This window comes from Chiroxiphia lanceolata, chromosome 27 (genome assembly GCF_009829145.1).
Source record: "Chiroxiphia lanceolata isolate bChiLan1 chromosome 27, bChiLan1.pri, whole genome shotgun sequence".
Lineage (NCBI taxonomy): Eukaryota > Metazoa > Chordata > Aves > Passeriformes > Pipridae > Chiroxiphia > Chiroxiphia lanceolata.
In genome coordinates this window covers 4,860,932-4,996,209 of record NC_045663.1, presented here as the reverse complement: position 1 = coordinate 4,996,209, position 135,278 = coordinate 4,860,932, and the positions used below count along the sequence as shown (strand labels likewise).

Genomic DNA, 135,278 nt, shown 5'->3' with positions numbered 1-135,278 from the left:
CAGCCCTCGCAGGTGATGACACCGTAGTGGATCCCTGAGGACTTGTCTCCGCAGATCTTGCACGGGATCACCTCGATTTGGGCTGGGGAGGACGAGAAAGGGGGAAAACCGCGGGGATTAATGGTGATCAACGCTGAGCAGGAGGAGGGAGCTGGACCTCTCTCCAGGACAGCACCTGGGGAAACTGAGGCATGAGACCTGGACCCACCGGCAGCTCAGCCCTTCCTGCAGCCCCTGCAAGGACACTTCCACCTCAGAGAGGTCCCCAAGACGGCTCACACAGGGTGTGGGGTACCCCCATCTGCTCCCCCATCCCCTCCAGCAGCACAAGACAGAGTAGGAAAGGCCTTGGAGCCGGGAGAGCACAGGATGTTTGTGCACCAGCCTGCCCAGGACCCTGTTTTGGAATCATTCCCTTTACTCTTCAACCGGTGTGTGCACCGGGACAGGGACACCCTTTGCACAAGGACCATCCCCATCCCCTGCAGCTGTGGATGCTCTCCTGCCACAGAGCTGGACCAAGCAGAGGGTGTGGGCCCTCCCCATCCCCCCAGCAGCTCCTCTGAAACCCAGGACCGATATAGCCATCCCCAGCTCAAGGTCCCGGCCCCCTTCCCCCCGCAAATCCGCTTCCCTCCCTGCTTCTGCTTCGCTGGCACTGAGCTGCTAATAGGCTTCGTCCTCCTCATTTTCCAGCTGCCCCAGATCTGCGCTGGCTCTACCCTCCCCACGCACGCCGGGGGGGGACGCAGGGCACCCCCGGGACTCGTACGTGCCTCCCGGCATCTCTGCACCCTCTAATCCTCGCCGCAGCCCCGCACCCCCCGGCCGGGCTCAGCCCGGCGCTGCTCTCGAGGGCGCTGGGCAGGCGCCGCCTCACCAAAATAACCCCCACGGCCAGATTATGGTTATTTCCAATCTCCTGGGCCTGTGCAAATCCCCGCTCGGGTAATTCCCTTCTGCCTCTCTTCTCCCCCGGGAGCCATCGGCTCTGGGAGAGGGATGTGTTTTGTGGGGCCGTCTCCGTGAGGACAGTCCCAGTGCTCGGCCAGTGCCACTGCCCCCAGCACCCAGCGGTGTCCTGGGGTCCCTCAGTGACACAGGGGGGGCTGGGCTGGGGCAGCGGAGTCTCCCTGGGCACAGGGGCAGCCAAGCTGTCATCAGTCCCCCAGGGCTGCCTTCAGTCCTCCATGGATGTTATCAGTCCCCCAGGGATGCAATTGGTACCCCCAGGGATGCAGCTGGTATCTCCAGGATGCAGTTGGTACCCTGGGGATGTTCAGTCCCCCGGGGATGGCATTGGTCCCCCCCAGGGCTGCCATTACTGACCCCTCTGGGGGAGGTTTGCTCCCAGCCACACTGGGGAAGGACTCGCTCCAAACCCAGGTGCAAGTGAGGGATGGATCCCTCCTGCATCCACTGCCTTGCTACTCAGGTCCTGCCCTGAATGCACCAGGTGATTTGGGGGTTTACCCTTCCTTCCGGAGGCTGCTGAGCCAGGCTTCTCCCAGGGCTGTGTGTTGTTCCCCTCAGACTCAAGGCATTCCTGCCCCAGTCCCTCCCCAAAGCTGCTGCCTGCACCTCTGCTGTGGTTTTGGGCCTGGGGCAGCGGAGCTGGCAGGAGTGAGCAGGGAGCAGGCAGGGATGGTCAGGGCATCCTCACCCCTCAACTGCACTGGCATCACAGCCCCTTTGGCGGGGGGATGGAGGCATCGACAGGGCCCTGTGTGCCCACCCCCAAACCACCACCTGGCTCCGATGACCGACACACCCTCCAATTCCCGGATCCTGCTGCCACCTTCACCCACGCCGCCGGAAAGGGGATGCAACCCGCAAACGACGGGGACCCCTCCCCGCCCCGCCGCCCTGCCCCAAGCCCTGCCCCAACCGCCCGGATGGGACAGAGAGGTGGTGGCATCGCGGGGGGCACAGGGAGGGGGTGCCACCCCCGGCAGGAAGCGGCGTCGGCTCGTTATGCAACGTTAATTGCAGCCGCCGGCAGCGCGGGTGATGCATCGCGGGCGCCGCGCCCTCACGCCCGCGGCCGATACTCCCGGTACCCGGAATTACCGGCACCGGGCTGAGCTCGGCCTGGCACCCACCGGCACCCACCCGGCAGGGCCTGGGGGTGCCGCTCCGTCTGCCCCACAAAACCCACCCGAGCTCCCAGGGATGCGGATGCTTCGTGTGATGCCGATGGCCAAACCCTGCCCCTGCACCCACAGAGGGAGGGGACCCCCGAGAGCCCCCCGAGAGCCCCCTGAGAGCCCCCCGGAGCCAGAGCTAAGGGTGCGGGGGGATGATGCTGCCCTGGCTCCTCTTGGCGAAGGAGAAGCCCTTCGACCGCCCGCAGCCTTTTGGGGCTCTAATTACCATCCTGCTAATTACCCGGCCGTGCCCGCCACCGGCACCTGACCCGCTCGTAAGACGTTCGCCCCAAATAACTGACGTCGATCCGCAGCCGTAACCCCGGCGATGGCAATTACAGCCCAGGACGGCGCTTAATTGCTGCTCGGATCGTAAGCCCGGGCTGAATCACCGGCTCGGCTCCCTCGGCGTCCCCTCGCGCCGCGGCCACGTCCCCCCCGGGACCCCCGGAGCTGCCAGACCATCTCCCCTGGGACCCCTGAACACCCCCCTGGGGCGAACCCAGCAGGACGAGGAGGGATGTGGGCGCTGGTGGGGTGGCCACAGCAGCACCCTGCATCCCCCAAATCCCCCAAATCCCATCCTGTGATAAGGGGGAAACATCACAGCAGACCCCACACTCCGGGTGTGCCCCCCTTCCCCGTGCCCCAGTTTCCCCACGGGAGTACTTGGCTTCTCCTCCCACCACAACCCTGCGAGCATCAGCCACATTGTGCAAAATGGGGTCGTTTAGGTGGGGGAGAACCCCTTCCCCTGCCCGAGGGGGGGCAGGAAGGGAAACTGCACCCTGGGGCCAACGGGGCTAAGATAGGGAGCAGGGGAAAAAAAACCACAACAAACCAAAACCAAAACCAAAGGGTTAAAAAAATAAATAACAATGATCCGCAGCCGGCAATTAAAATGTCCCGGCGGTGGTTGGTATTTGCTCTCCTCCCACTGTAAACACTTCTTGCCCAACTCCCGGCCCGCTGCCACCGGCCGGCCCTTATGTAAGTGGCCCCGTGGGCACGGTCCGGCCACGGGGCTCGGCCGTGGCGGGGCGATGGCCCCCGGTCCAGCGGCTGTGCCGCGCTCGGAGCCATCCTGTCCCACTGACACACTTTTCTGCCCGTGGCCGCACGCGCTTGTGTAACCGCGGCCGTTAACCCTTCCCGGGGCCGAGCCGGGGCTCGGGGGGGCACCCCCACCTCCCGCCGCCGGGGAGGGGGATTTTGGGGCGTTTTGGGGTGACCCCTCCAGCTGGGGACACGTGTTTGCCGTGCCGAGCTGCAGGGCTCTGTGCGGGACACGGGGCTGTCCCTGCACAGCCCCCAGGTCTCCTGTCACCCCGCCGGACCCGGCCGTGTGTCCCCTCCAGCTCAGCATCGCTTGGCCCGGACCAGGCTGGAGGCTCTGGTGGTTTCGGCAGAGCCAGAGCCGCCCTCCCCGGAGCAGGACTCGGCCTTCGTCCCACACTGGCGCACCCTCCTCTCCATCGCCTCCGCCCCGAGGGCGGGCATCCCTCCCGCACCTCAAAACAAAACAAGGCAGGCCCTGCAGGATCCGGCTACGAGGGTCCGGACCCCTCCTCTGCGGTGCAGAGAGGATGGTGGCCCCATCCTCCTCCTCCCTCATCCCTCCCCTCGGCCATGTGATCTCACTGCTGTGGGGGAATCATCCCAAAACCCTCAGCACCCCATTGAGCCCCAGGACGTGCTGCTGGAGGCTTTTTGGAGCTGCCCCCTCTCCCAGCAGCTCCGCTGGGCGCCCCCAGCTTGGAGGTGAGGACTCCTGGGAGGGGGGTGTTTTGGGGGGCACTGGTAGGTCCCTGTCTGTGCAGTCCCCCAGGACAAACCTGCACCTCCCTCACCCCACAGGGCTGGGGGCAGGATGTGGCCACCCCCTCCCTTGGGGTGCCACGTGAGTCCACGGTGCCCCTTGCCAGAGGCAGGGGATGAGCATCCCAGCTCCGAGTGTTTCGGGGGTGGCTCCGTGTCTCTGTGGTCACCTCTGCCCCAAACACCCCCCGGCTGTCGGGGCAGGCGCTTCCCCAGGGCCCTGGCTCATTACCCAGCGAGCCTGCTGGGAAAGGAGGTCCGTGCCCCATCCCGCTGCCGCGCGGTCGATGCCGCGGGGCGGGCACCTCCGGTAATTAGCAGCAGCCCCGCAGACCCCCGGGCACCCCCCGCCCCGGCCAAGGGCACCGGGATGCTCCCACGCTTCACCACCACCGTCCTCCCCCCTCCCAGGGGGTTCAGCATCCCCCCAGTCCTGAGCAGGGGACGAGGCCAGGCTGCACAGGGACACGCGGGGACCTACAATGCCACCCCATCTCCCCGTCCCTTCCCTAAAACCCAGCTCTGCTCCTGCGTCTCCTGCAGCAACCTCTGACCCCGGGAGCGACTGCTCTTCCCCACAGCCTCCAACTGCAGTCGTGTTTTGGGACAGTGGCTGTGGGGTAGGAACAAATAAGGAAATAAAGGGAATTATCACTCCATTACAGCTGCTGATGGCTTTGCTTTTAATCAGGCTCCCGTGCTGCAGCACCCCGGGGTTTCCCAGCACCCCGGCATTGGGGCCATGGCTGCTGGCAAATCCCATCCCCATCCGTGCATCCCAGGGAACCCCAAAGAAGCCAGGCCCATGCTGGATGTTCACAGCCCCAGTTCCAGGAGCAGGAGCAGCAGCAGCACCGGGGCCATGCAGGCAATAAGGAAAATTTAGATGACACAACTGCAGCCCTGAGCCAGGCTGGGGTGATGGAGGTGGGAACTGATTTCCTAATTGATTAGCAAAGATTTCCTGGAAACTTTGGGCCAGAACATGGCTCAGCTGCTCTCACCCTGCCCCAGAACAACCTTTGGCAACCTTCCCTTGTGGCCACGTGGCCAGGGGGCTTTGCATGCACCCCAGTCCCCTGCGAGGTGCTGTTTTTCCCTGTCCGTGGTGCAGTGTGTGTCTCCAGCTGGGAAGTCGTGGTGTTGGGTGGGCGACGTGGCTCCCCCTCGGCCGCCCAGCCCCTGCCCCGGCTGCTCCGGTTCAGCAGCTCCCGTGCCACGCAGCAGCGTGCCAAGGCCAGCCCCGGTGGCGCAGGACGCAGCCCTTTGCACTTTGGCTGGCGCAGAAGGATGGCAAAGGTGAGGCAGCGGGGAGGGGGACCTGCAGCCAGCCCGGGGTGGGGACAAACCGGGCTGCGGAGGGAGAACCCCTCCAGCCCTGCGGCTAAATCGGGGGGGAATTATCTCCCTGGGGCTAAATAAAGGCAGGAGAGCAGCTCTGCTCGCCACATCCGATAAACCCGGCGAGATTTAGACATTAGCAGCTCTTTAAATAGCCGAGTTCAAAGTTAAACGTGACAGGGAGGAGGGAACAGGGGAGGAGGACGGCTTGGGGCCGGGGACCACCATCTCCCCAACACCGCACCTCACCCTCCGGGCGCTGCCCCTCCCTGGGGTTATCGGGGTCGAGGATCCCAAATCACGTCTGCGCCACTCAGGACCCCACAAAGCCGGAGGACAGTTTGCTCCTCCGGGCTTATTTTTGGGAAGTGACAGGCCCAGCCACCCCGCGGTACCTGGGACAGGGGCAGCCGTCGTGCGGGGAGGGCCGGTGGGTGCCGGCCGCCCTCGGCCGCGCCGGCGAGTGCACGCCGCCGAAACGGGCAGGGAAGCTCCTCCTCCGCCCTCTCTGATTTTTCCAATGACAGATCTAGGTCACTAGGACAAGTCGCAAAGGCTGCCGAGCCACCGCACGCTGCTCGCCACGCTGCTTGCAAAACAAGTGAGCAGGAGGGCTGGAAACCGTATAGGATTATACAAGGCAAAGCCTCTGCCCCGGCCCCGGTGCATCCGCGGCGCAGGGAAGGACAGGAGCGAGGAGCTGCTGTGGCCCCCCGGGGAATGGGGCAGAGCAGGGGCGGTTTTGGGGAGGAAAATGGAGATTGAGTCAATTTGGCGTCGCCATGCGGCATTCGGGCTTCGAGAGATGAGGACGCAGGACTGTGGGAAAAACACCTCACTGGGGGAAACGGTGGGATATCGGGGGGGGGTTGGCCCTAAATGAGGGTCAGCACACAGTAATGGGGGGGGAGAAGGAAAAAAATTATAAAAAAGGAAAAGTTCACCCAGTTGCTAATTAAGCTGGTGCCGGCTGTGCGAGTGCTACGTAAGAGCCAACCGTGTCAGTAATTAGGCAGGCGTTAATGCTTCCCTCCGCACCAATAAAGGTGAAATCCCGGGATGTGGTGGGGTGGGAAGGGGGATGTGGGGGGCTCACCTGGCCCTCACCCGCCCCGTTACACAAGAGTGCGGCGGAGCCGCGGCGCCCGCAGGAAACAGGGTCTGAAGAGCTCAAGGATGAGCGTCCTGGTACCTACACCCCACAAGGCACCCCCAAAACACACCTATGGAGGGGCACCACCGAGTGCTGGGGTGGCTTTAAAGGGGGGATGAAAACCCCAGCCCAGGGCGGGAGGTCCCAGCAGCTCTGTAGGGACAGAGCTGGGTTTGGCCACCGCTGCGTCACCACCACCAGGCCCCAGTGGATCATCCCACCGGAGCCTTCCTCCCTCCATCCTCCTCCTCCCCTCCGCCTGATTGGCAAAGCAGAGGGGTGACAAGTAGGAATTGCCTTTCATAACGGGAATAACCAGGCAGGCGCGACTCATCCCTGACCAGGACAAGGGGCACCCAAAATTGCACCTGGTCCCTTGCCCGTCCTCGCAGGCGCCTCCCAAACTGCCCCCCCCCCCCCCACCGTGGGGAGGGGGAAAAGGGGGGAAAAAACCCACAATAAATCCAGCCCTGGTGGGACCAACATATTGAAGAGGAGATTAAGGGGTTTAGTGCGAGGAAAAGCTTAAGAGCGGGTCTAAGCCGGCGTCGGAAAGCGAAGCAAAATAAACAAGAATTTTATTCCTAACGGAGGGGGAGCTGGAGGAGGCAGAGCGGTTTGGTGAGGGTTCCCTCCTGGTCTCCCTCCGCGGAGCTGGTGCAAGTCCCCCCTTGTCCCGTTCCAGTGGGGCTGATGCGGGTCTCTCCCGTGTCCCCGCTGGGGCTGGTGCGGCTCCCATCCCCCTCCGCGGGGCTCGTGCGGGTCCCCCCTTGTACCTCTCCAGCGAGGCTGACGCGGGTCCCCCTTGTCCCTGTCCGCTCTGACGCCGAGTCTCCCCCGTCCCCCTCCGCGGGGCTGCCGCGGGACCCCCGTCCCTCACCGGCGGGGTTGATGCGGGTCCCCCCGTCCGGGCCGACGCCGGGTCCCCCCCGTCCCCCTCCGCGGGGCTGATGCGGGTCCCCTCGTCCCCCACCGGGGCCAACTTGCGCCGCTGCCCCCGCGGCCGCGCGCTCCGGGCCCCCCGCGCCCCGAGCCCCCCCGGACCCACCTCGCATCGTGTCCGCCGCGGTCAGGGCGCCGGGGGGCGCATGGGGGGGCGCGGGGGTCCGGAGCGGCGCGGGGCGCGGCGGGGAGCGCAGGCACCGGGAGGCACCGGGCGGCACCGGGAAGCACCGGGCGGCACCGGGCGGCTCTGGCACCTGCCCCTCCGCCGCGCCGTGACCCACTTCTGCCCGAGCATGCGGCCGTTCACATGACGAGCCCGCCCCGCCCCCCCAAATCGGTTTCACTTCCAGCCCCACCTCCTGCCCTTCGTCCTCCTCCTCCTCCTCCATCCCCATCCCCGCCGCTCCGGCGCTCGGCGCTGCGCGGGCGCTGCCGGCGCCTCCCCGGGACCGGGGTCTGCGCGACCCCCGCCCGGCCGTGGCCACGGGGGTGCCCGGCGCTGCCCCCCGGCGCTGCCCGCCCCCGGGAGGGCCGTGCCGGTGCCCGTCCTGCCCCGGCTCGCCCAGGCACGGGGCCGGCTGCGTGTCCCGCTGAATCACCGCTCCCTTGCCTCACTGCGCTCCCGCACAGCCCCGCTGTCCCCGCCGGGGACCCCGCTGGGCGCGGAGACCCCACAACGCCCCGGCTGGACAGGGCGGGGGGCTCTGCCCGAGGTGCAGCACCCGGCGCTTGGGGGGTGTGGGGAGCGCCGGGACCCCCGTGCAGCCCCATGTACCCACACCAGGGCGCAGATGCTCAGGTCCGAGGGGACATTCTGGGAGACCTGCGGGTCGGGAAGGGCGCCGTGGAAGCAATGGGAAGATTCAGAGGTGGCAGCGAGGCATTCCCACCCTGTCCTTCATGCTGGACGCACACAGGTGGCTTTGGGGCTCCAGGTTGTGCCCTGGGTAAGGGAGGAAAAAAGTGATGGTGGCCCTGGACCCCACCTGGGACAGTGGCCGTGGGGTGGCTCCGGACCATGCAAAGCAGCCTCGCGCTGTAGGGCCGGATGTGTCGGCACGGGGCAAAGTCCCCTGGCTGGGGTTTGTGGTGTGACTCTTGCACCAGGTCACCAGAGTCCTCCTGGCGCCACATCACGGGGTGGAGATGCCTGGTCCTGGTCACGTTGGGCCAGGACTCAGGTGACAGGGATGCAACTGGTGCTCGGCAGTGCCCAGGGACACCCGGTTCCTGGGGACAGTGGCACTGGCCTGGCGACCTGCTGTGTGCAGAGAGGGCATCTCCCATGGGCATGAGCACAATATCCACCATGGACATGGATCTGGTATCCACCATGAGCATGGATGTGGGATCTACCATGGGCATGAGCATGCCATCCACCAGGGGCATGGACCTGGCATCCACCACAGCCATGGAATGTGGCATCTACCGTGGGCATGAGCATGGCATCAGTCATGGCCAGGAGCAAGGCATGGCCTTGGCCACCACATCAGCCACAGACACTGATGCAGCCACCATCACCACACTCGTGGCATCGCTGCCTCCTCCCTGGACTCCCCCCTGCCCTCACAGCTTGGCCCTGAGGGGGCACCTCAGCCCCCAAACCCTCAAACTAAACCATTTAATGACAGCTGAAGAGGGCGATTTCAGCCCAGATCCATCCCAAAGCCTGGGCAGAGCGGGGGGTGCGGGGGTGCTCGAAGGCTCCCCCACCCGCTCTGGTGCAGGGGCTGAGCTGTGGGGGCACTCTGGGTGCTCCCACCCGTGTCACCACTTCGCTCTGTCCCGGCGCTGTGCCGGGGAGGGGGACACGGGCTGGGGGGCGGAGGGGGCCGAGCCTCCCGCCGCGCTCCAGCGCTGCTGTCTGACACGATTTCGCTGATGGCGATTGGGAACGGGTTCGCTGCTCTCGCCGGTCGGATTCGCTCCTTCCTCCCGGCTTTCCCTCCCTCCTCCCGCCGCGCTCCGCATGGATGGGCACGCAGACGGGACGCGGGGCGACGGCTCGTTACAGGCTCCGCTTCCAGCGCGGCTCCTGCGAGCGCAGCCCCGGATGGAGCCGGGAATCCCACCCCGGCACTTCCCGGGCAGGGGCAGCCCCGGTGCCGTCCCGGGGGTCACGGGAGCTGCCCGAAGGAGGTCACCCTCATTAGCCCCATTTCAGATGGGGAAACTGAGACCGGGAGCAACGCGGTGACTCCTCGTGGCACGCGGGGTCCGGCCCCGGCCGACTCGCCCCTCCCAAAAAGGCGGTCGCCGATTGCCGCTGTTGGGACGGTCGCGGCCGAATCGCGCCAGAGCGAGAGCGAAAATAATCCCCGAGCGCTCGGCGCGACCCAAAAGTATGAGGTTACATAAGCGGCACCACACCTCCCGTGAGCAACGCGGGACCCACGCACCCATCCACGCACCGCTCCCGCCGTCGGCCCCTTAACCCTTCGCGTGCGGGGCCCAGACCAGCTCACACAGGCGTGGGCACGACCCGGGGGGAGCCCCGGCGGAGCAGGAGATGCTGCAGAGACACCCGAGCGGGTGCTGGGTGCTGCAGCTCTGGGACCCGGCCCCGTGGGTTTGGGGCCACGGGGGGGGAGGTGGAGAGGCTACAGCAGAGCAGGACCCCTTTTCTCGTGAGCAGGGTCTCACCCCATGGACTCGGCCAGGTTTAAATTGGAGTCCTGGTGCCACCAAAGCCAGAAGGAGGTGGAGCCAGTTCACTGGTTGTTGAGCCCCTGGAGTAGCATTTGCTCCTGAGAGAGGAATGACCTCCCCTCCCCTTGCCCAGGGCTGTTTTGGCTGTGGCAGCACTGGAGGTCACTGAACCTCCCCTACAAACCATCTCCCCCTCCCCACGCTGTTGTGGGAGCTGGTGCAGCCCCTCACCCCAGGACCCACCAGTGCCATTCCCGGTGATGGGAAGCAGCAGGAACAGAGGGACCAGAGCTGCCATCGGTGCTGCCAGCCCCCGACTCAGTGCCAGGAGCTGCACCCCTCGAGGCAGTGCTGGGGGACAAGTCCAGCAGGGCTGGATCCAGCCCATCACAGGTGGCACCAGCAGCCCTGGGCATCAGTGGCACAGGAAGGACTTGGCCACTGGGAAGAGATAAGAAGCAAAAAGTGCCACTCGCCATCATCCAGCCCTTCTCCTCCTCCTCCTCCTCCTCCTCCTCCTCCTCCTCCCTGGACTGGCTTCACCACCAACTCTCTGTAGTCAGGGCCAGGGTACTGCCAGATGTTGAAGTTGGCACCACTGGCACGACTCCGTTGCCAGGATCGGCCCAGTCGGCCCCTGGCTGGCCTGGAGGCGAGCAGAGCAGGAATTTGGGATGACACCATCACCCCTTAATCACTGTTTGCTCTCGCTCACGCCCCACCCAGCGAGAGGGGAACCCTCCACCAGCATCACCCGTCCTGCACCCCCAGCCCCTCACCCACCTCGGGGACCCCTGAGCCCCCGCCAGGGCTGTGCCAGTGCCCTGTGCTCGGTGGTCCCTGGGCTGGCACAGCTGGCCCCGTGGTGGCCCTGTCAGGGGCTCCCTGCCGTGGGCACTGCCAGGCTCTGCTCCTCACCGTGACTCAGTTTCCCATCGGGAATGGCTGCCCTGCCCGGCAGGGAGTGGGTCACGGGGTGAACCCATGGACAGGGGCCACAGCACTGGTGTCCCCAAATCTGATCCCCAGGTGCCAGCATAGGGATGTGCCCCATGGCAGCCCCCAGACCCAGGGCTGGGTAGGAGTCCTATCCCCCCTTGTCAGCCTGGGTAGGGGTCCTGTCCCCCAGTCCCAGGGCTGGAGGAGGGTCCTGTCCCCCAGTCCCAGGGGTATATGGGGGGGTCCTGTCCCCCAGTCCCAGGGCTGGGCTATGGGTGTGGGCAGTGGGGGCAGAGGGGCTGTGGCACTTGCAGCCTTATTGTGGCCCCCTGGCTGTGGGGGAGCCCCCCCCGCTCAGGGACAGGGTCCCACTGCTTTGTCCTCTCCATGGCATCAGTGTCACCCTTCCTGCCAACCCTGCTGCCGCAGCACCCCGGCAGTGCAGGACGAGGGTGCCCTGGCTGTGCCAGACAAGGCCTGTGCCCTCAGACCGTGGGGACGAGACGTGGCTTTGCCACCTGTGCCAGTCCTGGCAGCCAGTGGGATCGGGAATGGTGCCGGGCACGTGGCACTGCCACAGTGGTGTGAGTCACCGTGTCACAGCAGCGCTTATGCAAAGGCTGCCACGGGCTGTGGGGCTGTGGGGTCATGGTGTGGGGCCATGGCATGGGGCTGTGGTGTGGGGCCATGATGTGGAGCTGCAGTGTGGGGCTTTGGGGCTGTGGGGCCGTGGGGCTGTGAGGTCGTGGGGCCACAGGGTCTTGGGGCTGCAGGGTCATGGGGACGTGGTGTGGGGCCATGACATGGAGCTGTGGGGTAGTGGGGCTGTGGGGTTGTGGGGTTGTGGAGTTGTGGTGTGGGGCCATAGCACGGGGCTGTGGGGCTGTGGGGCCATGAGGTCTTGGGGCTGAGGGGCTGTGGGGCTGTGGGGCCATGGTGTGGGGCCATGGCATGGAGCTGCTGGGTGGGGCTGTGGGGCAGTGGGGCTGGGGGGTTGTGGGGTTGTGGAGCTGTGGTGTGGGGCCATGGCACGGGGCTGTGGGGCCGTGGGGCCGTGGGACTGTGGGGTTGTGGGGCCATGGGGCAGGGTGGGGGCCATTCGGGCACACTGCAAGTACAAAGCAGAGCACAGAGAAGGGGGAAACTGAGGCAGCAGTGGGGGTACCCCCGAGTCCCTGTGCCCGGGGGGGCCGGGGGGCAGCGGGGCCGGGTGTAAGCGGAGCCCCCGGGCTGGCCTGACCCGCTCCCGCTCACGTAACGCCCACCCGGTGCTTATGCAATGGCTGCTGCCGTGTGGCTCCGAGGGACACCCGACTCCGCGGCAATTACCCGGCCCCTAATCAGCGGCCACGCTGCATAACGAGGCTAATTGGAGCCGCGGCCAGCAGAGCTGCCGGGGAAGGAACGTTCGGTCTCATCCCGAACCCCGAGGGGTGCCCCGAGCAATTAGTGACTTCCTCAGGGGCTGGGGGGGTCATGGCCGGGCTGGGCCCCTCTGTGCCCTGGGCAGCAGCTGAGGGTGCCCGTGGGGTGGGATGGAGCATCACCTGACCCCTTGGCTGGAGTGTGGCATCCCATCCCTGCCTGCAACCCCATCCCTGCCTGCAACCCCATCCCTGCCTGCATCCCCATCTCTGCCTGCATCCCTATCCCTGCCTGCAAATCCCTGTCCCTGCCTGCAAATCCCTGTCCCTGCCTGCATCCCCGTCCCTGCCTGCATCTGCATCCCTGCCTGCATCCCTGTTCCTGCCTGCAGCCCCATCTCTACCTGCATCCCCATCTCTGCCTGCATCCTTGTTCCTTCCTGTATCTCCATCCCTTTCTGCACCCCCATCTCTTTTTTCGTGCCCATCCCTCTCCACATTCCCACCCCTGCCTGCATCCCCCTGCCCACCCTCCCTGGCCCAGCGATGCTCCAAGTAGGTCAGTGGGCCGAGGTGCTGGGTGGCCGTGGGGGGCTGCAGCACCTGCCCCGGGAGGTTCTTTCCCTTTATCCCTGGCTGCCCTCACCCCCCGCCGATCCCACCTCCCTGCTCACCCCACCGGCTCCCCAGGGGTGGAGGACAAAGGCAGCGTCTCCCTTTCCGGGCTGCAGAGCCCTCACACCTCATCGCACAAATGATTCCCGAATAACGGCACCTGGAGGAGGGTCCCGCCGCCCTCCCCGCTGCCCCGGGGGGCTCAGCCCGGCGGCGGGGGGTGCAGGGGGGCTCCCCAGGCAGTTCCCCCCGGCACCCGCCCCCGGCTCGGGCAGCGCAGCCCCCGCCCGGCCCCGGCCCGGGCACCGCCGGCGCTGCCGAATCTCCAGCGTCGTAATTAGGAGATAAACAGGAAAGAGGAAAGGGGCAGATTTCATATTCCGCCCCGATCCCCGCGGGACACATAAAAGCGGAGTGGGGGGACTCGAGGGGGCTTTTTTCCCACTTGTTTCTGCTGAATCAAACATTTTTCCTCCTGCTTAGAAGATTTCCTGGCTCCCCCTGTCCCCCCCGCTCCCGCCTTAATGAGGTTTTGCTGTAAAAGTCTCCGAGCCTCAACCATGGCCTTGAGTTAATCTCCAGGCACCTTCAAAGCCGGGTTGTTCCTACACCCCCCCCCCCAGCCCCTCCTTTGCCTCCATCTTTTTGAACTTCCCAGACACAAAATTGCTGAGTTTCATGTGATGCTGCTTCTCCTGCACCCGGCGGCAACCACGGGGGTCCCGGGGCACACAGGGCACATGGCAGGGACACAGTCCCCGGGACTGGGGCACGGATGTGGGATGGGGACTCCCTGAGGGTGTCCCTCGGGGCAGAAAAGCAGCCTGCCTTTGAGGGGAGCCCCCAAACTGGGGTGAGAAGGGGATGTTTTGAGATTTTATTTTGCCCCCGAACTAGAATATTGTGAAAATACTGCCAAAAAATAGCCCCTGGTTCAGGGCCACCAAGGTTGTCACCAGAACCATCCTTGCCACCGACAGTGAGGCTCTGGGGACTGGTGGCACTGGGGTGTCACCCTGTGGGACAGGCAGAGGATGGGGGGTGCAGGCAGGTGCCTGTTGGGGGCTGAGCTGGGGGCAGAGGAGCTGTGAGGGTGCCAGGAGCATCCCCCAGCCAGGGCTTGACCAGGGATGGCTGTGGGACTCTGGGATGGCAGTGGTGGCAGGAGGACAGTGCTGTAGAGGGTCTCGTCCTGGCTCTACCATGGGAACCAGCTGCTTCCTGGGAAAGGGGCTTGGAAGCTGCGCAGCCCCTTGAGCCCATCCCTGCAGCTGGGACAGCATCTCACGGGCTGGGCGTGGGGTGCAGGGTGGTCCTCAGGGCACCCGTCCATCCCTGGGGCCTTTGGGCAATGCCAGCCCTCCCCATGGCTGTGGGGGTGCTCAGCCCTGACCACAGCGGGTCCAAAACCCCGGGAATGGGAGAAGCAGAAGCTGACAGCACCCAGGTTTCTCAAGTGTAAGGTGCTGCACTCACCCAGCAGTGCTGGAGCCGTGGGGCACCTCAGGGCTCCCTCCTCGTGCCATCAGTGCCCTGGGCTGCCCAGTGTGCCCACACCTGGGTGTCCTGTTCCAGAGCTGATCTGGAGGCTTTAGTGCAAGTTAATCCCAGAAATCCCTTAATGCCAGGGACTGAAATAGGAAAGATCAGTAGGTCAGTGGGAAAAGCTCTTGGCCAAAGTTAACATGTTAATGCAGAGAGAAGGCGAGGGAAAGAGCAGGGAGAGGAGAGTGCCCAGGGGGCTGCTCCGGCTTCTCCCCATTCCTGGGCTCCACATCCCACTTTTTGAGGATGCCAAGCACTGATGGGCCGGGGAGGCTCTGTAGCTCTTGGTCTGCCACAGTTTGGGGAGGGAAGGGAGGTTTTTCCCATCTCACAGGACAGCCCAAGCCCAGCACTCTCATCCCTGGCTGTGGTTAAACCCCGGTCTCCAGAGGCGAAAGGTTGGGATTAGCGCCGGCACCGCTGAGCGGCCCTAATTAGGGCTTGGCAGGCTCCCACCTTGGCCCCGTAAGCACCTTTTTGGCTGCTGCTCTGGAAAAAGCCGTGCTGGAGGACTTAGCTTTTAATGCAGCCAAAGCCCAGGTGAGCCACCCACCCTGCCCAGCACCAAGGGGCCGCTCCCAGCCCTGGCTGAGGGTCTCGGCTCTGGTTATGGGTCCCAGCCCTGGCTGTGACCCCGTGGGTGGCCCCACACAAGACCCCCCAGCCCTGTAGTGCCGGTGCTGGTGCCAGTGCACCCCAACAGGAACCATCCCAGGGCCTTTCCCTGCATCCCCAGCTGCCTTCCCCTGGGCTGGGTGCTTTTGGGCAATAATATCGCTATGGGAGCAGTTTCCTTAAATCCATCTTTGTTACCACAAGCAGCTTAGCACCAGAAACTCTCTTCCTCTCTGTTCTTTTAATACGATCCCGGCTTAGCAGAGCCCTGGGCTTAGCCACTGCCCCTGCAGTGCAAGTGAGGAGAGGACAATTAAATAATACGAAAGCAGAAAACAAAGGGCTCTGCTTGATTTAAGCAGCTGGACGGGGGTGGTGGTGGCCCAGCCCTGCCCCGGGGGAGCCGCTGGGGCTACCTGTGGAGGGGGATGCTCTGTGGGAGGGTACAGGGTGGGGTCCCTCTGGGATGCCCTGTTTTTAGGGGTCAGTGGGTCAGGGATGCTCCTGCTGACAGACCCCAAGGGAGCCCAGCTCGGACACAAGGTGCCTCGAACACCTCCCTGTGCCTCTTGGTGGAAAATATTCCCATTTTCTAGAGTTCTCCCATCTTGGGCTCTGCCAGAACGAGCGAGCGACCTGAGGGGACTCAGTGCCCTTTGCAGAGGCAGCATCACACCAAGACAGGGGCCTTTCCCCAGCATTCCCACCCCACCAGAGCCCAGGATGGTGCTTCCTGGCTGCCAGGCCGTGCCCAGGGGCCGGGGGTTCCCGTTCATCCCCTGGGATGGCCGGGCTGGCTCCCATGGCCGCCACCGCGGCTCACCTTGGACTCCGCTCCCGGCCCGGCCCGGCGCCCGCCTGGGTTGCTGGGGAGACGGGTTGGTTTATTTACCGTCGGGGCTGCGATAAGGAGCGCGGAAGAGGAGGAGGAACACACGGTGTCCAATGTGCCTGACCCACTTTTCCGTCGCCCGGGCTGTCGGGTTGCGGCGGCGGGAGCGCGGGGCCGGGGCGTCCTTCCCCCCGAACCCCGGGCCGGGTGGGAGCAGGGGGAGAGCATCGCCGGGCACCCCCGGCTGCGGGGCTGGGGGCGAGATCCCGCGCGGGGGCTGTGCGGGACGGGCTCCCCCGGCCCCGGCGGCGCTGGCACAGTGGCCCAGATCTGCCATTCCGCATGGCTGGGCCGGCCGTCCCCGGGGCCGGGCGCCCGCAGGCAGGGCGCTCGCTCGGCGCCTCGCGCGCCCGCCCGCTAATCCGACATGACTCTTCCATTAGAGACGGGAGGCCAGCAAAGAGCTTTTCGGTGTAGGAATTAACTCCTTCTCCCACCCCTGGAGCTCCCCGGCCCTGGAGCGGCGGCCGCGGCTCCGTCACACGCGCGCGTGGCCCGAGGTCTGCGGGATGAGGGAGGTCCCCTCTCCCCGTTGTCACCCCCAGCCTGGTGGTGGGCTGGTTCCCTGCGGGGCCTGGCTGAGCCCTTGAAGGTGAGTCTCCCATCCTCCTCCTCTGGGAATGCGGGATGGGAGTAGAGACCTGGCATTGCGTTGCCAGGGGGTGTCAGAGCTGGGCTGCACCGGCCTCAGCCCAGTCCCCAGCCCAGTCCCCAGCCCAGTCCCCAGCCCAGTCCCCAGCCCAGTCCCCAACCCAGTCCCCAACCCAGTCCCCATCCCAGTCCGCAGTCCAGTCCCCAGTCCAGTCCCCAGCCCAGTCTCCAGCTCAGTCTCCAGCTCAGTCCCCAACCCAGTCCCCAGCTCAGTCCCCAACCCACTCCCCAGCCCAGTCCCTATCCCTGGCTGCAGTGCAGCTGCTTCCCTCATTGATCTCCTCTCCTGTTGTTAATTATCAGCTCCAATCAAGCCTGATCAGAGCCGTGGCTCCCTGCAAACAGCCTGTTGTGGTTTCAGCCATTCCCCCCTGCCCTGGGGCGCTGGGGCTGCTGGGGAGCAGATGGGACCCAAACAGGAGCCCAGGGAGCTGGGGATGGGCAGGGTCCCTGAGCAGGAGGACCTGGGATGGTGGGGTCTGGTGTCAGGGGGATGAGCCCAGTCCAGGAGCCAGCACATGGACCCCTGAAGGGAACAAATGTCCCAGCTCAGAGGTGCCAGCACCTCACATCACGTGCAGTGCTGGGGGACAGCAGCAGTGGCTTCAGCAGCAGAGAAACGTGGGGTCAACACACAGCAGAGGGTCCCACCCTGCAGGACCACCCCCTGCCTCAGGGACAGCCACCTTCCCACACCAGGGCAGAGCTGCCCCTCATGTCCCTGCTCCCTGGGAGCCATCCAGGGGAGGTGACAGCAGTCCTTGGTCCCCTGCTCCAAGGACAGGCCCCAGCATCCTTCCAGGAGGGAAGCAAAGCTGATCCTGCCGGGTGCTGAGCCTGGGGTGAGCACCCACCCCCAGCCTCCTCCTGCCCTTCCCATCAGCGTGCCCAGGGCTGGGGTCTGTCCCTGGGTTGAGCTCAGGAGCCCACTGATGTCCTGTTCTCTTACCTGTGCCCCTGGAAAATGGCTGGGGGAGGGCTGAGCTCACCCCTAGGGTACGGGGAGAAACTGAGGCACAGAGTGAGGCAGGGATGGGCACCGTGCTGGGCTCTGCCCGGGCAGAGGGGGAGGCTCCAGGGCATCACTGGAGCCCTGTTCCCAGCAAGGGGGGCTCTGCTGCCTGCGAGGCTCCTGCTAAGGGGGCTTTAGAGGCAGCCCCCACCCCAAGCAGCCCCCCAAAGCTGCTGGAGGACAGGTAGGGAGCTGCTCAGGGAGGGCTCCAGGAGCGGGGCTGCACTGCAGCAGAGTGTCCTCAGCACCACCTCCCTCACTGCCGTGTCACTGGGGGTCTGGGGACCTTGTGCCCTCCTGGGCTGCCTTGATTTGGATCAGGATCCTGTGTGGCACTGGCTGTGAGCACCTGGCTCACGGTGGGGATGTCCCAACAGAGAGCTGACCTGGATCCCAGCCACCCCTGTGGCCATCACCTCCTGTGCCACCACATGGCCCTGGCAAAGTCCCCTCCAGCGAGGGGACTGCCCTGTAATGACCAGTGAGGACAGGACTGGGGACAGCTGCTGTCCTTGTAATGACCCCAGCAGAGCCCAGCCCAGGGTGGGCACTCCAGGCCCCCACATGGTGCTTTGGGACCCACAGGGTGGGACATCCACCAAAGCCAGTTTGGGAGGTCACCTTGGAGACCCTCAGCCTGTCCCCTGGGGTCTCCTGATCCCCCTGGAGCAGAGACATGCCCAGAAGGACATGACCTCTCCTCCCAGCTTGGCCAGGAGCCAAAACACCCCTGGGTTATTTTTGTGGGACTCTTTGGCTGCAGATTGGGATGTCATCACCGTTTTTCCACCCATGATGGCTCAGACTCCATGGCAGGGTGGGAATGTAGTGGCAGTGGAGGAAACCCTCCCCAAAATCCCAGTGCAGAGCCACCCATGAAATATTCAGGCTGCTCTGTGCCATTCTCGCCTTCGGAAGCACCATGAATATTGCAGGGGGGCATTAAAGTTTCAGGGCTGCCACGTTCCAGGACACTGCCACCACGGGGAGCCCCTCTACCGGGACGTGTCACACCTCTGCCAGGCTCCAGTGACCTGCTTCTCTCTGCTTTACTCCCAAAACAGGTGGTTGTGATGGGCTGAAGTGCTCCAAGAGCAAACGGACTCAGAGCTCCCCGTGGTGCCCGTGGGATGGAGCAGCACAGCCCAGGGCAGAGCCGGAGGAGGGTGCGGGGTCCTGCAGCACTGGGGACAAGCAGAGGTCGTGGTCACACCCCCCCAGTCTTGGCCATGCTCCCCACTGCCCCACAGCAGTGTGGCCCCACTGCTCTGCGCCCCTTCCAGGCGTGGGAAGAGCTCCCTGAGCACCTCAAGGGTTTCATCCTCCATGTCAGGAGCTTTCCAGGTCAGTCCCCCCCAGAAGGGATTGTTCCCTTCTCATCCGCCCGCTCTCATAACTTGGCTCTTCCCGTGTTTATATAACAGCGACGTCTCCTGCGGACTGGGGAGAGAATTGGCCGGGGAGAAATAATGAGGATAATTCAAGTCATTTGGGAAGATGAGGTTTGCAAGGTGCCCAGCGTCTTCCACCTTTTACACGTTGTCTCTAATCACCCGCAATCTCGGATGGCCATTGATGGAGCTCGTTGCTGTGGCGACGGATGAATAGCCCCGGGATTGTACCATGCCAAAAAAGTGCTGTCCTTCCCATCAAAACAACAACAACAACAAAAATATCATTTTGTTCAGGAAATTAAGCAGTTTGCAACCAAATAGCGGTGTCTGAAAAGGCTCCTGCGTCCGTCCTTCCCTCCCGGCTCCCGCGGCCGCGCTGGGTTTGTCAGGAACATGCCCAGCGCCCCGGAGAGTCCTTTGTGTGTGTCAGACAAGGAGAAGGTGGTAATTGCAAGGGGGTTTCTAACCCACTGAGCCTTTTAAAAGGATTTGCTGCCCCCCTACCCCTCTCTGCTGCCCGGATGTGTGTCAGGCAGGCAGGAGCGGGGCCGGCGCAGCACTGGGTTAATGTGTTAGCTGTGCAAGGGGGGGCAGAGCAGGGCTGGGATCCAGGGAGAGGGAAGGGGTGATGGCCAGTGCCCGGGCAGGGTGTCAGGGCTCAGGCCCCGCTCATTCCCTGGGGAAGGGGAGATGCTCAGAGCTGGCACAGGGCTCCTGAGCTGCAGAGGAGCGTGGCCAAGGCCAGGTGAGGAGCACAGGGCTCCTGCTGTCATCAACCTCTGTGGTGTCCCGTATAAATTCCCTCCCAGGGGTAACTTGGCCAGTTCTCAAGGCAATGTGACCACAGCCCAGATGTTCTCCTGCCTCCCTGGCTGTTTGTGGGGCATGTCTGGAGGTGGTGCTGGAGGTACTGCCCTTGAGCTGTGCCATGGGTGTGGGGAGCACAGCCCTCGGGGATGAGGCTCCAGGCCAGGAAGGGAAGGATTTGGGGTCTGCTCAATGAGGGATTGACCCTGGATTTGGGTTTGCCTCTGGGGATGGAGGTGTTTGATCCTCCCCATGCTGGAACCACACTGCCACAGCTTGATGCCACCTATGGGTACTTGTAGAGTCCCAGAATGGTTTGGGTAGAAAGGGACCTTAAAGCCCATCCAGTCCCACCCTCTGCCACGGGCAGGGACACCTCCCACTAGCCCAGGTTGCTCCAAGCCCTGTCCAACCTGGCCCTGGACACTTCCAGGGATGGGGCAGCCACAGCTTCTCTGGGCAACCTGTGCCAGGACCTCAGCAGATCCCTGTGCTGTGGCACAGTGTGTGGCCCATGGAGATTCCATGTTATTGCCCTGGGCCAAATTTTGGGCTGCGGGTCTGGTCCCTGCTGGCCTCTTGGGTGCTCCCAAACACCACCCACCAGTCATGGGATCATAGAATCACAGAATCCTGGAATGTGTTGAGTGGGAGGGACCCACAGGGATCATCCAGCCCAACTCCTGGCCCTGCACAGACACCCCAACAATCCCACCCTGTCCCTCAGAGCGTTGTCCAAACGCTCCTGGAGCTCTGGCAGCCTTGGGGCTGTGCCCACTGCCCTGGGGAGCCTGGGCAGTGCCCCAGCACCCTGTGGGGGAAGAACCTTTCCCTGAGATCCATCCCAACCCCCCTGGCTCAGCTCCAGCCCTTCCCTGGCTCCTGTCCCTGGTCCCAGAGCAGAGCTCAGTCCCTGCCCCTCCGCCTCCCCTGGGCAGGAGCTGCAGCCCCCGAGGAGTCTCCCCTCAGTCTCCTCTGCTCCAGCTGGACAAATCGAGTGACAGGGATGTATTTGGTGTCACTGGGAGCTGTGTGACTGATGCTCATCCTGCAAGAGCATAAGAAGCCAAACAGCTGTAGGGCAAGTGCCCAGCTGGCAACCTGGGAGAGCCCCAGGGGTGCAGCGGGGTCGGAGCCAGTCCCTGTGCACCGGGGCAGCAGGGAGGAGCAGGGAGAAGGAGGGATGGGCATGTGGAGACAAAACATTTTAGAGGACCCTGAGGATGAGAAACGAGCCAAGTTCCTGCGGCTCCATCCCCTTGTCGGGCAGGAGCTGTGGGCAGTGCTTTGCCAGCCATCCCCAGCGCCCTGCACCCTCCCTGGGCTCAGCCAGGGCCAGATGGAGGCACATCTTGGCTGCGTGGAAAGCGAGGGAGCGGAGGCGGAGGGGGGGATTAACGGCGGGGAAAACAGGCTGGGCTGGACTCAGGACCCTGCGTGGAGAGTGTGTGTGAGAGTGTGTGTGTGACTCTGTGTGTGTGTGTGTGTGTGACTCTGTGTGACTCTGTGTGTGTGTGTGTGTGTGTGTGTGTGACTCTGTGTGTGTGTGTGTGTGTGTGTGTGTGTCTGTGTGACTCTGTGTGTGTATGTGTGACTGTGTGTGTGTGACTCTGTGTGACTGTGTGTGTGTGTGTGTGTGTGTCTGTGTGACTCTGTGTGTGTATGTGTGACTCTGTGTGTGTGACTCTGTGTGACTCTGTGTGTGTGTGTGTGTGTGACTGTGTATGTGTGTGTGTGACTCTGTGTGTGTGTGTGTGTGACTCTGTGTGTGTGTGACTGTGTCTCTGTGTCTGTGTGTCAGTGTGTGTGTGTGAGTGTGAGTGTGTGTTACTGTGTGTGACTGTGTGTGTGTGTGAGTGTGTGTGTGTGTTTCTCTGTGTCTGTGTGTGTCTGTGTCTCTGTATCTGTGTGTCTATGTGTGTGTGTCTGTGTCTCTGTGTCTCTGTGTGTGTCTCTGTGTCTCTGTGTGTGTGTCTGTGTGTCTTTATGTATCTGTCTGTGTGTGTGTCTCTGTGTCTCTGTCTGTGTGTGTGTGTCTGTCTGTGTGTCTGTGTCTGTCTGTGTGTCCGTGCGTGCTCAGCCCGTGCCTCGCCTCACAGGGGCAGGCGGGTCCTTGGCAGCGCGGCCTCATCCTTTAATTGCGCCGCTTTGATAACAGTGATAATTGGCGGGAAATCGATACTGTTTTGCTCCTGTTTCTCCCATCCTGTGTCACCCGCGCTGCCCTCCCCTCCCGCTCGCCGCCGCGCTCTCTGCAGTGGGTGACATTTAAAGGCTCTGCCACAGCCATTAGGTAACCCGGCCGGGGGAGAGGCTTCCGAGAGGGCTGATGCCGACGGGGAAGGAGGCAGCGCCTCTCTCCGCTCCCTCGGCTCGAGGACAGACGGACACGATGCTCCAGCAGCACGTCCCGGTGCCGTGAGAGCGACAGCGGTGGGGGACCGGCGGGTCTGGGGGCGAGGGGACATCGCAGAGGGGCAGGGACAAACCCAGGCTGCGTCGGCCAGGAGCTCCCTCCGGCTTCGGCTCTGAAAATGACGCCGGAGCGCCACGGGAAGATGTTTTAAAACCCTGCTGCGCTGCCCGCCCTGCCCTGTCCTCCCTGTCCCCCACTCCTGCCGTGCTGCCCCAGCCACGGGGGGGATCTCGGAGCCCTCGAGGTCCGGGACCTCCCTGTCCCGTCACAGCCGCCCTCCAAGAGCAGCCCCCGTGCTCCACCTGCCCAGCCGGGGCTGTGGGCTCTGCCCCCAGAGAGGTGCCCTGACCCCAAAGCTGCAGGGCCTGGGGAGCAGGGTGGCAGCACTGGAGGGGGCATGGAGAGCTCATCGGGCTGGTGCTGGCAGCCCCAGGGCCCTGCCAAGGGACTCCTGAGAGCCACGGGACCCTCCTGAGCTGAGTGACCCCCTTTGGCCAAGTGGGGTCCAGGGACCCCTCTGCTCTGCAGGGCTGGCTGGAGATGGGGCTGGCAGTGGGGGAAGATGCCAGGAGAGTGCAGGGTACGTGGGGAGAGGGCTGTGGGGTGCGAGTGCATGGGCATCTGTGTGCCCACTGTCCCTGGGTACCTGTGCCCACCATCTGTGGGTACCTGTGCCCACCATCCCATGGTACCTGTGCCCACCATCCATGGGTACCTGTGCCCACCATCCCATGGTACTTGTGCCCACCTTCCCCAGGGTCCTGTGCCCACCATCCAGGGGTACCTGTGCCCACCACCCCCGGGTACCTGTGCCCACCATCCCATGATACCTGTGCCCACCATCCAGGGGTTCCTGTGCCCACCATCCCCGGTACCTGTGCCCACCATCCCATGGTACTTGTGCCCACCATCCTCGGGTACCTGTGCCCACCTTCCCCGGGTTCCTGTGCCCACCATCCAGGGGTTCCTGTGCCCACCATCCCATGATACCTGTGCCCACCATCCAGGAGTTCCTGTGCCCACCATCCGTGGGTACCTGTGTCCACCATCCCATGTTAACTGTGCCCACTATCCAAGGGTACTTGTGCCCACCATCCCATGTTACCTGTGCCCACCATCCAGGAGTTCCTGTGCCCACCATCCGTGGGATCCTGTGCCCACCATCCGTGGGTACCTGTGTCCACCATCCCATGGGTTCCTGTGCCCACTATCCAAGGGTATTTGTGCCCACCTTCCCCGGGTACCTGTGCCCACCATCCCATGTTACCTGTGCCCACCTTCCCCGGTACCTGTGCCCACCATCCCATGTTACCTGTGCCCCCCATCCGTGGGATCCTGTGCCCACCATCCGTGGGTTCCTGGTGCCACCTGGTGGCCACGGCCTGGGGGTGCCCACGGTGGGACCCCACGGAAAACAACCCGACCCATCCCCGTGGGGACCTTTGCGCTGCCAGGGGCTCCCCCCAGGCCCCCTCCGAGCCGGGCCGAGCCCCTCAAACCAGAGCTGAGCCCGGCGTGCCAGCCCACCCGGGCTCCGGGCTCACACACAAAGCTCTTTGTAGCCCCCCGGGGAGGGAGATGGCAGAGACCCCTCAAGCAGAGCTCCTGGCAGTGGCTTCCCGGGAGTTTTTCCTCCTGGAGGTTCCCCAGCCCCGGCACAGCCGGCAGCGGGCCTTTTCTCCCGCGGGGTCTGCCCTGGGTCACGACAGCCTCCGAGCAAAGCTTTGGTCGAATAACTCCCCCATCATCCAGGCCTTGGGGAAGAGTGGCAGGAACACTTTGTATCCAGGAATCCCTTCCAGCCGGAGAGCCTTGGAACATCCCACCCATCCCCTATGGATGGGGAGAGCTGGGGGTCCCAGCCCCTGTCCTACAGCTGCGTCCTGTCCCTGGGGGTGGGGAGGGGGCAGAGCTGCCGACCCTCTCCCCCAGCAGCTACAGCCGTGTCCCCAGTCCTTCGCCCCACAGCCGGAGCCCCCCCAGCATCCCAGCCCCTACAGCCATGGAATATCTATGTTCCAGCCCCTACAGCCATGGAATATGTGTCCCAGCCCCTACAGCCATGGAATATGTGTCCCAGCCCCTACAGCCATGGAATATCTATCTCAGCCCCTATACCTTGGGGAGTGGGGGTCTCATCCCCCTCCCTACAGCCTGGGTTTGACTGTGACCCAGTCCTCGCAGTGGGGGCTCCCAGACCCCTCTTTGTAGGGGAGTCTGGCTGTGCCCCACCCCATATACTCACGAGGGGGAAGGGGGAAGGGTGTCTCAGCCCTTCCCCTATAGCTGGGGAACACCTATACCCCAGCTCCTATAGCTTCAGGGGGGTGCATCACAGACCCCTCCCCTATAGCTGGGTCACACTTATGCCACTGCCCCTATAGCCAGTGGGGTCACAGCCCTCTCCCCTATTCCTGGGTCACATCTATACCCCTGCCCTTATAGCCAAGGGGGTCACAGCCCCTTCCCCTATAGCTGGGACACACCTATACCCCAGCTTCTATAGCTTGGTGGGGTGTCCATCACAGACCCTTCCCCTATAGCCAAGATACACCTGTACCCCTGCCCCTATAGCCAGTGGGGTCACACCTATACCCCTGCCCTTATAGCCAAGGGGGTCCTTCCCTATAGCTGAGGAACACTTATACCCCTGCCCTTATAGCTGGGGGTGTCACAGCCCCCTCCCCTAGAGTCGGTCACACCTATACCACAGCCCCTATAGCCAGGGGTGTCTCAGTCCCCTCCCTTACACCCCAGTCCCTATACCCAAAAGGGGGGTGTCCGAGCCCCCTCCCCTACACCCCAGTCCTTACACCCAGGGGTACCCCAGTCCCCTCCCTTACAGCTGGGGCACAGCTACACCCCCTCCCCTATACCCTCATCCCTGTAGCAGCGGGTATCTCAGCCCCCTCCCCTACAGTCAGTCACACCTGTACCCCAGCCCCTGTACCCAAGGGGGGTGTCTGAGCCCCCTCCCCCATACCCTGTCACACCTACACCCGCTCCCCTGTACCCAGGGGGGTACCCCAGCCTGCTCCCCTATATCCCAGTCCCTATAGCTGAGGGTGTCACAGCCCCCTCCCCTATAGCTGGGGCACATCTATACCCCTGCCCCCTCCCCTATACCCAGGGGGTGTCTGAGCCCCTTCCCCTATACCCTGTCACACCTACCCCCCCTCCCCTGTACCCAGGGGGGTACCCCAGCCCCCTCCTCTACACCGCAGTCCTTACACCCGGGGGTACCCCAGCCCCCTCCTCTACAGCTGGGGCACAGCTACACCCCCTCCCCAATCCCCCAGCCCCTACACCCGGGGGTGTCTCAGCCCCCTCCCCTACAGCTCGGGGTTCCCCCCCCGTGCCCCCACACCCCCGTCCCGTCCCCCCCGTCCCGGGCCCTCCCCGGGGGAGGCGCTCGGGGCCCGCGCCCGCCATGTTTCCCGGCAGCGCTCCGTGCCCGCCGCCCGCCTGAGCCTCCCGGGGCCGGCCCGGCGCGGGGCCGGGGCCGCCCGCGCTCCTCCTCGGCCGCCGGTGAGTGGGGCCGGGCCGGCGGGGCCCGCCCGGGGCTCCCGCTCCGCGCAGGCCGCGGAGCCGCGGCCTCGAGTGGCGCCGCGGGCCGGGCCGGGCCGGGCCGGGCGGGGGGGGCCGAGCCGGGGCCCAGCGGAGCGGGGCGGGCGGGGGGGGGGGGTCGTCAAGGCCGGGCGGGGGGTCCCGGCTGCCCCGGCCGGTCCTGCCCGGGCACAGGGGGGGTTCAGCGGCTCCCGGGGCTTCGGCCGCGCCGTCCCGCCCGGCTGGGCCGAGCGGCGCTCGGGGAGCGCTGAGCGCCGGGCCCTGCTCTCTCCGCAGGGACGCGCCATCGGCAGCGGCTCCTCCTGAAAGGTTTGTCCGTGTGGCAGCCGGGGACCCCCGAGGGATCCACCCGGGACCCCCCGAGGATCCACCCCGGGACCCCCCCGAGGATCCACCCCGGGACCCCCCCGAGGATCCATCCCGGGACCCCCAAGGGATCCACCTCGGGACCCCCCGAGGATCCGCCCGGGCTGCCCGAGGAGAGGCCGGTTGTGATCCCGGTGCGGGGATGGCAGCGCCGCTCTGAGCACGGCGAGGGACCCCCGGGAGCGCAGCGGAGACCCCCCGTCCCCAGCTGAGCCCGACCGGGGCTGGTGCGGGTCCATCCCACGGGAGCGCTCCTGGCAGGGTAATGATTTTGCGTTCCTCTTGTTTATTCCCCTCGGAGTAAAGGGAGCGCGTTTTGTAGGAGCGGGGAAGGAAGTGGCTGGGAGGTGGTGGGGACTTTGTGCGTCCCACAAAGGCAGCGCTGCTGGGGGCTCGCGGTGCCAGCGCTTTGTGCCCGAGCTGGTCCTGTTCACATCCTCCCCCCGTGTCACAGCCGGACCGGCCACAGCCACGTTGTCCACACACGCGTTGGGACGGTGTGTGGTTTTTGTTTGCTCCTCATGGTTCTCATTTGGAGCCCTGCGGTGGGTTTGGCCCTGTAAATGCTCCATCGTGTGTGGCTGGAAGGGGCGAGTTCCTGGGGTTGTGCGCGATCCAGAGAGGAATTATTATTAAATTTAAAATTAGGTTTCACTGTGTCAGCTGTTCCTCGGGAAGGTGTTCCTGAATCACATCTTGCTGCTGGAAAGAAACCCTCATCCTTATTTCCAGCCTAACCACGCTCACGTTCCCCTTACCCACGTATGTCAGTGGGTTCTTTTTGCATCGCTTGCGTCATCCTCCTGAGAATTAAAAAACTGAGACAGGCTCGAAATGAAACCCAAAATGTGACTGACTGGGAGTTTGAGGGGCAGCTCCGTGTGGGTGCTCCCAGGGTCGTTAGCAGTGCTATGGTGGCACTTCTTGTGCTGATGGAGAGGAGATCGGTCAGGTCTGATGTGCTTGTCTGTCCCCAGGAATTTCAGGAGCCTCGTGGGGCAGGAGGGAGAACCAGGAGCCAGTTCCTGTCGGGCTTTCCAGGCTGGCTCTGGGCAGCTCCTGCAGCTCTGGGTGGCCCAGGGCCCCAGGACACGGGTTTTGGGAGCCCCGAGTGCCCTGTGCCGGAGGGCCTGGGGTTGTGTGGTGGTGCACGTGCAGGAACTGGGCTCTCTCGGGATCCTTTGTGCTCCTTCCTGAGCAGCTGCAGCGAACAATGGCCCTCACAGCTGTCCCGGTTTTATTCCTGGTTGCAGCTTGGAGGGGCGAGGATGGCTCAGGAGACGAACCAGACCCAGGTGCCCCTGCTGTGCACCACGGGCTGCGGGTTCTATGGCAGCCCCCGGACCAACGGGATGTGCTCCGTGTGCTACAAGGAGTTCCTGCAGAGGCAGCAGAGCAGTGACCGGATAAGCCCCCCAGGTAGAGGGTTTTTTCTGAGAAATCTGCCTTAAATTGGGGGTTTGATTGCAAACTCTCTTCAGCAACTGGTACTGGCCACCAGCAGGTTCACCCCCTCCTAGAAAAGCCGTGTCTGTCCCTTTCCATGGAGACCCAAGGCTCTAAATCAAGGACCCTTGAGCACTCGTGTTCCCTGTAAGGGGGGCAGTTGTTTCCTTCACGGTCCCATCAGTTTGTGAAGCCCTCTCCCAGTCAGCACCTTCCAGTAAAATGTAAAACTTTACCTGTGCTAATGGTAACCCCACTGTTAGCTGTTCCCTGCTCCCTAAGTTATGTGCTGACTGCTGGGAACCCCATAGATCCCCACAATGGCATTTTATTTGGGAAGAACTGAGTTTGTATAATTTTCTTACCTTAACAGTGTTGACAACCAAAATCCATGTCCTAAAGTTTGTTTCCTGGTACATCCCAGAGCTGGGAGCAGAGGGAAGATGCTCTCTCCATTGTGAGCAGGGTTGTGGGGGTTTTTTTGCTGGGAGTTTGTGCAGATGCTCCATGAACAGGCTTTACACAGTGAGAAATTCTTCCCAGAGCTCTTCCACAGTTTGTTCCTGAGTGTGATCGTGGCTTTCCTTGAGTTACCCCCCCCAAAATATGCATCAGGAACATGGCTTTTCCTGGCAGAGAGTTTTCTTAGACCCCCCAACTTAGACCCTCAGCTGACACAAACCAACCTGTGTCTGCTGAAGCTGGGAGAGGATCTGGTTCTTCCACCTCAGAGAAGCTGCAGAGTGATGTTGGTTCAAGGTCCAGACTGCCCTGATGTGTTACCCCCACAGAGACCTGGGCACAAATTCGGAGGGGAGGGCGTAGGAATAGAGATATGGGAATGATCCCAGCTGGGGTGTGCTCTCCCAGCTCCAGGAGGGAGCAGGAGCTTAAGGACTGCTGAACACTCCTCCTGCTTTCTCCTTGGCTGTCAAGCACACAAGGAACTTGCTGGCGTTTTTCAAAGGCTTTACCAAGACTGGTCTTGTCTCGTAGCTCCCAGTGGTCCCAGCAGCAGCCCCATGGCTTCTGAAGCAATTGCAGAGGGAGACTCCACACCTGAGGATGCAAAAGCCAGGTAGGGGCATAGTCTGGGGGCAGAGGATCTACAGCCCTGCTAAAATCCAGCTCTGGCCCACGGGGCACAGGGTGTCACCTGTCATGTGGCCAAGGGGTAAATGAGCTGGATCAAACTCCTCACTGTGACCCTGGTTTATCTGGAAGATTGAGATGTCCCTGATGAAGATGATGATGATGATGATGATGATGTGTAGAGTGAGGTGCCAGGGGGTTGGTAATGAATCAAGTGGTATCTTGGTTCTCTTGGAGCCAGTGCAGCTGCTCTGTCACTGCCTGTGTTCAGCTGTTCAGTCTCTACTCAGTCCTTAGTGGTGGGATTTTTGGGGTTGTCCTGTGCAGAACCAGGAGTTGAACTTGATGATGAACTTGGTCCCTTCCAGCTCGGGATATTGCAGGATTTCAAGTGAAAGCACCTGCTGGTGACCCAGTCTGGAAGCTGTGACAGCAGGATTAGAGATCTCGGGCACGTTTGATGGGAAGGATGTTAGAGCTGCACTGAGCTCTGTCATGTTACAGTCCTGACTCATAACTCTGTTACCCTGTTCCTGGACTTGTTTGGAGCTATAGCCTTGGCTGTGAGATATAATTGGGTACAAAAGGAAACTGAAATCATCACAGGTTCATTCCATGTATGCCTGTAAAGAACTTTGATCCCAGATCTCTAGGGCAATCCCAAATCTCAGGTCTGTTATACTCCTGACCTACTTCTGAATATAAGGAAATTAACTTTATGGGCTGGAGGTCTCTCCCACATAACTGTTCATCAAAGGAAAACCCTTGTGTTTGCTCTTTGTTCGTTCGCTTGCTGCAAATGCTCCCAGTGCTCAGACTCCTGTGACCCATCAGATGACGGCCATGAGCATATCCAGAGAGGAAACCAGCACTGAGACAGAGGAGTTCAGCAAGACAGAAGAAGCCTCATCAGCATCTTCCTCGTCAGGTCGGTTTGGCCTTTGCACAAGTGTGAGTGACACAAATCTCAGAGTTGGTTTGAGCAGCACTGGCCACTGACCCTAGGGGACGGGCGTCCCCTCACACACCTGGAGAGAGAGCTGAGGAGGAGACAGCTCCTCTGCGAGACAGGAGAACAAATGCTGTGCCCCAGGGCAGGCTGATAGAGGTGGCTCTGTGGGCTGAGGGCTGAGGAGCTGCCAGCCCCGGCGTCGCTGGCAGGAGGATAATCTTCCATGACGCCTCTCCCGGGGAATGGCAGCGAGCCCGGAGCGGCCCACGGCCTGTCGCTGGCAGCACTCCCCTGCCAGCTCTGAGGGAGGGAGGGACAGGGATCCACCAGAGTTATGGGAGAGAGGAGACGTGTTTGTGACAGTGCCGACACTGTGGGGCCTGGTTGGTGTCACCCCTGTGATGGGGGTACCTGTCCCTCGAGGGGGTGTTTCCCCCCCAGAGGGATTGGGGAGCACAGGGGGCACTGCCCAGCGGGTACATCCTCCAGCTGATGCCATAACCAGGTGATTCTGCAGAGACACCCTCCTTTGGTTCAGCTGACAGCTTGCACTGAAAGCTAAAAAAAAATCCCAGGAGCTGTTAGTTGCTAAAAAAACTGGCTCTAGTCACTGCACATGACTGTGCATTTTGGGTTTGGTAATCCCTGGCCTGCAAGCCCAGGAGACAATTTACAACAGCGAGGTGAGAGACTGTGTGGTGAAACAGGCTTGGGAGAGCCTGCCCCTTTCTTCTGACTCTGTGGTTTTTAGGAAGCTGCTTAGGGTCAGCTCCACAAAGCTGTCTCTGACGGTTTTGTCTCCTCAGAGCAGCCTGCACTGCAGGTGTGTATCTGTTTGCAGCCAGAGCTCCTCCCTCCTGTTGACTTCTCTAACCTGCTTAGGTACTGGAGGAAATCCTGCTAAGCATCAGTGACCTTTAACAATCTGGCTTTCAGAGCTCAGTTTTCCCTTTGGTAGATTAGAGGCAGTGATGGATATCTGTGTAAAGCATTCTGAGACCTACATATGGGGAACACTTACATAAGAGCCAGCAAAAATAATTAGTAGTACTTACAAGGGGTTAACTATTTTTTTTTCCCTGCAAAGATTATCTGTGGGCTCAGCTGACAGTGGTGTTGCTGTACAGCAGCTCAGCTGTAGTGACTCTCCAGTGGCCACTCCAGCCTTGAATTTAAGGCATTTGAAATAGAAAATGTGAGGCTGTGTGACGTGTAAGATCTCTGTGGAACGAGGCAGATCTCCCAGTCTGGGGTCTGTCAGCTAGGGCAATGTGCACACAGAGGGTCTGGCAGAGACCCAGAATTTAGTTAGAGCCTCGAGCACCTCCTGCAGTAAAACAAATGCTTGGTTTTATCAAGAAGGGCAGCAAAACTCTTGCCTCTGTTTCAGGTACCCTGCTTGAGATATCCCAGAACACAGCTGAGGGCAGGGCCCCTGTGGAGAAACCCAAACCCAAGAAGAATCGCTGCTTCACCTGCCGGAAGAAGATAGGGCTGACTGGTGAGTCCCTGGCCCCGGGCAAACCTGGCTGTGGCCTCAGCAGGGTGGTGTGAGAGCCCTGGGGGCAGCTCTGTTCGTGCTGTGGTGGTTCAGAGGGGCAGTGGCTGGAGGTTCCCCACAAACCCATCCCCAAGCCGAGGTGCTGCCGGGGGGCTGGGAGGAGAGCTCTGACCTGCGGCAGTGCTGGCTGAGGGAGCAGCCTGGGGAACATCCCACTCCCTGCTGGTGTCCTGGCAGCCTTGGGATGCAGGATTGCACAACTGGATGCAGCAGCACCTCTCAGGTTGGTCCTGCTGCTTGGGAAAAGCTGCCAGAGAGCGAAGGCAGAGCGGGTCGGAGTTGGCTCCTGTTCAGGTCTGTGGTAAAGCTTTTGTAATAGGGACATGGAACAAGTTGGATCCAAATGGAAAATCCCTCTCCAAGACTCACCCCAGTTGTTAATGCTGCCTGATTTCCACTGTTAGCTTCCTGAGAGTAGGATGGCTCTCAGCATCCAGCCTGTAAAGCTGGAGAGGGCGGTGCGGGGATGGTGTCTGCTATCGATGGGAAAACTGCCCCTGGAAAGTGAAGCAAATAATTTGGCTGTGGTTTGTTCATAAAAACATCATTCCCCTAAATTATCTGTGGCATTTTGTGCTTCCCTGAAAAAGGTAACTCGGGAGCCGTGCAGGTCACGCTGGCCCAGCAGAGCACTCGCCTCTGTAGCTTCCGTAGTGCATCCAGCAGCCAGGGACTGGCTGTTTTCATGGATGTAAGAGGCTTTGACAAAGTCTGGACTGGGAAGTTTGAACCTGAGCTTGCCTGGAGATCTGAGGGTGCTGTCCTAGAATCAGTGTGGGCTTATAAACCTGGAACTGGGCAGGGTAGTCTGTGCCCAGCCTTTGGATCTGCAGGGAGGATGGTTTTCCTGGATGAGTGTTTCCTTAAGAACTTCAAGCTGTGAGAACTTTCCTCCTTTAGGATTCAGCTTGCAGAGAAGTCCTGTGTATTCAGGGCATTATTTAGGATAAAATTCGTTTTCTCCAACAGGAGTAAACTGGCACCTCGGAGCAAGGTGTTTGTGGGCTGTAGTTGGAAAGATGAGAAGGGACAGAGCAGGATTCCCTGCCAGCACGATTCCCTGCTGTCCTGCAGCACATCCCTGCTCCCTGCCTGAGTTTCCCAGTGTGTTGTGTTGATGGAAGCACTCTGAGCAGCACTGTCCACCAGTGAAGTGACTAAATTAGGAATTTTGAAGCCCAAATAGCTCGAAAGTGATCCCAGTGTAGTGACTGTCCTGCTGCTCACTGCTGGTCAGTCCAGATGCTGCTGTGTGACCCTGGAGAGCTGGGCTGGCTCTGAGGGCTCAGCTCCAGCTCGGGCTGCCTGGGGAGCCTGGCCTGGATTAGCAATCTGGCACTGCAGTGCCTGGCATGTCCTTTGTCCCTGGGGAACACAGAGAGCAGCTGCTCTGGGAGCTGTGACAGCTGGGGCTGCCCAGAGCACGAGGAGCTGCTGAGCCAGGGGAAGGCAAAGAGCCACCCGTGTTCTTCCCCCACACTGAGTCCCTTTGGCCTGGGGGGGACAGTGACCCCCTCCCTCCTCTGTGTGCATTGGTGGCGTTTCCTGGCCTGGCAGGAAGGAGCTGGGGGGGCCCTGCTGCCTTCCTGCCCGGCTGGACGGGACCTGATGTGGCTTTGTTTGTGCTCTTCCTGCCCTCAGGCTTCGACTGCCGCTGCGGGAACCTGTTCTGTGCCATCCACCGGTACTCCGACATGCACGCCTGCCCCTACGACTACAAGGCAGAGGCTGCCGAGAAGATCCGCAAGGAAAACCCCATCGTTATCGCCGAGAAGATCCAGAAGTTGTGAAGGGGGCCTGAGCAGCTCGAACTGCAGCCAGCAGGGCGGCCTGGTGCTCCTCCCCTTCCTCCCAGCCTCCCTCCTCCTCCTCCCCTCCTCCTCCCGGCCCCAGCGGTGGTGCGAGGGTGACTCCGGCAGCGCACACGGACCGGCACCGGGACACGGGGGCTCCTCGCACCTCCTGGGCAGTCAGTCGGTGTTCCTCCTCTCCCTTCCTGCCTGTCCGACAGCCACAGCTCAGCCGATGTGTTCTCAACCAGCTTCCCAAAGGAAAAGGGGCCGTCCTGCCCCGCTGCTCCAGTGCTAAAGACCTTGGGACTTGCCTCTCTCCCGGCACTCTGCGTGGTGTGAGCATCTGGGCTTTCCCGGCAGCTCCGAGTCCCGTGAGCCGCCCAGGACTGGTGGCCAGAGTCCCTGAGCAGCCTCTGGACTTTGTTCCCTCTGCCCCACCTCCTGCAATCCCGGGAGCTGGGGGATCCCGGCAGCCAGGCTGCCGTCTGCTCCCCGGGAGGTGTTTGGGCTCTGATGCAGCAAAGTTGATTCCGTGGTTCTGACGCCCCAAATCCCCCTCCCCACCCTGTGTTGGAGAAGCCCTGAAGGGACTGAGCAGCAGGGCTGGCACAGGGGAGTTATTTCGTGGCTTGGAGCGACGTGGGCAGGGCAGGACCTTTGGGAAGGTGCCTCTCTCCACAGGGAGGGAGCCAGGGACACCCCTGCTCCAGCCTCCCGTGCTCCAACACCCCTGGAGAACCTCGGCCGCTCCCCCAGCAAGGTTTGTGTCCCCTCTCTCCCCTCCCCTCTCTCCGCTCTCCCTGCCTTCTGCCTTACACGAGTCGCTCTCATCAGGGTTGTGCACAAAGCTCAGGTCCCCACACCTCTGCTTCTGGACCTGTCCCTGCCCCCAGGTGACAGCGGGGTCCCCTCCTCCCCCGGGGGCAGCTCAGGGAGCCCACCCAGCTGCCCTCTCTCCTGCCTCCTCCTCCCTCCCTCATGCTCCAAAAGCCACACAGAGGGAACTGGGCACAGGGAAAGGCACGTGGAGGGGCTGCAGGGCACGGGAACAGTCACGAGGGTGGTCCCGGGGAGGCCCAGGCAGGGGCTCAGAAACGCCCATGGAGAGCCCCAGGGAGCAAGGAGAGGTGCTTGGAGAGCTCTGGGCCCACTGAGAGAGTTCCCTGGACTGGTGGATGACTCATGGAGGGCTCTGGGGTGCCAGGGAAGGCAGAGGGGGAGCTTTGGGGTACAGCGAACACGCTCAGAGGACTCGAGCACCCCAAAAAGCACCTGAAGGGCTCTGGGGTGCCCACACTGGCACACATGTAGGGAGGTTTAGGGAAAGCCAAATGCCAGCTTGGCATCAGCCCACAAGGAACTTCTGGAGGGCTCTGGGGCTGCTGGGAAGACACAAGGCTCAGGGATGCAGCACGAGGTGGGGCAGCGGCTCCTGGGGCACAGCAACAGCCACCTCCACACCCGGGGGCTTCCTGGGAACACCGGGAGCAGGGAAGCAGCTGTGGGGCTCTGGTGTTCCAAGCAGAGGACCCTTCATGTGTCCCAGGGGACAAGCAGCAACTCTGCCCCACTGCTGGCTGTGCCACCCTTGGGAAGTGTCTGCCTGGGTGTTGGAGAGCAGAGCCCCAGGGAGCAGCAGGGGGAGGATCATGGCCAATCCTTCCTTCCAAGTGCTGTTTTCCTGCCTTTCTCGTGGCAGTTGTGGCAGGGATCCTTCAGCAAGGGGGGATCCTTCAGCAAGGGGGGATCCTCCTGAGTGTTGGGTTTCCCAGTGTGATCCAGCCAGAGCAGTGTGTGCTCTGTGGGCACTGCCATCCTGCAGTGTTACCAGGAGGGCCCCGACCTCCAAAACTCATGCAAACCCCCCTCCAGCACAGAGAGGAGCGAGGCTGCCCCTTGCCAGCCTTTCCCTCAGGTTTTTGCTCCTGGATAATGTGGACATTATGTCCAGAGCATGCCAGTGGCTGCAGGTGTTACCCCTGGACACCCCTGGGCTGGGTTTGCTGTTGAGGATGATCCATGGCTCTCAGGGGAAGCAGGAATTGCAGCCAGCCCTTGCCTTGTGTTCTCCCGAGGGCCACGAGCTCCAGGGAGGTGCAGCAGCTCCCATGGATCCGGCGGGAAAGCCCACAGCCACCTTCCAGCTTCTCCACCACCCACCTTCTCCCTGTTTTTCCCTCCCTCTCCATGAGTGTAAATACAACACAGTCTAGTTTGCTTGGATGCTGTGGGTGCTTTGTTACAGGCAGGGATGTTCCGTGTGGGCCCCACTTGGCTCTGGGCTCTCCGGGGTGGCCCTGGGGCTCCGTGCCTCAGTTTCCCTATGGATAATCCCTAACTCCCAGCACCCAGACTCCTGGGATCTCAACCCCCAGGAGCTGGACTCCAGAGGTCCCTTCCAACCCTGACTACTCTGTAAAGTCTGGGATTCTTCCCCCCTGGCCCTGAGTTCCCCCAGATCCCCCTGTTGTGTTCATGGGGCTGGAGCGGGAACAGGGAAGGGGGTTTGGGACAGGCCCCAAACACCTCCCCCCCTCCCTGTGTCCATGCAGGGGGATCTGGGCAGCCTTTGGCACCAGGACTCAGCCAGGCTTTTGGCACTGTCTCCTGTGACATCCTGGTTGGAAAGCTTGGGAATTGTGGGCTGGGTGAGTGGACATTGAGGTGGGTGAAGGACTGGGGGAATGGCAGAGCTCAGGGGGTCCTGATCCAGATGATCCAGAATCCAGCTGGGGGCCTGTGGTCAGTGGGGTTCCCCAGACATCAACTGGGCCCAGCCTGGTCCAACTTATTTATCAGTGACCTGGAAGAAGGAGTGGACCCTCAGTGTTTGCTGAGACAGAACTGGGGCAGTGGCTGATCCACCTGAGGGCTGAGCTGCCGTTCTGTGGGACATTAAGAGTCTGGATAATTGGGCAGAGGGAAACCTAATGAGGGTCAACAGGGGCAAGTGTAGGGTCCTGCTCCTGGGGAGGAACAACCCCACGTGCCAGCACAGGTTTGGGGTGACCTGCTGGAGAACAGCTCTGTGGGGAGGGACTGGGGGGTCCTGGTGGAGGATGAGTTGTCCATGGCCAGCCGTGTGTCCTGGGGCCAGGAGGCCAATGGGAATGCACTGGGAAGAGCATATCCAGGTCAGGGAGGGGATCCTGCCCCTCTGCTCGGCCCTGGGGAGGCACATCTGGAGAGCTGTGTCCAGGTCGGGGCTCCACAGTTCAAGAAAGACAAGGAGCTGCTGGAGAGGGTCCAGCAGAGCCACAAAGCTGGTGAAGGGTCTGGAGCACCTCCCTTATGAGGAAAGACTGAGGGAGCTGGGCCTGGTCAGTCTGGAGAGGAGAAGGCTGAGAGGGGATCTCATCAATCCACACAAATATATCCAAGGGGTCTCTGAGGACAGTGCCAGACCCTTTTTGGAGGTGCCCAGCGACAGGACGAGGAGTAATGGCCATAAACTGAACCACTACAAGTCCCACCACAACACGAGGCAGAACTTCTTCCCATGGAGGGTGTTCAGAGCCCTGGAACAGCTGCCCAGGGAGGGCGTGGATTCCCTCTCTCTGGAGACATCCCAAGCCCTCCCGGCTCCTGTGTCACCCGCTCCGGCTGCCCCTGCCGCGGCAGAGGGTTGGCCCAGGCGATCCGCAGGGGGCTGTATAAGTTAAACACAACCATCGCGGGGTTCAGTGACCGAGGAAGAGCCCGTTTGTGCCCCCCCATCCGGCCCGGCCATGAGGCCGCGCCGTCTCCATGGCAACGGGGCGCGAAGCGATGGCGTCACTTCCGGCCGGGGGCGGGGCCAGCGCCGCCCCCGCCTGGGAGGCCGCAACGGCCGCGGGAGCAGCGAGCGGGGCCGGGGGGGGCCCGGGGACGATGTGCAGGTACCGGCAGGGCGCGGGCAGGGCGGGGGGGGCACCCGCTGCAGGGGGGAGGCCGCGCGGTGAGCGGGGGAGAGAGTGTGGGGCCTGCGGGGTGAGGGGGGGGCACCGGGCAGTGAGGGGAGGCAGTTGGGGGGGGCCTACAGGGGTCAGTGTGTGGTTGGGGGGTCTCACAGCGATGAGAGGGTGGGCACCGGTCAGTGGGTGTCTGGGGGGGGGTGTCCCACCGCGGTCAGAGGGGGAGGGAACCGGTCAGTGGGTGTTTTTTGGGGGGCGTCCCACAGCGGTCAGTGGGTGGTTTTTGGGGGGGTTCCACCGCAGTCAGCGGGTGGGTTTTGAGGGGGGGTCCCACAACGGTCAGTGTGTGTTTTTGGGGGGTCCCACAGCGGACAGTGGATGGGGGGGAACTTGTCAGTGTGTGTTTTTGGAGGTCCCAGAATAGTCAGTGTGTGTCTGGGGGGGTCCCACAGTCCCACCCTGGTCAGTGTGATGGGGTGGGGGTCCCGTGCCTGTCAGTGGAGGGGGAAGCACCCCCTGCTCAGTGGTGAGGGGGGGTCCCACACGGGTCAGTGGGTGGGTGCAGTGTGCATCCCCCCCTTCTGGCTGTTGGGTGGGGGTGCCGTGGTCCTGCAGTCAGTGTGTGGGGTGGGGGTCCCACAGTCCCACAGTCAGTGTGTGTGGGGTGGGGGTCCCACGGTCAGTGTGTGTGGGGTGGGGGTCCCACAGTCAGTGTGTGTGGGGTGGGGGTCCCACGGTCAGTGTGTGTGGGGTGGATCCAGCCCCGACGGCGGCCATGGGGTGGTCGTGGGGTGTGGGTTGGACCCCCGTGCCGGCTGTGGGGTGAGGGCAGGGGGCAGGCAGGGCTGCCCACCCATGGGGGTGCATGGCACTGATCCCACAGAGCCGGCAGGGACGGCGCTGCCCCGTGCCAGGTGCCACCCTGTGGATGGTCACCAGCCGGGGGGAGCTCGGGGGGCAGGGCCATCCCTTCCTTCCCAGCATTTCCATGGTGCCTCCTGGCTTGGTGTGCGAGGCCTCCCCCTTCCACCCTTTCCTCCCCTTTCCCAGCCCTTGGGAAGCAGATGGAGCGAATTCCTCGGGGTGTGGGCTGGTTTGACATTCCTCAGCTCAAGCCTGTGCCCAAACTTGCAGAAAATAGTTGCTTTTTTTTTCCTCCCTTTGCCTTTCTCTCCCCTCTCCCCTTTTTCCTCGGGAGCTCGGCTCTCCCTCACGCCTGAGCCGGCACTGGGGGGGGGGCTGGTCCTGGAGGGGTTGTGTCCTTTGTCCCACTGCCGCCGTGGGTGTGGGGGGAGGTGGGTGTGAGTCTGTGCTCGGTGGGCTGCCCGCGGGGGCTGCGAGTGTGGGAGGAGGGCTGTTTTTGGGGGCCGCGTGGGCCGGGCGTGGGGGCTGTTAGCGGTGGGTGGCGTCTGCGGGGGGGACACGGAGCCCGTGGGCGTTGAGGGGGAGCCGGGGAGGAGCACGGGGGTGGGTCACGCGCGTGGTGGCCGCGGCAGAGCCCTCGGTGCCCACCCCCCCTGCCCGCAGGCCCCCGCTGCCCACGGACGGACACATGGACACGCCATCCCCGCCGCGCTGCCCGGCCCGGCCGGGCCCCGCCGTGCCCAGGGCCAGCTGAGGACAGACAGGGGCGTCATCCCCGGCCTCTGTCCCGTCGGGATCCTCCCTCGCCGCGGGCGGGGCCGCCCGTGTCCCCTCACCATGAACGGGCTGTCGCTGAGCCAGCTGTGCTGCCTGTTCTGCTGCCCGCCCTGCCCCAGCCGCATCGCGGCCAAGCTCGCCTTCCTGCCCCCCGAGCCCACCTACGCCGTGGTGCCCGAGCCCGAGCCCGTGGGCAGCGCCAGCACCGGCTCCCTGCGCGGCGCCGCCGGCCGCTGGAAGCTGCACCTGAAGGAGAGGGCGGATTTCCAGTACTCCCAGCGGGAGCTGGACAACATCGAGGTGTTCGTCACCAAGAGCAACCGCGGCAACCGCGTCGGCTGCATGTACGTCCGCTGCGTGCCCGGCGCCAGGTGAGTCACTGCGGCACTGCCGGGGGGCTGGGACCCCAGGGAACACCCCAGGGGCAGAGGGAGCACCAAGCAGGTCGCTCAGGGTCCTCAGGGAGCACCCATTGGGTCTCCCAGGAATGCTGGAACCTCAGGGTCCCCAGGGAACATCCACTTGGGTCTCCCAGGAATGCTGGAACCTCAGGGTCCCTGGGGAACACCCACTTGGGTTTCCCAGGGGGGCTGGAACCCCAAGGGTCCCCAGGGAACACTCACTGGGTCCTTCAGTGTCCTTGGGAAGTACCCACAGGTCTTTCGGTGGTACTGGAGCCCCAGGGTTCCTGGGGAGCACCCACCAGGTCCCACCCCAGTGTCCCCAGGAGGCACAGAGTGCCAGGCTGGGGCTGTGCCAGGGGGTCCTGTGCCCTCCCCTCCCTTCCCCCTGGAGGATCTGGCCCTGCCACAGGGGGTGGAGGCAGCTGGTCAGGCAGCTCCCAGGACCGGTCTGGCTTGTGGCTGCACTGGGAACGGGGTTAAAGCAGGAGCAGAGGCAAAGCAGGGATGCAGGGATTCCCCAGGCTGTCCTGCAGATCTCCCTGCTGTGACTCCAGGTGCACTGTGGGGGCTGCACTGGCTGCTTGACCCCCGTGGGGATGGGCAGCAGCCCGTGCCAACCAGGAGAACCTGCTCTGTTCAGTCTAATCCATGGGCACATTGGATTCCTCGAGGAGAGTGATGGGAGTGAAGCCCAGGAGTGGTTTGGGCACATCCCACTGCTGGTCACCCCCATGGATCTGTGAGCTGGGAAGGTGGGGAGGGGGAGCCTGGAGTGTGGGACTGAGAGCCCCTCTGGGGATGGGGGGGACTGGGCAGCTGCTGCCCGGGCAGTGGCACAGTTTGGGGTGCAGAGGGAGGCCAGGTCACCTCAGCTGACCCTGCACACCTGGGAACAACATGTCCCCAAGGATCAGCATTCCAGGCTGCAGGGGAGAACCTGGGCTGTGGGGGAACCAGACCTCCCAAAGCCTGGGATAACAGGTTCTGCTGGGTGTCTGACCTCCCCACAGCTCATCCTGCCCCTTCCTGCTGGGGCTTCCTGGGCATCCAGGCCAGGACTGGAGGCTCAGCCTGGCCACAGACCCCTCAGAGCAGCTTGGGGGGCCCAGCAGGGAGTGGGTCCTGCTCCCTCCCTCCAGCAGAAAGGAGCCAAGCTTCCATCAATCCACTATTAGTGTTAACTTTTATGATTAACATTGTTTTTCCCCTTATGGTGGAAATTTCTTGTGCCTTGTCACTCCCACAATCCACTTCTCTCCCAGCATCTGGTGTCTTGCCAGGCTCAGGAGAGGAAAAAAAAACCCGCTTGTCAGAATTCTTACTTGAAATCCCCATTGGGCAAACGGCCCCAAATCCTGAGCTTTTTACCAAAAATAGACTCAGAAACTTGAGGAGAATCATCCTCCTGCCTTGGGGGCTGCAGTTCCCGCTTGGGGCCCCGGCAGCAGGAGGGTCTGGGTGTCTCTGGGGGTGTCACAAGGGCTTTCCTTGCTGACCAGAGGGGTGTTGGCCCTTCGTGTCCCAGGGTTTGGTTTTTGGCCGGGCCGGTGCTTCCCGTGGATATCCATCCCGGGATAACGCGCCGTTCCCGTCTCCCCGGTGTCAGGTACACGGTGCTGTTCTCCCACGGCAACGCCGTGGACCTGGGGCAGATGAGCAGCTTCTACATCGGGCTGGGCACCCGAATCAACTGCAACATCTTCTCCTACGACTACTCCGGCTACGGCGTGAGCACGGGGAAGCCCTCGGAGAGGAACCTCTACTCCGACATCGACGCCGCGTGGCAGGCGCTGCGGACGCGGTGAGCGGGGCAGGGAGGACGCCTGTGCTGCTCTCAGGAAAACCCTGCTGTCCAGCAGCCTGGAAAACAGGAAACCTCCCCAGAGAGGGAACCCTGGGTCACTCGGAACAGGAAAGGGTGGTTGGAAAGCTGCGGGAGGAGCGGGCCGGGGGGACCTGAGGGCGGGGGTGCTGCGGGGCACGAGCTCGGCACAAGCTGTGCTCCCGGTCTGGCTCAGCCCTGGTTCCCCCACTGGGTTTGGGGTGCAGCCCTGTGCCGGGCTCTGCCTCCTCTGCCCTGGCTGGCAGCGTGACCCAGAGCTGGGGGCTGCCCCACACGGCTGCGATCTGGGGTCTGTGAGCCCCCCCATAACCCTGCCCCTGGCGAGGGAGAGCCTTGGCACCCTCACAGCTCAGCCCTGGCTTCTCCCTGCTCCTGGGGGTACAGGGAACTGCCTTGGGCCCAGCCAGGGGGACAGACACCCCTGGGAGCCTCGTGTGGGGCTGTGGCAGAGTGGGTTGACCCCTGAGCTGTATCAGGCACAGGGTGAGACTCTTGGGGTGTCCCGTGCAGGGCCGGGAGTTGGACCGGATGATCCTGATGGGTCCCTTCCAACTCCAGTCATAGTCTGTCATCTCCTGGTGCTGTGACTCAGGTGTGTGGGTGCTGACCTGCTCTGTGCCCCCCCAGGTACGGGATCAGCCCGGAGAACATCATCCTGTACGGGCAGAGCATCGGCACCGTGCCCACGGTGGACTTGGCCTCCCGCTACGAGTGCGCGGCCATCGTGCTGCACTCGCCGCTCACCTCGGGCATGCGCGTCGCCTTCCCCGACACCAAGAAGACCTACTGGTTCGATGCCTTCCCCAAGTGAGTGCCCTGGGCAGAGGGGCAGGCAGGGCTGGAGGGGCAGTGCTCAGCCCAGCTCTGTCCTGGATACCAGCGTTTCCTGGGATGGGCTTAAACACCCTCTTTGGGACCCTCACCCGGCATTCGCTCCCCTCGGGGGGTCATAACCCTCCCCAGGGTCACCGTGCCCCCCCTGAGGGCTGTGCCACGTGTGCACCCCAGTCCCCTCTGGCATCACCTCCTGGCCACCCTGTCCCAGTGTGGTTGCCCACCAGCTTTGGGGCTGTTCCACTGGCCCCTTGTTGGGTGTTACAAGTCCCGGGACCCCTCTGTCCCCCAGGGGTGATTCCTTTGGGGTTTTCCCGCTCTGCAGGTGGCAGGAGCAGTGCTGAGGGATGAGCTCTTCCTTCTCCTCTCCCTTGCAGCCAGGCCAGGGGGGCCCAGGGGACGGTCCCTGAGGCGGATGCTGTGGCTGGGGAGCCACCAGCCCATGCTCTGTGTCCCGATGGCCTCGTGTGGCCTTTGGGGCCGGGCTGGGAACAGCAGGGCTGATCCTGGCAGGGGAGGGATGTCCTACAGCAGTGCTGAGGTCCCCCGGGGATGTTGTCACTGCTGTGACACTGCTCATCTGTCACACCAGGGCAGATCTTGTCCTGGGGCTCGTCCTTGGCAGCAGCTCCTTGTCCCTCCCTGTCCCTGTGATCAAAGAGCATTTCCTGGTCCCTCTCCCACGGGATGTGCTTGAGGGGGCAGGACAGGAATGGAAGTGTCAGTCCCTGTGCTCACCCCCCTCTCTTCTCTCTTCCCCACCCTCCCTTTTGGCAGCATCGAGAAGATCTCCAAGATCACCTCTCCCGTCCTCATCATCCACGGCACGGAGGACGAGGTCATCGACTTCTCCCACGGGCTGGCGCTGTTCGAGCGCTGCCCCAAGGCCGTGGAGCCGCTCTGGGTGGACGGGGCCGGGCACAACGACATCGAACTCTACAGCCAGTACCTCGAGCGCCTTCGGAAATTCATCTCCCAGGAGCTGCCCAGCCAGCGCAACTAGGGGCGGGCGGGGGGCCCTGCCCGTCCCCCCGGCTCTCCCAGTGTCCCTCCCCGGTCCCAGGTTGCAATGACTTTGTTCGGCCTCGGCTCCAGGCTCGGGAGCACGGGCAGCGTTTCCTCTGGGACACAAGCACAGCTCTCCTGCCGCCCGGTGCCAGCCCTGGCGCTGCTGGCACCCCTGGCACGGCTGGGCAGACACGGCAGCTCCCTCCTCCCCCCTTCCCAGAGACACGAGAGCCCACCCTCCGACGGCGGATCCTTGGCTTCGGACACGTCCTCGTCCCCTCTCCCGGGACAGCGAACTCCCGAGCCCCTCCCGGCCGCTCTACTGCTCTGACATAGCAATAATGCGAGCTGGAGAGGGGCTGGGGGGCCCGGCCCCCTCCCCGCTGTCCCAGGGGGCGGGACAGAGGAGGTGGCAGTTCCCACTCCATGGAGCTTTCCCGGGACCAGCGCTGGCGGTGCCCGGAGTTCACCCCACGGCCGGGGCAGAGCCGTGTCCCCACGGGGACTATGGGGATGCACGGAGGAGGTGCCCTCCTGCCCCACACCTCCTCCAGTGTGGCCCTGCTCAGCCTTCCCAGAGCACTCCTGGTGTTCTGGTCACCCCTGGAAAACCTGCGGAGCGCTCGCTCGGGAACGGGCCGGGGGAAGCAGGCACTGAATAAAGAGCAGAGGTTTAACGTTTTATCTGAGTGTGCCCTTTCCCAGGGTACCCTGGGGGTCCCTCCCTGTGACCCAGCCCCAGGGGGGGCTCTCTCCCTGTCCAGCACCTCCTCTGGACTGCCCTTGGCTGGATGCCCAACCCTTGTCACCCTCCTCTGGGCACTGGGAGGCCCCAGGGTGCCAGTGGGGGGAAGGTGCCCTTGGCCCCCCAAGGTCTGGGCTGCAAAGGTCTCTGTGGGGACAATGGGAACCCATTCCCCAGCCAGCCCCTGTCCCGTGTCATTAGGGGATCCCATGGGATCCCAGGGGCAGAGGGAGGATGGTCTCAGCCTCCTGGGAGCTGTGGCATGGGGGACTTGGGTGTGCCACAGAGCCAGGGGGGCATCCCCATGGCTGGCCATGTGCCAGGGCCAGCACAGTGAGGGACACAGGGGGGTTCTGAGGGACACAGGGGGGTCCTGGGGAGAGCAAACCTTATTTTTGACCTCGGCTGTGTGGGGACCTCGATGATCCCTGGGATGTGCTGGCCAGGGAGGTGTGGGGTGTCCCACAGTGTCCTGCCAGCAGGTGGGAACTTTGCCCCGTGGAAGGGCAGAGGCTCAGGTTTGTGCTTTTTGGGTGAATCCCCCCAGGAATTGCAGTTCAAAGTGTCCATGGGCAATCCCTGGCCCCAGCCCAAACAGCGAAGCTGCTCTGCCCCCTCTCCTGCCCACGGGGACCCTTGCTGGACTCCCCAGTGCCAGTCCCCCCTCCCTGTCCCCCTGGTGTCCCCTCCTCCCCGGGCCGTGGGGCCCGGCCGGCTCATGTGAGGAGGGATAATCTCCTTAGGGAATGCGGGGCCGGGCGGGGGGGCCTCGCTGCACCCCCACGCTCCCGGCACTCCAATGCCCCCATTGTTTGGGGCCGGGAGCCGGGGGAGCCCGGGCGGGGGGGCACAGGACCCCTTACTCCCCACACACCCCCGCCCTCCCCCAGGACCACCCCAGGGTGCTCCGGAGGAGGAGGGGAGACCCTTCCTCAGCGCTGGGGCTCTGCAGGAGCTGGAAGAGGATGTGGATGTTTGGGCTCCCTCCTTTCCAGGGGGGTTTTGGGATCCAGGAGCTGGGTTGTCCGGCTTCTCCCTGCGCATCCCCCCAGCCGCCCCCTCCCTTCCCCATCCCACCGCGCCGTGTGCGGGTGGTTTGGGAGCTCCGGGCTCGCACGTGCTGGAAGCCAAAGCTGCCGCAGCCGCCCGGGGCTCCCTAATCCCGGCACAGAGCCCTCCTGTTCGCACCCGGGGCATTTTTATCCTCTTACCGCCGCCGGTTTCCTGTCGAGCTGCGGATGCTTCGGGCGGCTCAGCATCGGCGGGACGGCCCGGGGCCGCTGGGGGGGAGGGGGGACCCGGGCTTGTGTTTGCTGTGTCTCGGTTTAAAACAAAGGCAAAAGGTCAGAAGTGTTCGGACTGGGCCCCAAAACTTAGAGCCGGCTCGGGTGTGTGGGATCTCAAAGGGGAGATGGACGTGACTGGGGGTGAACTCTGTGGTGGGGAGCTGTGGATGGGATCAGGGATTGGGGCTTTTTGGGTCTGGATCCGTCACTGCTCCCAGTCCAGGAGGGCTCAGACTCCGTCCTTGCTCGGCACGAGCAGCTGGAGCAAGGAAGAGGAGAGGGGCACTCACCCCTCCCAGAGCTGCAGGGTCCCCAAAAGGTGGGAGCTCGGGATCCTGGGTGCAGCATCCCCCAAGGTGGGGTCAAACTGGGCCACAATCCACTGGGATGGCACTTCTGTTCCCACTGAGATGGCATTTCTATCCCCACCAGGACAGCACTTCTGTCCCCTCCAGGATGGCATTTTTGTCCCTGCTGGGATGGCATTTCTATCCCCACCAGGACAGCACTGCTGTCCCCTCTGGGATGGCACTTCTGTCCCCACTGAGATGGCATTTCTATCCCCACCAGGACAGCACTGCTGTCCCCTCTGGGATGGCACTTCTGTCCCCTCCGCTGGTGCTGTGGTTGGGGGGCAGGAAGGGGGCTGAGTTGGGGAAGTTTTGGATGGGGCTGGTGCCTGGAGGGGGGCTCTGCAGAGTCCTTTCCTTGGAGGGGAAGGACAGAGCCAGGCCTCGAGTGTCCCCAGAGTCCCTCCTGGGTGGAGCAGGGTCAGGGCAGGTGTCACCCAGGGCAGTTTGAAGCCCCCAGCCAGGGGGGCTCAGGGGCTTAGGCCAGGTGTGGGGGATGGTGGGTGACCGGCCAAGAGGGGTTTAAGTCTCTTTTGGGGCATAAATGAGGCTTTTGATGGCCGGGGCCTGCGTGTTACAGTCATGAGACCCCGTTCAGAGGCCGAGCTCAGTCATGGGATCCAGGAAACTGAATTAAAGCGTCTTAAGGAGCTTTTTTCCGAGCTCTGCTCTGGTTTTCCACGTGCTTGTCATATGAACAAAGACAGTATAAAAGGGCAGAGGGGAAGGATCCCATCGGTGGTCGGGCTGGGAGAGGGGAGGGCGCCAGAGGGATGCCAGGGTGAGGTGGAGGTGGAGGGAAGGGGACGGGAAAGGACGAGGAGAGGGGAGTCCCTGGCTCTGCCCTGCCTGGTCAGTGAGGCAGAGGCCTGGGGACAGCAGGGACGGCGGGGACGGGGATGGTGGCAGAGCTGGGGGAGCAGAATCTGTGTCCCCCCTCCTCGAGCAACACAGAGACCCCGACACCGGCGGCACCTCCCTGGTGAGAGACGGAGGGGGCATCGCGGCATGGGGAGGGGGCACGGGGGGCAGGGGGCACCCACCGCCCTGGGGGGGCACCCATGACCCTGGGGAGACATCCAGCACCCTGGGGGGACACCCACCACCCTGGGGGGACACCCAACACCTTGAGGGGGTACCCACGACCCTGGGGGGGCACCCACGACCCTGGAGGGGCACCCAGCACCTTGGGGGGACACCCAACCCTGCACTTCTGGCTGGGAGGGGACAGGGGTGGCATCAGGGAGTCCCTGAAGGTCCCTGGGCTGGGTTGGGTCCCGGGAAGGGAGCCTGGGACTGAGAGGGCACCCACGGGATGGACCCCCCCAGCTCTGAGCTGTGCACCCACACACGTGTGCACACACCCCCCAGCATGTGTGCACACATGTGTGTGAGCCTGCAGGCACACATGTGCACATGCATTCACATCACACACATGTACAGACACACACACGTGTACAGATACACATGTGCACACACACACACACACGTTCACATCCCCCCCATCTGGTGCCCTCCCCTCACCCCCAGGGTTGGCACACACAGACCCCCCCAGTCCCTGCTGGGCTGTGGCCCCACTGGCACCTCCCCCAGGGGCTGGGGGGTCCCCAGGGCTGGTGGGGTCACACTGGGGACACCTGTGAGATGTGGGGCAGGCTGGGGATCCCCGGCTCCCCTTGGATGATCCCCTAATTCCCTGGGATCCCCACACTCTCCTGGGATCCCCCAGCTCCCCGGGGTCCCACATTCCCCTGGGATCCCCCTGCTCCTCAGGATCCCCCAGTTCCTCGGGATCCTGCAGCTCCCTGGGCTCTTCTGTCCTGCCTTCCCCTCATGTCTCTCCTCCACCCACAGGAGCCCCTCGGCGTGTGGGGCCGCAGCCCCTGCCCCCTGTGAGCTTCCCTTTGTCATCCTATGCCTGAGTGATCCTGGAGGCTGGGACGGCCAAGGGAGGCCCACGGGAGCCACAGCCCTGCGGTGACAGAGCCTGGAGCAGCAGCTGGGACCATCCAGACGGGATGGGACACCAGTCCTGGGGGGCTGGGAGCGCCCTGAGGGGCTGCAGCGTCCCCTTGGGACACCAGGAGCACTCTGGGGGGCTGGGGACATCCCCTTGGTGGGGAAAAGCATCCCCTTGGGGTGCCAGAAACACCCAGGGGGGCTGGAGTGTCCCCTTGGGGGGCCAGAGATCCCTTTGGGTGGCTGGGAGCATCCCCTTAGTGGGGGAAAAGCATCTCCTTGCAGGGGCCAGAGCATCCCTTTGGGATCCCAGGAGCATCCCGGGGGGCTGGAGTGTCCTCTTGGGAGGTCAAAGCACCCGGGGGGGCTGAAGTGTCCCCTTGGGGGCCAGAGCACCCCCTTGGTGGGGAAAGGCATCCCCTTGGGGTACCAGGAGAACCCTGTGGGGCTGGAGTGTCCCCCTGAGGAACTGGGACATTCCTGTGGGCCAGGGCTGGGCAGGAGGGATGTCCCAGGATGGGGATGGGATCAGGGGGTGTCCCCTGGCTGGGGAGGAGTCTCTCACATGGGCCAGGGTGGGTCACACATTGGGTGGTGCCAGGATGGGGTTCCAGGAGCGGTGTCACCTCCTCAACCAGCCCATCCCCGCGAGGACACGACCCCGTGGGAGGATGTTCTGGCAGCTTTGGGGGTGCCCCTGTTCTCCCACCTCCCTGCTTCCTTCTCCAGCTTCCCAACCCCCACCTGGCACCTCGCTTGGGGGCCATGCTGGGACAGTGGAAAACTTCCCATGTGGATGCAGAGAAAATCTGTGACCTCCCCCTCCCAGGGAGCAGAACCCCCCCCCCGGGGCGCTCGGATACGGCGCTGCAGGATGAGGGGCAGGGAGGGGGGGCTGCAGGGGGAGGCTCCTCTCACAGGAGCATCTCCGGCTGGGTTCCATCGGTTTTAGTCTCATTTTCCCCAAAAAACTCGACCCCGCTCCCCTGGCTGTGGGTTTATGGCGGGGCAGGGCTTGGCTGTGGGGGAGCAGGAGGGTGGGGATGAGGTTCTGGGGAGAGCCAGGGGTGGATCCTGCTCGGGGGGGTGAACCAGGAGCATCCCCCGGGGCAGCCCTGGAGTCACATTGCTGGGTTGGATCCTGGGGGTGTGGGGGGTGCCCAGCAAGGTGTGGGGTCACCCCAGCCCCGGGAGGGTGTCCCCTTTGTCACTCAGCAGCAGCACCAGTGTGATGTCTCCCTGGCACTGGGGACAGGTCTTTGTGTCACCCAGCACAGTGTGAGGTGTCCCCAGCCCCGGGAGGGTGTCCCCTTTGTCACCCAGCAGCAGCACCAGTGTGATGTCTCCCTGGCACTGGGGACAGGCCCCCTTTGTCACCCAGCAGCTCTTGTGGGAGTGGCCCAGCAGTGACATCCCCCTGCCTGGCTCTCCCAGGGGGGAAAGGGACAAAACTCTGTCCCCACGGGCTGCCCCTCGTCCCACAGGGTGACCCAGGGTGCTGTGACAGCCCTGCCATGTGTCCCACCCCTGGTCCCCTCCGGAAATGGGGGATGTGAGCCCAGGAGGGGCAGCGTGGGCGGGGGACCCCTCGTTCCTCTGAGAGGGGTCAGGAGTGTGGGGGGATGAGCTCAGTTTTGGGGAGCACCCCGTCTGCTGAGGAGGCTGCAGAGGGGTTTTAGCAGGGATGGGGGGATTCCTGTGGGAATTCCTGCTTGGATCCAGCAGGAGGCGTGGATTTGGGGGTCCCTGCTCCCAGAGGAGCTGCCTCGGGGTGCACAGGGGCCTTTCCCAGTGCTGCTGACTGGGAGCTGAGTGGGAATCCCAAGCTGCCCCTTCCCGGGTGGGCAGGCAAAGGCACAGCCCAGATCAGCCTGGATCAATGTTGGGCAGATTTTCCATGTTGGGTCCTCCAGGTCTGGGTGGAAATGAAGATTTTAATTTCATTTCATTTTATTATTTATTTCATTTTATTTTATTTCTGCCAGTCAGTGACTCGAGGGAGCACGGGGTGAGAATTAAAAGGGAGGGAAACACCCCCTGTGTCTCCGTGTGTCTGTGTCTTTCTCAAGTCCTTTCTAATGACAGCTGAAATTCTGGAAAATAGATTTATCTATATAATAAAAATAAAAATGCCTTTTTTGGGGTGGGTGGAGAAAGATGAGCTTGCTCTGGGGGAGGAGGGAGCTGGCAGGGTGTGAGGGGTCTCAGCACAGCCCTTCCCCAGAACCTGTAAAGCACCTTGTGCCTGGGCCACGTTTCTGCCAGAGGGAAGGCAGCTCATCTCCTGGGGTTTCCTGCTTTTTAGAAGGTTTCTATGGATTATTCAGGTTTCCTGGGGTCAGCAGCTGCTGGGGCATCAGTGGTGGGTTGCTCTGCTGACACCCTCCACTCCTGGACTCCGCTGGGACACCATGGGCAGGGAGGAGGCAGCAGCACGTGCCAAATTTGGAAAATAAAGTGGTTTTTTTCCCCACCCAAGACTACTGTGAAATATGACCTTTGCCACCTTTCCCTCATCCTTCCCTGGGGGACTGGCTCCTCCTTGTGCACCTCCCTCTGCATCATCCAGCTCTCCTGGCACTGCCCTGGAGCTTCTCACCTCTCCTTGCACAAGCCACGAGCCTCCTCCTGGATCATCCCTTCCCTCTGGGCTGGGCTGTCTGGCTCCACTCCATGGGATTTCTCCTCAGAGGGCTTGGTCCTTGCTGTCATCCCAAAACCTGCTGAAGGTGGAGACTCCAAGGCAGGGACAGCAATTCCCAGGATTTGCAGATGCCCCTCACATGGTTGATTCCCTCCAGGATCAGCTCCGAGTCCCTGCTCAGCTCAGACAAACCTCTGTCACCCCCTCAGTGTCCCCGCTGGTCAGTTGGGGTGTGGTGACGCCCCGGGGCAGGAGGGGCTGGGCCCCCATGGGGAGTGTGCAGCCAGGTCTAGGCGTGGCCTCAGGGTGTTATTTGGGCTCAGGGCCACCTGCCCAAACCTGTCCCATGTCCTGCTGCTGTCCTGGAGGCCGAGGGGCTGTGCTGGGGCAGCGGGCCGGGTGTGGGGTGGTGGGCCATGGTGGTCCACACTGGGGGCAGTGATGACCCATGCTGGGGATACTGGGACATGCTGGGGCTGTGGTTCGTGTTGGTCCATGCTGGTCCATGCTGAGGGTGGTGGTCCACGGCAGGGCTCAGGTCCATGCTGGGGACACTGGGACATGCTGGGGTGGTGGTCCCTGCTGGGCCAGTGGTCTGTGGTGGTCCCTGCTGGGCAGTGCTGAGCTGGAGGGCCACAGAGCCAAGAACCCAGGATGTCCCTCTGCCTGCAGCCGGGGGGCCCTGGGGGTGCTCCGGTGGGTGCTCAGCAGCAGGATGGGGCTGTGCTGCCATCCCCAGTGTCAGCCTGGGCTCCTCAGCCCGGGACAGCGGGTCCAGGGACATGCCAAACCTGGCTGAGCCTGGATTAGAGAACCACAGAATCTCCTGAGCTGGGAGGGACCCACAGGGATCATCCAGTCCAACTCCTGGCCCTGCACAGACACCCCAACAATCCCACCCTGTCCCTCAGAGCGTTGTCCAAACGCTCCTGGAGCTCTGGCAGCCTTGGGGCCGTGCCCACTGCCCTGGGGAGCCTGGGCAGTGCCCCAGCACCCTCCGGGGGATCCTCACGCTCACAGCCATCCCAAGGCACTGCTCTCTGGCAGCAGGGAGAGCTGAAGAGCCTCCCCTGAAACACTGACAGGATCCAGAGTCCAGGCTGGGGGGATAAACCCAAGGATTTCTCCACATTTCACCCCAGCCCAGCAGCTGCAGCAGCTCAGGCTGGAAAGCTCACAGAGCTGCACAGCTCTGTCCCTGCACCACACACACCCAGCCACACACCTTCCAACCACGGCAGCCAACCTGCAGAGCCTTGTGCAGCCAAACAGAAAATCCATACAGCAACAAAAACGCTCCCCGAGCTTTGCACCACGGCAGGAAACTGCTGGGCAGCTCAGGAACCCCAGAGCAGAGAAAGCACTGCGGGAGGGGCTGAAAGCCTGGCTCTTCCCAGCTCCCAGGAACACAAGGATCGGGACCCAGGGAAGGGCTGGAGCTGTGCCAGGGGGTTGGGATGGATCTCAGGGAAAGGTTCTTCCCCCACAGGGTGCTGGGGCACTGCCCAGGCTCCCCAGGGCAGTGGGCATGGCCCCAAGGCTGCCAGAGCTCCAGGAGCGTTTGGACAACGCTCTGAGGGACAGGGTGGGATTGTTGGGGTGTCTGTGCAGGGCCAGGGGTTGGATGATCCCTGCGTGTCCCTTCCCGCTCGGGACGCTCCGGGGCTCGGTGCCGGTCCCGGCTCAGGCGCGCCGCGGGCAGCCCTGTGCGGGCAGTGGCGTCGCGGGGTCCTCGGCGCGGCTCCGGCGCTCCCAAGATGGCGGCGGGGCCGGTCCCGGCCGTGTGAGGTGGGAGCGCGTCCCGGGTCCGCCCGCGGCCCCTCCGCCCGCCCGGCCCCCGCGCCCCGCCGGCGGCATGCTCAGGTCCACCGGCTACTTCCGCGGCATCGACTGCCCGTTCCTCAGCGCCGGCGGGCCGGGGTCGGGCGGGGGGTGCCGCAGGCCCTACTGCCACTTTCGGCACCCCCCGGTGCCCCCCGCGCCCCGCGGGCCCTCCGGAGATCCCGGCGCGGGGATCCCGCTCGGACATGCCGCAGGTACCCCCTTCCCCCGGCCCCGTCCTGCCCTTCCTCGAGCTGTGGCTCTCCCGGGTCCCGCCGCCCCTTCCCGGTTTCCCCCTCGCCCCCCAGCCCGGTCCGGCCCCCCCAGCCCCAGCCCGGTCCCCGCTGTTCTCCCCCTGCAAGGGCAGGCCCGTGCCGGTTCTCCTCCTCTCTCCTGCCACCCACCAGGGCCTGGATCCGCCTCCCCCTCCCCTGAACGCCCCCGGTGCCCCCGGGACCGGGTGTTTCCCCGCAGCCCGGTGGGCTCTGGGGGCATCACCCGGCGGGGCAGATGGGACCCCCCGCGTGTGCTCAGCCCTGCGCTGTCACCTCCTGTTCCCTCCAAGGAGGGGTCGCAGGAGCTTTCCAGCCCCGTGGGCGTCTCTCCCTTTATTCCCATGGCACAAAGGGCCGTATGGAGCAGCTTTCCAGGGTGTCCCGGGGCCTGGGACGAGCCCGCGTGTCCCCGGCGCGGCTGCGGGAGCTGCAGGAGCTCCGCGCTGCCCTCAGCCCGTTCTTTGTCGCTCCGGGCGCTCGGCGCTGAGGTGTCAGGGCCGAATTCCAAACGTGCTGACAGCTCCAGCTCCCGTTAGATCCCTGCAGGAGGAGCTGGAGGTGCCCGTGTCCTGACCGGTGCAGGGAGGAGGTCCCGTGCTGGGCTGTCCTGGGGGGCTGTGCTGAGCCAGACCCTCGCTCTGAGGGGTTTGGGAGAGGCACGGGGCACTGCCAGGCTCCCCAAAGGCAGCTTGGCACAACCCCCCCAGTGAATCAGGGAATCAGGACTGTCCTGGGTTGGAAGGGCCTCACAAGGATCAATAGTGAGTTATTGTTTTGCCTTCTCCCAGCAGCTCTTGTCATTCTCCTTACACGCATTATTTGCTGCTCTGCTGATTTATTCGGAGGGGAAATCCTGCCGCCTTCTCCCCAGAAGATCCCTGCTGGCTTTCTTTTTGTTAAAGCTTTGTTATTTCTGTTGGTTTTCTCTAAAACCTGAAGCAGAAATTGCCAAAATGAAGCCCAGCTTGTGGGTTTTCGGGTGCTTGCTCAGCTCTTTGGGTTGCTCACAAGTTTGGAAAAGGATTAATTTTCTGTGTCTCCTGGTTACCAGATCAACTCAGCACCACCACTAGTTTAGTTTAAAATAAAAGAAGCATAAAAGTCCTGTTGCAGGCAGGTAACACATCAGAAAGACAAAGGTTTTTGCCTATTCCGTTTGAATTTTAAAAGCTCCCTGGAACCCTTTAGGATGGTCCTTCAGATGATATCATAATTATCTTGCAGTGTGCTATTCCTGTGTGTCTTTAAATATCTGTGGAGTGTCAGCTTTGGAACCAGAATGGCTCATTTTAGTCTGTGCTGGGTGCTTGGGAACAGCTGGGGCTGGGTTTGGGTGTGGAGATGGGGAAGTGAAAACGGGTTTTCAGTGAAACCTCCTGGTGCCCCTGGAAAGTGTGTGTGGCTCCTGGAAGTGTTGGGGTAAGAGCTGAGTGTGGAGGGCAAGAAAAATCACCCCAATGTCTTGCTAGGCCTGGCCTGGCTGTGTCAGAGAGCCAGGAGAAGCAGCCTGAGTGTTGGGGAGTGAGGGTGGTTTCCTTGGAATCATAAGGGTTGGAAAAGACCTCCAAGATCCAGTCCAGCTGTCAATGCAGCACCTCCACCACGGTCACCACTAACCCACGCCCTGAAGTGCCACATCCACACGTCCTTTGAACACTCCAAGGGATGGTGACTCCACCCCTGCCCTGGGCAGCCTCTGCCAGTGCTTATCAACCTTTTCCGTTTAGAAATTTTTCCTGATATCCAATCTCATCCACTCTGCTGCAGCTCTTGGAGCAGCTCTGGCTTGTGACAGACAAAAGCTGTAGCGTGGGCCTGGTTTCTGCCACTTGTGAAAGGAGCAGGATCCCAAGGATCCCAGCCCCTGCCTCGCTCCACTCAGCCTGTTCCTGCCTCTTCCCAAAGCCTTGGCATCTCGTGCAAGGCATGGCTGTTGGAACAGGGATCTGTCCCTTCTGTCTCAGCTCAGGGTTGGGCTCCAGCCATTTTTTAATGTTGGTTCTGTGTTGACTCCCCCCTGCAGAGCTGCCTCCAGCCCTGGGAACAACAGCACAAGGACGTGGAGCTGCTGGAGAGAGTCCAGAGGAGGCCACAGAGATGCTCCAAGGGAGCACAGGCTGGGAGAGCTGGGGGGGTTCCCCTGGAGGAGAGAAGGCTCCAGGGAGAGCTGAGAGCCCCTTCCAGGGCCTAAAGGGGCTCCAGGAGAGCTGGAGAGGGACTGGGGACAAGGGATGGAGGGACAGGACAAGGGGAATGGCTTCCCACTGCCAGAGGGCAGGGATAGATGGGATATTGGGAAGGAATTCCTGGCTGTGAGGGTGGGGAGGCCCTGGCACAGGTTGCCCAGAGCAGCTGTGGCTGCCCCATCCCTGGAAGTGTCCAAGGCCAGGTTGGACGGGGCTTGGAGCAACCTGGGCTAATGGGAGGTGTCCCTGCCCATGGCAGGGGGTGTGATGAGATGCACTTTAATGTCCCTTCCAACCCAAACCATTCCAGGATTCCATGATTTCAGTTGAGAAATGGGAGATGAGCAATGGACCTGCTGCAATCCCTGGATTTGAGAGTGGACTCCAGCGGGTCACAGAAGGTTCCTGATTTCTGTAGGAGCAGAGGACACACCTTGGCAGTTGCTCTGTAGGCAGTGCTTGGCTCAGCTTCACCAGCAGGATTCAGGTTGAAGTGCTCCTGTCATTTCCCTGCCTGCCTGAAGCTCCTGGTGCCTGGCAGGATCTGTAGGATTTACACTAGAGGGTGTAGTAGTCCAGCCAGAACCAGGCAACCATCTTCTGGGAGCAGGTTCCCCATCCAGCAGGACTTGCTCCCTGCCAGGGGAACTGCCTGTCTCGTTTTGAAGTAGCACTTGGGCAGGTTTGACCCATTTAATCACAGCACTCAATAAATAAGCTTTAAAAACATCATTTCTTTGCCAAAGCAGGTGGGTCTGTACACCAAGAGCTGCAGCTCAGATCTGTGTTTTCTGGGATAGTGCCTAGAAAAAAAAAGGATAACATCTAAGGGAGCAGCCTGCTAAGCATATTGATTCCAGGCTGGGGCTGGCTTTGATGTTTGAGGATCACTGGAGGACTGGCAGGAACCCCAAAACTCCTGGTACAGCTTTGGAGGGTTGAAAGGAGCTTTTGAAAAGTGAGAGTGGAACTGGCCTTGGCAGGTTGTGGAGGGAGGAGGCTGTGGGCACGGGCCAGATGGAGCAGAGAGGATGTGAAAAGAGGAATTAGGGGGATGTAGCACTGTTCCCCCTTTATTTTGTCCCACCCTCATCATTCCAGACTTCCCAAGGCATGAAGAGTTCAGGTGTTCCTAATAGGTGATCCATATTTTTCATACAGTGCTTGTGGGCTCCCAGGCACTGGGAGAAGAGGCCTCCATGCCCATTCAGGAGCAGGAGGACTGAGTTTTCCCTGTCTGCTGCCCTCTGGATGTGTCAGACATTCCCTTTCCTTCCTTTCTGAGGGCAGCTCAGTCAGGACAAAGGTGTGGAGGGAGGAGGGAGCTGTTGTTATGTGTCTGGTCTGTAGGGCACGTGTGACCTGGGGTCTGAAATGTGGGATACTTGACATGGGAAGTCTCTTCCCATGTTTTACTGCCTGTGTGGTCACAGAGTGTGGCTCCCTGGAGGCTCGTGGAGATCCCAGGCTGGCTGAGCACTGAGGAAGGGGCTTGTGCTGGTGGGGAATTTTCTGTGCAGGGCTGGGAGCCTGGAGGTTGCAGATTCTAATCCTGACTTGGCTGAAGTGCTTTTTCCATCTGTGAGACGACTAAAACCCACCTGCTTCAGAGCAGGATGAAAAGATTATTGAATGTGTGTGAAGTGCTTTGAAAGCAGGCGGTGTAAGGAGGAGGGAAGAACTGCCTTCAGTCCTAAAAGCGTCTTTTCAAGAGCTGTAGAGGGGAAAAATAGGTCTCTCTTTAAAGTCTGGGTCCTGAGTGTGCTGAAAGACATAAAAGAGGCATAATACAGCTCTTCATAAATATCTTAAGGAAAGCAGCTCTTTGGTTTGCTGGGTTTCAGGGCTGTCAGGAAGGTGTCTGGGGTGGATGTTTGTGAACCCAGAGCAGAAACTTTTGTCCTGGTCTGGAGCTCTGAGTTCTTTTGCCTGCTCTGATCCTGGAATCCTGGAATGTCCAGAGCTGGAAGGGATCTACAAGGATCATCCAACCCCTGTCCCTGCACAGACACCCCAACAATCCCACCCTGTCCCTCAGAGCGTTGTCCAAACACTCCTGGAGCTCTGGCAGCCTTGGGGCCGTGCCCACTGCCCTGGGGAGCCTGGGCAGTGCCCCAGCACCCTCTGGGGGAAGAACCTTTCCCTGAGATCCATCCCAACCCCCTGGCACAGCTCCAGCCCTTCCCTGGGTCCCGATCCTTGTGTTCCTGGGAGCTGGGAAGAGCCAGGCTTTCAGCCCCTCCCGCAGTGCTTTGCTCTGCTCTGGGGTTCCTGAGCTGCCCAGCAGTTTCCTGCCGTGGTGCAAAGCTCGGGGAGCGTTTTTGTTGCTGTGTGGATTTTCTGTTTGGCTGCACAAGGCTCTGCAGGTTGGCTGCCGTGGTTGGAAGGTGTGTGGCTGGGTGTGTGTGGTGCAGGGACAGAGCTGTGCAGCTGATGACCCCTGTGGGTCCCTCCCAGCTCAGGATATTCTGTGGTACTTGGTGAAAACTAAAGAGGCTCTTTAAATGTTAAACCCCAGCTGTAATCCCACCCGGCCCATGTGTGTCTGTGGGATCAGGGCCATTGTTGGGTTCCTCACACAGCACTTTCCTGAGAGGCTCTGCTGGGTTTGGTGGGAGCAGCCTCAGCTCAGTCTGGGATGCCCTTCTCTGACTGCCATTTGCAGTGCAGCTCCATTCTATGTGTAGAAGGGATGACAAAAAGGGTCTTTCCAGATGCATTTTCCTCCCTGTAGTTGATGTTATGCAAGATCAGCTCAGGAAAGAGCTTTTATTACTGTATTTGCTACAGGGACACTGAGAAGAAATGGAAACCCATGAACTGCCTTCAGTGTCACTCCTGAGAGAGGAAAGAGGGGGTTTAGTGTTGGGTCCTCCACCCCATGGACTCTGCGTGGGGGCATTAATTCTGCTTTTTCCCCCCACCTTTGTGTTTAGGACAGTAATTACCAAAGTGTCACCAGTGCATTTTATTTTTAACTGAAGTTTTGAAATGAAGACTGAAAAACCAATTGGTGGTAAGGTCAGGACGTGTCTTTTCACGCCGTGGCTCCCCAGCAGTTTGGGATTTGTGGTCACTGAAGTGTCCCAGCAGTTTCCTGTGGGTGGGCAGGGGCAGCTGGGTGATGTGCCAGGATTTTGGGCTGGGCTGACAGGACACTTGGGTTTTTGCTCTTTCTGTGGCTGTGGGGAGGTCGAGCCCCAGGTCGGAGTCTCCCCACGTGGCACTTCCTTGCTCCAGTTGAAAAGCAGGAGGTGGGAGCAAATCTCCCTCAAACCAGCAGGGTTTGGAGGCAGGAGGTGCAGCCCCTGCCCGGTGCTGGGGCACTGGAGTTGTGCCCGTGCTGGGGAGCTCCTGCGGGAGCCCTTTGTCCACTCCCACAGGATCTCTCTCCACTGTGGAATATCTTTGGAACACTTCCTCTGATTTTTTTTTTTTTTTTAATCTCCGGCCAAGCCCTGCCACGCTGTGCTAATGGGAAGCACGATTCCCTAATCCAGGGTTTCCCGGCCCACGTTCCGGCGCTGGGCGAGGCTGGCGGCGCCAGGGCGGGCGTTGGGCAGGCGCTGACAGGCACGGCCGGGCCGTGTCCCTGCCCTGCAGCCCCCTGCCCTGGCAGCCCCCTGCCCTGGCAGCCCCCCTGCCCTGGCAACCCCCTGCCCTGGCAACCCCCTGCCCTGGCAGCCCCCTGCCCTGGCAGCCCCCTGCCCTGGCAACCCCCTGCCCTGGCAACCCCCTGCCCTGCAGCCCCCCTGCCCTGGCAACCCCCTGCCCTGGCAACCCCCTGCCCTGCAGGCCCCTGCCCTGCAGCCCCCCTGCCCTGGCAACCCCCTGCCCTGGCAACCCCCTGCCCTGCAGGCCCCTGCCCTGCAGGCACAGCCCGGGCTGCGGGGCTGGAGGGGTGGCGGGGGTGTTGGGCCGGGGGCACGGCGGGATGGGGGATGGATGGCGGGGAACCCCCCGCACGCAGCCGCTCGTGGGGCCCGCACCGAGCCCAAAGCCACGTGTGCAGCCGGGGAGCGGGGAGAGCGGGTCAGGAACTCCCCCGGGGTGATGGGAGCAGCTCTAGGAAAGAGGAACCCGGTCAGAAAGCCCCCGCAGCCGCCCAGAGCCCGAGCGGGCCGGCGGTGAGGGAGGGCGAAGGCGGGACTCGGCCGGCGGGTCCTGCCCCGAGTCTCTCCCCCACGAGGTGCAGTGTCAGCGCTCGGGCAGCGTGGGGAGCCTCCAGCCCTCGCCGGGGTGTCTCAGCAGCACCGGGCAGGGCCGGCATGAACAAATACCTGCAGTGTTTGTTGACCGCGGGGAGCTCAGGTAACTCTTCTTGGCGTTTTTGGCACAGGGAACTCGTGTTTCGGGGGGCGCGGCCGGGACGGAGCCGCCGGGGAGAAGCTGCTTCTCCAGGGAGGCTTTCACGTGCTGCCATCCATTGAACAGGAGCCCGGGGTCCTCAGGCTGCTGCCCCTGGAATAGAGGGACTGTGCCGACAGCTCAGCTCGCCTTGGGGGGATTTGGTTGCTCGAGAGTTTTCATTTCCCTGCAGATCTCGGGTTTTTATTGCAGAGGGGATTGTGCTGAGGGTGTTGGCATCGCTGTGCAGCTGCATGTGTCCCAGTCCTAAAGGAGCTGCAAAGTTTTAATTCCGGCTTTTGAGTTGTGCAAAGTCAGACAGGTTTCAAAAACAGCTTAAGTTTTCCTCTTAACCCTTCATAAATCACAACTGAAGTGTTGGGGTTTTTTTAATGGAAATACAACTTGAAAGGTGCTTTTCTTTAACTTTTGACTTTGTATTTCAAGGTGTCCAGTTGTGACTGTATTGAAATAGTTGTTCTTTAGGGGTTTTTTTCCCCCTGAAATAGTTAAAGAAACAAGACAGGTGTTAAGCAGATAACTTATCTTGAGCACACCAGAGAAAGGCTGGAAAATTAAAGCACTAGTGGGTGTAGCTGCTTTTGACTGTGCTGGTCAAAGTAAGTTTTCAAGTGGAGTTGAATAGAGAGAAGACACCAGATAACTTGAAATACTTAATTATTTTTTTCCCCTCCTTCTTTTTAAAGAAGACTTGCTCTGCTAATGCTCTGTTAATTAGATTTTGGAGCAGATCCTTAGTTTTATCCAGCAGTTACACAGGGGATGTGGAAGTATTTCCATGTCTTTTTCTCAGAAACAGAAAAAGCAAGTCTCTCATTTTCCTTTTTTTTTTTTTTTTTTCCCCAACAATTTCAACTTTTCTTGTATTTTGAGGAATAACTTTAAAGCTGGGATGAAAGGGGGAATGGAAAGATCTCCAAAGAATCCAAACACTGAATATCCAGATGAACATCTCATGGATTTTCAAACAGTGAGGTGCCTGTGTGTGACAGGGTGGGGGTGGATTTGGGGTGCCAGCCTTTGCTCTCTGGCAGATGCACCAGTTCTGGTTCCCAGTTCTTTCCTAAGCTATGGGAGAAATGTTCCAGTGGGGTGATTCCCTCTTAGGAGAACATTCCATTTGTCACAGGCCTCGACGTTCTTTGCTGTTTCCCACCGGAGCAGGTGGGACTGTCAGTGCTGGGATGGGGGGATGGAGATGATGGTTTGGTGTGGGCCAGGCTGTCCTGTGGTGGCTTTTCCATCCTTGGATGTACCTACTGGGGCTGTGGGAGGCAGTGACAGTCCCAGCTGCCTCCAGGATGTCTCTGAGGCCACGCACAGGGTGAAGCTGCCACGCACAGGGTGAAGCTGCCACGTTCAGGGGCTTGAGGACCTTTTAGGTGTTTGTCTCGCAGTGCCTGAGGCAAAATTGCCCAAAGTTGTGTTTTCTTGAATAGAATGGGGAGGTGTGTGCTGTGTCCTGGTGTGTTGGTGCCTGAGCTGCCCTGTGGGATGAGCCCTGACATTCACCTGCTGAAGGGGTTTCCCACGGAGTCGCTTGGGAAGGACACGGCCCAGCTGGAGCTGTTCCCTGCTGGAATGAACCCAGGCAGGTCTGTGTCTCAGGAGAGCTGGAGAGGGACTTGGGACAAGGGCCTGGAGGATCAGGACAAGGGGAATGGCTTCCCACTGCCAGAGGGCAGAGTTGGATGGGATATTGGGAAGGAATTGTTGGCTGTGAGGGTGGGGAGGCCCTGGCACGGGTTGCCCAGAGAAGCTGTGGCTGCCCCATCCCTGGAAGTGTCTAAGGCCAGGTTGGACGGGGCTTGGAGCAGCCTGGGCTAGTGGAAGGTGTCCCTGCCCGTGGCAGGGGGTGGCACTGGATGGGCTTTAAGGTCCTTCCAACCCAAACCATTCCATCATTCCATGATTCCCCCCCGGCAGGAGGCTGGGATGGCTGAGCTGAGAAAACAGCCTGTGGATGGTACAGGGGGGATGTCTGGCTGCTCTTGTCCCTTGGTGTGACCACCCCTCCCTGTGCTGGTTGTGGCACCTCTGGGAACCCCCTGCTCAGCCCACGGGCTCAGGTGGCACCGTTGGCAGCACCTGGAGAAACCAGCCCTGCCCGAGAGCGGGGTTAAAAATACCCTGTGAGAGATGACTGTTCAGCTTTTTTCAGCCTTTCTTTTCTCACATTTGAGTCCCTTTTTCCACTAAAGAAATGACTGTAGAGGTTCATGATGTACTTTGATGCTATGGCATTAAAACACCTCCCTTGGAGTAACAAATCTGAGGAGTGGGGTTCATAGGGACCTCTCAAAGCTTGCTTCCTGATGTCTCTTGATCAGCACAGGGCTATCTCTGCTTGTAATATTTAATTTTAAGAATTAAATTTACTACTTAAAAAGAGAAAGAAGGGGCAAAACAAATTCTTAGGACTAAAGGTTATATTTAAAATTGAAGAAACATTTCTCTTAGCTCCCCTTCCCTGCCCTCCTAACCCATTTCCTCTGGACAATTGCTTGAAATGTACTATTTTAAATCTCAGCATTAATTATTTCCAAGTGGTTGCATATTATTGTTAAATTAATTGTTGGAAATTTGCTTTGGGTACTGGCAAATGAGCTTTGTGCCAAGAGCTGCCAGTTCTTTTGCACTCTTTAATTCTGAAGAGGAACAGAACTCAGCCTGCTGGTAAGGTCTTTCTGAAACATTTTGTTCTGGAGGAACCACTGTCTCTTCTGTGAAGCATTAAATGAAAAGCATAAAATACTTTTCCAGTGGTGCTAATTTTTGTGTAGTTGCAGAGGTTGTCCATTTGCTGAGTGCTGGCACAGTAAACACAGGGAGCTGTTAAACCAACAAAGCTCTTCCGATGACGTGAAATAAAAACGCCTTTTTTCCCCCCCCCCTCTCCAAAGAGTCTCCAAACAGCTTTTACCTTCCCCACCTCCCCATGAATGCAGCTTTTGTTGCCAGCTGCAGGTGACCCAGGGAAATGGGTGACTTTGGCAGTGGCAGGTCTTGAAAATCACAGAATCACAGAATCTTTGAGGCTGGAAGAGACCCTTGAGGTCACCAAGTCCAACAATGAACCAGCACCACTACCACGGCCACCACTGACCCCTGTCCCCAAGGGCCACCCCCACGTGTGTTTTGAACACTTGCAGGGATGGTGACTCCACCACTGCCCTGGGCAGCCTGTGCCAGTGCTTTACAACCCTTTCTGTGAAAACATTTTTCCAAATATCCAACCTAAACCTCCCCTGGCACAGCTTGGGGCCGTTCTCTCTCCTGTCCCTTGTTCCCTGGCAGCAGAGCCCGACCCCCTCCCGGCTCCCCCCTCCTGTCAGGGGGTTGCAGAGCCAGAAGGTCCCCCCTGAGCCTCCTTTTCTCCAGGCTGAGCCCCCCCAGCTCGCTCAGCTGCTCCTGGTCCTCCAACCCCTTCCCACCTCCGTTCCCTTCTCTGGACGCGCTCCAACCCCTCCATGTCCTTCTTGTCATAAAATGTTGTCAAGAAATGTTTGCTGTCTTTTGACCTGTGCTGGTCCCTCTGCAGCTTGACCAGCAAAGCCTTTTGTTTTGAATTCCTAATTGCTATAAATTTGCAAGTTTCTAATTTTTACCACCTTTTTGTCTGGCAGCAGCAGCTCAGCAGCTCTGTCAGGTCTGGATGGGAGGTAGTTGGTTGTCACTCGGTTGCCCAGAGCAGCTGTGGCTGCTCCATCCCTGGGAATGTCCAAGGCCAGGTTGGACAGAGCTTGGAGCAACCTGGGCTGGTGGAAGGTGTCCCTGCCCACGGCAGGGGGTGGAATGAGATGAGCTTTAAGGTCCCTTCCAACCCAAAGCATTCCATGATTCTGTGTCCCACATTCTGCCCCTGCAGGTTTGCACTGATCAGCACCCGTCACACATTTGGCTTTTCTGTATTTAAAACATCTCAGGTATGTGTTGTGGAGGAAAAAAAAAAAAAAAGACATCTTTTTCTCCAGAATGATTCACTGTAGAGTAAGTTTTACCATCACACTGCTGACCTTGTCCTCCCATTCTTCTCTAATGTCAGCTTTGTTTACTGCCCGTGCCTGTTGCCCAAACTAGAAGGACCAGGGAGGAGCTGCTGGATTAGAGAAGCTCTGTAATAACCAGCTCCACCTCAGAACCGAGGCCTCGTGTCCCACAACCAACACAGCAGTAAGCAGGAAAAAGTGCAGCCAGCCCTGTGTTTTTGGCAGAATCTTGTTTTGTGCTCCACATTCTCTGTGCTGAAGTGGCTGATTCGGGCACAGCTCGGTTTGATGTGCTCTGAAGTAGTGCTGGGTTAAAGAAAACCTTCACTGAGGTCCTGTGGAAATTACTAATGGCTTGTTTTGTGCAGTGTTGGTGGTAACTTCACCTCTGTGTGTCTTAGGAGGGTTATTTCGTATGTCTGAGGTACGTTAATTTATTAAAATAGTTTGTACCTTAAAGAATGCCCTGATGGCAGTTTTCACAGTCCTGTCAGGGGTTGGCATCTCAGGTCTCATTATCTCGTGATTCCCAAAGGACAGTATGGACTCTCTTTTACAAAATCCCACAGAATCTCCTGAGCAGGAAGGGACCCACAAGGTCCATCCAGTCCAACCCCTGTCCCTGCACAGACACCCCAACAATCCCACCCTGTCCCTCAGAGCGTTGTCCAAACGCTCCTGGAGCTCTGGCAGCCTTGGGGCCGTGCCCACTGCCCTGGGGAGCCTGGGCAGTGCCCCAGCACCCTGTGGGGGAAGAACCTTTCCCAGAGATCCATCCCAACCCCCTGGTACACTTTCATGTAAAACATCCCTCCAAAAAGCATTATTTCAATATATGATGCCTCTCCCCCCTTTGGCTCCAGCAGGAACTGCAGACATCCCACACATCTCAACAGCAAACCCGGTGCAGTTCATCCTGTACTAAATCTCCCTTTACATCCTGAGTATCCAGATCAGTGAAATGAAGAGGAATAAAAGCAAAAGGTGAACAGACTCCTTTGAGTCTGGGATCCCAGTGGTACAAAGGGGGTGTGTGGGTGGGTCTGGGCTTGGGCACTGAGAGATCCTTCCCTCTCCTGGGTTCCTGGGAGTGTAATTAGGCAGGTCTGATTTGAGATAGCAGGTTGATTTCTCTGACTTTGGAGGCTTGATGACTCTCTCTGTTTCTGTGTTTATATAAATAACCCCCCCCTGCATTATCTGCAAATGCACCGTGGCCAGAGGTGCTGGTGCTGATGAGCTTCGTGGAGCCACTTAGAGAGTCTTTCATGGCCAGGCAGCCTTTGATCAGCAGTGCTGGGGGATCCATCAGGCCTCCTCCACTCCTCCACAAGAGCTCTTTCCTGGCCCATCTCAAAGCCTGCTGCTGTGTCCGGAGCTCATAATGTGTGTTTTCATCTCCTCGACACAAAACGGGCCATTAGTTTTGTCCTGCAGATGAACAGCAGAGGCTCAGACACCAGGTCTGTGCTTGGGTTGTCTTCTGCTTTACCTGATCCTGATACATTTCAAACTGTTTGGTTTTCTGCGTAGACAAGATGCCTTTTGTGTAGTTTGGGTTTCTTTCTGTCTCATTTTGGCAAGGCTTTAGATGCAGACTCTGTGTTCTCTCTTTACAGGGCACCTCGTACTCGGCTGTGCACAAACTGCCAGGCTTTCAGCTGTTCTCTTGAAATGTCTGTACTCAGTTTTAGGTCTCAGTCTTGATTCAGAGGGTAATAGCTGACTCCTCAGCTGGTCTTCTCTGCCCCCATGGAGCTGATGTTTCACAGAGTGGTGAGAGATGAGGGGTTGGGTATAGAGGGCTCTCTGCTCCTTATCAGCTCTTAGGCTGGTATTTATACCTCATAATTCTGATAATCTGGACCTACACTCACCTTGATGCTGCTGCTCTTTGCCTCTGGGTTTGGTTGTGAGTTTTCCTTGTTACCTTCATTTCTCCCTGGTTTCTAACAGGGCTCTGGAATCAGCCTGTCCAGTGTCAAGTGCTCTGGTTTGCCACCTCCTCCCTCCCTCTCCTCCCGTGTGTGAGCTGTGCTGGGTGTCAGAAAGGGGAAGGGCACACACTGGGTTTGGAAATGCTCTTTATGTCATCACTAAAACTCTTTACAGCAGCTGGAGGGGAACTGGTTGTAGAAATACCCCCTTGTTCCTCCTTCCCCACGTTCCTGACTCTGAGCATGGCTCTGACAGTCCCTTGGAAGGTGGTGACATCACACTGTGATTGCCCAGAGTCCCTGTTCAATCAGGAGCTAATTGGTTTGGAAAGAAACTTGGAAAACCCAAGGGGGTAAAAAGTATTTTCTGAAACCACTGCCTTTATTTTAACCTCTCTTACTCAGCTTCCTCGGGGGCCAGTTCTACCAACTGTTAGACAGGTTTTTGTTACCAAAGGGAGCTGTGCACATGTGGATCCTCTCTCAAAAAAACCCAAACCCACCCCCAAAAAACCGAAAACAACCCCCTCAAACCCCTCAGTCTTGTGGGAATGGGAGAAACGGCTCCTTTAACACTTTCTGACTTACAAGAAATTCTGTCATCCCTCTTAAAAACCCGAGAGGATTTTTATGTTCTGTCTTTTATCTCTCTGCCTATTGTTTGGTTCTTCTGCATATCCATGTTGGAAAGGCAGTTTTACTGCTATCCTTGTAGGAAAGAACAAAAGGCTCCTCTGGGATATTGGCATCCAGAGGCACTCTGATAAAACAAGGATTGAAAACAGTTCAGAGTCAAGAAGCAGCTGTTAATGTACCAGTAGCTTCTGTCAGCTTGCTAAACGTGGTTTTTATAAGAATCATGGAATGGTTTGGGTTGGAAGGGACCTTAAAGCTCATCCAGCCCCACTCCTTTTCACCATGATTTGGAAAGGAGAGTCTGTGCTGGTGGCAGAGCATTTCTGGTTGGGACAACTGCTCCTGTGTCCTTTGGAAGGTGAATGTTACAGGATGAGCTGAATGGACTTTCCAGTCGGGAAGCTGTCCCTTGGGCAGGTTCCTTTGGCATTCCCACGTGGTTCCATAGGGTGGATCATCACCAGAACCTCTCCTGTAGAGCTGTGCAGTGTGGCCAAAGCACATCCTCAGGACTTGTGTGGAAGGGGGAGTGTCAGAAAAGGGGCAGGTTCTGGGTGTTCAGTGTTCAGTGTTTGGAGGTTGTTCCGTGGGGTTGAGTTGTGCCTGTTGAGGTTTTTCCTTACCAACAGTGCTCCAAATCCAGTCCAGGTAAGGCTGGTTTTCCTGCAGCTACCGTGAGGAACTTGGAGATTTGAGGAATCTTGGAGGCTTTTGGTGGGCTCTGGGCACTGGCACTGAGAAGTGAGAGCCTGATCCAGAGTTTCTTACTGGAATCCTCTTTCCACCTTGGTTGCTCCATTGAATTAAACAGATAATTCTGTGCACACTCAGCTCCTCTTGGGCTTAATACTGTGATTATTCTTTGGTGCCCTGTAGAATATTTAATTTCCATGAGTAGAAAAAGCACTTTGTTAATGGATCTTTAATCCTGGGAGTAGTTTGTGCTGTCTGGTCTAGTCTAGGTCTGAGAACATCACTGGTGCCTTTTGGTATCCAATGTTTATTTATTCTGTGGTGCTTTTGGTTGTCATGCAAGGTTGGGTTTTGATAAGAGCAGACCTTACAAAGACCTCTTTTGGATTTACATTAACAAAAATTTTACTTGAATTGCTGGCAGTAAATGATGTTTTAATTCCTTTTTTACAGAGCGAGGATATGATCCCTACAACCCAGAGCTTCCCAGGGCCTCGCTGGAGGCGGAGGATGGCACCCTGGCTGACCTCACAGACGTGACACCTGGAATTCTGGAGCTGGAGCTGGTCAACAAGGCCATCGAGGCTGTGAAGAACGAGGTGGAGAGAGAGCAGAAGAAATACGAGGAGCTGCTGGAAACCACGAAGGAGTTTGGGGCCTCGGAGGGCTCCTCACTCCTCTCAAACTCGCCCGTGTCGGCTGCTGGGACTCAGAACGATTCCTTTGCCTCCTTGGAGTACAATCCAGGGAGCTACAACTTCAACAATAACTCAGACTACAACCCCACCCCTCTCACTGCTGCTGGCCGGTCGAGTAAATACACTCTGGACTCCTCCCGATCCAAAGGGAGCGCTCTGGAATATATTCCCAAGGCTGTGGTGCAGAGTAAAAAATACAGCAGCACTGTCACTAACAACAAGTACGTGATTGATGACTCCAAGCCTTCCACAGACTTGGAATACGACCCCCTTTCCAATTACTCAGCCAGGCTTTTGAGCAAAGCCACGACCAAGGAGCCCAAGGGGTCCAAAAGGGAAAGGGTGGCTGATTATGAGGAATCCTACTCTCCCTCACCGAAGAAGCTCTGTGAAGACCCCGATGACTACGAGGTGTTTGCCAGGTTCTCCTCCTCTGAGGATGAGGCTGATGTGGAATATAAAACAGCTTCTGGTAGTTCACCATCCAAAGCTGGTTCTGAGAGTGAGTCAAACGAGCTCTCCAGCAAAGAGCTGAGCACCAAACTGGAGAGCAAATCCCAGGAGAGCAAAGGAGCGGCACAGCGTGGCAGGGAGGACCCTCCGAGCTCACAGACAAACCTTGCCAAAAACTTACCAGACAAGAACACAAAAGTGGTGAAACTGTGCTCTGGTAAGAACAGCCAGGAGACTGAAAATAAAAGCAAAGACTCAAAAGACAAAACAAAAAAGAAGAAATCAGACCTTAGTAAGACACCAGGCCTCGGTGAGGCCGGGAAGAAGGAGAAGAGTAAAAATACAGAAAAAGGCAAAGTGCTCAAGAAAGAAGAAAAATTGAAAACCAAGAATGAAGAGAAAAACTGCAAAGATAAAAGTGTCAAAGTGAAAACGGATGGGAACTTAAAGAAACCTGAAAAGCAGAAGTCAGAAAGAGCAGATGGGCTCAAGAAGGAAAAATCCAAGTCCAGCAGCAGCAGCAGCAGCTCAGGAAAAAGCAAGAGCGAGGGTGTGAGCAAGGGCTCGAGCACAGAGAAAGGGGGGAGCAGCAGGAAGGACTCCCAGAGCAAATCAGGGGACGTGAAAAACGGGAAGGAAACCTCAGGCCGGAAAAACAAGGAGAAAGGGACCAAGACTGCGGGAGCGGAGAGGAAGAAGGAAAAGGTCAGTCCTGCGGGAAAAGGGGAGGCGAAGAAGGGCCGGAAGCAGCGGAGTTTGAGCCACGTGGACCTGTTTGGGGACGAGAGCGGGGAGGACGAGGCCGAGGGCCGGCCTTTGGCGTCCTCCCTGCGCGCCCCGAGCTCGGACTCGGACGGGGGGGACTCCGGCTCGGCCTCGGAGAGCAACAGGGAGAGGGCACGGAAAGCAAAGCGCTCCAGGCTGTCCAGGTCCTCGTCATCTTCCTCCACGTCCGATGACATCGACTATTCCATCCTGGAGAAGGACGTGGACTTCGAGTCAGACCCCATGGAGGAGTGTCTCAGGATTTTTAACGAGTCCACGGATGTGAAGACAGAAGACAAGGGAAGGCTGGGGAAGCAGGTAACGCTGGGCTGGGGTGGTGGGCTCTCCGCCCTCCAGAGATGGAAGGGTTCTGGTTTGGTTTAGTGGTGCTGCTCATTTCAAGAAGCTGAAGAGACTCCACGGGTTGGAAGAATCTTATCTTTGTCATGGCTGAGTGCTTGGAAGAGTTTGCACCTGAATTTACCTGCTGGGAAATGTAAGGATCCAGTTCCCTCTTGTGGGGAACAGCCTTTAGCTGTCAGGGTTATCAGTTCCTTCTGTCTCCACCTGGCCTGAGGACAGTGGTGGCGCGGGTGGCTGGAGAAAAGGCTTCAGAGAGCACGTTTTGGGCCTTTCAAAGCTGAATTTGCCAGTGTGGGCAATGCTGCCTTCTTGCAGCAGAGTTTAAGGAACACAGGGGTAACACCTGGACAGTGTATTGGTGCAAGTAAGTCCATGTACTTGTCACTGGACACTTTAGGGACTCCTCAGATTCCTGTTTCCTATTTTATACTGCACATAGTTCATGAGGGTCTCTGGGTACCTTGTGGGTGGTGCAAACAAGAAGTGGAGGGTAAAATTTCTTCCAGTGGTACAAGAGGATTCAGAGTAAGGAGGTGAAAAGAGAATATTTACATAAAAAGGCTTGGACTGAGGTGGTCCCTGGAGGATGAAAGACCCTCATTTTTGAAGATCAAAACCAAAGGGAGCCCTCACAGTGAGAGACATTGAGGGGCTGGAGCATGTCCAGGGAAGGGAACGGAGCTGGGGAAGGGGCTGGAGCAGCAGGAGCAGCTGAGGGAGCTGGGGGGGCTCAGCCTGGAGTAAAGGAGGCTCAGGGGGGACCTTCTGACTCTGCAACTCCCTGACAGGAGGGGGGAGCCAGGGGGATTCGGGCTCTGCTGCCAGGGAACAAGGGACAGGATGAGGGGAAATGGACTCCAGCTGTGCCAGGGGAGGCTCAGGTTGGATATTGGGGAAAATTTCTTCACAGAAAGGGTTGTCAAGCACTGAAAGAGGCTGCCCAGGGCAGTGGTGGAGGGACCATCCCTGCAAGTGTTCAAACAACGTGTGGATGTGGCCCTTGGGGCCATGGGTTAGTGGTGACCACAGTGGTGGTGCTGGGCTGGTGGCTGGACTTGGTGATCTTAGAGATCTTTTCCAACCTTAACAATTCCATGATCCTAAGTGTAAATGACTACAAAGCAGCCTCTGGCAGTGATCCCCCCCCAGCATCCGAGGCAGGGAATTAGGAGCACATAAAAGTCGTCCTTCATCTTCTGCCATCCCAGTCTGACAGGGCAGGGGGACAAGACCTCGATCCCGGTGCAGCTCCTGGGCACCAGCAGGGTTTGGGAGCTGCTGTCAGACCCAGCACGTTCAGGTTCTGTGGGTGATGGTTTTGGTGTCCAGGGACTTGGATTGGAAAGAGCTTTATGGAAGTAAAAGGTGACAAACTTGGCAACATTGAGGAAACCCCCCCAGCTTGTGTCTGGTTTTATCCCTGTGCCTGCAGTGTGGGAGTGCTGGGGCTGCTGGGTCAGCTGTGGTACCTGGGAGAGTCATGGAATGGTTTGGGTTGGAAGGGACCTTAAAGCCCATCCAGTCCCACCCCCTGCCATGGGCAGGGACACCTTCCACTAGCCCAGGTTGCTCCAAGCCCTGTCCAGCCTGGCCTTGGACACTTCCAGGGATGGGGCAGCCACAGCTGCTCTGGGAAACCTGGGGCAGCCCCTCCCCACCCTCACAGGGAACAATTCCTTCCCAATATCCCATCTAGCCCTGCCCTCTGGCACTGGGAAGCCATTCCCCTTGTCCTGTCCCTCCATCCCTTGTCCCCAGTCCCTCTCCAGCTCTCCTGGAGCCCCTTTAGGCTCTGGAAGGGGCTTAATGTGACAAAATCAGGTGCCCCATGTGTGCTGGGGCAGAGGGAGCACCAAGGGACAAACGTGCTTATCCAAGGAATTGCCAAGTGGCTTCAGCTGCAGCTGTTCTGCACCCAGGATAGTGGAGGCACTGGGACACCAGTGTGTCCCAGTTTAGGCCCCTTCACCCCCAGACTCCCTTAGGGGTGGTTGGTGTGAAGGAGGGGCAGGTGAGTGCAGCAGGATCCCCGTGGGGAAAAGGCAGTTTCTCCTCCTGGGATCAACTGTTGAGTTCCAAACCCAGCCCAGGAATCAGTGCTGGTGTTCAGCTTTTGGGACTGGGAGGGTGCAGGGAACAAAACTCCCTCAATCAGGACCATCTGTGTGTGGAGCACCCAGGGCACTGGATGTGCAGCATGGGGAGGAGGGGTCAGCTTTTGGGAAGAGGAGTTGGACTGTTAAAGGTTTCTGCTGAGCTCTCTGGTGCACTGATGTCCCCAGGGTGCCTCAGGGAACTCTGTGTCGCTGACAATTAAAGACCTTTTTTGCACTCACACAGAACTCCTGGGCAGAAGAAACTATAAACCAGTTGTGTATGATGGTTTTCTTCTCAACTGTTGAGCATTGCTTGTTTAAAATTCTGCTGCTTAGTATTCCCAGCCAGGAAAAACTCTATTTTGAGCTTTTTTTTACTCTTTTTTTCTCAGTTTAAGTGAAAATAGTTGAAGGACACAATATCTGTGGTGGGAATTACTAATCCCTGAATTCAGAAAGTGCTGGACCAGGAGCTGCCACTCACTGCAAACAGTGAATTGTGGCCCAGGGTGGCAGAGCTCAGCTGGCAGCAGCCACGTGTGGCTCCCCTGCATGTCCTGCTCCCTTCCATCCCTGCGCTGGGATTGAATTTCCCGCTGCTCTGGGAAGGGAGGAACACACCCTGCCACGGAGGGACCCTCATTTGGGAGATGGGGGTCTGTGAGGGGGTCCCTGGCAGGTGGGATTGGTCAGGAGGAATTGATTTTTGATGATGGAATAATTTTGTGGATGGAGCCTGTGTTGTTCGATCTCAGTAGTGAGTCAGGAGAGGGTTGGGATGGATATCAGGAAAAGATTCTTCAGTCACAGGGTGGGATTGTTGGGGTGTCCTGGGCAGGGCCAGGAGTTGGACTGGATGATCCTTGGGGGTCCCTTCCCACTCGGGATATTCCAGGATTCCGAGATTCTGCAGGTACAGGGCAGTGTGGTGCTTTTCCACCAGGAATAATGGCTTTGTGAGAGAGTTCATTAGGGATGTAGGTGAATTAACAGACTCTGGAGTTCCTGGAGAGCTGTGTAGTTCAGTGGGAAGTGCTCATCCAGAGTGTCCTTGTGCTGCTGGACACAAGCTCATCCCAAGTGGAGTCTGAGCTCATCCCAAATCCAGCCTTGGGCTCTGTTGCTGAATTCCAGAGGTTCTCAGGCTCATCTCAGAGCTTTGTCAGGGATTGTGTTGGAGAACTGCAAGTGAGATTACCTGGAGAGCAGCTGGAGTTTTGCAAAATAAGCTTGTGAGGTGTGTTGTGTATAAATGAACAGCCAAGTGGAATTCAAAGTGGGTTTTAAAGCTGTTCCCCCTGTCCAGGAGCAGCTCTGAGGGGTGAGCTCAGAGCACCTGTGGCTGGAGAGGGGCTGCTCCTTCCTCCTGGGGCTCTGGGGGTGCAGGTGGGACCTTTGTCACCTCCCTTTCTGCCATTTCAGCTGTGGATAAACCTGCAGAGAACCCTTTCCCTAAAGGTGGAGTGGAGGCACCGTGCTCTGGTGTCCAGCAGGTTGTGAGGACCTACCCAGGGCAGAAATGAGTCAGATCCCAGGTTCTTCAAAAAAACCCACCCCAAACACCCCTGGATTTTATAGGAATGCCAGGAGAGGTGAGATGTGTGAGTGGCTGGCAGGAGAGGGGGGTTCAGGTCTCCTGTGGCAGGTAAGGGCTGCTTGGAGTTGTGTCAGTCCTGGGCACAGCTCGTGGAGTGGGGACTGTCCTGCTGCTGTTCCTTGGCTTTCTTGGTGGCTCCTGGGGTCAAACCAAGGTTTCTTGCAGAGGTTCAGCAGCTGAGCACATGTTCTCACCTTCCACCTGCCAGGTTAACCCCAAAGGGGACTTCTCACATCTCCCTGGTGAGAGGGATCTTCAGGTCTGCTCGGGTTTGGGAGCTTGTTCTTTTCTTTTCCAGCCATCCAGAGAGGAAGCCAATGAAGAAAAAGCAGAAGATAATTTAACTACCTTGTTTCCTGGCCAGAAAAGAAGGATCTCTCATCTTGTCAAACAAGGAAATGTAAGTGCACATTTAGAAGCAGAAGTTTAGATTCTTTCAGGTGAGGATTTTCTGTCCTGACCCTGCACAAAGATGCAGTCCCAGGGCCAGGCAGGGGCATGTGAGTTGTTTGTGCTGGAATCAGTCTGTGCTAGTTTTATTTCCTCTCCTTCTAATCCCTAAATAAACCCCATGTTTAGGCATCTGTTAAAAATGGCAGCAAAACTCTAATAAAATTTGTAAGCTGTGGAAGAGTGAATGGATTCTGCAGTTTGTAACCCTTTGGGATAGGTTGAGATGTTCATTTTTCTCCAGTAGAGCTTCATTCAGTGACTTAGATAAAAATTAGCTGGACACAGGGTCACTCTGTGCCTGATGCTGCTTTTCTGTGTCTTGTGGAGCTAAAAGCTGCAGGAATTTTGTCAGATGGTTAAAACCATTGCCTTACATCTGTTCTGAATCAGCCAAGAGTATCAGCAGTATCTGTTTGGATCCTCTTCTTTCCCAACTGTAAAAATACAGAGGAGAAAAATTAAAACCAAAAAAAAAAAAAGAGAGAAAAAGGCAAGGAAGACATTCTGATTTTTTCATTCCTTTCTCCCTGGGATTTTAATTCATGTTTTCTCTGCGGGTTTAATGTTTTTCCCTCCAGGTGCTGAGCACAGATTAGTTTTATGTTCCAGCAGGATAAGAGTGGAGACTTACACACTGATTTGAGCTGGGTAGTCCAAATTAATTGTTCTTCCTTTCCTCTCTGCTTAGGAAGGAGGGTTTTTTTTTTTGCTTTTAATAATTTGAAGCCCTGAGGTCAATACAATGTGTTTTATTTAACTACATATCTTCAGCCAGTTCGCGTGGTTTGATAAGGGCCCTTTCTTCCCAAGTGAAGAGATAAGAGACTGAAGCAAATGGCTTGGAAATTCATTAACTCAAACATTTATCGTAAAGAGGCGCCTTTTAGGCATGTACAAACCTTTAAATATATTTTCTTAATGTGACAGCTGATCCCAAAATGCTTTCCAAAGGTGGGAGCCCCAGCACAGGCTCTGCTTGGGCAAACAGAGCCAATCTGGTGAGCTCCAGGGGCAGCTCTGGCACCTGCATTCCCCGGAGTGTCTCAGCTCCTCTGTCCAGCAGGTGCTGTCAGACCTGAACTGCTGCTTTTCCACACAGAACCGAGCCCTGTGCTTTGCCATGTCCCTCCAAGTGCAGTGTTTGCTCAGTGATTTGTAGCCCAAGCCCTGAGCAGCAGAAGGGGAGGGAGCCGAGCTGGGCTGGGGGAAATGGCCCAGAGGAATTGGAGGTGAGGCACGAAATGAGTGGCCTGTCCTGCTCAGAAGTCTGTCATTATAATTAATGTCTGACTGCACTCAGTTTGGTATCCAGAAGCTGGTGGCAGCATCAGAGATCAGGAATGCAGGAGGTGCCAGCCTGCCCCCAATTTGCCGTGTTACGCTGACCCTTCTCTTGAAGGGATTCCAGGAGGCAAGGCCTGTTCCTCATATTTCAAAGGTTATTAAGTAGTGTGGAGAAGTTTGTACTAGTGCTGCTAGAAAACTTCTCTCTTTGCTGACATCATTTCTGGCACTTTTCCTGCAGCCTAAATTTGGGCATCAAAGGAAGAGCACGTGGAACCTGTTGGTGCTGAGGTGCCTCCAGAAGTGGGCAGGGACAGAGCCTGTTGGAAATGCAGAGCTCAGCTCGTGTAGTGCTCTAATCCCATAAATACATATTTGTGAGGCTTTTAGGTAGCTCCAGAATGGAGACCTGAAAGGAGGGTGCAGAGAGGTGGATGTGCAGGAAGAGAGCTGTGAAGCTGCAGTACAAACCAGAGTAGGCAGCACAGGGCTACATTTGCTACATTTGTGTTCCAGTGCAAGCCTCAGAGTGTTGGCAGGGCCCACAAGTGGGTTAGGCACAGTGATGGGGAACATCACACCATTAAAAACAGTTCAAACACCACCTGCCAACCGAGGAACGTGCCGGGAGGCCTCCCCGGGGGTGAATCATTAATGCCACGGTTGTGGATGGGTGACTCTGACTGTTTTGCTCTGGAAGGCAGTTGGCATCTTCTCCTCCCAGAGCCCTGTGGGTGCCAGGAGAGGGGGTGAGGAGCAGAGGCCCGTGTGGGGCGGGGATGGGGCCGGCGGGGGGAGGCTCTGACGGCGCTTTGTGTGTGCAGGCAGAGGCCCCGAGCAGGCCCGTGGTGCGGCCCTACCGTCCCCCCACGGCCCAGGAGGTGTGCTACCAGAGGATCCAGCTGGCTCAGCAGCAGGCAGCACAGCTGGTTCAGAAGGCCTCTCTCTCTTTGCCAGGAGAAAAGAGGAGGATTGCCCACGTGCCAAATGCCGCCCTCACCGCAGCAGCCAAGCAAAGTAAGTGGTGGTTGGGATCGCTGTCCTGTCCTCCCCCTGGTAAAACACACTGCCTTGGGTTTAAATGTCTCCAGGGCAGATGTGAAGCTATCAGGAGATGTGTTGAGACTTGAATCTTTGCTGACAGTGACCAGTGGGAGGCCTTTCTCTGAGGAATTCCATCCTGTTCCGAAAAGCAGCGGGCCAGACGTCCGGCCCCATCTCTCACTCTGCCTCCCTCACCTCAGCCTTTCCTTTTTCTGTTTCTTCCTTAGGTTGGGTTTGCTCCTTGTTCCCCCTTCCATCTAAGCCTTCAGAGGTGGCACAGAGCAGGAGGGAAGTGCTAATTAATGCTTGGTGCTGTCCCTTTGTAGTCAGAGCTGACTCAGTCAGTGCCTTGCAGCGACAGAGTCACCTCTTTAAACTCTGCTGACTCAGTTACCCCAGAACAAACAGAAATGAGGCACCTTTCCTGGCAGGAGGTTCCTTCATCCCTGCCTGGGAGGTGGTAAAATTACCCAATTTGTATCCCTTTGGAGACTTGGATTTGATAAAAACCCCAGCTGGCAGCGTTGGCCTGTGATAGTGGGTTCCCTCTGGCAGCCCGGAGGCCGTGGCAGGATTTGTACCTGGCTGTTTTCTGTCCCCTACAGGCCTTGGGAGCAGCAAGACAGCTGTTGCTGGCAGGAGTGTCACACCTTCCAATGACTCTGAAGCCCCCACCCTCCCTCTCAAGGCTTGCACCTTAGCTGGGATGGCTTCCAAGACCACCAGCACCATCGTACCCAAAAGGGTAGCCCACGTTCCCTCCTTGCAGGTAAGGGAGATTTGGATTCTTCTCCTCTCATTCCTCCTTGAGGGGGGTGTGTTTGATCAGGCTGTTCCAAACTTAGCACTCCCTGGAAGTGGGATTTTGATTGGGTTGGTTAAATGGGTTTGTTTCTTCCTGTGGTTTTCCTCGATGGCATCGTACAAAAAATGAAACACCCTTGGGGGCAGGAGCTTAAAAAGACAGAGGCATTTAAGTGCTGCTCTGATCTCTTTGGGTATTGATCCCTCCTGCTCAGTCTGAGCCTTCTCTTGTGCTCACTGCCCAGGGGTGCAACTGTTTGGGGCAGGGACTCAGAGCCTCTGGAGTTCAAAGGACACGGATGGATTCGTGGCCTTCCCGGGCTCTGTGGGCCAGGCTGAGGCAACTGGTTGGGAATAATGTCCCACTGTGACCTAGGCAGTAAAATGTGACCACTGAACTTCGTACTGCTGTAAATATTTAGGGGGAAAAACTATTTGTTTGTTTGTTTTTCATTGTTTGCCTTTTTTTTTTTTTATGGGATGCCTTCCCAGCCTTTGGGTACTTTTGCTCTGAGTTCCTCAGCAAAGAAGTCACTTAACAGAGTGACAGGAAAAGGGGGAATGGCCTTAAGATGAAGGAGGAAAAGGAGGGCAGGGTTAGATGGGATATTAGGAAGGAATTCTTGGCTGTGAGGGTGGGGAGGCCCTGGCACAGGTTGGGAAGAGCAGCTGTGGCTGCTCCAGCCCTGGAACTGTCCAAGGCCAGGCTGGATCAAAGAAGCAGCCTGGGATGGTGGAACATGTCCCTGCCCGTGGCAGGAGGTTTAAGGTCCCTTCCAACCCAAACCATTCCATGATTCTACAAGTCCCTCCTTTCCCCATGAGCACTGGGAAGCCTGTTACACACTGAGACAATTCAGGGTAGGATTCCTGATGGCAGGAACGTGGTTGGTGCCAGGATATTCTTACTGGTGCTATCTGGTGTCAAGATATGTGATAACATGCTCTGATTATTTCTATAAGAGTGAAAAGCCATTTTCTTCTTTCCCCACCCAAACAGCAGTCACACTAACACAGAACTCTCAGCTGGTTAAAAATAAACAACTGAAAGGATAAAATATTTACCAGTGTTACAAAGGTGCTTAAGGGTATCATATTAGAGATTGGGAAAATATATATATATATATGTGTTTAATGGAGAGGACCAAATCCCCTTGAACAGGGCATCAAAGTGGAAATGTCTGGGGGGAAATGAGCACTTTTCCCATTGAGAGGGGACCAGTTGCTCCCCTTGGAACGTGCTCACATCTTCCAGGGAGCTGTTTTTACTCCAGATTGCAGCAGATGGTTTGATTTGTGGATATCTCTCGGGGGGGGGGGGGGAATGGAGAACAGTTGGGTGTTTTAGAGGTGAATATACAACTTCCTCTCTGAAAAAGAGGCAAATGGTGTGATTTGGGGAACAAACTGGTGTTAAATGGAAAGCTGCAGTGGGAGGTCATAACCTGGTCTGACATGCAGGTGCTGTGCCTGAGGAACTTGTCATTCTGTTGAAGGGGGAAATCCAAGGAAGGAAAACCCCAGGGCAGTAGAGTTCCAGGAATGCCCCGGGGGGTGGGAGGGCTTTGCTGGCTGCCAGCCTGGCAGGAGGGGCCTCCTGGACCAAAACCCACGTCTGTCACAACCCCCATAGCTGGTGTCATGTGTCACAGCTGCAGTTCAGAGCGTGGGACCATCCTCCTCCTGAGCCTCCTGGTGGGAATGTCAGCATTTTTCCTACTCTGGAATGCTGTGTGTGCAGCAGGGCTGTGACTGAGGCCCCTGCAGTCCTTGGCCCCCCGGGTGAGCTGCAGAACAAACCACGCTTGTTTTTGATGGCTCAAATGCTGCAGGTGGCACAGGACCTCACGCTTGTTTTTGATGGTTCAAATGCTGCAGGTGGCACAGGACCTCCAAGGGGTATTTTTAGCACCAAAAATGATGCAAGTTATGCTTAGCTCTTGGGCAGGTTTTCAGAAAGGAAGTCACAGCAGTATTAATAACAGCAGGAAATGGGAGAGACTCAGAGCAACTTCCTAAAGCCTGACCAGCCTCTCTCTCTCTCTGTCTCATCTCCAGAGCCCCAGCTTACAGAGGCCTGTTATTCCCACAGAATTTGGTGCTAAAGTCCCAACCAACATTCGGCAAAGATATCTCAATCTCTTCATCGATGAGTGCCTGAAGTTCTGCTCCTCCTCCCAGGAAGCCTTTGACAAGGTCTGTACAGCCCCTTGCTTCTCAGGGAATAAAGGCCAAGACCTTCTAAAACTGTAGCAGATCCAGAAAACTGGCTTGGATTTGTGCCTGCAAAGACTTGGGAGTGGGAACTGGATGATGTCTAACATCCAACCCAAAGCATTCAGTGGTTCTTTGAGAACTCTTCTATGCACACACAGTTCTCTAGAGGAAACTGGCCTTAAATAATTCCAGACTGGGCAACAGAAAGTGGAATTCCAGTGGAGGTTCCAGTGGGAAGTTCCATCTTTCCCTTCATCTGATGTGTTTTAATAAGCCCAGAAGAGGAATGCAAGGGGAATGTGCATTGTGGTCCAGCTGGACAGAAAGAGCTGTTGCTCTGGTACAGCAGGAAACACCTCCTGGAATCCGAGTGCTGAGCACGGGGAAGTGTCTGGGATACATGGAATTGGTTGGGATTTGTTCCTTGCTCCCTGTGAAGGCTTTTCAGGAGACTTTTATGGAGCCTTCAGGCAGTAGGAACAGTATAGTGGGAGTTCCAAAAGCAGAGTTGAGGCAGTCATACACTTTATTGGAAAACTTTGGCCATTAGTGTGAGTTGGGTAAACACAGGCCATTGTGTGGGGTGTGGGATTTTACCCTCACAGCTCCCTGGGGGAAATGTTCCTGTTGCATCCAAGCAGCCACCATTTGCCAAACTTATTTTTCTTAACAGTTAAGATCTTGTGCTGCACCACAGTGGGGAACACAGCCTTTCCCAGGCAGTTCCAGAACTGCTTTGTTAATCCCTCAGGACGAGTTTCCCATGAAAATGCTTTTTTCAGCACTTTGCTTAAAACCCATTATTTTTTTTTCTCTGACTCACCTGAGCAGGCCCCAAACCCAGTGCATATTTGTGCCATGTATTCATGACTCAGTTCCTTGTCAGGCAGTTTTGGGGTTTTTTTTGCTGTCGTACTTGGAGTCTGTATTTTAAGAGCCAAACATTTCTTTTCCCCAAAAGCAAGAGCAGCTGTGGCTGCCCCTTCCCTGGAAGTGCCCAGGGCCAGGTTGGACAGGGCTTGGAGCAGCCTGGGATAGTGGGAGGTGTCCCTGCCCACAGCAGGAGGGTGGAAAACGATCTTTAAGGTCCCTTCCAACCCCAACCGTTGTGGGATCCTGGGAAGAGAGGGAGGAGAGTGTGTGGTGATGGGCTGTGCTGTTCCCAGGCTCTGTCAGAGGAGAAGGTGGCCTATGAACGCAGCACCAGTCGCAACATCTACCTGAACGTGGCCGTGAACACCCTGAAGAAGCTCAGGAGCCTCGTGCCCAACTCCCCATCCAGCACCAACAGTAGGTACCACACTTGTGCTTTAATAACTGGGGCCCTGCTTGGGTCAGAAACCACGGGGACAAACGTGTAGCAAAGGCAGCCCCCGTTTCTCAGAGCATTGTGCTGAAAGGCAAACAGCTCCAGCTCAGCTTTTTATAGCCTGGCAAGCTCTAATGGGCCTTCAAGAGGCGAGTCCTGCAATGCTTTGTTGGCTCTCTGAACCTAAATGGAGATAATGCCACACGGATCCCTTTTTTTTTTTTAGCACAAGTTCTTTAAAATGAAAAGCCCTGCTAATGGAGTAACTTTCACATGATGCCTTCAAAGTGATAGACTCGTCCATCACCCCAGAAATCTGTTACACACATTAAGCTTCAAGAGAGAAACGAAGAGGGTTAAGACATTTCATTATTGGCTCTCGAGAGGGTACATTAAACAATCAATTTGTGCTGTTCTTGTGAATTTTTTCTTCCCCTGGTCTCTTCCCTTTTCTCCCCTCTGTCTTCATTACGTTCCTGGCCATTAGTCAGAGCGGCTGAACTTGGGAGGCTGGCCTTTGTGAGAGGGCTGCCAGCTAATGATTAGTAAAAAGCCCCTCTCTGCCATTGTCTGATGTGCTGAGCATATCCCAGAGCTCTGAAGCTCCTTTCTGAAAGAGGTTGAAGCATTCATCATGTGAGGCTGGTCTGCAGGGCCCCAGCAACAAAGCTGCTCCCGTGAGTGGGTGATGCCACCACACAGCACATGGTGGGGTCAAGTTGCTTCTGTGCTTGGTCCTGTCTTGCTTTTGGTCAGTGCAGGGTGAGCAGGTAGAGCTATGAGTTTCTGGAAAAACTGTAAAAGTGTCCTTGCTGCCCTTAAAATGAGTTGCTGTGGCCTGACAGTGAGAACTGAAAACTCGCCGTAGTGCTGGGATGAAAATGCTGGGCCAGCACCTTACACACAGAATCCACTTCTGGAGCAAAGCAAGAATCCAAGAGGATAAACACAGAGTTCCTTTTGCCCATGTGTAGTGCCCCAAACTAGGACTGAAGTCACTTGCTGGTACCTGATCTCTGTCCTCTTTTGCTGCTTCTTTCTTCCTGCAGAGACGAGTAATAAGAAGGTGGTGTCCCACGAGGCTGTGCTGGGGGGGAAGCTCGCTGCCAAGACAAGCTTCACCCTGAACCGTTCAGGGAGCCTGAGAGCCGAGGATTTGACAGGTAAGACCCTGCTCCTGTGGGGCTGTAACATGTAGGGTGGAGCTGGAGGTGTTACTGTGACTGGGAGGAGCAGGATCAGGCTGGTGTGTTCACCCCACACAGCTCGCCCCAGTCCTGGGGGCTGTTTGGGGGCCACAGTGTCAGAGGGATCTGAAGCTGTTGGAGAGTGTCCAAAGGAGGGACACGGAGCTGGGGAAGGGTCTGGAGGGGAAGGGTCTGAGGAGCAGCTGAGGGCACTCGGCTGGTTCAGCTGGAGCAGAGGAGACTGAGGGGAGACTCCTCGGGGGCTGCAGCTCCTGCCCAGGGGAGGCGGAGGGGCAGGGACTGAGCTCTGCTCTGGGACCAGGGACAGGAGCCAGGGAAGGGCTGGAGCTGTGCCAGGGGGTTGGGATGGATCTCAGGGAAAGGTTCTTCCCCCAGAGGGTGCTGGGGCACTGCCCAGGCTCCCCAGGGCAGTGGGCACGGCCCCAAGGCTGCCAGAGCTCCAGGAGCATTTGGACAACGCTCTGAGGGACAGGGTGGGATTGTTGGGGTGTCTGGGCAGGGCCAGGGGTTGGGCTGGATGATCCCTGTGGGTCCCTCCCAGCCCAGAACATTCTAGGGTTCTGTGATTTGAAGTGCTGGGGTTTATCTGAGGGCAGTGTGAGGTTTTATCATCTGACTGCAGCACAGAGTCCCTCGGTGGGGGGTGACACCACTGACCAGTGCCCTCCTCGCTTCCTCCTTCCGCTGCGAGGTCACTGCTGCTCCCAGCCCGGCTTTGATGGAGCATCAATAACCACTCACAGCTGCCTCTGGTGTTTTGGGTGTTATTTTAGTTTAACTTTCTTGCCCTGCAGCAGTACTTTACCCTGTGCCTGTCAGACTAAAAGGCAAACTTACAAATCTGCAGCTGCTCTGCAGGGCTCGATTCCGCTGCTGCCAATGTCACAGGAAGGTCGTATCGTAGCCAAAGGGCTGTGCCACGAGCACTGTTCACGTTGGCTCAAATCAGTTATGGGTGTTTTGGTTGCCAAGAGATGTAGGCAAATTGTTGAGGAGATCAGAGGAGAGACAGGGAGGCCACGGAGCAGAAGGAATTGACAGGGAGAAAGCTTAAAAGGGGCAGTATAGCTCAGTTAAGCAACATCAAAGGGCACCCAGCAGTATTGGAAGGGTTTATACAGCAGAGAGAGGAGATATTGAGCAGAGGGGAAAAAAGTTATAATTATTCTGTGAAATGAAACGAGCAGCCTGAAATCAGCAGTAGAAAGAAAGCTGCAGATAATGAAGTTTTTAGGGAGCTGTGGGTGGCCTTTGAGGGTGTTCTGTGGGCTGTTACTGATTATCAGTGAAAGCATTAATGTGGCAGAAGTCTCACATTTAGTAGTAGGACAAGGGGGAATGGCTTTAAACTGGCAGAGGGCAGGGTGAGATGGGATATTGGGAAAGAATTGTTGGCTGTGAGGGTGGGGAGGCCCTGGCACAGGTTGCCCAGAGCAGCTGTGGCTGCCCCATCCCTGGAAGTGTCCAAGGCCAGGTTAGATCAAAGGGGCTTGGAGCAACCTGGGCTAGTGGAAGGTGTCCCTGCCCATGGCAGGGGGTGGGACTGGATGATCTCTAAGGTCCCTTCCTACCCAAGCCATTCCATGGCTCTGTTGGTAACACAAAGGCCTGAAAATGGGCCTTTTGGAAGAATTCTGTTTCAACTGTGCTTTCCAGGCTTAATGCTGCTTGTTCAAAGTGTTTAAAAATCAGCTTGTGCACCAATGACCAGATTTTAAAAAATACCACCCGACACCTATTTCCCTGTAGATCCTGTGATGCCTTAAAACACTCATTATACAGATATTAGCACAGCCTTCCAACACTTCAGAATAGAACTTTTAGCTAATTAACCTTTTGCCCCAAATTCCAGAAATATTGTTTAGTGTTCTTCTCAAGGATTTCAATGGGAAAAGATTCCAGCAAGAACATCCAGTCTTGTTGTGACTAAAGAACACAGTCAGCACATTCCTTGATACAACCTTAGTCTAAACTGTCAGAGAAGGCCCAGAATCCTTGAAAGAGAGCCAAGCAGGGCACAGGTTACTGATGGAGACGTGGGGGCCTGGGACCACCAGCCCAATCCTGGGAGGTGTGCCTGGGGGAGGACCTGGGGGACAGGCAGTTTTCGGGCTGGGTGTATCCCCGTGAGGTAACAGTTAGATATCACAGTTAGATGATGCTATAAGTTTGTAAAACCTGTGTGTGTGGGTGTGCATATGCCATCTTTGTGCACCTAAGACTTCTTATTAAAGAGCTGCTTTTTTTACCTTTCAGTACTAACCCTGTCCAGAGAATTACTCCTCCGATTTTAGGCAGCGCCGGCGGAAGCACGTTTAGAATTCGGTGGGAATACCTTGATAACACCAAAAGCAGTAAGAGAAACTTCAGAGGTGTGACTTGAGCACTGTCTGTGTGTGCAGGAGCTGCCTTGTACCGGCGCCTCAAGGAGTACCTGATGAGTGAGGAGCAGCTCAAGGAGAACGGGTACCCGATGCCTCACCCGGACAAGGCCGGCCGCGCCGTCCTCTTCACTGCAGAGGAGAAGAAAGTGCTGGACTGTGAGTCCTGCTGGCTCTGCCATCCTCTGTGTTTGCTCCATCACCCAGCAGACACCTCTCCTGCTTGTGTAGAGCTCTCAGCAGGGAGCCCTTTGCCCCTGCTGTGATGGGTCTCCTTGGCTGTGAGCCCTCTCCACAGGTCATGGGGGAGAGGAGTGTGGCTGCAGAACCCTGCTGTGTCCCTGGAGGATGAGTTTCTCCAGCTTGGGAATGTTGTTTTTGACCCAAGGTTTACACTTTGGGTCTGTGAGGCTGAGTGAGGTTTTTAATTTCTAATTCCCCAGGTAACAGGATCAGAGGAAACTGCCTCAAGTTGTGCCAGGAGAGATTTAGGTTGGATACTAGGGAATATTTCTCTATGGAAAGGGTGATCAGGCACTGGCACAGGCAGCCCAGGGCAGTGGTGGAGTCACCATCCCTGGAAGTGTTCAAACAGCACGTGGATGTGGCACTTGGGGACATTTTAGTGGTGACCATGCTGGGTTGATGGTGGACTCAAAAATCTTAAAGGTCTTTTCCAGCCTTAGCAATTCCATGATTCCATGATTCTGTGCTGCCAAAGAACAGGAACTGGGCAGGTTGTCTCCCTGGACCAGCTGCCTTTGTCCCCCCCTGCAGGGACACATTCTGCACTTGCTCACTCGGGTTTGGACTCCAAGGCAATAAATGCAAGGGAAGTGGTTGGAAAGCAGCTCCTGTTCCACACCTGAGGATGTTCAGCTCTTCCAGGGGAAGGATTCTTTTCTGTCTCTGTGTATATGAGCTGCTGCTACATAGGGCTGTGGACCAGCACTGGGCCAGGCTGGTTTGGCAGTGGGTCCTGCCATACTGGGCTGGACTGCAGCATTTTCTGCTGCAACTGGAAAAAATGATCATAAAATCACAGCATGGTTTGGGTTGGAAGGGACCTTAAAGCCCATCCAGTGCCACCCCCTGCCCGCCCAGGTTGCTCCAAGCCCCGTCCAACCTGGCCTTGATCCCACAGGTTTCCTCAGGATGGGATGGGTTCCTTCTCTGTCTGAATTTTCTGAACTCCTGTGGCAGAGTTTCTGCTCCCCAGACACTGATTAAAGCAGTTTGTGCTGCAGCAGGAATAAAACCCAGAGTGAGGATCTCTTTGGAGGTGCCTTTCCACGCTCCTCTGAGCATCTCTTGGAGAGACCTCTCTGGAGTGTGTTAAGTGCTCATCCATGTTAACACCTTGTGTCTACATTTGTCCTGTGGTTGCTGAAGCAACCTGGACTAAAGCCCTCCTGCATTAACACTCTCAAGTGCTGTATTTGTTAGAGCCCTTTTCTCCAGGTAACCAGCCAGCTCTTTTCTGTGATCCTGAGCTCATGTTCCTGGAGTTTCCTGCAGATGTTGCAGGATGTTTGAATTCCTCCTTGTCTAACTCGAGCTGTTGCAGGTCTGTTCATGCTGTGACCGTGGTCAGTGGGCACCAGTGGGCTGGGAATGTGATAACAGCTGAAACACTCACAGCTGGGACTCAAGGAATTGTTGGAGAACAGAAGGATGAGAGTCAACTACTTTACAGCGGCTTTTTGCATCCCCCTTCTCCAAATTTTGGGCAACACAAGCACAGCTGGCAGGAGAGAACAGTCCCTGACCTGTGGGCCAGACTCTGCTGGGAGTGTTCCCATCTTTAGGTGCTGGTAATCCTTGCAGAAAAGCTGTGCCCTGGAAGGACTGAAATGTCATTTGGAAGTGACAAGGCACAGATCCCCTGGAAACGAGGCCTCATTAGCCCTGATGTCCAAAGAATGACTTATTTATCCTGTTTCTTAAAATAACTGTGTTAGAGTCCAACGTAATTTGCTGTGGACGGGGAAACAGTGCAGCAAATGCTGATGGAGCTGTGGTGCAGCTGCTGCTGTGCACCAAACCCACCAGAGAGTCCTGGGATTTACCTCTGGGAAGCGTTTAGTGGGGCAGATGCTGCAGGAGTGCATTTTCAGAGGGATTGCTGCGTCTCTGTGGGAGTTGGGAACAACATTTGGAATCCTTTCTAACAGGAGACGTTTCGCTGCTGTTTGAGTGAGTCTGAGTGAGTCTGACCTGGCTGTGCTTTGGCTGAGCAGGTGAGGGGTTTCTGGTGACCTGACTGTTGTTTCTCTGCTCTCCCCAAGCCTCCTGCAGGATTTGCTGTCGCTGTGGCACCGAGTACATGGTCTCAGCCTCGGGGAACTGCATCCGCAAGGAGGAGTGTGTCCATCACTGGGGGAGGCTGCGCAAGCAGAGAGGTCTGTCCCTGCCAGGGGGGCTGTGCCCCAGCTCCAGACACACAGGATTCCTCAGTTTGGGGCTTGGCACTTCCTGGTCCTGTCACTGGTGGCCCTGCTGCTGCTGCAATGGTCTTGCAAAGAGCTGCTGGGCAGTGGGACGGTCCCCAAACCGTGACACTGGGGGTGGTGGAGCAGAGGTGATTCATCTGTGTTTAAAAGAAGTAGAAGAAAAATCGAACCTTCCTGTGCCTTTTGAAAAAAAAATCATCCCTTTAGGAGGCTGGCTGGGAGCACTAAAGGTCTGTCCCTCCCAGGAGAGTTTGCTGGCCTTGGTTGAATTCATTTGCAGTGAGACACTAACCTAGTTTGAGCTCTGCTCTGGTTTTCCATCACATTATCCAGGTGGCTTCTGGAGTTTGTCTGGCTGAGCACGAGAGGCTTGAACTCCTCAGATTGTTGCCTGTGAATCCAGAGTTATTTCCCCCCCATGTTTGACACCTCACTGTTGCTGTGCTCTTCCAGGGTATCTCTCAGTGAGAGCTGAAGTTCAGGCCTCTTGGTAACGAGACTTTTTGACTCTGAATCTCTTGCTCTTGCAGTGCCAGGTGGATGGGAAACTCATTACAGCTGCTGCTCAGGAGCTGTGGGCTCACCAGGCTGCCAGGTTGCTAAAGTAAGTCATTGAGCAGAACCTTTTTATTCTCAGTGACATTTGTGCTCTGCTGACAGTGGCAGTGGCTGGGAAACACTTGTTTAAGCCTTTGGAAGAACAGTGGCTTCCCTTAAGGGAGGAAAACAAGCACCACTTAAATATTTTTTGCTATGCAAAGGTAGGAAAATCCAGTATTTGGCACTCAGCTGTGTGGAGTGAGGTGGTTCCATCGATCCTCAGCTGCCCAAAAAGCTCATCTGCTTGGGGGGGTGCACAGAAGCTCCTGTTCTCCAGGGAATCACAGAAATGAGAAATAAGAGATTTCCTTTTGAGGAGCAGTCTCAGAGCCTTGGCAGCAGCGTGCCAAAACCTTTTTCCCATCTTTTCCTTTCCCAGATTCCCATGCTAAGGTAATTTTCTCCTGTAGGTTACATCTTTTCTAAGCTTTGCTTGCTGCCTTCCCTTTGTTGCAGTCAGGGGAGGAACAAGGAGCCTGTTGTAACTCATAAATATCACTTCTCCTGAGGAGGGAGCCCAACACTAGAAAACAGAATGAAGATCCTGCTCAGGAGAGGAGTTTTGTCCTTGGATAAAGCTGAGCATTGTTTTGGATACCTTTGCACAGGTGCTTTTTGCTTTCCTCAGGCAGCAAGAGAGTCGGTTCCCAGCCTGGCATCACCAGTCCTCTCAAACCATGGGCTGAAGGGAACAAGTCTCTCTTTTGCCTCTCCCTCAGCTCTCTGGGGATGCTCCTTGTCACTTGTTTTAGTGGCATTTTTATATTTGGAGCTGCCACGCAGGGGAGAACCAAAAGCCAGAGGTGGGAAAGTCAAGGTTTGTTAAAATAGGAAGAATTTTCTGTCAGGGCACCATAAAAGCCTGTCCTGCACAGCTGGAAGCGTGGATGGGCTCAGCCTGCTACTTCTCTTCTTGTTTAATGCAAAATTAGGCTCTTTTTTTAGTCAGTGTTCAGAAACCCCCCCATCCAGCAGGGATGAAAGTCAGGAGGATTTGGTGGGGCTATAAAAACACAGCTGCTCTGGGCAACCAGGGCCTCCCCACCCTCCCAGGGCAGAATTCCTTCCCAGTATCCCATCTCCCCCTGCCCTCTGGCAGTGGGAAGCCATTCTCCCCTTGTCCTGTATGAAAAGTCCCTCTCTCTCCTTTTTCTAAGCCCCCAGTTTTCCCAGCATCCTTTGGTAGGTTTAAGGCTGGATCACAGCCTGCTCAGGGTCAGTGCACGGGGAGATGTTGGGACCCTGGGGAGCACAACATCTTCCAGCTTGGAAGGAGGGCACTGAAACCAGAAAATGTTTGTAATGAGACGCTGTTCTCAGTAACTGGACCTGGGAAAGCACGTGTGTGTCTTCCCAAAGGCTGTGGCTGTACCTGGCCGGGTGTCCTGCAGTTAGGCAGGGAGGCAGGAGGTGGCAGGATGGAGCTGTGCTGCTCCCGGGGAGCCCGGAGTGGCCCTTCTTTGTGACTCCCGAGGCTGCTGCTTCCTCTGGTCTGAAAAACAGGAGCAGCTTCTCTGCCCTCCTCCCATCCAGGAGGAACTGGGACGTTGCAGAACAACAACTATAGCATAGAAAAACACCTAATTAGGTTTTTTTTCTTTCCTTCATTGCCCAGTGTTGTTGTATTGCAGAGGAAGGGGAGGGCTCAGGGTGCCAGGGAGAGAAGTGTTTACTGTCTCCTGGCTGGTGAGCTGCTCTACCCATTCCCTCAGCAGAACAGTGGGATCCATGCCATGGATGCAGAATGGCCAAGTGTGGCCTCTTGCTCCTGGGAAGCAGCAAACCACGAGGCCTTTGAGCAGTGCTGGCTTTGGATCCAGGCAGAGCTGGCCTCAGAGTTGGCCCAGCCACCTCATTAACTCCAAATGGTGCAGTTCCTGTCTCTGGCTGCACCTGCAGCAGTGACCTGTGCAGGAAAATATGCAAATCCTGCTCTGGTTACCCCTCTCCCTACACACTGCAGCTTCCCAGGGGCCTCAGTTCCTCACCTCTCCAGCCTTTGGTCCTGAGGCAAACCAGCACAGTTTGATTCCTGGTGAGGTGAGGTCTGTGGGAAGCTCTGCCCTGTGCTGGCACTGCTGAGGCACCACCTCAAACCCTGGGAGCAGTTCTGGGCCCCTCAGGACAAGAGGGACATGGAGGGGCTGGAGCATGTCCAGGGAAGGGAACGGAGCTGGGAAGGGGCTGGAGCAGCAGGAGCAGCTGAGGGAAGCTGGGGGGGCTCAGCCTGGAGAAAAGGAGGCTCAGGGGGGACCTTCTGGCTCTGCAACTCCCTGACAGGAGGGGGGAGCTGGGGGGGGTCGGGCTCTGCTGCCAGGGAACAAGGGACAGGAGGAGAGGGAATGGCCCCAAGTTGTGCCAGGGAGGCTCAGGTTGGAGATTAGGGAAAATTCCTTCAAGGAAGAGGTGGTCAGGCACTGAACAGGCTGCCCAGGGCAGTGGTGGAGTCGCCATCCCTGAAAGTGTTCAAAAAACGTGTGGATGTGGCACTTGGGGACAGGGGTTAGTGGTGGCCACAGTGGTGGGGCTGGATTGACTTGATAACTTTGGGGTCTTGGATCTTCTGGGATTCCATGATCCTAAGCACAGTGCCCAGGCTGCTGTGATTTAGGGACAGACAAAACTGAAACACAACCAAGAGCCACTGGGGGGTGAGGGAGGGAGGGCATCACCTCTGGGCGTGGTGCTGCACCCTAATCTGCCTTCAAACCATGTCAGTGGGCAAAAGGGCAGCCCCAGCCTGTGCCGTGCCCTCAGTTCCTGCCTCCCCTTCAAACTCCATCCAGTTCAGAATTCCTGCTGCAGGGAGGGCTTCCAGGATCCCCAGGGGGTGGGATCAGTGGCTGTGGAGCAGTGTGGGAGTACCTGTTGCAACAGCAGCTCAGTCTTGCACTGGCTTAAGCCGATTGTAAAATCACTCCCTGGGTTTTCCTGCTGGATCTTGTTGACCTTTAGAGCTTTAGCTGAGAATAACAGGAGTGGTTGGAAATAACCTCTGTTGCCTCAAGTGCTGTGGGCTGTAGCTCCTGTTTGTGTGTGAACTGGCTGGGTTTGGAACACAGTGGCTTTGATTTTATGCACACTTTGACATTTTCTGGTGCTCAATTACACCAGTTTCTCATGGCATCTGCCCCGATGCTCCTGCTCACACAGGGATTCCTGGGATCAGAATCCTGCACCTGGGCATGTCGTGGCCACAGGAACCAGGAGCTGGAGTTAGATCAGTTAGTCAATTCCTGACTAATTCTACTCCAGATTGAAAGCTCCTTGTCCCCAGATGATGTCCTGCTCCTCGTTGCACTGTCAGGATGATGCCACCAGCCCTGATCTGGAGCTGGGGTTGCACATGGCTGTCTTTGCTGTTGTGGTGAACTTTGCAGACCCACTATAGGCAACCTTTAGAAATTATTAAAAAATCATTTTTTTTCTCAAGTGGACCTTTTGGGTTCTTGTTTTTATCATCAACAAATCATTTTTCTTTCCTTTAAGCAACACGTCCATGATGGGAGGAAGGAGAGCCTGGATGGCTTTGTGAAGACTTTTGAGAAGCTGCCTACAACTGATGGGTACCCTGGGATCTATGCCTTAGACTGTGAAATGGTGGGTCCATAAAGCTTTCTGGGGAAGGCCAAACTCTGTTTCCTGACCTTCTTCTCTCTGTTCTCCTGTGGACTCTAAATCAGATTGGTCCTGTTCATGCAAATTAGGGATTGCTGTGTTTGATCTGGGGACACATGGCTGGCTGGCCCACCCTGAGCAGCGTTTGCTGCCTGGCCTCTCTGCACTCTCTGCTGCATTTTGGGAGCTGCAGCACTTGGGGAAGGGCTCCATTTGGCCAAAACCATGTCAGGGGGCTAAAGGGCACTCACAGCCTCTGCCTCGTCCTCAGTTCTTTTTCCTGCTTCCCCTTGACCTTCAGCCCGTTCAGAACCTGCTGCAGGGGAGGCTTTCAGGATGACCAGGGGGGTTCCCAGGGGGTTGGTGTGTGCTGCCCTTCACTCCTGCCCTGTTCCTTGCAGTGCTACACGAAGCAAGGGCTGGAGCTGACAAGAGTAACTGTGATCAACTCAGACCTGAAGGTGGTGTACGACACCTTCGTCAAACCAGACTCCAAGGTGGTGGATTATAACACCAGGTGAGGACTGGAACACCAGGGAAGGACTAGAACACCAGGCAAGGGTGGTTCTTCCTTGGGACAGAGCTCTGTGCTCTGCCAGAACCTGGAGGGATGGCTGGGAGCGCTCATTGAAACCACTGACCACCACTTCCTAACAGCTGAGGTGCTGTGGGGCCTTGAGGTGTCTCCTCTCTGCCAGCTCCCTCCTCTTGCTCTGCAGATTCTCAGGTGTGACAGAGGAGGACCTGGAGAACACGAGCATCACCCTGCGGGATGTCCAGGCCGTGCTCCTGAACATGTTCAGTGCAGACACCATCTTGATCGGGCACAGCTTGGAGAGCGACTTATTTGCACTAAAGGTAACTTGGTGTCCTGCCTTCCCCTCTCCCCTGGGGCTTTCCCCCCCTGGGGGCTGTTCAGTGCCTCCTTGCAGTTTAGGAGGTGTTCATTTCCAAGGGCAGATCTGATCTCTGAGCTGGTGGGATCCTGTCTGTGGTGGCAGAGCAGGGGAGTGGGTTGTGTGCCACTCGTAGTGTCACCCCAGCTTTTAGTGCTGGTGCTGCCCAGGGTGACAGACCTGTCCAGAGGTGACAGGGTTGGATGGGCTCAGAGCAGCCTGGTCTGGTGGAAGATGACCCTGCCCATGGAATGAGATGAACTTTAAGGTCCCTTCCAACTCAAACCATTCTATATATTCTGTGACTGATCTGAAACCATTTGCCTTTCACCTCTGTCACGTTTGTTCTCTGCTCTCTGCCTGCTTTGCTGGGATTTGGGGGGTTACTTTGAGCACTTCGGGTCACTATTTTGACCCCTTTTCTGTCTTGTTTCCTGCCTGGCCCTCATCAGTCTGGTCTGCACGTCCCTCAGCCCTCTCTGCTGTCCTGCCAGGAAGGTCTGTCCCCTCCCCTTGCCCCCTGCACATGGATCCCAGGGGCTCGTCCAGGGCCACTAAGAAAGTGTGTGGGAGGCAGGAGCTGAGTCTTTGCTCTGTGCTCACAGGCCAGAACTTCCTCCAGCCATCCTTCATCCCACAGCCCCCCTGCTGCAGCAGCTGTGGCTGCCAGCTCACAGCTCTGGGTTGGAAGCAGGAGGTTTTAAATGCCTGTAAAATGCTTTACCTCTCCGTGGCACCCTTTATCCCAGCCCGGGAGAGACTTCATCATCATCACAAAAACATCATTCACAGTTTTATCAGCTCGAGATGACTGCCTTGGCCTCTTAGAGGCATGATTTCCTCTCAGCACTGCCAAGGGAAGGAGCCCAGAGCCATCCAGCAGGGCCTGACAGGCACTGGGATGTCAGGTTTTAATGGCTGTGGCAGTAAAGTCGTCTCACTAATGGCCGTGGCCAGCTCCAAATGGTGATAGCACTTCAAGTTTTATTTAAAGCTTTATTATCCCCTTTCCTCAGCCTTCCTGATCTACATAAGTAATTACCATTGTGCCTGGGATGGTGCCAGAGCTGAGTGCAGCCCAGGACAGATTATCCATACCGTTGGCAGTTTTACACTCGGAGAGCATGGCAGGTTGTTTCTGTTCAAGTGTGGCTGTTCTCGGGCATTTTTTTTGGAGCTGGGCTGTGGAGCTGTTAGTGATGGAGCTACAGGTTGTCCTGCAATATTAGCTGGTGCCTCAGAAGAGATGTGGCAGGCAGAGAGATGGAATTATTGGGGTCCTGTAGGAGTCATCGCATGTCGAGACTTACAGAGCTGTCTTGGTCAGATGCAGGTTTATCTTTTAGACCCTGCATTTTATTCCTGTGCTCAAGATGTGAGATTGCCTTCATCCACCTCCCTTTAGCTCTCACTGAACACAGTTCTTGGCAGCAAAGGATTGCTCTTGTCTTAGCCTGAGAGTTAGAAATTAGTGTGAAAAAAGCCAGCCTACCCTGTGATTGTGGACTTGGGCAGGTGGTGCCTCCTGGCCATCCCCAGGCCCTTGGTGCAGAGCAGGGAGCACATGGACCTGCTCTGCAGCCTCAGTTCCTCCAGCAGGATGTCACTTCACAGCTGCAGCATCAGATTAGAGGGCTGGAGCCCCTCTGCTCTGGAGCCAGGCTGGGAGAGCTGGGGGTGCTCACATGGAGGAGAGAAGGATCCAGAAAGACCTGAGAGCCCCTTCCAGGGTCTAAAGGGGCTCCAAGAGAGCTGGAGAGAAACTTAGGACAAGGGATGGAGGGATAGGACAAGGGGGAATGGCTTCCCACTGCCAGAGGGCAGGGATAGATGGGATATTGGGAAGGAATTGTTGGCTGTGAGGGTGGGGAGGGGCTGTCCCAGGTTTCCCAGAGCAGCTGTGGCTGCCCCATCCCTGGAAGTGTCCAAGGCCAGGCTGGATGGGGCTTGGAGCAACCTGGGATAGGGGAAGGTGTCCCTGCCCATGGCAGAGGGTTGGAAGTCCCTTCCTACCCAAACCATTCTCTGATGTGATTCAGTGATAGGATCTCCCTGTCCCACCTCATCCTGGCTGAGCTGGTGCTGGTTAAAAGCTTCCTGGTGACTCACTGCTGAGGGACGGGAGGATTTCGGGTTGTTTGCACCCTGAAGGTCAGGCCTGCTCTGTAGCAGCAGATGTGCACTGGGTCAGGTGCAGTTCTGTCTTGCTCATCTTTCCCACTTCTGTCCACATCTTAGAATCATCCCAGGATGGTTTAGGTTGGAAGGGACCTTAAAGATTATCTGGTTCCAAGCCCCTGCCATGGGCAGGGGTGGCACTCTCTGGATCAGGCTGCCACTCACTAGGTTAAGGTGCTTCATCTTGAGAGGCAGTTGAAAGGCTGTTACAAGGTTGTGAGGTCAACTGGTTCCCCAGTTTAGTTCTTCATTGTGAAAGACTCTGAGAGTTATTCCAGCTTGGCCAGGATATTAAGGACTGACCTGTCCTGTCGAGTTCCATGAATTGAGTCAGCCCTGAATCTCTGCTGGCCTGGATGTGAGCTGGGCAGGGCTTTGGGGGCAGGTGTCTGCCTGGCAGAGCACCCTCCAAGGGGGAGTCACCCTTCCTGCAGGACTGGTTGGGTTGGGAGTCGCTGGCGGCCCCGGGGCCTGGCCGGGAGGTCGGTCAATGCCGAGGAGCGTCTGTCCGTGTGGGAGTGGGACAGTAACCCCGTTTCTCTGGTGCTCCCTCCCTCCTGCAGCTGATCCACGGCACCGTGGTGGACACTGCCATCGTGTTCCCCCACCGCCTGGGGCTGCCCTACAAGCGGGCCCTGCGCACGCTGATGGCCGACTACCTCAAGCGCATCATCCAGGACAACGGTGAGGCCTGGGGGGCTCCTGGCCCACCCCCGAGGCTCCTTGGCTCTGCCTTCCTCTGCTCCCATCCTCCTACTCCTAGGCTTTTTTTCCCTGGCAGTGACTGGGAGTGTTCCCCATGTGGAGTCTCTGCCCCGTGCATTGTGAGCCCTGTGTCAGGGGCAGCGGCGCTCTCTGCGTCCTTCCCTGGGCCAGGGGGGGTGAGAAGGCTTGGGGTGGCTCTGCCAAGGCCAGGTCCTGCCCTCCCTCCTCTCTGTGGTCAACTCAGATTGACCTTCCTGTTTGAAGTGTGGCCTGTTCCTTTCTGTCCTCCCTGACCAGGGCAGTGACTGTCCCCCTGTACTGGCACTGCTGAGGCCACTCCTCAAATCCTGGGGTCAGCTCTGGGCCCCTCACGACAAGAGGGACATTGAGGGGCTGGAGAGTGTCCAGGGAAGGGAATGGAGCTGGGGAAGGGTCTGGAGCACCAGGAGAAGGGTCTGAAGAACTTCTCAGGGAGTTGGGGGGGCCCAGCATGAAGAAAAGGAGGCTCAGGGGGGACCTTCTCCCTCTCTGCAACTCCCTGACAGGAGGGGGGAGCTGGAGGGGGGTGTCAGGCTCTGCTCCCAGGGAACAAGGGACAGGATGAGAGGAAAACAGCCTCAAAACTTGAGGCACTGGGGAAGGTTCAGGTTGGATATTGGGAAAAATTTCTTCACTGAAAGAGTGGTCAAGAATTGGCCCGGGCTGCCCAGGGCAGTGGTGGAATCACCATCCCTGGAAGTGCTCAGAAAGCAAGCACAGGTGGCCTGCTGTGATGTGGATTAGTGGGCGCAGCGGGGTTTGGTCCAAGGCTGGACTTGATGGTCTTGGAGGGCTTTTCCAACCTAAATGATTCCATGTGCAGCAGAGGGGTCAGTGCCAGCCTTGTCTCTCTGTCCCCAGTGGAAGGACACGACTCCAGCGAGGACGCCCGAGCCTGCATGGAGCTGATGGTGTGGAAGATCAGAGAAGACGCGAAGGTGAAGCGATGACTCGCCTTGTCCCTCTCCTGCTCCTCCTGCGCCTCCGTGAAGCAGTGCAATAATTGCTCAGAGTAACACTGTCCACCCGTGCACAGCAGCATGCTCAGCATTCCCCGGCTCTCCCAGCATCCATGGGACCCCTGGACTGCTGTGGGCACGGCTCAGCTCACATCCCCGTGCCCGGGCAGGGCTCTGGGACCCTCCTTGTGCTCCACTCGTGGTGCCCCCGGGGCACTCTCTGCTCCAGCAGCTGCCTTGTGGGCCCAGCAAGGTGGTTTTGAGTAGCACAGCCAGGGAGAACTTGTTGGTTCCTAGGAGAGGCTTGTAGAGGTAGGTTGGATACGTGCAGAAGGATCTTTTTGGTTCAGTTAAAGGTAGATCTTGTACATTTTTTTTTTTCCAAGTGTAGCTTCAGTTGCCTCTGTGCTCCAGAGCTGGTTGGTTCCCACAGTGTTTGGAGATGGGGGAGGTGGAAGGAGGTCGGGCAGGAAGCTGTGAGTGAGTGGATTGCAGAGTTGGTGTGTGACTGGGAAGCAGGAGCTGAGGATCAGGTACCTGTGGATCAGACCCTGTGGAGCTGCAGGAGGGGGAGGCTCTGAGCAGCAGATGGGAGAGGAATGAGGTGGGACTGGGGAATTGCCACGTGCTGTGACCCAGGGGAGGGCTGGCTGGCACCTGGTTCTGCAGGGCAGCCACGGGTGTCACACCTTGCCCAGAGCTCAGGGAGCCGTGTGGTGACACAGGGACAAAGAGCTCCCAGAGCCAGGCAGCAGAACAGGCACCCTGTCCTTCCCCAGCCCTGAGCTTCCAGCAGGTCCCCAGCGAGCTGTGCAGGGATCAAGGTTTTGGGGGGACTTGGGTGCAGCTCAGATTGCACCTGAGGGTGGCCTCAGCCCTCTGCAGGACTCCCCAGAGCCTGTCCCTCACGCAGGGACTCTGTGCAGGCAGGAGCAAAAGCAATAGGGAAAAATTCTCCTTTTAAACTGTTTTACATGTTGGGTGGTTTGAGAAGAGCAAAGGACCCCGTTGTTGCCTGTCTGGCCCCTGCAGAAAAGCAGCTGCTGAGAGTGTGACTGTCACCCTGGTGTGACTGGGGCAGGAGCCCCTGGCAGACTGGGTGGCACTGGTGGTCCCTGCACTCAGACTGGGGCTGTCAGGGGACAGCAGAGCTCAGTGGGACAGTCCCCATGGATGGGGTCTTTCAGCTGGGCTCAGCAGTTTTGCCCTGTTGTTGGAGCAGTGACCCACTCACCACCCTGGTGGCACTGGAGTTGTGTCCCCTGGGGGCTGCTGTGGTCCCTGTGTCCCTGCCATGGGCTGACTGTGTCCCTCTGGGGGCAGAGGGGCCTGGGAGCTGCTGGGCTTTGGTTCCTGTCAGAGCTGGGTCCTGCTCACTCCTTTGTACCCCGCTGGGCTCAGGGTTTGGGGATGTGGTGAGTGTCCCCAGCATGTCCTGCTGCCTGTCCCACCCTGTGGGGAGCACAGCCTGGGCTCTGTGCCATGGGCAGGGGTGACAGATCTGCCCCAGCCCCTCCTGGGCTGCAGGGGCTGTTGTGGGCACACCCAGCAGGGTCTCCCCATCCCACTGCTGCCCTCGGAGTGAGGAGGGGGCTGCTCTGCCAAATCCTCCTGGAGCCACCAGGAAAAGTGGGGGCTGTGAAGGTTCCTGTTGCTGCTGAGCCCATCTGTGCTCCTGTTCCTTACCCCAGGTTTTGGGAATGCAGCTCCCTGCCCCAGTGCTCCCCATCCAGCCCTGCAGCCTTGGGACAGCTTGGCCTGTCCCCCTCTCCCATGTCCTGTTGGGAATGGTGCTGTTCCTGTCCAGGCCATGGGAGAGACATAGTTCAGTGCTTCCTAACCAGGGAGGGAAGGTTTGTTCCTGCTTCTGCCTCCTTTCCCATGTTTATCCCCCATTTATCTTCACCCCTGGCTGCAGCCATGGAATGTACCTGGAGCAGCCACGTCACTTCAGACCTGGCTCTTGCCTCGAGGTTCCCCCGTTCCTTGACAGGCAGCCCCCTCTCTCCAGGCCTCCCACAGCAGCTCCTGCCCTGGAAAAGCTGGAACATTCTAACATGGACCCCCCCAGGCAGGAGCTGGTTGCTTGGCTTGATCCCACTGCCTGGGCTCGGGGGAGGCAGGACGTTCTTCCAGGCAGGAATCTTACCAGGCCACGAGATTTCCCCTTCCTTTCCCAGCTGGGACCCCCTAAAATGAGGCTTTTGGGGTTGGGGTGTGGGGACGTTGCCTGTTCTGTGGGGAGGCAGAACCACGTCCAGCCACGCCGTGGGTGTGGCAGAGCAGGTCCTGCCGTGGCCTCCCCAGGGACCCCCGTGGGCACCCCAGCACTGCCAGCCCGGGGGTTTGTGGTGGGCAAGAGCTGTTTGGGTTGTACAGAACGACTGTAACCTGTAACTTTTTGTAATTGTTTTTAATAAAAGGGTGTTGACTAGATGCACGTTCCTGTGTGTGGGACTGCTCTGCCTGCGGCCGGGTCGGGCTCGGGGGGTGCTGGAGCCATCCTGGAGCTGGGGAGGGCCTGGACAGGCTTCCCTGGAACAGCCTGGGCTGGAGAAGTGGGTTCAGCTGTCCCAGTGCACTGGGGTTGGGGCAATTCCAGCCACAAACACAGACTGGGAGAGGAACTCATGGAGAGCAGCCCTGGGGAGGACTGGGGGTGCAGGGGGATGAGAAGCTCCGCACGCCCCGACCACATGTGCTGGCACCCAGAAACCCCCCATGCCCTGGGCTGGTCCCACAGTGTGGGCAGCAGGGAAGGGGGGGATTCTGCCCCTCTGCCCTCTCAGGTGAGACCCCCCCTGCAGAGCTGCCTCCAGCCCTGGGAACAACAGCACAGGGATGTGGAGCTGCTGGAGAGAGTCCAGAGGAGGCCACAGGGATGCTCCAAGGGCTGGAGCCCCTCTGCTCTGGAGCCAGGCTGGGAGAGCTGGGGGGGTTCACCTGGAGAAGAGAAGGCTCCAGGGAGAGCTGAGAGCCCCTTGCAGGGCCTAAAGGGGCTCCAGGAGAGCTGGAGAGGGACTTGGGACAAGGGATGGAGGGACAGGACAAGGGGGAATGGCTTCCCACTGCCAGAGGGCAGGGATAGATGGGATATTGGGAAGGAATTGTTGGCTGTGAGGGTGGGGAGGCCCTGGCACAGGTTGCCCAGAGCAGCTGTGGCTGCCCCATCCCTGGAAGTGTCCAAGGCCAGGTTGGATGGGGCTTGGAGCCACCTGGGCTAGTGGGAGGTGTCCCTGCCCATGGCAGGGGGTGGGACTGGATGAACTTTAATGTCCCTTCCAACCCAAACCATTCCAGGATTCCATGATCCCTTCAACTTGCAGCTGCTGTTAATCCCTCCCTGTCCCCACAGTGGCTCTGGAGCAGATCCCACACCTTTCCCAGCTCTCTGCTCTCTGCCCGTCCCTGACCCACCAGCACCAGGGTGAGCAGAGGGGCCTGAAGACAAGGGGTGAAACTGGTGCCCATCCCAACTTGGAGTGCCCAAGCAGGGGCTGCCCGGGGGTGCCACGGCCATTCCCTCCCTCTGTGCAAACCCTTCCTGCCCACAGAGGTGCCCCAAGAGCAGGGCAGGTCCTGGCTCCTCCTGCCTGTCCTGGAGCTGGGATGGAGCCTCTGCATCCCCCCAGAGCCCGAATCAATCTCCCAAATGGGGCAGGAATTAAAGTGCCAAGCCAAGGAGCTGACTCAGCACAGAGGAAGAGGTGAAGGTAAAAAGTTCAAATAAAGAAATAATGGCCCATTAGATGACCTCACTGGCAATGTGTTTTATTTAAGGTGCTGCTGATGGCAGGGGGTGCTCGGGAGGCTGTAAAAGTCACACCTGACTCGTGTTCTCTGCCACCTCCCCGGGCCTTTGGGGCACTGGGTGCTCTGGCATCAACCTCCAGGTGCCATCCCATCCCCTGAGGGTGGCTGGTCCCTCTCCCCCCACCGTGTCCCCCCTTTGCAGGTCACCTGCTGCCACAAAGGGGTGCTGGCAGGGGAGTGACACCCCGAGGTGACGCCTGGGAACCCCCGTGGTGCCCAGAGCACTTTGCTTTGTTGTCATTTTGGAGCCTGGAGGGTGACAGGGACCCTCTGAGGCTCCTCGGGGCCCAGGGTGGAGGCAGGTGGGGTTTTTAGGATTATGAGAGCCCTGATCCCAGGGGAGCAGCCCAGACATGTGGAGGGACAGATGGACACAAGGCTGGACAGGGCTTGGAGCAACCTGGGCTGCAGGAAGGTGTCCCTGCCCATGGCAGGGGGTGGCACTGGATGAAGTTTAAGGTCCTTCCCAACCTAAACCAGGCTGGGATTCAGGGCTCAGTGCCCCAGATGTGTGTTCAGGATGTGCCCCAGAGCTCTGTGACCCCTGTTTTTCCCTGGGAGGTCCTGTCTCCCAGGGGCACTGCCAGAGCTGCCACCAGAACCCCAGTGAGGGGCTTTCCCGCTCTCTGAAACGTTTGCCCCCTTTGTGTGGCTTCACCTCTTGGACCGAGTGTGGCCCCAGGGCCTGGCACTGCCTGTGCCCCTGTCCCTGCCATCCCCTAGGGGTTGGGATGCTGCAGCTGCACTGGGGGAAGCAAAGGAGCAGAGAGACCCCCAGACCCCCATTCCTTCCCCTTCCCAAACCTCGGGGGGGGGGGAAGCAAAGCAGTTTGCTGGGAGAAAAGGCTGCTGGAGAGGAGGAGGCTCAGGGGAGACTCATCCCTGTCTACAACTCCCTGACAGGAGGGGGGAGCCGGGGGGGGGGGGGTCGGGCTCTTCTCCCAGGAACCAGCAGTAGGACAAGAGGGCTCAGACTTCAGCTGTGCCAGGGGAGGTTTAGGTTGGAGATTAGGAAGAAATTCTTTACAGAGAGAGTGATCAAACACAGGAATGGGCTGCCTAGGGAGGGAGTGGAGTCACTGTCCCTGGAGGTGTTTAAGGTGAGACTGGATGTGGCATCAGTGCCATGGTCTGGGAAGCACAGCGGGGTTGAATCAAGGGTTGGACTTGATGATCTCACAGGTCTTTTCCAACCCAGCTGATTCCATGATTTCCACCTGGGTGGGAGGAGAGGGGTGAGCTCAGAGGTGCTGGTGCATCACAAATCCCCCTGTTTGTCCCCCCTGATCCCACACAGTGTCCATACAGACCCACAGGAGCAGCCCCAGGCCCCTGGCCCAGTTCAAGCTCTGCCACAGGGTTGGTGCCACAGAGGTGGCCTGTTCTGGAGCTGTCACACACCCAGAGTGACACACAGCAGAGTCCCTCAGGGCGCTGTCAGAGTGTCAGCCCGGGAGGGGGGTCCCTGCCTGGCTCTCCCTGCTCCTCCCCTGCCCCTTCCCTTTCCCAAGCAAGGAGGGAGTTTCCAAACCTGACTCAAAACAACCTCAGCCCCAAACCTGCCCCCTGGCACGGGGAGGGGGGGTTTGGGCAGCCTGGGCCCTCCTGGGGGTGCGGGGTCGCTCCATGGCCCTCTGTCCTCACTGCTGCTGAGCCCAGACAAATCATCACACACAGCCCCAGGTGCTCCAGGGTTTGGGGTGGGCTCTGCCTTGTCCTGCAGCACCTTCCCCCAGCAAGGGGCATCCCAGGGGTGTCTGTGTGTCAGTCCCTGCCACTGAACCTCCTGGCACAGCTCAGAGGTGACCGTGGCCATTGACCCTCTCTCTAAAAACCTTTTTATCCCGTTTTGTCCAGACCCTCTGGGAGGGTGAGGGCTGAGGCAGGGGATGGAGGAATGAGTGTCCAACACATGTCAGGGTCCTGTGTGCAGGCAGCAAAGCTCATCACATGGTGATGTTGGCGTGGTGAGGCCCATGTGCCACTGCCAGTGGGGACAGGGATTCTCCCAGGTGGCAGCGGGGGATACCTGTGCCCCCCCTCCATGGCCCTGTGCCCCTCCATGGATCACCCTGTGCCCTCCCCATGTCCCTGTGCCCTCCCCATGGCCCTGTGCCCCTCCATGGCCCTGTGCCCCTCCAGGGATCACCCTGTGCCCCCTCCATGTCCCTGTGCCCTCCCCATGTCCCTGTGCCCCTCCATGGCCCCGTGCCCCTCCATGGATCACCCTGTGCCACTCCATGGCCCTGTGCCCCCAAAGTGCAGGGCAGGGGGTCTGTGACACTCTCCAGACATTGGGGTCCTTGTCCCCAGCCCTAAACTTACTGCAGGGTGAGGTGGGTGACACTTGTGTCACCGCAGGGACTGGGATCCTCCTGCACCCTCCAACCACCAGTGAGAGAGGGGAACTGGCCACACCGGGCAGCAGAGGCGAAAAACAGGGTCAGCACCAGTGACCAACCCTGTCCCCTCCCCTGGCCTGAGGTGGCTGCAGGGTGGCCTGGAACAGGGGAGGAGGTGGAAGAGGAGGAGGGTGGAAGGAGCAGGGAGAAGGGCAGCAGGGACTGGTTGTGCAGGTTTTGGGAGGGGAGTTTTCGGTGATGGAGGTGGGTGCTGGTACTGGGGCACCGCTCGCTCCTGCCGCCACCTCCAGAATGGAGTTTGGGACATCAGTGGGAGCCTGGGAGGTGCCAGCCTGGAGGAGGCCGTGGGCTGCACCTGAGGCTGCTCCCAGGCTGAGAAACAAGCCCTGTCCCGCAGGGAAACACTCCTAAATTATTATTATTATTTTCTCCCGAACAAACGGAGCTTTGTAGCTGCTCGGCCGCTCGGAACAGGGCACCTGGAGCAGCCTGAGGAGGGGGGAAAACCAGGCTCCAGGTTTAACTCTTCCCTGGGAGGGGGCAGGGTCTGCCACGGGGCAGCTCCCACCAAGGGTCTCCTGCACCCAGAGAGGGGACACGCTGGGACAACCTTCGGGGTGGCAGGAGAGGGAATGGATTCACTGGGACAGCCTTTGGGGTGGCAGGAGAGGGAATGGATTCATTGGGACAGCCTTTGGGGTGGCAGGAGAGGGAATGGATTCACTGGGATGGCCATTGGAGCAGCAGGAGAGGGGACACACCAGGACAGCCACTGTGATGGAAGGAGAGGGAATGGATTCACTGGGATGGCCATTGGGGTGGCAGGAGAGGGGACACACCAGGACAGCCACTGCGGCGTCCCAGGAGCATCCTCTGCCGGGCCTCCCGGCACTCCCTTAATTGCCCGGGGGGGTCACTAATTGCGGGGGGTGATTGATTGGTGAAATGTCACCTCCCGGCCTCTGTTGCCAGGGTGACCTCAGCTGCTCTCTCTGGGTTCCCGGGTGCCCAAAGCCACCCCCTCTGTGCCCCTGTAGAGGGAGGGGGTGACACAGGTGTGGGCTGTAGAAATCCCTTTCCCTCCTCCAAATCCAGCCTGCTGCTGCAGGAAGCAGAGAGTGACTGAGTTTGGGGCCGGGGCCTGTCCCTGCCGTGCCCTGGTGGCCACTGGCCCTTCCCGGGGGTGCCCCCTTGGTCTGAGGGGGGTTGGCAGGTTCTGGTGCTGCTCGTGCCACAGAGGGAGCAGAGGGTGGGAGGTGGCAGATGAGGGCCAAGATGCTGAATTTCCTCATGGATTCTGCTCCAGGGCCGGATCTCAGCCCTGCTGGATCCACAGGGATCGTTGTGGGAGCGGGAAAGGGCCACGGGCAGGGATGGACTCAGGGAGAGGGAAGGGAGAAGGAGCTTGGAGCAACCTGGAGTAGTGGGAGGTGTCCCTGCCCATGGCAGAGGGTGGAACTGGATGAGCTTTAAGGTCCCTCCCACCACCAACCAGTCCTGACTCCAGGACTCCTCAGCCCAGCCCCGCTCTGACCTGGCCCTCTCTCTCCAGACCATCCCAAATGTCCCCTCCTGCCCCTTGTGCCCCAGACCCGTCCCCTGGAGCTGGACCCCCCTCAGCAGCCACTGAGCTTTGTTTCCAAACGTGTGTCACTGTCACCAGCCCCCTGAGACAGCCAACAGCAACTTGTTTGTTTGGCTCATCACGGCACCAGCCCCTTGGGAGAGGCTTTTCCCTCCTTTTCCAGGAGATGAGGAGCAGCCCCAGGATGGGGATGTGCCCAAATCTGCCCCCACTGCTGTAGGTCAAGTGCTGCCAGTGTCACCCAGGCACTGGGGGGACATGGGGACACAGGGACATGGGGATATGCATGGGGACATGGGACATATGGGGACACAGGGCCATAGTGACATGTATGGGGGCACAGAGACACATGGGGACATGAGGACACATGGGGACATGGGGACACGAGAACACATCTGGGGACGTGGGGACACTTATGGGGATATGTGGACATGTATGGGGCCATGGGAAGACATATGGGGGCAAAGGGACACTTATGGGGACATGAGAACACATATGGGGACATGGGGACACTTGTGGGGATACGAGGACACATATGGGGACATAGGGACAGGGGACATGGAGAGACATGTATGAGGACACAGGGACATGGGGAAACGTATGGGGACACTTCTGGGAACATGAGGACATGAACAGGGATATGAGGACAGGGGGACATGGGGACGTGTTTGCAGACATGAGGACTCAGCTGTGGGGACACACACGGGGACATGGGGGCACAAGGACACGTATTGGGACATGGGACACGTTTGGGGACACAGGGACACAGCAGGTGCCGTTTCTGGGGCTGGAAGGAGCCATTCTTGGCTGAGCAGTAAATGCTTTATGGACTGTGGGGCTGCACTGGGGAATCGCCCCCGGGTGTCTGTGGTTAATTACGGCAGGCAATTAACCTAATGACGGGGGAGGCAGGACCACTGCGGGGGTGCAGGATGAGTGCAGGGCACAGGGTAGGCACCGGGCTGGCTCTGGCCTCGCTGGTTTGTCGCCAACGAGGTGGCCTCTGTCCCCGGCCGGGTTCGCGGTGCCGGCGCTGCCACTGCTCGGAGGCTCCGGGGCTCGTTGGTGCCTTCGGCCTCTTCCTCTCTCCTTCCTCGGTCCTCAGGGCTCTGCCCGAGCCCCACAGAGCTGTGCCAGACCCCGGGAGCCCCGGAGAGCTCAGTGCTCCCCGGTGAGAGCAGCTCGGCCCCGGGGCTGCCCAAATCCGCTGCTCCCCGCCCCGCGATGCTCGCGCCCCCCCGCTGCCCTGGCACCCACTTGGGACCACCCGACCGTGCAGCAGGACGGTGACAGGGACACCCTGAGCGTGACACCGCGGCCCCGAGCCCCGGCAGATCCCACGGGAGCGGCTCCCGCGGCAGCAGCTCGAGGTGTTCGGAACAGAGACGATAAATCCGGGCAGCGAGGAGGGGCAGCCGGGGGTGCCCGGGCAGGGACAGGGACAGGGACGGGCAGGAAGGGAGGGCGGGCAGGTCCCTGCGGAGCCAGGGCTGGAGGTGTGGCGTGGGCTGTCCCCGCGTGGGGCAGGACGGGTGGCAGCAGTCCCGCCCGGGCCGAGGTGGCAGGAGCTCGGCGCTGCCCGGAGCCGGGGATCGCTGCAGGTACCGGGACTCCGGGGAGAGCAGGGTGGCACCGAGCCACCCACCCCCCTGGGGCAGCGGGGGGGCACGGCTGGCAGATTTGGGGCTCTCCGGGGAGCTGCGCCTCTCCCCGTGGACCCCGTGGAGAAGGGGGGTACCCAGGGCAGCCCACCCTAAGGATGCCGGGCATGGGATGCTGGGCGCGGGGATTGGGATGCCGGCACATTTTGGGATTGGCGGAGCCGCCTTTTCACCTGAAACCACATCAAAGCGGGTGGAAAAACAGGGCGAGCGGAGGGAAACTCATGGCTCCGGCACGTCCTCGGAGTGGGGAAATAAACCCCGAGAGGCTTTTAATGAGCCATGAGGCACCGAAGCGCGGGGGCGTTTCCGGCGTGACGAGGGCGAGGAGAGGCCCCCACCCACCTGCTCGGCGTGTCCTGTGTCGCTGTCACTGTCGGATGTCGCGATGGGTGACACGGGATGGCCCGGGGCGCTGCTGGAGCGGGGTTGGCGGTGGGGGAGGTCCCACCGGGACACTGGGATCAGGTAAACAACAGCAGCGCTCACGGGGATGGCTGCGGGATCCTGTGCCAGCACCGGGAAAGGGACGAGGGTCAGGCTGGTCCCGTCCCTCCTGGTTTTTGTCTGGGAAGGAGCAGGAGGGCACAGAGGTGAGCAGGGACCCCCCGGCTGTGCCGGATCTCCCGGGTGCTCCCAGGGAACCCAATTCCTGCACCGAACAACAGCCCCACATTGATCCGGTGCTTTCAGGAACAGCACGGCCCCAGAAGCCCCGTGGCAGCGGGGTCGGGTCAGTGAGGGACATAAATCTCCTCGTGTTTCCCCAGCCTGGGCCAAACCCTCGTGGCTCAACGCCCGGCCCTGCTTAAACCTGATTTTTGTTCAGCCCTGCAAACCCCCAACAGCCCAGAACTGCACTGCTGGGGGGAGGAAGCCCTACTTTGGGTCCTGTTAGCACCCAGCAGCACCGTGGGGCTGCTCTGCAGCTGGAAACCTCAGGGATTGGCAGGATGGGACATTCCCTGCTGGGCTGGATGGACCAGCTGGATCATCCTGGTGTTGGGTTGGTGGAACAGCCCATGGGTTAGGAAATCACTGCTTTGCTCTGAGGTGTGGGACAGTGGTCAGAGGGTGTCCTGGGAAGCCCCAGGCCAGGGCCAGTGCAGGGTCTGGCCATGGGCCCACACGGCTGGGGCTGGCAGGGGGCCCTGGCACCCACTCCCAGCCTGTTCCTGCAGGTTTTATTTCTAATTACTGAGGCGATGAGTGAGGTTTGTCGAGAGCTTTCTTGGAACCGAGGTTTCTTGGATACCTCTGTGAAATTATTTTTCAAGTGCTTTAGATCACCCTTTTCCCCTCCCTTCCCCCCTGCTCTGGGCCCCACAAGAGGCATTTTTTTCCCGGCTGCCTTTGCACGGCTCTCAGCCCCTGGAGTGTCCCACATCTGCCAAGTGCAGGTGCTTAATAAGCCACACTTTTGTTTGGCACTGTTTGGGAACAGGGACACTTTGGAGCCTTGCTGGGTACAATGGGGCTCAGAGATGCCAGGCACGGTGGGGACATGATGGATCACCAGCTCCAGGCCAGATCCTGAGCACAGGGGGCACCAGGACAACCACAGACAAACCCAGGTCTCCCAGACAAACACAGGGCAGAGCCCGACCCTTTGACCACTGTTGCTGGTCTGGAAGGACAGAGCCCAGGAAAACACCTTGGCCCTGATCACTGCCAGCCTCACCTCCAGTGCTGGTGTCCTGGAGAAGGGAGCGAGGTCAGGAGATGCTTCGAGCTGAGGACCAGGACCCTGAGAGCATGAACAGGAGTTAATGTCCCTGAGCAGCCTCACTGGGACCCCTCACCCATTGCTGTGGGTTTGGGAAGCTCAGCCCAGGGGTCAGTTCTAGACCAAGCCCACGGGTGGGTGGGTTTGCTCCAGCTTGGCCACATGTCTGTGCCTGGCCATGGGCCCAGTCCTGTCCCTGCCCCTTGGGGCTGTCCTGTCCCAAAGGATGGGCTCTGTCTCACCCTCTCACCCTGCCCTTTTTCTCCTTTGTCATCCTGATTGTGGACTTCTAAGCTTGAATCTGGACCTGCCTCATCATCACAAGCTTGCCTGGAGGTCCAGGCTCAGGGCTCACCCCAGCTGCCATCCCTGGCTCTGTCCTAAGTGCTCCAGGTTAGAACCTTGGAATGGTTTGGGTTGGGAGGGAGCTCAGCTGGTTCCAACCCCCTGCCATGGGCAGGGGCACCTTCCACCAGACCAGGGTGCTCCAGGCTCCATCCAACCTGGCCTTGGACACTCCCAGGGCTGGGGTCAGGGCAGGGATTGTCACCTCCACCAGGACAAACCACGGGGCACTGGCTGGCTGGGAGGGCTGGGAGCAGGTGACTCCCCATTCTGGACACCCTGAGGTTCCTCTGGTCTCCTGTTGGATGCTCTCCATGGAGCAGGTGTTCCCCCTGAGCCTGGATCCCATTTATGGCCCCTGAGGAGGAGGTTCCTGCTGTGGCCAGGGGAGCCCATCCCTCTGTTAGGAGGAGGCAGGGAAATGTGCCTGTCAGGAGCTGGGGAGGGAGGGATTTGTTGTGCCCCCTGTGGTCCTTTCCAACCAGATCCAGCCCAGGACAGTGTGAATGCAGGGAAAGGTGTCCCCAGCTGACAGTGCCCCTGGACAAGGGCATGAGGGGGGTCACAGCAGGGAGGAAGATGTGGAGATTTGCACCTGACCCTGGGCCAAATCCTATTTTGCCTCAACAAAGTGGGAAGGGCCAATCAGGGCACCGAGGGGCTTCTGTGGGCTTTCCTCCTGGGAGAAATCTCATCCCTCCAGGCATCCCAGGGCTTCCCACTCCCTCCTATCTGTGGGACAAATGGTAGTGGGAGCTGTGAGATGTAGCAGGAGTGTCCCACCACACACAGCAGCTCCTTCCTCCTCAGCTGTGCTGCAAAAAACAAGGACAGGCCCCAAATATTGGGGGTCAAACTTGCTCAGGGAAGTTGTGATGCCCCATCCCTGGAAGTGTCCAAGGGCAGGTTGGACAGGGCTTGGAGCAACCTGGGCTAGTGGGAGGTGTCCCTGCCCATGGCAGGGGGTGGGACTGGATGGGCTTTAAGGTCCTTCCAACCCAAACCAAGCCTGGGTGTCATTTGGGATCCAGGGACAGTGGCACACACCGAGTCCTTGGTGGCAAGGAAGGATGATGTCATGGATCCAAGGTTTTTCTGGGCTGCAGGGGCAGAGGTGCTGCCCGTGTTGGGGTTCAGGGTCTCTTGGAGCTGGGATGGGAGCCAGGATGAGGTGACCTGGGATGGGGATGGATGTCCAGCTGGTGGCACCTGTGAGTGTGTTGGGGCAAACCAACATCCACGAGGAGCAAGAGGGAAGGAGATACTTCAGTAAAGGAACAGGGAAAAAAGTGGTGATCAAAGGAGTGGGATAAGCAATAATGGCAGAGACAGACTTCTGGTGGGATTATTTAATAATAAGGTAATTAATGCTTTATCCCTCACTGACTCCTTTCATGTAAGGATCACAAAGCTCTTCACAAGCATTAATTAATCTTCCCCACCATCCCTGCAGGAAGGTCACTGAGCTCAGGGAAATGTTGTCATTGATGGAGGTGGCTGCTCCCTCTGCCTGACAGGTGCTGGGCTGTGATGGCAGGACAGGGAGGGCTCCAGTTCCTCACCCACGGCTTCCAGTGATTCCCCAGAACTTCCTCAGAGGGGAAAAATGTCTTTGAGCTGTCCCAGGCAGCCGGGACTGGGCGAAGGCTGCTGGGAATGGTGTCCTCTCTGAGTGGTGTCCTGCCCTGGAGAGGTGGAGGGCCCAGCTTTGGGAGGGATCCTGGTGGGATCCTGCTGTTCCTGCTCAACATTTCACACCTCTGGGGTTGTCCTTGTTCCCAGCTCCTGGCACTGGGGCCACCATGGCTGAGCAGGACCCAGGCACGGGCTGCCCACGTGGGAAGAAGGAGCTGCCAGGTCAGTGTGCAACCAGGGGGGGTTGGGGATTTTCTCTTGGGGTTTTTTTAGATGGTTTGTGAGAAATCTGAGCGTGGGACAGGGCTGTGAGGTGGGGAAGAGGCAGATTTGAGGTGAGGATGGAATGTCCAGCCGTGGGGAAGGCACTGGGAACACGGCTGGGAATGTCCCCTGCTTGGCAGGGTCTGCAAAATACTGGGATGGTAAAATTTGGGACAGCAAAACATTGGGATGGCAGAGATGAAATCAGGAGAGGAACCAGCAGGACTTCAGGACAGACTGTGCTTGGGGGGGACTCATCCTGCAGTCCCTGACAAACCAAACCCTGAGCCCAAAGGGTGAGCCTGAGGCTCGAGGGGGGATGTTTGCCAGTGGTCCTGCACCTCTGGAAACTTCTGGTCTCCTGTCCTGGCCCTGTCCCCCAGCCCTGTCCCAGCTGTGCCTCCAGCAGCACCCCTCAAACTGGAATTCCCACTCCACCAGTGGGTCACCACGAGCCCAGTGGCACCATCACTGGTCCTGGTGCCCTCTGGGAGGAGCTGGGGGTCTGGCTCTGGTGGGACTGGGGGGTGTCCTGGCTCTGGTGGGAGCTGGGGGTGTCCTGGCTCTGGTGGGAGCTGGGAGATGTCCTCTTGCTTTCCCAGCCTTCACGTGGCAGGTGAGGGCCAACGACCGACGGTACCACACACAGTCCAAGAAGAAATTTGCCTTCTGCCTGAGCAGGAAGAAGTACAGGGTGAGCCAGCCCAGCCCAGCCTGGGCCATTCCTTCACCCAGCCCCTCACGCCTGAGCCTGTGGTGGGTGGGGGGGACATGGCAGAGATGCTCCAGAGGGGTCTCCAGTAGGGTGGAGAGTCCCATCCATCGTCCTCAGTGAGGACCTGCTCCCTCCCTCTCAGGTGCCCCTAAAGCTGTCAGACAAGGACCACAACTGTGTGAAGGAAACTTTTCAGTCCGATGGTCAAATAAAAAGATTTTTCAAAAAGTTTTAATTGAACAAAACCAGACTTATTTTTTTTTATTTTTATTTTAGCTAAATAATGACCATCTGTTCGGGGTCAGTTAGCTGGGCTTTAGATGATCAGAAAGAAACTATTTTGTTTCAAATTTCTGTGGCCCTTTTCTCTAATAAATCCCCCCTTTTTTTTCCCCATGGTTTTGGTTATTTTTTAAGGCACCTCTTACCCCACGAAAAGTCCCAGAAACACCGGAATGTTTTGGGGATCCATAAAGCAGATCCTTGATTCGTGACCTGCCTTTCCCCTGCAGGGCAATGCCATCAAAACAGCCAAGTACAATCTGCTCACCTTCCTGCCCCTGAACCTCTACGAGCAGTTCCACAGGATGGCCAACGTCTACTTCGTCTTCGTCATCCTCCTGCAGGTGACAAGGACACCGGGGGGTGGGAGAGGTGTCTGCCAGAGGAGGGTTCTCTGGAGTTCAGAGGGGGGAACCTGGGTCTAAAAGGTCTCCAAGGACGTTGCTTTTCTGTGGTGTCCAGTGTCTTTCATGAACTCTGAGGGGTTTAACCTGTGTTGTTTGGTTACTTTAAATTAAATTTTCCCAACATCAGCAGGACGTGGAGCTGCTGGAGAGAGTCCAGAGGAGGCCACAGAAATGCTCCAAGGGCTGGAGCCCCTCTGCTCTGGAGCCAGGCTGGGAGAGCTGGGGGGGTTCCCCTGGAGAAGGCTTCAGGGAGAGCTGAGAGCCCCTTGCAGGGCCTAAAGGGGCTCCAGGAGAGCTGGAGAGGGACTGGGGACAAGGGATGGAGGGACAGGACAGGGGGAATGGCTTCTCAGTGCCAGAGGGCAGGGTGAGATGGGATATTGGGAAGGAATTGTTGGCTGTGAGGGTGGGGAGGGGCTGTCCCAGGTTTCCCAGAGCAGCTGTGGTTGCCCCTGGATCCCTGGAAGTGTCCAAGGCCAGGCTGGATGGGGCTTGGAGCAACCTGGGCTAGTGGAAGGTGTCCCTGCCCATGGCAGAGGGTGGCACTGGATGAGCTTTAAGGTCCCTTCCAACTCAAACCATTCTGTGATTCAGTGACATTCACTGGGTTTGGATGCAGCCAGAGCTCACACAGATGACCAAAACAGAAATAGAGACCCATGATACATTTCACACATTTTCCTTCAAAAAGGGGTGGAAATCCAGCAATCCAGGGCTCTGCAGGCAGAGATGTTGATCTGATGGTTCCCAGGCAGGTCCCTGCTGCCCTCAGGCCCTGGCTGGGGAGTGAGGGGGTTACTCAGCCACCACAAGAGTCCCAAGGTGGGGTGAAAGTCGTGTCAGTGGTGTAACATTCTCCTCCTCTAGACCTTCCCCGAGATCTCCACGGTGCCCTGGTACACTCTGCTGTTCCCCCTGAGCTGCCTCCTCGTCATCCGGGGCCTGCGGGACCTGATCGATGACATCGTGAGTGGGGGTGGGATGTGGGGTGGGATGTGGGATGTGGGGCCTGGGGGACAGGAGCAGAGAGGGGCCCGTTGCTGTGAGGTGAGCTGAGAAGCTCAGGAGTTGCTGTTGTCCATGGTTCTTGAGGTATCAACAACTGCACCACATCCACAATGCTTTTGATCCTCCCTTGGGAAGGATGTGACCAGCTGGGTGCTTTTTTGGGGGTCTAGACCCCCGTTTCTGTCATCTTTAACACCTTAACCACTGGCTATATTGCCAGGCTGGTCCCCAGAAGCAGCTGGGGGGGGGGGGAAATTCAACCCTTTTATTAATCAGAACACAAATTCTGATAGCTCAGAAGGCAGGTCCTGCCCTGGGGCTGAGGAGGCCGGTGGTGGCATTGAGGGGGTTGTTTTTTGGGACAGGGCAGCCTGGCATGGCCCATCCCTTTGCTTTGGCCTCTCTCTCTCTCCCCTCTGTGCAGGGCCGTCACCAAAGCGACAGGAGCATCAACAGCAGGCCCTGTGAAATCCTCTGTGGGAAGAGGTGAGGGGCTCTGGGGAGCCGTGCCCATGTTTTCCACACTGTGGAATGATGGATCATCCGAAGGGCTGAGAATCCTCAAGCAGCTGGGAAGGGTTTTGGTGGGACTGTCCCTGGCTCTGCACACTCCCATCGGCTCCCAAATCTGCTGCAGGTCCAACTGTTCCCCCGTAGGGATGATCCCATTCCGGTCATGGACAGCAGGTCTAGGAGGGCCCCCCTGGGCTGTGCTGGCAGCAGGGTTCCCTTGGCCACAGAACCCCTCCAGGTCACCATATCTAACCCACAGACTCGTGTCCCTGCTCAGCACTGGTCCAGGGAAGGATGAGCTTCTCCCCACTGTGCCCAGGGGGCTGAAAGTCCCTGTCACCTGTGGGTAGGAGGGATGTGACAGATGGCTCCTGTGCCACCCTCAGTGCTCAGCCATCCCTCGCTCCTGCAGCACAGGAACCCGGAGACCCCATTCCCACAGGAATCTGGGGCAGGCATGGGCAGAAACACCCAGGGCCTCCAACCCACTGCTCTGCAGGGACAAACATTTGACCCCCCCCCAAATCTCCCGCAGTTTCAAGCGGCAGAAGTGGCGCCACATCCGCGTCGGGGACATCGTCCGGCTGCGCAAGGACAGCGTCGTCCCGGTGAGCCCGGGGCTGGCTGGGCACGGGGGGGTTGTTGGTGAGCAGGGAGGGGCTCACCCGGCTGCTCTCTCCTCCTTTGGGCTCCTCAAGGCTGACGTGCTCCTGCTCTGCAGCTCCGAGCCCAGCAGCCTGTGCTATGTGGAGACGGCGGACATCGACGGGTGAGGAGGGGACAGGGGACACTGTGGCCATTGGGGGAGGAGGGGACAGGGGACGCTGTGGCCATGCAGTGAGGAGGGGACAGGGAACATTGTGGCCATGGGGGGAGGAGGGGACAGGGGACACCATGGAGGGGAGGAGGGGACAGGGGACACCATGGCCATGCAGTGAGAAGGGGACAGGGGGTACCATGGTCATGGGGGGAGGAGGGGACAGGGGACACCATAAACATGGAGTGAGGAGGGGACAGGGCACCCTGTGGCCATGGAGTGAGGAGGGGACAGGGGACACCATAAACATGGAGGGGACACCGTGGCCATGGTAGGAGGAGGGGACAAGGAACCCCGTGGCCATGGAGTGAGGAGGGGACAGGGGACATTGTGGCAATGGATTGAGGAGGGGACAGGGCACCCTGTGGCCATGGAGTGAGGAGGGGACAGTGGACACCATGGCCACGCAGTGAGGAGCGGACAGGGCACCCCGTCGCCATGGGGGGAGAGGGGCAGAGGCTGAAGACCCCGGTCTTGGGGACCCCCCAGCAATGGACACCCCCTGAAGGCTCAGCAGAAACCAAAGCATGTGGGGGATCCTCCAAAACCCCAAACACACAGGCACCCTAGAAATCGGATTTGAGCCCCAAATTTTGAAAACGGGAGTCCAAAACCTCTCGTGAGGTTTCCACGGAGCGACCTGTGGCCGTGTCTCCATGTCTCAGTCCCTCCTAGGAGGACAGTGGCTCCCTGTCCCTCCATCTGCAGGATGATTTAAATGCAGGGACCCCAGGCCAGGGCTCTTCCTGCACAGGTGCCCCAAGCCTGATACAATAAGTCCCCATCTGCCCTTTCATTGCCATCACTCCTGTAATCACCTGATAATTAACGGCCACCTCTGTCCCACGGCTCTCACAGCAGGATTAACGGCTCTGTCACCCCACAGGGTTGTTTTATTTTCCCTTCCCTGGCTCTTGTTCACAGGGAAACAAACCTGAAGTTCAGGCAAGCCCTTCTGGTCACCCACCAGGAGCTGGGGAGTGAGGAGAGCATGGCTGCCTTTGATGGTGAGTGTCCAGGACCATCACTGGGATGGGATGGGTTCAGCCTCGGGATGCAATCCCCGGTCCCTTGTCCCCGTCAGTCCACACATCAATTCCTCCTGCCTGCCAGGACACAAAGACCTTGGGTGGAGGTGCTTCCCCAGCTGAGTGGCTCTGTGATGGGTCCATCAGGGTTGTGCATCTTTCCCCTTGCCCTGGATCTTGATTTTCCCACTTGCAACCAAGATTCTGGTTCCCAAACCTGAGCTCAGACTCTGGGCTTTTTTTACGCTGCTTCTCCCCAGGATTCAGTCTCCCCTCTCAGAGGCTCTGGGGGTGTTGTGTTGGTCCCTCCTCTAGTTCATATCCCAGTGCAGATCCTGCACTGAGTGACCTCCCAGCACTTCCAGCCTCACCTGAATTTGAGCCTCCAAATCAGCTCCACTTGGCTGCTTCAACTGGGCTGTGAAGGCACCAGAAATGTGCCCTTAGTCACTGACTTGGTTCAGCCAAGCCAGTACAGGTTCACTGTTTCTGACGTGAGGAGGATGGAGAGAATTGTATTGGAGAAGCTGCGTTGGAAAATCAAAGCTACAGCAGCCTTCCAATTTCTGCAGCTGTATCCCGCACTCTTTCCTGGGAATTTAAGCTGGAAAATGAGAAAGTGCCTTAATTTTGAGAGCCTTGAGACTCAGCTTAAGGCCTGCCAGTGCAGCATCATGCTTTCTAAAGCCAAGCCCTCTGCTTTGGCACTGTCTATTATGGCACTAGAGACAGGAGAATAAAAGCTGCTGGAGTTGGCAGAGGCATTATTGGCATTCCTGCAGCTGCATCCCAAGAGATGCCCTGGCAAAGCCTGAATCTCCCCGAGAGGCCCCCAGACCCCAGTTTGGAGGGGCTAAGGAAGGTCCTTTTGCTTGCCCCTGACCTGTGCCCTCTCCTGCAGGGAGGGTGACCTGTGAGGAGCCCAACAGCCGCATGCACAGCTTCACAGGCACCCTGGAGTGGAGGGGACAGACCCATTCCCTGGACAGCGAGAGGATCCTGCTGAGGGGCTGCAGGATCTGCAACACCGACATCTGCTACGGGCTGGTGATCTACGCTGGTGAGAGCACCCCCGGGCAGAGGGGCACAAAACACCCGGGATTTTAAACTGCCCAAGCACTTCTGGCACCAGCAGGTCCCGTTCCCAGCTGAGACAAGGTGGAGGAGCTGCTGCCTCAGCCAAGCCCCAGATGTTTGTCCTGAGCCTTGCTGGTGTCGGGCTCGCTGGCAGGGACACGGTGTGGTGGCATCAAACCTCTGCCAGGTGATATCTCACCTGCACCGTGCCCTGGGTCCTCTGCATTTCGTAGGTCGAGGCACTGAGGGTTTGGCTGTGGGGGGAGATGTGGCTCCTCCAAAGCCTTCAGAGGAGGGGAGATGCTGCTGTGGAGGAACCCCCCGTCACTCAGCTGCAAGCCAACCTTCTGGGGGGCTGTGGACTCGCTTTTTTACTTCTAAAACATTCCCTGTCCAGGATTTGATTCCAAAATCATGAGGAACTGCGGGAAGATCAAGCGGAAGAAAACCAAGCTGGACCGCATGATGGACCGGCTGGTGGTCGTGGTGAGTGTGGTGCCAACACCTCTGCCCTGCTCCACCAGCCTCCTGGGGCTGCTCACCAGCCTCCTCATGAGAGGCTGCTTGCTTGGGTGATGCTGATTTTCTTCAGCTTGCAATATTTTGCCCGAAATACCTGAAGTTTGACACATTCATAGAATCAGGTTGGAAGGGACCTTAAAGCCCATCTCATTCCAACCCCCTGCCACGGGCAGGGACACCTTCCACTGGACCAGGGTGCTCAAAGCAATGTTGGTCCTAGAAAAGCGGTGGCCTCTGTGGCGGGATGTTCTCATCCTGGGACATTCCCATCCTGGGACATTCCCATCCTGGGATGTTTCCATCCCGTTTTCCCTCCCCAGATCTTCCTGCTGCTGTTGGTCACATCCCTCGGCCTCGCCGTCGCCTCTGGGTTCTGGGCCCGGACGTTCCAGGAGAAGCACAGCTACCTGGCTGCTGTCTACAGGAACACCAGCCCTGCCCAGCAGGCCTTCCTCACCTTCTGGGGCTTCACCATCCTCCTGAGTGTCATCATTCCCATGTCCATGTACATCACGTAAGGATCACGGAGCTGGGAGGTGACCAGAGCTCGGGACCCCACCCCCTGCCCTTGCCCACCACGTGCCACTGGGGTCACAGCCCCAAACTGGGGTCACAGCCCCAAACTGGGGCTGCACTGAAGGTCAGGGTGTGGCCTGGGGCACCTCGTTCCCACGTGTTCCTTTATCCAGGAGAGGGGGAGGGTGGGTGGGGTGTGTATCCTACAAACATCGAGGATGTGCTTTGAGATATTCCCAGAGGAAAACCAGGATAGAGATCCAAGACCTGCTCTGATGTTGGGAATCACTGGCAGGCCGAGAGGGAGGCTGGTGAAGGTGCTGCTTCCCAGGGTGGGGGAGAGAAGGGCACAGTCACTGTGAGCAGGACACGATCACAGTTTGTGCTGGAAAAAAAAGCATTTTCCAAACTTTCTGGTCCTTCACTGAACCTCCAGATCTGTGAATTCTGTCATCAAGGGCCAGAATTCCAGAGGGGAGCCCAGCTGCCTGGGTGGGTGATGAACCTTCTGGAAACCTGGCCCTGAGCATCAAAAACCCTCTTGTCTCCCCCAGCCCAGAGCAATCAGACCCAAGTGGGGAGTTCCCCCCTGCCCTTCCTTCCCGGGTCAGGTCCCCAGGAGCCCCTGGGATGTGAGGAACACAGTCTCCTTCTCCCTTTTTTCCTCTCCCCAGGCTGGAATTCATCTACCTGGTGAACAGCTTCTTTATCAACTGGGACCTGGAGATGTATTATGCTGTGAAGGACATCCCAGCCAAGGCCAGGAGCACCAGCCTCAACGACCAGCTCGGCCAGATCGAGTACATCTTCTCAGACAAGACCGGCACCCTGACACAGAACATCATGACCTTCAAGAAGTGCTGCGTCAACGGCACCATCTACGGTAACCTCGGCTGGGAGCGAGTTTGGAGGGGCTCGTGTGGGCCTGGAGCTGGTTCTTCCCACTCCTCCTGCCTGGCCAGGAAGCTCAGGGCACGTGGAGTGACCTTGGTGGTCCAGCACGGAGACAGATGATGCTGCAGGGATTCAGCTTGTTCTGATGTCCCACGTCACCGGTGCCACCACGGCCCAGGTCCTACTGGCCTGGTGTTCCCAGGTGTTCCCAGCACATGGAATCAGGGCACAGCTCTGCCCTCTGGCAGCGGAGAGGCTTCATGGCCCAAACTCAGCTGAGATCAGTGAGGTTTCCCCTGATAAAAAAGGGAGCCCAGCACAGCTGCAAACACAGAGCCTGGGTGAGGGGGATCCCACCTGAAATCATCAGCTCCAGGCAGACGAATAGCAGGAGAAGGGCCAGAGAATCCCACAGATTTTTATTTTCTGTTAAGGTCTCATGGAGAAAAGGAGCTGTTGCTTTTCTTCTTTGCATCATTTTCTGGTGAATCTCCAGCTTGGTTTCCAAATCTGGGCACTTGGAGGCTTTCAGGTGACCTGTGGAGGAGGCAAAGAAATTATCATTCCATTTAAGTTGTTTAATTAGAGAGAACGTGTGAAATTGCCCTTCATTTTTCTTTTTATTTTAATTTTTTAAATTGTTATTTTTAATGACTCTGCTTGGTTTTCCCCTTAAAAACTTGAAAATTGCCAAGTCCCTTCTATTCTTCTTGCTATACTTACTTGAGCTCTTGGCTCATTTTTCGGAGCTGTCTTGGTGTTTAATGAGTGAAATTTAGCGGGTGGAGTGAGCCAGAGCTTTAGCACAGAGCTCTTCTTCCTGAGACAAGGGAAAATTTGTCTCAGGTGCTTCAGACAAATGGACAGTGATAAAAGCAAAAAGAAAGGGGGAAAAAAAAAAATCTAGCAAAGTTTTAAAGCAGAAATAACCCCAATTTTGCCCTCCCTGATGTGTCAGGTTGCACCTCATGGAGCAGCATCTCCCTGATCCCAGCAGCCTCTGGCCAATCTCCCAGGAAATGCAGGGGAAAGTAGAGCTGAATTTATAACATTAAAATCATGTCAAAAGTCTGAGCAGCCCAAAAGCCAGAAAGATCAGACCTGGATATCCCAGTGGAGCCTGACACCGATCCCAAAGCTCTGCCCTTTGGCCGTTTTTTGGCCCCCAGCAGCAGGAATCCCTCTGGAGAAGCTGCTCCAAGACCTGCTGGTGCCACTCCCGATTAACTGAAGTGTTTTTATTTTGGCAGGTCCAGGCACAGGCCATGAAAACAAACAGCCACCAGTGAGTAACTCCCCCCTGTCCCAGAACACCAAGTGTCACCACAGCCCCAGGCTCTGAGTGTGGCCTGTGCTCCCTCAGGCTGGAGCAGGCAATGATCCCTGCCCGTCCTCAGCTGCCAGGGAAGGACAGGGAAAGGGGGTTTGGAGATAACACAGTTCTCATATTTTGGTTTTTTCATTCCCCACCTGTTCACACTCTGGGTGTGGGCAGTGCAGGGCTGGCTCAGGCTCTGACCAGGGTCTGGGCCAGCTCAGCCTCGCTGTGTCACATCCCCTGTGCTCCATCTCCACCTCCCTCCTGCCTGTGCCTCCCGCAGGGGTCGGCCTGGGACCACCACGGGGAGCAGAAGGTGGATGTGATGCTGTTGGAAGCCGCCCAGAGGGACAGTGACCCCGTGCTGAGGGAGTTCCTGAGGCTGCTGGCCCTGTGCCACATGGTCATGGTGGAGGAGAGGGGCGGTGGGTTGACGTGCTCAGAGTGGGGTCGAGCTGCCCCTCGGGGCACCGAGGCTGGGGTGGCTCTTTGCAGAGCCCAGCAGAGCTCAGCTGTGGGGAGCAGGGGGGTGAGAGCCCGGGGGTGGCTCGTGCCACTGTCCCTTTGTCATGGACATGTGCACCTGGGTGGGTTTTAAAGCTCACCAGGGGGAACAGGAGCACAGGGGGACAATCCGTCCGTGTCTGGATACTTGTCCTGTCCAGGGCAATGAGTGGAAGAGATCATGGAATCCCAGACTGGTTTGGGTTGGGAGGGACCTTAAAGCTCATCCAGTCCCACCCCCTGCCATGGGCAGGAACACCTTCCACTAGCCCAGGTTGCTCCAAGCCCTCTCCAACCTGGCCTTGGACACTTCCAGGGCTGGGGCAGCCACAGCTGCTCTGGGCAACCTGTGCCAGGGCCTCACCACCCTCACAGACAACAATTTCTCCCAATATCCCATCCAACCCTGCCCTCTGGCAGTGGGAAGCCATTCCCCTTTTCCTGTCCCTCCATCCCTTGTCCAAAGTCCTTCTCCAGAAGAGACAAGTAGGACTGAGTTTCCCTGGCCTGTTATGTTGGACTTTGGGATTTCCCCCACTCGTGTTGGTGCTGGACAAGAAGCCCAGGCATTGTCTGCCCAGGAGTCTCCATGTCCAGCCTCCCCTCCTCTCTGCAGGCCAGCTGGTTTACCAGGCAGCCTCCCCAGATGAGGAAGCCCTGGTGTTGGCAGCCAGGAGCTTGGGGTACGTGTTTCTGGCCCGAACACAGGACACCATCACCATCAGTGAGCTGGGGAGGAAGAGGACCTACCGAGTGCTGGCCATGCTGGACTTCAACAGCGACCGCAAGAGGATGTCTGTCCTGGGTGAGGGGGCTGGGGGGTCTCAGGGAGCCCCTGCGGGGACATGGAGGGTCCCTTCCATCCTCAGCCCCGCAAGGGATGGCACTGGGATGGATGTGACTGAGCATTGGGGTGACTGAGCATTGGAATGGGCTGCCCAGGGAGGGGGTGGAGGCACTGTCCCTGGAGGTGTGTAAGGACAGACTGGATGTGGCATCAGTGCCATGGTCTGGGTGATGAGGTGGTGTTGGGTCACTGGTCAGACTCTGTGATCTCAGGGGTCTTTTCCAACCAAAATAATTCCGTGATTCTGTGACCAAAACTGGCACTGGGGCTCCTGAGGGTCACCCTGGTCATCCCTGAGGTTCTGCTCACCTGATACCTCGGTGAAGGCATCTGAGAAGGTTTGAGCAGCCAAGACAAAACAAGTAAATCCAGGGCCCAGAGGAGGTGTGTGAGGAACTGACAGCCCCTGAGGCCTGATCCTGCCTCGTGGCAATGAAGGCCCCAGGAAATTCCTGTGCTTCCGATGGAAAAGCACCAGCGAGCTCTGCGGTGCCTTCTGGGGGACAACAGGGCTCAGCGGGGCTGTTGTTCAGGGGTGGTGGGTGGGAGCTGTCTCTGAGGGGGCCTAAGCTGTGCTTCTCCCCCCCTCAGTGCGAGACCCCCAGGGCAGCATCCGGCTCTACACCAAGGGAGCCGACACCGTCATCCTGGAGCGGCTGCGGAGACGGGGCCACAGCGAGGCCTTCACCGAGAGGGCCCTGGATGTGAGTCCCTCCCAGCACTGCTCTCCCTCCTGCTGCCTTTGGGCTGGGTGTCCTGGAGTCTCCCTCGCTGCTCTTTCTCCCTCTGGCTTCAGGATTTTGGTACTTTCTTCCCTCTGCTCCGGGAGCCTCACCTGCTTTGGGACAGGGGGTAAGAGGGCATCAAACCCAGCTCTGGTGTTCTGCACGGACCAGCTGCACTGCAAGGATGCTCGTGGGGGTGCTTTAGGATGGGGGAGGGAGTCAGAGCCCAGAGAGAGACCCTCAGACCTGGAGTGTCCCTGGCTCTGCCCATGGTTACCACGGGGGAGTCCTGATGTCTCCTCCCTGCAGCTCTTTGCAGAGGAGACCCTGAGGACGCTGTGCCTGGCCAGCAAGGAGGTGAGCGAGGCCGAGTACCAGGAGTGGGGCAGGAGGCACCATGAGGCCACCGTGCTGCTGCAGGGCCGTGCCCAGGAGCTGGACAGGCTGTACGAGGAGATGGAGCAGAACCTGCAGGTGGGAGGAGGACACGGGCTGGGAGGAACCGTCTGCAGCAGCCCCAGAGGGCAGGAGGGTGGGGTTCGGCTCTCTGGGATGAGGGGGTGAAGTGTCCAGCCCAACACCCACCCCCTGGGTGGGAGGACAGGTGGAGTTCCCCCCCAGGTGTGACTCTGTGTCCATAGACACTGGGGTAGGTACCTGTCAGGTCATGTCCACCCACAGCAGGGGCTGCTGGTTGGATCCAGAGGTAACTCCCAGCTCCATATCTTGGCCTGCTCTGTGCCATGACATCCATTCTCCCTCCTTCATCCAGGGGTAATTCCCAGCTCCTTCTCTTGCCCTACCCCGTGCCATGACACTCATTCACTCTCCTTTATCCCGGGGTAATTCCCACTTCCATATCTTGCCCTGCTCATAGCCATGACTCTCATTCTCCCTCCTTCATCCAGGGGTAATTCCCAGCTCCATGTCTTGCCCTGCCCCTTGCCATGACACCCATTCTCTCTCCTTCCAGCTGCTCGGGGCCACGGCCATCGAGGACAAGCTGCAGGATGGGGTCCCTGAGACCATCCAGCTGCTGAAACTGGGCAACATCAAGGTGTGGGTGCTGACAGGAGACAAACGAGGTCAGTGGAGGCAGCCACAGACCCCACAAACACATTTCAGCTCCTCCCCTCCCCAGGACTGTCCCTGGAGGTGTTTAAGGACAGGTTGGATGTTGCATCAGTGCCATGGTCGAGTAGACAAGGTGATGTTGGGTTAAAGGTTGGACTCGATGATCTCAGAGGTCTTTTCCAACCCAGTTGGTTCTGTGACCAGAGAGGAGAAGGGACCCTGGGAGTGGGAAGGAATTGGGTTATGCTGCTCCCTTCATACAGCAGCGGAGTCCCACTGGGGTCAGGCCTCCCACAGACCAGGTTGCCCATGGAAAACTGAGGCAGGGGAAGCCCCCGCTGGGATGGCTGGGGCTGGAGCAGAGCCCCCAGCAGCTGCTGGGCCCGAGGGCTGGGGGTGCCCTGGGATTGGGGGTGCCCTGGGGTGGGGGAGCAGCACCACTGAGCCCGTGTGTTGCAGAGACTGCCACGAACATCGGCTACGCCTGCAAACTGCTGACGGACGACACCGAGATCCTGGAGGAGAAGGAGATCAGGTGAGGAACTGTGACCTCCTGGTTCACTGTCCCTGCTGAGGACACCCGAGGGCACAGGAACCAGGGCAGGGGAGGCAGAGCTGAACTCAGCCAGAGATGCTTCTGCTCCCCTGTCCCAGTCTGCGTGTCCATGGTCCCACCTGCCGAGGCTCTCCCAGGCCTCCCCCTCTGTCACAGCAGCTCCTCCTTGGCAGGCTTGGAGCAGGAAGGGTTCGAGCTTCTCTCCAGCCCCAGGGAGAGAGGCTGATTTCTGATATCAGTGAGCCCTTGGGGTGCCCTCTCTGCCCCCCTGTTCCCACCACAGGGTACCAGTCCCACCTCCCTGGCTCTGAGATGCCAAAGGCCCACTGTGGGTCTCAGTTCAAGCCAGGCAGCCTCCCTGGTGCCCTCAGCTCAGCTCCAACCACCCCTTCCTCACACAGTGAGATCCTCCAGGCTTACTGGGCGAGCAACAACAACCTCAGTGGCAGTGGGGAAGCCCCAGGCAGCAGCCCCCTGTCCCAGCAGTGCCCAGAGGCTTCGTGCCACAGGAGGAGAGCCATCATCATCAGCGGGGACTTCCTGGTAAGGTGGTACCTGGATGCTCCTCTCTACTCCCTGCCTGTGCTGGCAGAGGGTTGTTTCTGCCCTGGGTGGCACCAGCAGGTGGAGGACATGATGTCCCTCCTGCCCAAGGGGTGGGAAAAGCCCATTTGGGGCTGAGGAATGAAGAGTGGAGAGGGGAACAACCTTGTGCCGATCATTTGGGGTTGGGGGTTCTGACCACATCTGTCCAACCACGTCCTCTGGGATGGCACAACCACAGGTGGCTCTTCTGGTCATACTGGGCCGTACTGGTCCCGTGGTCACAGTGGTTGCTGCGTGGTGAACTTGGAGAAAACCAGAGTCACTTTTTTTGTGATATTTACAAGATTTAAGAGCATCCTGGAGGAGCTGAGGGCCCCCGCTCTCTGAAGGCTGGAGGTGAGGTTCCAGCCACGTGTGCTCTTTCCCTAAGGACAAAATCCTGCACATGGGAGAGGTGCTGAAGGAGCAGAAGGGGTGGCCGTGGCGGTGGCTGCCCCGTGGCAGGACTGTGGGCTCCCAGGAGCAGGGGAGCCTGGTGGAGAAGGCCTTCGTGGACTTGGCCACCAGCTGCCAGGCAGTGATCTGCTGCAGGGTGACCCCCAAGCAGAAGGCCCTCATCGTGCAGCTGGTGAAGAAGCACAAGAAGGCCATCACCCTGGCCATTGGGGACGGGGCCAACGACGTCAACATGATCAAAAGTGAGTCACTGGGCAGGGGGAAGGGGGGGTTTGGCTGGTGTGCCCCACTGGTGGTGCCCAATCTGCCACCTCCACCACCTCCTCCTCCCCTTCGAGGTGAGGGGAACCCCCAGACTGGTTCCCCACATTGCTGTGCTGGGAGGGGAGAGAGAGGCACAGGACAGAGACCAGCCCAGGACAAGAGCAGGGTGGACCCCTTGCTTTTGGCACCAGGGATGAACTTGGATGAAACTTCCAGCCCCAGCGTGGGCAGAGACATCCCTGCCCCTCTCCAGCAGCCCTGACGTGGGGCTTTGCCTGCCCAGCCCTGCCTGGAATGTCACTCCCCATGGGATACAGGGAGGTTATTCCCTTTCCCAACACTCCTGGGTTCCCTCCTGCCCCCCACAAGCCTGGGGAAATCCAGCTCCCAGCTCCCCAAAAACCTCCCCATGTGCGTTTTTCCCCCACACCTGCGGACATCGGGGTGGGGATCATTGTGGAAATCCAGCCCCCAGCTCCCCAGAAAACTTCCCACCTGCATTTCACGCCCTCAGCCGCGGATATCAGGGTTGGGATCAGCGTGGAAATCAAGCCCCCAGCTCCCCAAAACCCTCCCCACGTGCATTTCCCCCTCCCAGCCGCGGACATCAGGATGGGGATCAGCAGGGAAATCCAACCACCAGCACCCCAAACCCTCCCCACGTGCGTTTCACCCTCCCAACCGCGGACATCGGGGTGGGGATCAGCGGGGAAATCAAGCCCCCAGCTCCCCAAAAACCTCCCCATGTGCATTTTACCCTCTCAGCTGCAGACATCGGGATGGGGATCAGTGGGGAAATCAAGCGCCCAGCTCCCCAAAAAACTTCCCACGTGCATTTCACGCCCTCAGCCGCGGATGTCAGGGTTGAGATCAGTGTGGAAATCCAGCCCTCAGCTCCCCAAAACCCTCCCCACGTGTGTTTCCCCCCCCAGCCGCGGACATCGGGGTGGGGCTGAGCGGGCTGGAGGGGCTGCAGGCCGTGCAGTGCAGCGACTACGCCCTGGCCCAGTTCTGCCACCTGCAGCGCCTGCTGCTCGTGCACGGCCGCTGGGCCTACCTGCGCATCTGCAAGTTCCTGCGCCTCTTCTTCTACAAGACCTTCGCTGGACTCATGGCCCAGGTCTGGTTCGCCTTCCACAGCGGATTCACGGCTCAGGTGAGGGCTGCAGAGGTTTGGGGGGGTCACCCAGGATCGGGGACGGTGCCTGGCGGACACTCCACCAAAGAAAGTGTCCGAGGCCAGGTTGAACAGGGCTTGGAGCAGCCTGATCTAGAGCAAGATGCTCCTGCCTGCGATGGAAGGGTTGTACTGGGTGGTCTTTAAAGGTCCTTCCAACCTTTCCAACCAAACAATTCTATGCATTTTTAGTACATGGCAAGTCTAGAACTAAGAGGGTAAACCCAGCAAGGTTTAGTCAAAGAACAAATCCTGTTACATTTTCTCATTTTTGCCTCATACACTTTTTCAAGCAGTACCACACACACTCTACTGTGTCAGAGGTGCCTCCTGTGTCTTGCAAAAACATTTCACCACAGTGTCACCACCCTGGTCCTCTTTCTCCTTTGCCATGTCTGATTTTTCGGGGTTGCCTGGGTGAGCTGTAACTGGTTGTCTGCTTTTTACCTGGCTGGACCGGCAGAAGCACCCTGGGGAGGTTCAGGATGTCCTTGTGAGCTGCAGCTCAGTCTTGGAGAGATGCAGGGAAAGATCCCACATGGTTTCCTCCAAAATAGGAGCTTTTCTCCCAAAGGCCATCAGTGGCACTTGGGCAGCACTGCAGGGCTCCAGCCCCCACCTCCACCTGCAGCACAGGACGTTGTCTGTGGGGCTGATGCAGAACCTGGGCCAAGCCCACGGGAATTTCCATGTTTGGATGTGTCTCTTGGACTCACCCCTGGGGCTTGAGCTTCCTTTCTGAGCCTTTCCAGAGCACCTCTGAGCTCACAGCTGCTTCCTCTTCCCTTCCAGCCCCTGTTCGAGGGCTGGTTCCTCGCACTCTACAACATTTTCTACACCTCCTACCCCGTGCTGTCCGTGGGCCTCCTGGAGCAGGTATGGATTTACTGGGCTCCTCCCTGTGTCCAGAGGCTGCATTCCTGAGGGGTGGGAATGAGCCTGGCAGTCCTTGCACCCCATCTGCACCACCCTTGGTGTGGTACTGGCAGCTCAAGGGGAGCTCACCAGTCCTGGGGTGCCTGTTCCCCACCACCCCAGAGCCGCTGGGAGATGGACCCCCTGCAGCTCCCGGGGGGGTGTGTGGGGTGGGGTGGCCCCATCCTGCTCCCCCAACCCCTGCATCCCTCTGTGATGCCCGGCGCCCTCCTGGCAGGACGTGAGTGCCAAGAAGAGCCTGGAGTTCCCTGAGCTCTACGTGACTGGGCAGCAGGACGAGCTCTTCAACTACCGCGTGTTTGGGGTCACCCTCCTGCACGGGGTTGGCACCTCACTCACCAGCTTCTACATCGCCCTCTGGGCCTTCGAGGACCACGTTGGCAGCAAAGCTGTCGGGGACTACGAGTCCTTCTCCGTCACCGTGGCCGTGTCGGCGCTGCTCTCCGTCCTCGTGGAGGTGAGCACGGGTCTGCTCCTCCCCAGCCCGTCCCCACAGCAGATGTTTAGGGTCTGGGCTCTGACACCTTCCCCAGTGGCTTCATGGATGATCACCCTGGGATGGAGGAGGAATCTGGGACAAAAGGGCCACCATGGCCCCTGTGAGACTCAGTGTGCTCTGCCCTTGTCCCCACAGATCGTCCTGGACACCAAGTTCTGGACAGTATTGTCCTTCCTGATGGTCACAGCCAGCCTGCTGTTCTTCTGCCTCTTCTCCTTCCTGACCCAAAGTATTGATGCCTTCAGGATGGCCCCTGCCATCTTCTGCTTCCCAGGTGAGCTGCCCCAGGGATGCCCACGGTCCTTCCCTTCCCCAGCCAGGAGAGCCCAGCCTGGCCTTGGTGCTATGACCTGTTTCCCACTCTGGATCATCTCCTTTTTGCCACTTCCCAATCTTGCCATCTTGATATTTGACTCCACTTTAGGTGCCATCTCTTCTTCAGAGCCCTCAGCACCTCCACGGGTGGGCTCCTGTCCCCTAGCAGTTGTTCCCTCTGTCCTCTCCACCCTCCCTACTCAAAAATCCCCCCCAAATTCTCGTGCTGACAGATGCCAGCTGGAATGCCTTCACTGACCCCTACGTCCTGCTGGTGGTCCTGCTGTCCCTGGTGGTGAACACCCTCCCCTCACTCACTGTCCATGCATTCCGTGCCACCGTGGGCAAAGCCACCACCCAGCAGGTGAGGGCTGGGAGGGGCTGGCATGGGGGGGCTGCCTCCTACTGCTGTTGGTGTCTGGGATTGCTGATGGGAAGGGTGAGGTCCCCCAGGAAGCCTGGATTGTAGTGGTGGGGTATGTCACCTTTCCATGCTGGCGCCAGTCGTGGTGGTCTTTCATGACACTGGTGCCCAACTCTGACTCCAGGGCCCTCTTCCCAGATTATTCCAGGGCCCAGCAGGAGGCCCTGGGCAAAGAGACCTGCCCCAGCTCTTGGAGAGGGTCTGCTTTTGGCTGCAGTAAGGAACTGGCCTCCAGGACCTCCCACGAGGCTCTGGGCTCTGCTGGAGGTCTTGGTACCACCCCAGCCTTGGTAGAGCTCATCCCCACCTGGGTTATACCTTTCTGGTGCTACAAAGAGTCCCAGAGGGGAGCAGGGATTGAGATCATGCTCCAGAGCTCCACAAGCTCTGCAGACCCCTGGGAGAGTCCCCACATTCCTCATCCCACCCACCATCCCCAAAATCAGGTCGTGCTGGAGCTGGGAGCCAAACCGTGTCCTGGCAGAGACACCCCTGTGCTCCCTGCGTGTCCCCCCTCGGGGTGAGGGCTCACCTGGGAGGTGTCCTCAGCCCTGATCTCCCCCCTCCTTGCAGAAGATCCACTTGAAGGCCAAGACGGAGCCAGAGCCCTCGGTGGAGCTGAAGGCCCACGTCCCTCGGGGCTCCTTCTGCCGCCGCTCCAGCTACGCCTTCTCCCACCAGGAGGGCTACGCTGGGCTCATCACCAGGGGGGACAGCCTGAGGGCCAGGGCCAGCCCCAGGGACAGCCTGCAAGCCAAGGCCATCCCTGGGGACAGCCTGAGGGCTAGGGCCAGCCCCGGGGACAGCCTGCAAGCCAAGGCCATCCCTGGGGACAGCCTGAGGGCCAGGGCCACCCACAGCACCATCCCAGAGGGGACCCCGGCCATGTCACCCCCCCCCAGCCCCTCGGTGTAGCTGCCCTGGCTGGCACCGACCTCCCACCCTGCTGGGACAGGGGAGGAGTGTCAAAGGCACACAGCTGGCTGGTTCTCTCCTCTTCTGGGCCACCTTTTAGTCTCATTGGATGGGTTTGCAGCCCCCGTGGCTGCAGAGGGGCTGGCCCAGCCTGGGGAGTGCTGAGCCCTGGGCTGTGTCCTGCAGTGGCTCCACCTCACAGAATCACTTCATTAGGGCTGGAAGGGACCTCTGAGGTCACCCCCACCTAGTGTGTGCATGGGCTTGGCAGGAGGCTGCCAAGCTGTGAAAGCCACTGACTGCTGCCACCAGGCTGGTCCCCTCACCCTGTGACCCCCTGGCTGGCACCTTGGCCCTCTCCCATCTGCTGAGCCCCCCAGAGCCGGGGCTTCCTCCTGGCTGAGGCTGATCCTGCTCCTGGCTGGGGCCACAGACAGCAAGGGGGCTGCCCCAGAGTCATTATCCCACCTCTGAATTAATTAAATGCCCTGGTGAGTGGTGGGTGCAGCCCCTCACCCTGCTCACCCCCACCCCCAGCGTGGGCTGAGCTGCAGTGGCTGCACAAAGACCTTTGTCTCGTGTTCCCCACTCAGGGCTGGTTTCTACCACGTGGCTTTCATGAGCATCAACCCCACAGACCACACGATCCCAGGATCCCTGAGTGGTTGGGGTTGGAAGATGTTAAAGCTCATCTCTCTCCACCCCCTGCCACGGGCAGGGACTCCTCCCACTAGCCCAGGTTGCTCAGACTTGAGCAGTGTGGTTTTGAAAAGCCCCCTAATTCCTGGAGGAGGATCCATGTGTGGTTGATGGATCCCCTGCAGGTTTTCCTCCTCCAGCCAAACCAGGCTCCTGCAGCCTCTCCTTGTCCCTTCCCACCATTCCCACCCTTCCTACCTCCTTGCCTTTGCCATCCCTACACAAGGGGCACTGTGTGCCATCTCCACACTGTTCCCTCTTTGGGGACAACTTGTGGCCACAGGCTGTGGCCTCTGCAAAGCCCCAAAAAGAACTCCTGGGGGAGGTTGAAGCACTGAGGGGCCGTGGGTCAGCTCTGCCCGCCGGGCACGGGGCACATTCCTGCACATTGTGCTGGAGAAGTTGTGTGTGAACAACTGACTGGTGACTGGGTCACCCTTTTTATTGTTCTTATTTTTTAAAATAAAGGATTTTAGCTTTTCTCTCCTCTCCTGTAAATCTCTGCTACGCCACAAAGGGCAAAAGCTGCACAGAAAGGTCCCGTGGTCCCTCTGTGTGTGTGTCACCAGCGCTCGTGCCGTGGTAAAATGCACAGGAGGACAAGACTTTTGGGTAAAATGACACCAAATTAAATCAGCCACGGGGACTTGGCCCTGCCTGCAGCACACATGACTCGATGGGTTTGTTTAACAAGTGCTTTGGCCTCGTCTGCACTGAGTTTGTGAGAATTAAAGTGTTTTCCTTGGGCTCTGGCCAGAAGGGTCTGGACGGTGCCAAGAAATAAAAGTCTTTCCTCTAGGAAAGCTCTCACCACTGCAACCAAGAGGTGGAAAACTGGGAGAAACTTTTCCCATCTGCCTGGGCACGATCCCCAAATCTCCATCCTGGTGCTGCCAGGGCAGGTTTAGGGAGAGGAGCTGAGGTGGTTAAAACGGGGCATCAGGAGGGAAGTGACCCCCTGTCACTGTGGGACACACACACACGCCAGGGTGAATGACTAGAAAATAATTTATTGAAGAAACAGAAAGCTGCAGAAATACACAACACGGTCATGACCAGTAGAGGATGAACAAATAGAGATTAATTTTTTTTTCTCTCTTTTAAAACCTGTTGACAGGCTGGAGTTAAATTTCCTGATAACTTCCCCTGCATGAGTCATTGCAAAGAACGAGGAACCAACTCCAGAGCACAGAGCACAGTTTGGATAAAGTGCCTGACACATAAGACTCTTTTTTATTTTATTTTTTTTCTTTTTTAACCTTTGTAAATAGCTTAAACAAATATAGTTGCAAGACACAGAGGAGTAACAATTGCATTTTGCTGTAGAGTAAAACCCATCCCATGAGAGTAACAACGAAGCAGCAGCAGCAGCAAAAAAAAAAAAAAAATTAAAAAATTAAATTAATTTAATTAGAAGGAAAAAGTCATTTAAAAACTCAGAGATGTGTGGCCCTCAGACCGTGTGGGGTGAGGGCAAGTGTCACCTATTGCTATACAGAAAAATGAGCAATGTTTTCTGGAGGGGGGCTGGGCTGGCAGACCCGAGGCTGTGGGTTCTCCCTGGCCAGGGTTCATTCTGTCTGAGCTCTTCCTTTCCTTTAAAGAGTGAAGGGGGAAAAAAAGAAAAAAACCAAACAAACCCAAACAAACCCAAACAAACAAAACCCACACTAAACCCCAATATCTGTTCTTTGCATTTTTCATTTCCTCTCTTTAAAAACAGCCCAAAGAAAAAGACACGAGAGGAACCGGATTCCACGTGGCAGCGCCCGCGGGTCCAACCCTGTCCCCAGGTGTCCTCTGAGACAAGGGAAAGGAGCTGACCCGGTGCTGGGGGGTGTGCTGGGGATGGGGACAACCCAACGGTGCCCAAAGAGGGCTGGGGAGAGAGGTAACCAGGAGCCTTCCCCACCCAGATGTTCAGGAAAAGGGGCGAGTGGTGATTTTTTTGGCTGAAGCCATTTCTCTGTGTGCCGATGTGGTTAGGGCAGGAAAAGCTCAGCTCTGGATGTGCCATAGTGGGGTAATAATGGTTAAAACCCAGCTGGGCATCCCCAAGAGCCCCTGTTCCTCCTGCTTGCCCCATGGGATGGGGCAGAGCTGCCCCACTGCTGGATGTGGATCTTCAGAGCATAAAAGCCGTCGATGGAAAACTTCCACCCGAGGTAGAACTGGGGGGCCTGGGAGGTGTCAGAGGTAATGAAACGACCCAAATCCCTGAAAACTTCCACAGCTGAAGTAGGAGACAGTGGCCAGGTTGAATCAGCAGGTCTCAGTGGGAGAGCCCAACTCTTCCTCATCCTCCATCACCCTCGGAGGTGTCCCCGGGCCCCAGTTTTACTCCTGCTCCCCACAGCACAAAAATGCCCTTTGGGTGCAACCCTGGTCAAGAGAATTGTCTTTAGGACAGAACTCAGATTGTCATTACCTGCAGGGGAAAAAAAATCTTTGGTATCGTTGCAAGTTGCTCCTCAAGGCATTTTGGTGGGTGTGGGCAGCAGGCACGGCCGGGTCTGGTGTGGGCAGGACAGGGGAGAGAGCTCAGATCTTGGCTTCTCTGGGGTGTCCTGAGCCATGACTCCCCAGGATGGAAACCAACTGGTCTCTGTAAGGTCCCTGGACTTGTGACTGTGGGTTGTATCCAAGCCTGGTGAGACCTTCTTACAGTCAGAATCGAGGTCTTGGCCTCCAAGCACCAAAAGCTTCTTGTTCTCAAAAAGGTCTTGCTGGAGGAAATGGGACACAGAGGGGATGCAGGGCTTCCCAGGGGACAGGAGGGCTGGTCAGGAGGTGAATGGTGCTGCTGGAATCAACACCATCTCTTCCTAAAATCCACGTCCTCAGTCAGAGTGTCCACGTCTCCCACCATCACCTGGGACTGAGCCTCTCGGTGCTGCTCACGAAGGCAAAGGCTGCAGGGACGCGGCATCGGACAAGAGATGGAACAACACTCCCCTTGGCTTTTGGGGGCCACTTTGGCAGGGCCTGAAGATGCTGAGATCTCCTTCCTCACAGTGGGCTGGACTTTGGATCCACCCCCAGTGATGGAGGGAAAGGATGGAGCGGTGAAGAGGCTGGAGAGGGTCGAGGAAGCAGTATTTTCAGGTGGATGCTCTGGGAATGGAAGTGAACTGAACCACTGCCCCCATCACCCTCCTGACCTCCAGAGGTGTGACTCCTTCCTGCTGCTCTCCTGCCATCTTTGACCAGGGAGCGGATGAGGAGCAGGGGGAGGAAGGAGCAGGGGGAGGGAGGAGCAGGGGCCGCAGACATTCCGGGGATGGACTCTGGGCACTTGCAGAAAGCTCCAAAGACCTTCCAAAGTCCCCCGAGACCTGACAGTGGGCTGGGGTCCTCCGGGACCTCTCCCACGGGCTGCACTCTTCTTCCTCTTCAGCCAGAGTAGGTGAGAGCCAGGTGGGTGGCACGGGGAAGCCTGGCAGGGGCAGACACTGTGCTGGGCGTGTCTGTGACCCAAACCACGTTCCTGGGGAGAAAAACCTCAGAAATGGGTCCCTCTGGCCCTCCGGGGTGCAGTGGGGTGTGGGTGTAGCAGCACCTCTCTGCAGGCAGGGCGAGGGCAGGGGGAGGTCTGTGAGGTCTCCCCAGGGGAGGGGGATTTGAGGTCAGCCCCCGGCGAGGTCCCAGCCCTGGGGGAAGGTTTGGGGTGCCTGGGGCCGTTGCCCTTGTCTCAGAGCACACGAGGAGCCCCACGGCTTTGCCAGCTCGGGTAGTGGTGGCTGATTGTCTCTCCTTCTCTCGCCTGCACTTGGGATTTGACCCCCAGAGCTGCATAAAGCAAAAAAAAAACCCAAAAAACAAACACCAAAACAAACGAAAAACCCCAAACACAAAGCAGGGGCGAGGAGCCAGGCCCCGGGGTGAGGGGGTGGGACCCGGGGTGTGTCTTGCACCCCACCCTGGCCGGGGGTCCCCCCGAGCAGCCCCTGCCTCCCCCCCTGCTGCTGCTGCTGCTGCTGCTGCGGCTCCCAGGGGGAGGAAAGGAAGAGAAGGAGGCGAAGGAAGAAACCAAAGGGGATAAACAACGACTTCCCCGCGGCTGTGAGTGGGAAAAGAGAGAGCCGTGATCCATGCAGAGAAATCTTCATCAACAGAAAACTCGTGGACCAAAGAAAAAAAAAAAAAGCACAGTTTGTCCCCTCCCGTCCCACCCGACCACCCCTCCCCGAATAATTATTACATTACTTCAAGAAAGAGTATATTTTTTTCATGCATAAATCAAATTCTCATCTTGTCTTTTTTTTTTTTGGTCTTTTTTTTTTTTGTCTTCTTTAAATTACATTTGAACACAGAACACATATAATAAATACTCTTGTACGACATGACTCAGAGAAAAGTAACACATCTGAACGCAAAGGTATCGTCATCATTATTAGTTTTTCTTTTTTTTTCTTTTTTTTTTTTAAAAGGACTTGTTTAAATATGAAATCTGTAAACTCCAAGGGTCCTTTTTTTTTTAATCTTTCTCTCTCTCTCTTTCTCTCTCTCTCTTTCTCTCTCTTTTTTTTTTTTTTTTTAAATCTTGAAACTATCCAGCTTTCATTTCCTTAACATTCAATATGTCTCCCATTGAACGCGTCAAAGAAATAAGAACATGCCGTCTTCTGCAAAATTATAATTTAACAGTATAAAGCTTCAAGTCACAAATTCCAAAAACTAGCTAAGTAATTTTTTTTTTTTTTTATCACATAAACTATACATTAAATATTTTGAGGTATTTCAGAGAACATTGTCAAAGGCTTGTAAGGTCTGTGCTGGGTGGAAAAGAAGGCTTTCTCCTGCATAGAGAACGTCTTTGGTATCACAAGCCATGTGGGAATGGGGCAGAAGGGGGGTGGCGTGGCCAGGGGGTCGGGCAAGACCTGGCCAAGGCAATAGTGTGGAGGGGGGGCAGGGGGGACAGGGGGGTGATGGGGTCGGGGAGGCTCTGACCTGCCCTCTCAGGTTTCCCAGTGGGACAGAGGACCCTGGGGGGGTCCCAGGTGGGTTTGCTCTCACCAGGGGTGGGTTAGAACCCTAAAATGACTGAATCACACAATCTCCTGGGTTGGAAGGGACCCACGAGGGTCACCCACTCCAGCTCCTGGCCCTGCTGTTGTGACAACCCCGATTCACACCAGGGTTGGCCCTGGGTGAGTTTGGTTCAACCCCAAAGGAGCCTGGACTGGGTGGGTGCCACGAAACCCAAGGCTTCCCTAAATCCTGGAGGCTGATCTGCAAGAGCATCTTCTCCAGCAGGTCCTCCTGCTGCCTTTGGCCAAAGCCAAGAGTCAGAGTGGAGCAGACCTGGCTGTGCTGACCTTCCCCAGCGAGCCAAAAACACCCCTCTGAGGACATGGAAAAGGCTCCTGCTGAAAGGTTTCCCAGCTCCAGACCATTCCCTACAGGAAGGGTTTGGTTTGGAGAAAGCCCAGGGTGAGGCTTCCCTTTCCCACTCCTGCCTTTGTCTCTCCAAACAGAAAGGCCACAAACCCTTCCCTGTGCTGCCAAAAAGGGAAACCAAAGCCCAGGTCTGAGCTGAGCAGGGAACAAACACCCCCTGAGGACACTCGTGTTGTCCCCTCGTGGAGCTGGGCTGGAGAAGGACACGAGGCAAAGCCTTTTCCCGGGAGCAATGTCCCCAGACACCGGGTCAGTGCTCCTGGGGCAAGAGGGGCTCGATGGAGGGTCCCAGGCTGGGGGACACGGGGACATCTGAGGGGGGGACACGCCGGGGGACCAGCACCTTTCCCGCAGCGGGCGGCGAGGGGGATGTTCTTCCTCTTCGATCAGGGCACGGGTCGGGGTCCTTTCCTTCATCCCAACACCCAAAGACTACAAGAGCTGTCGGAATCCCGTCCCTTCGGAGAGCTGAGGTAATAGTGAGTCTTTAGGGTCAAAGCAGAGGAGCAAAGAAATGGCCACACACCTTTGGTACAAGAAAAAGGCACTCATCTACCACGCTGCCATCCCGGAGCCGCTCGCTTGCCTTCTCCCTCGCTCTCTGGGGACTCTCAGGGCTGGGGGGGGTTGGGGGTGGCAGGGGGCTCTCGGTCGGGGTTTTGGGGGGGTCTCCCGGCCGGCCCGTCCGCGGGGAGCAGGGAAAGTGGCGTTTCCAGCACAGACCAGACAAGGCAACAAAATCTTTGGTATCAGACGTGATTTTCAAATCACAAAAATTGAAAACTCAAGTGAGGTAGCCTTTAGTCTCGGGTTCTCACTAGAAATGTCTTTGCATCCTTGAGGGCCTGTGGCATTTACTCTTTTTTTTTTTTCTTTTCCTTTTTTTTTTTTCCTTTTTCTTTCTTTTCCTTTTTTTCCCATTATTTTTTTTTTCTCCCGTGTGTGTTTTTTTGTTTTTTGTTTTTTTTTTTTTTCACTTCCCAAACCAAGGCCCCCTTCCTGGCTTTTCAGCCCTTGAATACTACTCGATGGGGTTCAGGAATCCACCGCCATCGTCACCACGTCACGACAAGACAAGAAGAAACAACATCAGGGGAAAAAACTCAGCGGCGGGGGGAGCGGGATCCCGGGGGAGGGGGGGTGAGATTGGCTTTGCCGACAGTTTTTTTGGGATGTGGGTGGCAAAACGCTGCGGCACCGGCCCCTTCCCGCCTCTCCCTCTCTCCACCCCTCTCTCCCGCCCTCTCTCTCCAGCAATCCATCGGTTTAGTTTGGTGTGACCGTGTCCATCGGACACCCCCGGCCCCTCCACCGCCCACCTACCCCAGGAGCTCTTTGGTTACCGACGTCCTCCGACCCCGCCGGGCAGGGCTTCGTGTGCAGGGTTTGTTTGGTTTTTTTCCTTTCTCTCTTCATCCTTTTGTCCTTTCTTTCCTCTTTTTTTTTTTTTTCTCTTTTTCGGTGGGGGTGCTTTTGTTTTTGGTTTTGGTTTTTCGTTTGGGGTTTTTTTTGTTGTTGTCGTCGTTGTTTTTTGGTTTTTTGGTTGGTTTTTTTTTTTTGGTGAACACGTACCCTTTCGTTTTCTTTTTCTCTTTTTTTTTTTTTTTTGTTTTTCCTTCTTTTCAACAAGGTGCCTTCCTGTGACACAACTGATCACTGGCAAAGTAAAGTGAATCGAAGAAACCGGAGCGCTAGAACACAGATGGGACTGTTTTACCCGCATAAATTCAAGAGTGTCCCTTTTTTTTTTTTTTTTTTTTTTTTTTTGGGTTGACGGTTGGTTTTGGAGGATTTGTTTTTTGGTTTGTTTTTTTTTTTTTTTTTCCCCAACTGGTGGGGGAAGGAGGGGACCTTGCCTCCCCGTCCATCCCCAAGCCTCTCCCAGCCCTTCCTTGTCCCCGGCAGCGGCACCTCCTGCTCCTCCCAAGGACCCCCCGGGCTGGCAAGGAGCCCTCGGGGGGGTGGGACAAGGGCTGATTGCGAGGGTTTGGCCTCGTGATTGCTTTTTTATATGGCACAAGTCACCATCGAGAGCTCGGAGGAAACGATCCCTTTGAAGCTTAAGTACCTTTTGCTCCAGAAATTCGCGTTTTAAGGCAGGTTGTTAATTGGCACAAAAAAAAAAAAATCTGCTGTCTTTTTGGTGAGTTGCCGGTCTTGGAGTCGAGCTTGTTTGGTTGTGGTTTCTGTTCTTATTCCTTTTTTTTTTTTTTTTTTTGAGGGTTGTTTTCTTCCCTTTCGATCTCATCGGGGAGTTTTTTCCCCCCTTCTCACACCCAGGGCTGGATTTTGCCACCAGATCCCTCGGATTTTTCTTTTCCCACCGAACACCGACGTTGGTTCTCGGAAGGGAAATTTGGCTTTGTTGGTTTTGTTGTTGTTGGGTTTTTGGTTTTGTAATTTCTTTGGTAACAGAGATGAAGGAGGGGGCGATGGGAAGGGACCATAGTGTGTGTTGAGGGGCGGATGGGGTGAGACACAAAGCCAAGGAATCCGCTTTGTCCGTGTCCCTTCCTCACCCGAAAAGCGAAACCAGAAATCCAGCGGCGAAAGGTGGAGCCAATCACCAGGGAAAGATCAGATCCTTCGCTCCAAGTCTCTCCTCCCGTCTCCTTTCAGACAATTACTAATTTCAAATACCCGATTTCTGTAGCTAAAATGTGCTTCTTTGACCTGCTTGGGCGCCAGGCGACGCGGGGCAGCCGCGGGTCCCTCCGGGGGACGTTCGGGTCCGTGGAGGCGACTCCTTCGCCAGGGAGGTTCTCCAGGAGGGATCTGGGATGGGGGGGCTCTCAGGGGGTCAGGGGGGTGTGCGTGGGGGGCCGGGGTGTGGGTGCTCTTGGGGCGTCCTGGGGAGGATCAGAGGAAGGTGCCCGTGGAGGAGGCGGAATGGCCTCAAAAAACCCTCCAGGGAGGGAAGCGCCGTGTGTCGGTGGCAGGGAGGGTCTGACTGCCTCGGGGAACCTCAGGGGGGTAAAAAACTTCAGCAGCCAGAAAGCTGGCAGGAGCCTGGTCACTCTCCAGGCACGGCAGGAGCATTGTCCTGCTCATCCTCATCCGAACCACAGGCCCTGGTTCAGTGGGGCTGTGCCACAGCCCAGCCCGTGAGGCCACTTCTTGTATCTCCCCCAGCTCTACCCCTCCACTGTGGGAGCCACCAGGGTGGCTGTGATCGAGGTCAAGGTTGGTTGGGGGATCAGAGTGTGCCCCTCCCTCCAAAAACCCTCGTGGGCAGGTGAAGAGAAGGTTCTGTGATCCCCAAGGACCAGGGATGCTTCCAAACAGCACCTCTCTCTCTCTCTCTCTCTCTCTCTCTCTCTCTCTCAATCTCTCTCTCTCTCTCCCTCTCTCTCTCCTTCCACCCCACATCATCCCTCCCCTCACTCCACACGGGTTTCCTCTGAGCCCTCCCGGGGACGGAGCTGACCTGGTGGCAAACCCTGTCCCTGCTCAAGGAGCCGGGAGGACAAGGCAGCAGGACGTGGCACGAGGCCCCACACCCGTGGACGACGCCCATCCCAGGGTCTGGGAGGCTGACAGACCCACGGCATCCAAAAGCACCCACCCCGGCCGGCTCGGGACACACGTGTGAGTCTGGGGTTGGCTTTGGCATGAGGGGGATGTCCAGGAAGGGGCGGGGAGGGCTGGGGGGACATCATGCTTTGGAGAAAGTGCTTGTAGAAGACGAGGGGACTCCGGGGTTGGCGCCTGGCTCCTCCTGCCAGCGGTTCATACAC

The 135,278-nt window shown here is 58.3% G+C and overlaps 6 protein-coding genes and 1 long non-coding RNA gene across 14 annotated transcripts in view; 4 read left to right on the top strand and 3 right to left on the bottom strand.

The window, feature by feature from the left end:
- LOC116799320 (nuclear receptor ROR-beta-like) overlaps positions 1 to 7,593 on the bottom strand; it is a 15,433-nt gene extending 7,840 nt beyond the window's left edge. The window contains exons 1-2 of one of the 4 annotated variants that reach the window (XM_032712370.1): positions 7,508 to 7,593; positions 1 to 82 (exon numbers count right to left, since the gene is read on the bottom strand). The exon at positions 1 to 82 is cut by the window's left edge and continues 4 nt beyond it. In XM_032712370.1, the coding sequence (XP_032568261.1) occupies positions 1 to 82; positions 7,508 to 7,514 (89 nt within the window). In that variant the 5' untranslated portion in view covers positions 7,515 to 7,593. Of the gene's footprint in view, positions 83 to 208; positions 1,747 to 1,771; positions 1,970 to 2,388; positions 2,431 to 7,507 lie in introns of those variants that run through there. The other 3 variants (XM_032712373.1, XM_032712372.1, XM_032712371.1) reach the window with 3 other exon arrangements.
- Positions 7,594 to 25,785: 18,192 nt separating this feature from the next.
- On the top strand, positions 25,786 to 35,303 carry LOC116799170 (AN1-type zinc finger protein 5-like). Of its 2 annotated transcripts, XM_032712065.1 has the most exons (7): positions 25,786 to 25,831; positions 26,147 to 26,498; positions 27,490 to 27,655; positions 28,679 to 28,760; positions 29,584 to 29,702; positions 31,117 to 31,227; positions 32,929 to 35,303. In XM_032712065.1, the coding sequence occupies exons 3-7, from the start codon at positions 27,505 to 27,507 to the stop codon at positions 33,075 to 33,077; spliced, it is 612 nt and encodes a 203-aa protein (XP_032567956.1). In that variant the 5' UTR covers positions 25,786 to 25,831; positions 26,147 to 26,498; positions 27,490 to 27,504; the 3' UTR covers positions 33,078 to 35,303. The 2 variants fall into 2 exon arrangements, with proteins under 2 accessions (XP_032567956.1, XP_032567957.1); XM_032712066.1 differs by lacking the exon at positions 25,786 to 25,831 and having other exon boundaries at positions 26,146 to 26,498.
- A 1,574-nt stretch (positions 35,304 to 36,877) lies between these two features.
- On the top strand, positions 36,878 to 43,387 carry ABHD17A (abhydrolase domain containing 17A, depalmitoylase). The gene is made up of 5 exons (XM_032712064.1): positions 36,878 to 36,958; positions 38,501 to 38,985; positions 40,625 to 40,819; positions 41,489 to 41,668; positions 42,473 to 43,387. The coding sequence occupies exons 2-5, from the start codon at positions 38,675 to 38,677 to the stop codon at positions 42,696 to 42,698; spliced, it is 912 nt and encodes a 303-aa protein (XP_032567955.1). The 5' UTR covers positions 36,878 to 36,958; positions 38,501 to 38,674; the 3' UTR covers positions 42,699 to 43,387.
- Positions 43,388 to 48,990: 5,603 nt separating this feature from the next.
- LOC116799192 lies at positions 48,991 to 51,020 on the bottom strand. 2 transcript variants are annotated; one of them, XR_004361013.1, is made up of 2 exons: positions 50,913 to 51,020; positions 48,991 to 50,488 (listed from the first exon to the last, which is right to left on the bottom strand). It is a non-coding gene; the product is annotated as an uncharacterized LOC116799192 (long non-coding RNA). The 2 variants fall into 2 exon arrangements; XR_004361014.1 differs by having other exon boundaries at positions 50,934 to 51,009.
- Positions 51,021 to 51,511: 491 nt separating this feature from the next.
- REXO1 (RNA exonuclease 1 homolog) lies at positions 51,512 to 96,152 on the top strand. 3 transcript variants are annotated; one of them, XM_032712113.1, is made up of 16 exons: positions 51,512 to 51,723; positions 66,046 to 67,826; positions 71,863 to 71,964; positions 74,126 to 74,318; positions 74,951 to 75,114; positions 77,208 to 77,345; positions 78,533 to 78,656; positions 79,725 to 79,838; positions 82,286 to 82,423; positions 84,553 to 84,666; positions 85,248 to 85,321; positions 88,807 to 88,917; positions 89,337 to 89,452; positions 89,655 to 89,793; positions 92,573 to 92,693; positions 93,615 to 96,152. In XM_032712113.1, the coding sequence occupies exons 1-16, from the start codon at positions 51,543 to 51,545 to the stop codon at positions 93,701 to 93,703; spliced, it is 3,699 nt and encodes a 1,232-aa protein (XP_032568004.1). In that variant the 5' UTR covers positions 51,512 to 51,542; the 3' UTR covers positions 93,704 to 96,152. The 3 variants fall into 3 exon arrangements, with proteins under 3 accessions (XP_032568004.1, XP_032568006.1, XP_032568005.1); XM_032712114.1 differs by lacking the exon at positions 51,512 to 51,723 and adding an exon at positions 58,213 to 58,280; XM_032712115.1 differs by lacking the exon at positions 92,573 to 92,693.
- A 7,495-nt stretch (positions 96,153 to 103,647) lies between these two features.
- Positions 103,648 to 125,439, top strand: ATP8B3 (ATPase phospholipid transporting 8B3). Its single transcript, XM_032711698.1, has 28 exons — positions 103,648 to 103,727; positions 106,988 to 107,062; positions 107,707 to 107,798; positions 108,332 to 108,445; positions 109,376 to 109,474; positions 109,941 to 110,002; positions 110,565 to 110,637; positions 110,728 to 110,798; positions 111,771 to 111,853; positions 112,776 to 112,934; positions 113,349 to 113,437; positions 113,794 to 113,987; positions 114,664 to 114,872; positions 116,134 to 116,168; positions 116,485 to 116,626; positions 117,322 to 117,510; positions 118,144 to 118,256; positions 118,587 to 118,751; positions 119,251 to 119,362; positions 119,811 to 119,886; positions 120,309 to 120,450; positions 120,884 to 121,151; positions 122,106 to 122,329; positions 123,143 to 123,226; positions 123,504 to 123,743; positions 123,921 to 124,059; positions 124,334 to 124,464; positions 125,098 to 125,439. The coding sequence occupies exons 2-28, from the start codon at positions 107,008 to 107,010 to the stop codon at positions 125,437 to 125,439; spliced, it is 3,702 nt and encodes a 1,233-aa protein (XP_032567589.1). The 5' UTR covers positions 103,648 to 103,727; positions 106,988 to 107,007.
- A 9,435-nt stretch (positions 125,440 to 134,874) lies between these two features.
- ONECUT3 (one cut homeobox 3) overlaps positions 134,875 to 135,278 on the bottom strand; it is a 23,251-nt gene continuing 22,847 nt past the window's right edge. Inside the window, exon 2 of the mRNA XM_032712131.1 lies at positions 134,875 to 135,278. This exon is cut by the window's right edge and continues 211 nt beyond it. Coding sequence (XP_032568022.1) covers positions 135,197 to 135,278 — 82 coding nt within the window. The 3' untranslated portion in view covers positions 134,875 to 135,196.

Excerpts from the sequence above, each read along its gene's own strand:
- LOC116799170 (XM_032712065.1), top strand. The coding sequence starts at position 27,505 with ATGGCTCAGGAGACGAACCAGACCCAGGTGCCCCTGCTGTGCACCACG. Across the intron at positions 27,656-28,678 it reads TGACCGGATAAGCCCCCCAG|CTCCCAGTGGTCCCAGCAGC; the intron begins GTAGAGGGTTTT and ends CTTGTCTCGTAG. Across the intron at positions 28,761-29,583 it reads CCTGAGGATGCAAAAGCCAG|TGCTCAGACTCCTGTGACCC; the intron begins GTAGGGGCATAG and ends AAATGCTCCCAG.
- ABHD17A (XM_032712064.1), top strand. The coding sequence starts at position 38,675 with ATGAACGGGCTGTCGCTGAGCCAGCTGTGCTGCCTGTTCTGCTGCCCG. Across the intron at positions 38,986-40,624 it reads CGCTGCGTGCCCGGCGCCAG|GTACACGGTGCTGTTCTCCC; the intron begins GTGAGTCACTGC and ends CCCCGGTGTCAG. Across the intron at positions 40,820-41,488 it reads TGGCAGGCGCTGCGGACGCG|GTACGGGATCAGCCCGGAGA; the intron begins GTGAGCGGGGCA and ends GTGCCCCCCCAG.
- REXO1 (XM_032712113.1), top strand. The coding sequence starts at position 51,543 with ATGCTCAGGTCCACCGGCTACTTCCGCGGCATCGACTGCCCGTTCCTC. Across the intron at positions 85,322-88,806 it reads CAGGCTGCCAGGTTGCTAAA|CAACACGTCCATGATGGGAG; the intron begins GTAAGTCATTGA and ends CTTTCCTTTAAG. Across the intron at positions 88,918-89,336 it reads ATGCCTTAGACTGTGAAATG|TGCTACACGAAGCAAGGGCT; the intron begins GTGGGTCCATAA and ends TGTTCCTTGCAG.
- ATP8B3 (XM_032711698.1), top strand. The coding sequence starts at position 107,008 with ATGGCTGAGCAGGACCCAGGCACGGGCTGCCCACGTGGGAAGAAGGAG. Across the intron at positions 119,887-120,308 it reads CTGGAGGAGAAGGAGATCAG|TGAGATCCTCCAGGCTTACT; the intron begins GTGAGGAACTGT and ends TTCCTCACACAG. Across the intron at positions 121,152-122,105 it reads CGACGTCAACATGATCAAAA|CCGCGGACATCGGGGTGGGG; the intron begins GTGAGTCACTGG and ends TTCCCCCCCCAG.